Source organism: Megalobrama amblycephala, linkage group LG22, assembly GCF_018812025.1.
Source record: "Megalobrama amblycephala isolate DHTTF-2021 linkage group LG22, ASM1881202v1, whole genome shotgun sequence".
In the NCBI taxonomy this organism is placed as follows: Eukaryota; Metazoa; Chordata; class Actinopteri; order Cypriniformes; family Xenocyprididae; genus Megalobrama; species Megalobrama amblycephala.
Window position 1 is genome coordinate 14,156,855 of NC_063065.1, and position 118,058 is coordinate 14,274,912.

Sequence of the window (118,058 nt, forward strand, 5' to 3'; positions counted from 1 at the left end):
TCTGCATTTTTGAATGAATCAATTGAATGGTTCAAACAGCTTAGTCATAAAGCTGGTCACTTATTGCCACCTACTGGCGTAGGGTAATGATGCAACTTGCAGAAAGTGTCGCTAAAAAGTCCCAACCACAATCTGGACAGCAAACCCAAACAAGCAGAGTGATACAAACCTTGAAAGATCCTGGCTCTGTTGGACAGTTTCACATGAACAACATGAGGTTGAGTAAATAAATAATGACAAAATGTTCATTTTCAAATGAACTTTAAAATAAAATTTAAAAAAACTCTGAGTTGTTCGACTTGCAATCTCAGGCTTTTAGTCTTGTGTCCAGTGCTAATTGGCAGCTGGGTAAAATCTGTTTATTCTGGGCTTCTACTTTATTTATATTTCATCAGTGACACATCAGCGCTGACAGTGTCTGCCACATATGCAGTCAGACATGGCAGACGGCGCCCGAAGGGAGAACACATGCTTTGACCGAGGCAGCTGTGAGCCTGTCCGCCTGGACGCCCTGTTTCCAGAATAAATAATGGATTATATTGTCATTAATCCACATTGTATCTGTAAATCCCCAGATGTGTTTGCAGAGGTTTCATTTCAAAAACTAATTGAGCTGTCATCTTTGTTTCAGTACAGAGTCTGTCAGACAAAGTGGGTTGAGATTTTATTATGCTACTAGAAAACGTAACATTGTTCACCCCAGCAGTGACTGTCATGTCCTCTTTACAGGAGAAAGCAACAGTTGATAAAAAGTTTTTTTAGCATTGGGGAAAGCAGAAGATTTGCTCAACTTCAATACCCTAGACGCAATCCACTGTCCCCTAGATTACATAGATAGATCACAGCATCTGCTAAGAGCTTGACAGACTCGTTTTTTGTCATCACTTCTTTATCCATTCATCACAATCAGCCGCTGCCCTTGCTGTAGGGATGGTCATGAAAATGGAGATCACGCTCATCCATTGTGAGCAGCTCCACCCTTTCTTTCTTATATATTTTTAATGGTAAATCTCGACAGTGCTTTTTGACCACTAGTCAGAGGCTCATCAACGCAGCAGTCTGTGGCTCCAGGGAAGACCTGTCAGGTCCCACAGTGCTAGCAATTTCACCTGATAAATAGCCAGATTTAGGACTGCACAAGTGATTGAAAAAATAATCAATATAGCGATTACAGCAGCTGTTGATTATCTAATTGTTGCCGATTTCAGCATTCTTTGTCACTGCAGTGTCATTGTAACTAATCCAGGGCTGTGCATCATTCTGAATTTAGAATGCCTTTAAAGGGGTGGTGGATTATGATCTCTTTTTTAACGTTAGTTAGTGTGTAATATTGCTGTGTGAGCATAAACAACATCTGCAAAGTTACGACGCTCAAAGTTCAATGCAAAGGAAGATATATCTTTTAAAGAAATCGCTTTTTAAGGACTACAACAAACGGCTGGTACAACAAGCTTTTTCCTGGGTTAGTGACATCACTAACCTTAAAATTTACATAAACCCTGCCCCCGAGAACATACAACAAAAGGGGTGAGGCCATGTTATTGCAATGCAGTACAAAAATCAAGATGACAGCAAGTTTTAATCGTAATTAAACTAAACTATACCTGTTCGATCTTCATGCAGCATACACTATATTCTCTGGCTCTGTAGGATTTTACAACAGTTCCCACACGATTGATTTATAGATTATCATGGCAGAATATGCTAATCAATGACTTTAAGATAGTTAACTCCACATCAGCTACATAAATTCATCAACTGTTGCATTGCTGTCACTTCTTCTTGAGTCTCTCCATCATTGTCCGACTCCGGTTTGAACATAAAAGGCTGAACAGTTTCTCACATTTTCAGCGAGTCTGCGTGAGGTAATCAGCACTGCTAAACTCTGCCCTCTTCTTGAGAGCAGCAGCTCATTTGCATTTAAAGGGACACACACAATATCGGCACGTTTTTGCTCACCCACAAAAAAGTTCCACTGCAGAACTTCACAGAAGATTCAGAGTGATGTTCTGCTCTCTGACATGACATAATACCTGCAGACTCATATTTACCTGCAGTTTATTTCCACTAGGAGATCCACTAGAAATCAGATGATGAATCAGTATCGCGCACAGATGTTTACGTTATCAAGGGAGCTTGTCCGATGAAAGATGCTTTGCATTTGTTATGTCACGCTCTCAGACACTTCACACTGAGCTTGCGATTCCTTAGCGGCTTCTGGCACCAAACCCATCTGCTGCCTGTTGCCAAAAGATTTAATTTGAAAGTTTTCTTTTTAACTAAGCCAAAATTGATTTTATTTGAGGGACTAATTTTTCCACACTCTGTACAGCAAAATCAAATCGGCAATGAGAACTGTTTAAGCACTTCCTTCCCCTGGCATTCACTGCTAAAGAAAATAATTAAAATGGCAGGACTCCTGGGATATTCGTGAAACTATTGCCTGAAGGCAGCACTTGAGTTTCAGCTGTAAGGAAGAACTGTTTGGCAGCCGTTTACCTCAGGCAGAGATCATCACAGTGCACTGATGCATTACAGGGCCTTGGAGACAGTCAGCAATCTTCTTGCTTTCTCCAGAAAAAAATATCAGGGAAAATGCACTCTTATGGGTGTTCAAAGGAAAAATGGAGGTAGAATGGACTGTGTGTGTGTCAAAGGTCAAGAAAGTCTGATGGCATCAAGCGAAGAGTGTGTGCAGTGCCCTAGGAGAGGATGCAGGGACTTGATTCATCTGTCAAAGAGGAAGTAGTCTCCTGAGATTTTGCTTTCCTCTCTCTTTCTCACACACTCTTGGACCTCAGGCGTCTCGACTGCCTATGAAGATTACAGCTGCTCACTACTTAATATAACTTCTGACAAACTCGAATGATCAGACACTCAATCCCCAGATATGTAATTTCCCTCTAAATCAATTCGATCTGTGTTGTCTTTATGGATTAGTTGGTTTAAAACCATTTAAAAACATGCATAATAATAAACAAAACAAGACAAGAATCTTTTAGTCATCTTTTTGTTTCATAAAACTGAGTTCTTTTGTATTTGAGACAGCTGTATTAAGTGAAGAGCTTGAGATGTGTGATGTGTCAGAATATTTTTATTCTGGGTCATTGCCAATAAAGATGTAATTTTGCCAAATTATTTGAAAATATTATTTATTTTACAATGCATAAAATTAAATTTTAAATTAAATTATCCCTAGTACACAATTTACTCAAATCAAAACATTAAAAAAAATTATTTCCACCACAAAATAATAAATAAAAATCTGCTGTAGACATTAGTAGTGGACAAATTAAATAAATAATTAAAAATAAGAAGAATTTTATAGATTGTAATAAAAATGATTTTACATTTCCGAAGGTAATTGCAAGTGATTGTTGTAAAATCTCCTCTGTCTTGACTGTAAAAGATTAATGACAGTGTATTGGGAGAAGCTAATAAGATAAACACCAAAATAGTTCAAGGCTGACAGCAAAATAAAAGCCATCCATCAAGCGAAGGCTGCTTGGACGACCTGCTGTGGCATCAGAAGAGTGCCATGCACTGTCTGTACCTGTCCCATCTGTACATAGCCCAATGTTACTATGCTAAATAACTTCTACAAACACTAACTTGGTGCTTTAGTGCAACTATGGCAACTATGCATGCTTGTTATTTATAGGCATGCATTGTTGTTATATATATTTATACAACAGTTCTTTCTGGTTCTCGAATCTGACCGAATCACTCCGCTTGAAGTGAGTGTCAAGGCGGCCGAGCATATCCGCCACATTTTTACAAATACTACACTTGTTGTGCCACGAACTGTAGTTTGAAGATTTTTTAGGCAAGAATGTAGTTGTTTAGACCTGAAATATGTTACTCATATTTAATCATAGAACCTATTTTACAATTTGTTTAGATGTTTTCAGAGATGCGAGCTCCAGGCCATCAGCGGCCGTTCAGTGCTCGTGTACCCACCGAGAACAGCTTAATCTTGGCCAGTGCTTCGGGGATTTGCCACTGGCTCTTATAGTGGTTAAACATGAGATACAGTTTATTTTGGGTACATAAAACAGGCAATCTTTGGTCTTATTAATCTATTACTTGTTCCTGAGCAAATCGAATTGGACTATGTTTAAATTTAATAATTTAATATTAAGGCTATATTTAACTTACATTCTGTACTGGTTTTGTACAGGTGCTGGTCATATAATTAGAATATCGTCAAAAAGTTGATTTATTTCACTAATTCCATTCAAAAAGTGAAACTTGTATATTACATTCATTCATTACACACAGACTGATATATTTCAAATGTTTATTTCTTTTAATTTTGATGATTATAACTGACAACTAAGGAAAATCCCAAATTCAGTATCTCAGAAAATTAGAATATTACTTAAGACCAATACAAAGAAAGGATTTTTAGAAATCTTGGCCAACTGAAAAGTATGAACATGAAAAGTATGAGCATGTACAGCACTCAATACTTGGTTGGGGCTCCTTTTGCCTTAATTACTGCAGCAATGCGGCGTGGCATAGAGTCGATCAGTCTGTGGCACTGCTCAGGTGTTATGAGAGCCCCCAGGTTGCTCTGATAGTGGCCTTCAGCTCCTCTGCATTGTTGGGTCTGGATTATCGCATCTTCCTCTTCACAATACCCCATAGATTTTCTATGGGGTTAAGGTCAGGCGAGTTTGCTGGCCAATTAAGAACAGGGATACCATGGTCCTTAAACCAGGTACTGGTAGCTCTAAAACTTCCTGGTATACAGTGGACCAACACCAGCTGATGACATGGCACCCCAAAATTACTTTCATCAGAGAACATAACTTTGGACCACTCAGCAGCAGTCCAGTCCTTTTTGTCTTTAGCCCAGGCGAGACGCTTCTGACGCTGTCTGTTGTTCAAGAGTGGCTTGACACAAGGAATACGACAGCTGAAATCCATGTCTTGCATACGTCTGTGCGTAGTGGTTCTTGAAGCACTGACTCCAGCTGCAGTCCACTCTTTATGAATCTCCCCCACATTTTTGAATGGGTTTTGTTTCACAATCCTCTCCAGTAGGGCTGGGCGATATATCGCATGCGATTGTCACGCGCATTTCGTCAGTAAAGCCGGTTCCCTGATTGCCGATAAATCGCCATCACCTGCTTTCAGATGGAGCGGCATTTAATAGACAGAGCCGTAGATCACTGATAAGCCACGCAATATCGCATTCATATCGCAGATGAATCGCCTTCGATAATGAACGCGATATTGCGTGGCTTATCAGTGATCTACGGCTCTGTCTATTAAATGCCGCTCCATCTGTAAGCAGGTGATGGCGATTTAGCGGCAATCAGGGAACCGGCTTTACTGACGAAATGCGCGTGACAATCGCATGCGATATATCGCCCAGCCCTACTCTCCAGGGTGCGGTTATCCCTATTGCTTATACACTTTTTTTCTACCACATCTTTTCCTTCCCTTCGCCTCTCTATTAATTTGCTTGGACACAGAGCTCTGTGAACAGCCAGCCTCTTTTGCAATGACCTTTTGTGTCTTGCCCTCCTTGTGCAAGGTGTCAATGGTCATCTTTTGGACAACTGTCAAGTCAGCAGTCTTCCCCATGATTGTGTAGCCTACAGAACTAGACTGAGAGACCATTTAAAGGCCTTTGCGGGTGTTTTGAGTTAATTAGCTGATTAGAGTGTGGCACCAGGTGTTTTCAATATTGAACCTTTTCACAATATTCAAATTTTCTGAGATACTGAATTTGGGATTTTCCTTAGTTGTCAGTTATAATCATCAAAATTAAAAGAAATAAACATTTGAAATATATCAGTCTGTGTGTAATGAATGAATATAATATACAAGTTTCACTTTTTGAATGGAATTAGTGAAATAAATCAACTTTTTGATGATATTCTAATTTATGACCAGCACCTGTATGTTTGACTGAATTGTAGCTACGGTTGTATTTATTTTCCTTTTGTCATTTATAATGGATATTGTTGTTAATTTAAATATTGTTGTTCAATAAATATTATTTTATATAAATAATATGTTGTATTTGGTTTTGGAAAAGGGTACATTAGTGCATAATTTGAACTGAGTGAAAAATATATTAATACGGCATTAGATGGCAGCAAACCTATACTTGAATGAATGAGACTTCAGACCTCAGCGGACATTCAAATAGATTTTTATAATGGATAAAGCTAAAGCTCTAGTCACCTCGTGAAGATCCAGAAAAAAGTCAGTTGGCACCGAAATAATGAGTTGTTCTGAGTTTGGGCGGGACCTTGATATCTCAGCATCATTTCGTGCTCACTACTGCGCAGAATCGGGACTCAAGTTGTCAGCGCCATATAGACACACTGGCGGTTTCAGTTACTACAATGGAAGAGAGCGAAGGTGCGTCGTCCGTACTTTTCTACAGTCTATGCTTTGAACATGGCTCAACCAATTAGAATCAAGGGCCGGAACTATCCGTTTTATTAACAAAGGTTTCAATGGAGGGACTCAACATTCCTTTGTTGGTTCTAAAGTGATGTTTTAGAATTAGTAACGGAGCCTTGGTCAAACTGTCCTGGGCTGCATTTCCCAAAGCGAACTATGGTCGCAAGTTCCGTCATTACCAATAGAGTTCAATGGGACCTACGACTATAGTTGGCTAACGATGCTTTCGGGAAACACACCTGAGATTTGAATCCTTGGCGGAATGAAGTAGTTCTGCACAAAAGAGGGTTTTAAAGACACTCTGTTGTTATTTCTTATTTATTTACACACTCGTGCCATCGAACTGTTGTATAAACACAATATCACATGAGTAGCCGTGCGTTATGGCTGTATATCAGCACGCTGTGATTAGCTACGGCACTCGGCCTGTGGATTACTCTGGCTACTCGTGTGATATTGCTCGTATAGGCTTGTTACAAAAATTTATTTTTGTGAAATGTTCATGCAGCATCATAAATCTAATCATATAATTTTCCAGCTTGTCAGTCAGACCTTCCCCAGTTACTCTCCTTTATGATGATAGATGTGCTTTAAGGCCAAAGGAAGATCTGTCCATGGCCTCTCATATCCCAGCAATCAAATCCTTGCAGTGAGTGACCCATCGATGCTTTTAAAGCAGCATCCACATCTATAACAGCAAGTTTATCTGCTGTGTTTGTAAGTCCTGCACTCTCACCTAATGAACTGTAATAAATGTACCTAAATACTGAAGAACAACCCAGAGAGTGAATCGTTTTCTTCTGCTCTCCAATGTATGAATGATGTTTCTTCCAAATGATTTTCATAAAAACTTCATATCTGGACTTTGAGAAATGATCTGCCACGCTGCCATAAATCTTCATTAAAAACCAGCACAGTTGCCTTCCTCATAGTCATATGTTATAGTGACCAGACATCTTTGTTTTCCCATTTTTGGTTGCTCGTCCTTTCCTCGAACATGTCCCCATTTTTACTGTCTCAGTGAAATAATAAAGTGTTATAAACCCTAAATACTAAAATGAAGTGAAATAGTAGTTAATGTGCTAGATATTGCACATTACAAGTGTTATTTTAATCATTTAATTAAAATGGCATACAGTTGTAATTTCAATTTATTTTTATCCTATTTTATTTATTTAATCATTTTTAAAAATTTAAATGAAATTTTAAAAAGTTCTCTGAGTCTAATAGCTGTAAGCTGCTAGCACATAATAAAAAAACAACATACAGTATATATATGTAAAAAAAAAAAAAAAAAAAAAGGGATTCATAGTTCTTACCAAATTCCTCAATCTATTTCATTCTAAATTTCAATTATATATTAAGCTGAACTAGTAATGTAAAGCCTGATTTTCATTTCAGAAATGTGTCAGCTTATCATATGGCTAAGCCTCTCAGATGTAAAGAGTTCAGAGGTGACTGTTTACTGAGACTTTCATTAAGCTAATCATTAGAGGTATGGAAGATGAACTTACTGAATGCGCTATTTGATCAAACGTTAATATCACTGGCACACAATGAAATGTCCCTAATTTTCATTATCTCATCCCCATTTGTGATTAAAGGGATCAGTGGGTCATTCGGCTAATGTTTATCCAATAGCGAGCTCTGTTTGAGCTAACTAGCAGCTTGCCTGAGCTGTCTTCAAAGAGAGAGAGATAGACTTTGACGGGCTTTGAGAACTTTTCCTCAAACTTCAGCCTGGCAACTTTCTACCTCCAACGATATTCATTTAAAGTTACACTTTCAAACTGTTTATTTTGAAACATGGGATGTCATGAAAACCCATTTTTAACTGTAACTGCATATTTTTCCCTCCCGAATGAAGCTGTCATAATCGTAATAAACCCCTCGCAGTATATTCCATTACCTGTATAATCCAATTCCAGAGGTATCCTTTTAGAGCTGCAAACAAGCAGCCACGAAATTACTCTAACTGGGCATAATGGAAACCTCTGCAGTAGTAAGATAAGCCTATTTAGTTTGCCTTCTACCATTCATGCTGTTCACAGGGCTTTTCCTCTTCATACGAACCCCTGGGTTGAAACTCATTTTCCTCATTTGTATCCATGGTAATCGATGCACTCTTGATTTACATTTCAACTCTGATTAGTGCAGTGTGAGTGTGCCCTGAATGATCTCAATGATGCCTTTCCCTGCAGATGCATGTTACTTGTGTTTGCAAAAGCCAACTGGTTCAATAGAATGAATCTCCTCAAGGTCTCTGAACTAAATATAGTGCTTTCATGTAAAAACCGGGTTAATTACTTGGCATGTTACTTACTACTTACATTTAATGCTCCAGTTTTCGCTTTTTGTTTGAGCGTATAAAACTTCTACCAAAACGGCTCTAAAATGCTCCTCTAAATCTACATTGCTAATAGTTAAATGGCTTTACCAAGTCATTATGTTTTAAAGGCCAATATGTCAAATCTGCATATTTTGTAAATATTTGGTGTTCTCTTTCTTTTGTACAATATAGTCAACACCAGAAAGTGGCGAGTACAACAAGCATCCCTCAACCCTGTAAATATGAAATAATAGTCTGTGTATATATATATTTATATATATATATATATATATATATATATATATATATATATATATATATATATATATAGGGATGCTTGTTGTGTATATATATATATATATATATATATATATATATATATATATATATTAAATTAAACAGTTTATTGAATATATGATAATATATTCTGTATATACAATGTGTATGTATATTAAATTGAACATTTTATATGAATTTTATATTTATATAAAATATAAAAACAAAATTTTTTAAATGTTTGCATATGGGTTTGTGTGAATGTGTTATTAAGTATCATATTTGATACATCAGTCTTTCATGGCTTATATGATATAGGAAAATATGAAGCTCATACTTTGGAAAAACACCTCACTTTTATTCAGAGGTCCAAACTGAGCAAAAATATGCAATTTTGCTGATATTTAAATGGCCAAAATGTCAGATTATTTCATGTAAATCTATGAGATCTTTATAACAGTAAAGCAGACTTTTTACATAAAATGTATATAAATATCAGTTGTCAATCGTACGTCTTAGTAAGATGATATTTAAATGCTTAGTTTAATATGTGACCCTGGGCCACAAAACCAGTCATAAGGGTCAATTTTTTGAATTTGAGATTTATGCCTCATCTGAAAGCTAAAATAAGTTAGCTTCCCATTGATTTATGGGTTGTTAGGATATTACAATATTTGGCTGAGATACAACTATTTGAAAATCTGGAATCTGAGGATGCAAATAAATCAAAATATTGAGAAAATTGCCTTTAAAGTTGTTCAAATGAAGTGTTTAGCCATGCATATCACAAAAATAAATTTTGGATATATTTATGGTAGGAAATTTACAATATATTTGAATGGAACATGACCTTTTCTAAATATCCTAATGATTTAACTATCAATCAGACAAAGAAATGTAGATTGTGACAAGTTTTTCAGCAAAGCTTTGACCCTGTATATGTATGAAGGACCCATTATGAGCAATTATTGCTCTCACCACAACTAATGTGTTCATTGTGCTTACACCTGATGTCCGCTTAAACAAACACAGTAGTAGATCTGTGGTGCTGATTCAAAGGCGAAATAGGAGGACGATTATTCATAGTCATGACATTTTCAGCAAAACATTGTTTAACCAAAATATGTTGGCATTTTATAATCAGTACAAGCTATACAATTAGTTCAGTGAAGTGTCAGGTAGCACATAGGGAGCTTTGTGAGATGAACACTGACCTTTTGCAGCAGAACTGAAATGGGAAGAGCAGAGAATGGAGAACTCCCTTTATATCTAATGGTTTTATGTTTTAATGAAGCGTCTAATTAACTCTGATAGTCCTTAAGATCTGGAGACTCATACAGGTATAGCTACATCATGCATTATGATAAAATTAGCCTACCATGTCCGTCGAGCTCTGTTGTGCTAACCTTATCAAAAGATGAGGTAGCATTTTGATTATAGATCAGCCTGCTTTGACAGTGCATCAAACAGCAGAATTACATTTAAATATAGTTATGATAAATAATCTAGCATTTAATAATCTATAATTAATTTTTGTTATAGAGAACTGGTTCATGAATAATGTGTGCATATACACGTGACGTTCCGATTCCAAAGTTTGATTTCTGTATTTAAAAAAAAAAAAAAAACATTTAAATGTTTTTTCTTATGCTAAAAATAGTAAAATTGTGAAATAATGTAAAATGTTCTTTATTTTGACATATTTTAAATTAATTCCTGTGATTATTTTTGTGAAGTCTTCGGTGTCACGTGATCCTTCAGAAATCATTATAACATGCATCTAATAATTCGAGCATTTGGTTAATCGTGTCTCCTGAAGGCTACACATTTTTTCTATAAATAACGATACTTATATTATCCACAAGGTGGCGCCCCATGATTAGATTACAGAAGTTCTCCTTGTACTCATGTTAGCTGCATTGGTGAATTGTATGGCTAGTATTGATTCCAAACTAAATAGGTCTTACTAGGTAAACAGACAATAATCTCCTTCATTCCAAATAAGCAGACCCCTCACAATATTCAGAAAGCTTCCAAAGCAATCAAAACATATTAGCTACATACTATTAGCTCACACTAAGTGTGCGTTAAACTGACCAGCAGGCAGCAGGAAATGAATCAGTCAACAACAATAAATATAGAAAACTCACACGGTCTTATCTGAATGTGATAGTGTGACTGCTTGTTTAATACCAACAGCTGCTTTGCATGTCCAGTCAGATATTTTTAGCTTGCACACAAGATCTCAAAAGGCAAAAGGACAACAGCTCAAGCTATCACTCCACACAAAAGACTGTAAATGACACACTTTTGATAGCCAGGTAGGACAAAACATGCTTGTCTATTCTCGAAATTAACAATAAAATTAACAATGGCTATACTTTTCTAAATGCTTTATCATTGTAACACAACAGATTGATCAAATGGCTCTTATGATGAAGCATGCATGGATAGCTGTGCTTTGTGTGGTAATGGCAGCCAGACTGGGCATCTCTCAGGAGGAGAACACAGAGCTGGCTGAGCAGGACAGTAGGGAACCTTGTGCTCGCTGGATGAGGGGTGTTTCTGGAACCCCAGGGTTCAATGGAATCCCCGGGCGGGATGGACGTGATGGGCGTGAGGGGGAGAAGGGAGATATCGGAGATCCAGGTGATTCATTATCAGACTACTAATAGTATTAAGTGCCCATGAATAGTACACTTTAACCACACTTTAAAGGGGTAGTTCACCCAAAAATGAAAATTTGATGTTTATCTGCTTACCCCCAGCGCATCCAAGATGTAGGTGACTTTGTTTCTTCAGTAGAACACAAATGATGATTTTTAACTCCAACCGTTGCGGTCTGTCAGTCGTATAATGCATGTCAATGGGAACTTAGTCTATAAGAGTAAAAAAAAAAACATGCACAGACAAATCCAAATTAAACCCTGTGGCTGTCCTAAGACACGAAACGATCGGTTTGTGCGAGAAACCGAACAGTATTTATATCATTTTTTACCTCTAATTCACCACTATGTCCAACTGCCTTGAGTATCCGGTTGGTGAGGTCTGAAAACCTTGCTCTGATCTCTCGCGCTTATACTTCAATGAATGCGAGAGATCACTTCCATTGTCAGAACGCGTTTTCTGGCCTCACCAACCGGATGCTCAAGGCAGTTGGACATAGTGGCGTATTAGAGGTGAAAAATTTCTATAAATACTGTTCGGTTTCTCACACAAACCGATCGTTTCGTGTCTTAGGACATCAATGTGTCATCACGAGCCGCAGGGTTTAATTTGGATTTGTCTGTGCATGTTTTTTTTTTTTTTACTCTTATAGATGAAGTTCCCATTGCCATGCATTATACAACTGACAGACCGCAACGGTTGGAGTTAAAAATCATCATTTGTGTTCTGCTGAAGAAACAAAGTCACCTACATCTTGGATGCCCTGGGGGTAAGCAGATGAACATCAAATTTTCATTTTTGGGTGAACTATCCCTTTAATGTGTAATATCAAAATAGACCCTGATTGGTTTCAATACAATTCACAGAAAATCACTCTATGAAAACCAAACAAAATAAATCAGGTAAAAACATATAAATGCATACAGTAAATATAAATACCCTCAGCGTGTAATTGAGAAACTGACATTACAAAATGCATCAAAAATGTTTTTATTTTGGGTCTGTGCAGCTGCCTTTAACCATGAAATATGCCATCCATCAGATATCATAATCGTAATAGACATTTTGTATACACACACTCTTAAAAATAAAGCTTACAAAAGTGATGCCATAGAAGAACCATTTTGGGTTCCCCAAAGAACCTTTCAGTGAACAGTTCTTAAAAGAAGCATTTATTTTTCTTAGCGTGAAGAATATTTTAATAATTTAGAACTCTTTTTCCACTATAAAGAACTTTTTTGTGGAATGCAAGGTTCCATGGATGTTAAAGGTTCATCATGGAACCATTACTGCTACTAAAAAAACCTTTATCAACACAACACTGCTGCTGTGTGAACGTGGCTTAAGTCTCTTCAATTATCTTTGTCAAGGCCCCAAGGGACCAAATGGAGAGCCAGGTGAACCAGGGGACGAGGGACCTGCAGGCAAAAGAGGATTTCCTGGTAACCCAGGTCTGAAAGGAGAAAGTGGAGAGGGTTCCTTCCCTACCACTCTGCTTTTAGCATGGGCCTTACAGCTAAAATCAGCCCCGCTAGTGGAGCTCCCATCCGCTTCACAAAGACCTTCTACAATGAGCAGCACCACTACGATGAAATCTCCGGAAAGTTTCGCTGTGCAATCCCTGGGATCTACTACTTCACATATCACCTCACTATCAACGGGAAGGAGACTAAAGTAGCTATGTTTCGAAATGGCCGGACTGTGGCTTTCACTCTTGACCAGTTCCACAACGGAAATCTGGATCAGGCCTCCGGAGGGGCGATTTTAAATCTGTCTGCTGGAGATGAGGTTTGGCTACAGTTGTATGATGACATATTTGATGCAGGGATTTATGCTGATAACAACAACGACTCCACCTTCACTGGCTTCCTTTTGACTCCTAAAATCTTAAGCAACCCATTTGACAACCGCAGACGATGACACCATCTATGTGGATGTATTTGTATACATATGTTCACTTAATCTCATTGCACAATCAGTTTAATGCAGCATGCAGAGATTATTTGCATTGGGTTTTTTTATACTGTCATAAGCCCTGACATTTTTAGATTTTTAGGCCTGATCACAGGGAGTCTTCCTGCCACCCTGCTAAACGTCACATCTAGCCAACTGGCTTCCTTTCAATACAGCAGTTGTTGTGTATTTTAGCACACATCATCCTAGCTGATACTTTAATCAGTGTTCAAGGTCAGTATATGTCATCATACATGCTGAGCTATGACCTTATAATTATATTTTTGCTTAGATTGTGTGTTGGGGTGTAAAATACTTTTGATCTTGTATGTTGCAGCAGCTCTTTTGGTATACCATAGTTTTTAATTAACCAAAATAGCATCACAGCTGTTGAGAATTTATATTTATTGATGCTAATTAGAAGTATTTTAGGCTAATGGAGGTCTCTGCGTCACATTGTGGAGTGTTTTATCATCTCTCTAAACTCCCAAGTTATGTGTCATATTACTGACACTCAAAGTTTAAACTGTGAAAGTAACATATGTACTGGTGGGGTGCTTGTTATTAAAAATGGATTTGTATGCTAATTTGGTGCAGACTATTTCATTATTACTGAACGTGTGTGTGTGTCAATTACAATTAAATTCAAATTATATGTATAGTGCTATTCACAATACATATTGTTTCAAAGCAGCTTTACAGAAAATGTATTGATAATTAATTAGTTTGTAGTATTGAATTGCTCTATGAATGACAATATGAATTACGCATACAAAATAATGTGAGCAACAACAATTTCTGCCAAAATCCTTTTTTAAAAAGAATAGTTATTTCATTGAATCAAAACTATTTGTTTGTTAAATTAGGTTAGGTAGTTGTCAGTAGTATTTGCAATTAAAAAGAGCTCAAGATCTTTAAAGCTTTTATTTGAAACATTCAAAGAAAAACATATTACAAATATGCAAACACATCACAAAGCATCAATTTGGCAATTTAAAAAAGAATACAAACAAGCAAGGGCCCAGAAGTTCATTAAATATTAATTTGAATGGAGATTGTCTGGTAAATCTATCCAAAATGGGAGAGGTGATCATTATTACAGTATATTCAAGTATACTATTGATCTTTTATACACTTTGTTTGGCTTATTTTTCCCTCCTAAAAGATATGAAGAGCTAGGAAGAGTGCTACTCTATTAGAAAACAGAGCAGAAAACACTCTCTCTGTCTAAAAGTCAATCCCCTAGAGAAGCTGCAACACACAATCAGGTTACATGGGCTAAAAGAGTCAGCAAGAAACATTTTTTCCCTATACAAGTGCTGTCAAACTCCAGAGCTAGGAAATTTCAGCAGCTCTCGAAAATATTGTGTGAACCATGTGAAATACTGTGACATGTGCACCTTTTCTACAAGTGTGCATTTCAATATTTATCTACAAAAAACACACATCCTGACCTGATCTACTATTCATTGTCACAGGTATTTATTTCTTTCTGTAGTCTCCATTGTAGGCACGGTGGTCATCCTGGCCAGGATACCGACCACCATATCCTCTCAGGACATCCTGAAAACTAGTTGCTCCTGGTTCCTGGGGGCCGTATCCTGCGTATGGATCCTCTTGTCCGCTCATGTAGGGCTCGTATTGTTGCTGGTCATAGCCTGGGGTCTCAGGGTAGGACTCTTCTCGATGCTGGGGCACCTCCCTGTGGGACTGCTCCTGGGCTGGAAGCTCCTGTTGAGGTAAAGGACTGGCGGGTTCGGCCGCCTCAGGCTCATAGCGGCGCAAGCGGCAGTTTCTGTCGTACTCAGGATCGCAGTCGGGATCAGGCTCGATCACCCCATTTCTGGATCCATCAGCATTCAGGTGGGGCTCGTAGGCTTCGGTCGGGTAGGATGGCTGTCTGTGCACAGCAGGACGGGGTTCGTTTTGGGAACCCAGTGGGAAGCACTCTTCATCATACCCGATGAAACAGTCATAGCCCTCTTTGGTCTTCCCGCGGGGTCCCAAAGGATGTTGAGGTTCCTCTGGTTGGTGCCTCGGAGGTTGAAGCTGTGTAGGCAGGTGTCTTCGCAGGTCAGCCCCGGCAGATGCATCTCGGTACATGGCATAAGGGTCGTGACGAGGGCTTGGAGGTGCGCGCATGGCGCCGGCTTCAGAGGCGGGCTCGTCCTTCAGATCTCCAGAGGCCAAGCTTCCAAACCTTGTGGCTGTAAGGGGGTTGCAGTTATCGTCATAGAGAGGGTTGCAGGGTCTCTCCAAACCAGAAGGTGGGGCTTCGAGGTTCTGCGATGATGCCAGAGCAGCAGCATAAGCACAGTATGGGTCAACCCGAGGGTCACAATGGGGATAACGCAGGTACAGACCAGACGGCGCCTTCTGGACCAGATGGGGGACGCAGTGAGGGTCTTTCTTAGGGTCGCAGCCGAGATGGGCGTAGGATGGGGCCAGGGCAGCAGCGGGCTTGTATCCGTAAGCAGCACGGAGGTGGTACTGGAGACACTCAACATCTTCTGCATCACAGATGCGCAATAACTCGGCTCTCTGCTCAGCTGACAGGAAGGGTTGCACCAATGGAGAGTGGTAGTAGTAACCGGAACGTGGATCCTTCACCACAGGGGTGTGGAGGTAAGCTGGGGCTTTCACTGGAGCAGGTGCAGGGGCTTTGACAGCAGCTGGGGCCGGAGCCAGGTATGGGTAATATGAGTATCCCTTCGAGTACATGCAATACGGGTCTTTGTATGGGTCACAAGACTTGATTGGTGCAGGTGCTGGTGGCTCAGCCTTGGGCTTGGGTCTGTTGGTGTATGAGGCCACGCAGTTTGGGTCATCAGACTCGGCACAAGACTTGTAGATGTCGCCAAGGTGCTGCAGGTACATCTTGTAGGAACGACGTGCCTCAGCCCGATTCTTGTTCTGCAAGTATGCCAGATAGACGCGATCCAGATCTGCAACCTGAAAGTGGATTGGACTTGGATTAGAACCAACACAAAATACACAAGTAACCTTAATCGTCCCCTAACTTTTTATAGTATTTGCTAACACTTTATTTTAAGGTACATGTACGTACTATAGTAATAACAGTAAATTATGCATAATTACAAGTAACAAACCCTAACCGTAACCCTATATTAAGTACATGTAGTTATTAATATTACTCAGTACTTATTTGACTAATGCTTTGTTCCAGACAGATCAGATTTAGGATTTTTTCCATGTCCTTCTAGGAAATAACATCTGGAACACCACTCAAAGTCGGACATTTGGCGTGTGAACTCGGGGTACATCGAACAACCCCGACCTCAGTGAGACTCGTCAATTGACGTCACTTTGAAGATGTCGGCTCGTCCTGATTCCAATGAAGACATGATTAGTTCATGTAATGTTTCCTTCGTTTTTGCTTTTTGTCAGCTGGTTTCAAAGCGATTTTGTGTCATTTTTATTAAATTTTGCCATAATTGATACAAAAACAAAATATGCTCACATTGTGTCATGGCAACATCATGTGGTCAACATGTGAACATCACTTATGAGTGACTGGAATTCATTGAGGTCTGAAGTGTGACATTCAATTTGGGATATTTCCAAGTCCAATCTCGTCTGGAACGCAGCATTAGTACAAAGTAGAGATGTGCAACGATTAATCGCGATTAATCATTTGCAAAATAAAAGTCTGTGTTTACGTAATATATGTGCGTGTTCTGTGTATAATAATTATGTATATATAAATACACACACACACATACATGTATAAATATATTACGTAAACACAGACTTTTATTTTGCAAACGATTAATCGCGATTAATCGTTGCACATACCTAGTACAAAGTAACTACATCACCTTTAATTAAAGTGTATCCTAGTATATTCATGTGATGTGATCTAAATGTAAAAATGTGCATTTAAATATCATTGCTGTTACTGATCAATGAAACAATATCGGCCATGGTACTGATTATGTTGTGCATTCTTAAGATTAACCTGCAAAAACTATGAATTATGTTTTCCTGTTTATTTCACAATATGCTGTACTCACTCCTTCTTGGTTCCCATTATCAGTGAAGTATTTGTACCAGCTCCAGAAGTCAGAGTGCTGCTTGTACCAACTGATGTTTCTCCTGTTACGGATCAGTCTCTTTGGGCTTGCCTCAACGCCTGCCTTTTCGTCACTTCCATCTGGGAGAAACATTGTGTTACTTCAGTGTGCATATCTAACATTCACAAAGAGATTAATCTGTGGCTATATGACAGATATATGGATTGAGACTCTGACAGAACAGGAGAACAAGCCATACTTACCATCTCCTTTTAAACGCTGGATCACAGGGCCAGCCAACAGAAGCTCTGTTAAAGAAGAATAGAGAGGGGGGAAAAAATTAGGGGGTCCAAGTCTCAACCAGATGTTGCATTTGTCAAAGACAGAGTAGAAAATGCTTACAGAGACAGTAAAGGCCCAATGAGCTGAGGGCAGCAGGATGCAGTTTTATAAGTTTTGGGGGGGAAGGGAAGGTGGTAATATACAGGATTTTGTAGGAAATTAATCTTCCAGCAGTGCACATCAGCACTTTGATGCCTGGCAGCAGGGGGCTGCAGTAACTGGGCTCATACAAGCAAAAGCTATAAAATCTACAAAGGGAAGGAGCCTCTATACCTACAGGTGAACCTAATTAACCTAACATCAGAAAAATGTCTGAACTGACACTTTTTCCATCTTATCTCTCTGAAGGTGGCTGTCATTTCTCCTGGAATGGAGACGAGTGGATCATGGATGTGTCTTTTCTGTGAGGGGACTGAAGGCTGAAATCTCATTGTCTTATATGATGTAGGTAAAGGAAATGTTGCTCTTTCAGAGTATCAGCAAGTTTATTTTTACGAGCTTGTAAACTGCTGCCACATCTGGAAACCTGGTGGAGTTTTGCTGACAACCGTTAATCATTTTATCAGTTGCAGAGTACCTGGTACTCAGAAACCCGATGCCCCCTCGTTTGCTACGGGACTTTTGGGAAGATTTCAGTCAGAAGATATAAAGTCATAAGCTTCTAACAGATCTATTTTATCAGAACTACAACAATAAGGATTCATACCTCTTAAATTATTTAAAAAATAATTCAAATCAGGAAAAAAACAGAACAGATTTTATTAACATGAAAAAATAACAATTCAAAAATCTCACCTGGTAATAATAATGTTGCTAGCAGCAACACATGGAAGACGGAAGATCCTCTCAAACGAGCCATTCTTAACCTTCCTGATTCCTTTGGATAAGCAAAATTAATTATAGCATTTATTTGCATTTTCATATGCTTTCATATCCATACTTTAACATAATGAACCTCGATCAATCTAAATTTGAATATATTTTAACTAATATTTGAAAATTTGGAGCTGAAGAATTTGTCAAGTAGGGAAAAAAAAGAATTTGACACAAAAATTACACCATATTTAAAATTACTCCAAATTATTTTGTTGTTGCATGTTACAAATGCCTGTATACAAAGAAAATTAAGGGATTTTTCACCCGTGAGACCTGACATTTGCAGTTTCAAGGTAAGTTCAAAACATTTAATTTACACTTTCAAGCTCTTTGCACTATTTCATAATATTCCTGCTGGTGCCGCTTTCAAGATTAACAAAAATAAATGAAATATTTTCATAAATACATAATTAAAAAAGGATTTTCTTAAGATCTTTTAAAAGAATTAGGTGCATTCTGTTACCATTGTAAAAATTGGGACATATCCGCATATTGTTAATGATTTTTAAAATGTAGAAATGTGCAGTTACTATATAACCAGACAAATAAAAGGACATACAAAGTGGTCTGAGCTGTGTCTTACCTGTGTTAGGATGTGGTGACGTGAACCGCTGAAGAGAGGCAGTCTGTGACAGCCGACTGGGCCTCGAAGTTCAGCTCTGCAGCTGACTGACTGGAAGAGGAAGGTGAGCCAATCCCCTCGTGTACTACAGTCTCAACACACCCCTGTACACCGACTGTGCCACCGCTGAGAACCTGGCCACAATTTAAACCCAACCTTGATAATTAAAAACAAAAAAGGTGCATCCCATGGGGCCAAGTACATGCTGCTTCCAACACTACGATTGGCCTTCTCTTGCCAAGTGAGTCAACCAATCAGATGCTGTAATTATAGACACGGACACATAGAGGAGGAGAAAAAAGAACATCAGCTGTTTTACGTTTAGAAGGTATAAAGGGAAAAAGGCAAAATGCAAGGGACAGAAATTCCATTGGTTAGAATATTAGCAATAATTGAGGTATAAACATAAAATAATTGTTTACAAATTCAATGTTGGTGCAGTTTCTTTCAAAATTAAGAATTAAGTGTATTTAGTAACTTTACATTAGCTTTCAGTTACTAAATAAATGTTTTTGCTTTATGAGAACCCATGTAAACCAATCTAAATTTGGTTTTTGGATTTGTTTTTAAGTTGAATAGGGTGAATACGCTTGCATTTACATTTAAGTGCATGTAATAACACAACTTCAGGATTGTCATTTGCAACTGGGAATGTAACTTTACATTGCTGGGTAAATGGGGGAGGACACTCCCATAAAAGTTATATCTGGGCCCTATAAATTCAAAATCCTTGTTATCTTCACCTAACAGAATAACAGACATTAAACAAATCTCTATTTACTGAATATTGTGTTACAGACAGTGGTGTAAAGTATTTGAGTAGGGTGAATCCATGTTGATTGGGATGCTTTTTCCAAGTCACCTCAATGGTGAAAATGTGTCCCAATCACCCTGAATTGACCCTAAATGTAATTAGTTGTAGCTTCTTTGTAGTTTTACTGAGATATACTGAGACTACATTTTTAAATAAGTATATGTACTCAAATAGGCTACATTTATGATGAGTAATGACATTTTTCCGTTACATTTTGCATGGCACCTAACTTTTTCTGCAGCAGTTTATTTCTGCTGCAAAAGAAGTGATATCGCCATCTACAGGGTGTGAAAGGTACTATATCTTGTGCGTTTTGCCCTTACTCTTTGCCCTTACAACAACGCTGCTTTACACAAATTTAAGTGCATTAGCGGGTGTTTTATATTTGAGATGAAGACAACTGCAACCGGCGATGATCATGGGGCCAAAACCAGCACGTCCGGTGCAAGCAGGCTTTGACTTTTTAATTTAACATTTTTATTTAAGGCCTGTCCGTTATAGTGAAAGATATTGGTTTATATATACCCTTTTTGAGCGCTTGAGCTTGAGAGGCTGTTGTATCAACTGTGATTTATTGACATTTTCAGGTGTTCATTTTCATTTCGATTTTAGACAATAAACATAATTGCTCTGCTCACAAATTTCTTGTTTTTCACTGGGACGTCTGAGTAAAATACTTAAGTGTTGTTAAAATCAGATACTCTAACCCCCGGTTTCACAGACAAGTCTTAAGCCTAGACTAAAATGCATGTTTGAGCTATTTTAACTGAAAGTAACTTGCACTGATATATCTTAAAATATGCCAGTGCCATTTTTGGCTCAAGATGCACACCAGTAATGTGTTTTGTTTTTTCTAAGGCGCGTTTATAAAAGCTACTTAAATGTCCTAATTGAACTAAAGCCTAATCCTGGCTTAAACCCTGTCTGTGGAACCAGGCCTAAAATCTTTACTCAAGTCATATTGGAATTGGTGACTTGTAACTTGTAATGGAGTAATTTTTGCTGCAAAGTATCTGTACTTTCACTCAAGTATGGTTTTCAGGTACTCTCTGGTCACAGACTAAATGCACTGAACCGTCAAGTGAATTTTATCATGCGCACATCTGCCAAGCCCTTGCTCAATCCATCATCCCACAATTAGCTGCACAGAATGACATTACAAGTGATTATTCACAATTAAAACCTTGTTTGTGGCACAGCAATACAGATTAAGAGTTAATATATGCCTTTATTTAATTATCTAACCTGAATAATAACAGATTATGATGTGAGTTCAGATATATATAAGCAGAAAAATATTTTATGTCAATGTCAGAGTGTAAAACATCTGTGCTTTATGTTAACGGTGGATTGCACATGTAATTATGTACACTTACAGGTGTTCAGGAATGTGCAAAAACCTACAATCAGTGCTAGAAACAGATTTTAGCCTAGGGAGAAAAACGTTTATAATAATTCCAACTTTTGACTTGGAATGTCTGGGATTTTTAAAATGTGGAAACATCTGGCAAAAGGGAAGACTTTGTATTGCACAAAAGTTTATTAATGAACTGAAGAGTTAATGCAACATCACTCTTAAAGTAGAGAAAAAAACACTTAAATGTACAAAAATGAACATTTTATACAGTGGAGAAATCCATCCTATTCGTCCTCTTCATCACTGAATATCATCGTCATCAAATAGATCTTCAAAATCTGTGAAGAAAGAGAAGTGTGAAGGAGTAGCACAACACACAAAGTTTTTTTCTCTATATGCATACAATAATGCAAAACAAACCTGAATATGAAGAGCTTTTTTTTTTTTTTTATAAACATTTGTTTATTGAATAGTCTGCACAAATACCTGATCTTATGATATGCTGTTCTCAGTAAAATAAGGGTATGAGCTCTTATCGGGGTTTCTGGGTTATTTTCCGTAAAGGCCCCCTGATAAAAGCGTCCCCGAGTGACACGTGTTCAACTACTTCAAGCGCTGCAGATGTATACAGAGGCCCTAAAGAGGGAAGACCTGCTGCGCTGGAGCCAATGAAGCCCAATAAAAGCGCTTTACATGGGCTCAGTTTCATACCTCCTTTACTCTTTAACTGCCTGCTTTTTAGGTCATCCTGTGCCAAGCTGAAACTACCTTTACTATCAGTATATAGAGGAGGCGGAAAAGTATAAAGAAAATTGTAGAGTATGCATGTTAAAGCACTTTGCAATATTCCGTTGCCAAGCAAACAAAAAAAACAGCAATTTAAATGATGGAAAGAATGTTTTTAAAAAGATTTTGCACAGATACTACACACACACACACACACACACACACACACACACACACACACACACACACACACACATATATATATTACTATCATTAAATAAAACTATCAAAAACACTTGTGTTAATTGAAATAAAGATGAAATAAAATAAATATTAGTTGAATATATAATATATACACACAAATTCATAAACGTGCGTGTGTGTGTGTGTGTGTGTATATATATATATATATATATATATATATTTAAGAAAAATGTAAATCAAACAAACAATTTGAAAATAAAAACTAAAACTGACAAAAAAAAACTTTTTTTTTTTTAAAAAACTGATAAAATGACAAAAGCACAATGAATTTACTAATAATTAAATTAAAAGTAACATGAAAACTAAAAATATAAAAATAAAAGCTAATTCAAATTATTAATAAAACTAAAATGACTGATACACATACATACTACCTGATTTATCAATTAGATGACCCATAAAAAAAACTAAAAATTGTGCCATACTAAAGTACGGAAGAGGATTAGGGCCAAGCAATAATAAAAAAATAAAACCATCTCGAGATTAAAGTTGTTAAATTTAGAGAAAAAAGTCGAGATAAAATGTTGAGAATAAACTCGTTAAATTACAAGAAAAAACTTGTTAAATTTTGAGAAAAAAGTCGAGATATAATGTTGAGAATAAACTCGTTAAATTACAAGAAAAAACTCGTTAAATTTTGAGAAAAAAGTCGAGATATAATGTTGAGAATAAACTCGTTAAATTACAAGAAAAAACTCGTTAAATTTTGAGAAAAAAGTCGAGATATAATGTTGAGAATAAACTCGTTAAATTTCGAGAAAAAAGTTGAGATAAAATGTTGAGAATAAACTTGTTAAATTATGAGAAAAAAATTCATTAAATTTCGAGAAAAAGTCGAGATAAAATGTTGAGAAAAGTCATTAAATTATGAGAAAAAGTTGTTAAATTACGAGAACAAATTCGTTAAATTACGAATTTGTTCTCATAATTTAACGACTTTTTTCTCATAATGACTTTATTCTCATAATTTAATGAGTTTATTCTCAACATTTTATCTCAACTTTTCTCAAAATGTAACATTTTTCTCATAATTTAACGAATTTGTTCTCGGAATTTAACAACTTTTTTCTTGTAATTTAATGACTTTATTCTCAACTTTTTTCTCGAAATTTAACGAGTTTTTTTCTCGTAATTTAACGAGTTTATTCTCAACATTTTATCTCGACTTTTTTCTTGAAATTTAACGAGTTTTTTCTTGTAATTTAATGACTTTATTCTCAACATTTTATCAACTTTTTTCTCGAAATTTAACGAGTTTTTTCTCGTAATTTAACGAGTTTATTCTCAACATTTTATCTCGACTTTTTTCTTGAAATTTAACGAGTTTTTTCTTGTAATTTAATGACTTTATTCTCAACATTTTATCAACTTTTTTCTCGAAATTTAACAAGTTTTTTCTTGTAATTTAACGAGTTTATTCTCAACATTTTATCTCGACTTTTTTCTTGAAATTTAACGAGTTTTTTCTCGTAATTTAACGAGTTTATTCTCAACATTTTATCTCGACTTTTTTCTTGAAATTTAACGAGTTTTTTCTCGTAATTTAACGAGTTTATTCTCAACATTTTATCTCGACTTTTTTCTTGAAATTTAACGAGTTTTTTCTTGTAATTTAATGACTTTATTCTCAACATTTTATCAACTTTTTTCTCGAAATTTAACAAGTTTTTTCTTGTAATTTAACGAGTTTATTCTCAACATTTTATCTCGACTTTTTTCTTGAAATTTAACGAGTTTTTTCTCGTAATTTAACGAGTTTATTCTCAACATTTTATCTCGACTTTTTTCTTGAAATTTAACAAGTTTTTTCTCGTAATTTAACGAGTTTATTCTCAACATTTTATCTCGACTTTTTTCTTGAAATTTAACGACTTTTTTCTCGAAATTTAACGAGTTTATTCTCAACATTTTATCTCGACTTTTTTCTTGAAATTTAACGACTTTTTTCTCGAAATTTAACGAGTTTATTCTCAACATTTTATCTCGACTTTTTTCTTGAAATTTAACAAGTTTTTTCTCGTAATTTAATGACTTTATTCTCAACATTTTATCTCGACTTTTTTCTTGAAATTTAACGACTTTTTTCTCGAAATTTAACGAGTTTATTCTCAACATTTTATCTCGACTTTTTTCTTGAAATTTAACGACTTTTTTCTCGAAATTTAACGAGTTTATTCTCAACATTTTATCTCGACTTTTTTCCTCGAAATTTAATGAGTTTTTTCTCAAAATTTAACAACTTTAATCTCGAGATGGTTTTATTTTTTATTATTGCTTGGCCCTAATCCTCTTCCATACTAAAGATCATATGGATATAAATATAGAAATAAAATTGTAAGCAGATAAAAATGGTTGATTTAAATGTAGAATTTAAAAATAGTAATTTCCAGGCCTGGAAAAGTAAATAAAAATTGAAAATGTGTAGGTTTTTCTCTGCTCTAAAGTATTTCATCTGTACATACAAATTAAATTTTGCCCAGGAATTTCAATTAAAATAATTTCTAGTAATGACAAAACATTGGACATGTCAAACAAGGTAACTGATCAACATATTGTATTGAGTCATATATAGAGATTGTGAATCTCACCATTGAAAAAGTCTGAGTGCACTGCCTTCTCATTGGCGGCCAGATCCATCAGCAGTCCAGTGCTGCCCCCTGCCTGTCAACACACAGCATTACTACAGACCTGTCCTGACATTGACTCAATCATTTATTTTAAACGAACACGGTCATACTTTTTTTTTTAGAACAAATAATACACCACAAACATGTACATACATACATTTCATATTGAATAAATACTAATGAGATAATGTGTGCATCTGAGGAAATTCGACGCTGTCTAGAAGAAAGATTAATAGCAGCAACACAGTGGCTGGTTACGCGGTAGCTTATACAGATTTAAAATGAAATGACACATACATTTGTTGATCACTTATATCTGAGATTCTTTAGCGTATGTAAACTTAAAGATACCCGTTATCAAGTGTCTTCTCACAGGCTATCGTACAGAGCACCATGTGTAAACACCAACCTCATCCAGGTCCACATACGGACCAGCTCCCTCAGGAAACATTTCATCAACTGCTGGCTTCATAACTTAAGTATTTTAAAAAAAAAAATCAGCGATAAATAAATGTTAAAATTGTGTGTTTTTCAGCTCTCTGTAACATTCACCAAAACAAACCCTTCGTTGTGTTCCTCTTTCCGGTGGTGTGTCGATTCGCGATGTCCGATTCGTGAATGAATTGTTCTTTTGAGTCGGATCTTTTTAAATGAACCTGTTTCCAAACACGATTTGAATGATTCGTTCGCGGAAACGTTTTCAGGACATGTTCATGAATGCAAACTGTATTTCTAAATGACTAGAATACATTTATTAATGAGCTTAACCATGGCTGCTACAATTACACATGACAACAAAAACTCTTATTAATATATTAGCCTACCTAATAAAAAATAAACAGCATGATAATTAAAAAACAACAGTAATCAACAGCCATATGAGGCTACATGTGGTTTTATTTGAATGTTTAGTTAGAGCATGAAATATGCCACACCAGTCGCTAAGGACCACATGATGTTGTAAAAAGAATCGAACCGGTTCTTTACAACGAACTGTTCAAAGGAATCGATTCGCGGCTTCATATCACCAGTTGTTGTTACGTCAAAATGTAACCGGCTGGAAAACGGGTCCCACTGGCTCGGTTGGAGAACTGGTCCTCACAGATTTTTGTAGTGATGGTATTAAAATAATTTCTGTGCATCAGGATAACACTTTCGTTTATTTCTTACATTTCCTATATTTACAACTGGTCGTATAATAGATCATAATCATGCACCCTGTTAATCACACTACAATGAAACATTAACAGTGAGACCTTTATGCATTTTTATTAGTAGTAGGCTACTATGACACAAGATTCATCATTATAAGGCTATAAATGTTAAAGTTATATTTCAGTAGTTATCTTTAATTTCTACTGACACAAACTAAACTATGATTGCTCAACTAATGATATTCACTTAGTGTTCGTGTTGCTCTGCCACTTCATAACCCAGCGTGTCTCCCAGATGCTGATGGGCGAAGAATGTTCTGGCCATTTCATTGATCTGGTCATAAGCCCCAATGCTGCGGAAGTATTCCACATAGTTCCAGAAATCTGAGGTGGAATATGACCAGTAGGGCACAGCCGGGGGCCTTTCATAGGGTACTATGTGAGAGAGAGAGAGAGAGAGAATAATAGAGCTTGTGTATTTCTGCAGAATTATTGCATTCCAGAATTCCTAATGAGTAACTGCAGAAGTAATGTCTAAATGTGCCTCCTTGTGTCCACAGACTGGCAAATGCAACAATTTGCTTAATATAGTGAATATATTTATAAAACAGCATCAGCATTTCACATAATCCAATTATTTGTTCAAATAAAAGCTTCATTGTGCATTAAGGAGTTTAAATGCTACTATTAATACTGTATATAGTAAATAGTCTGTTTACCCCCTTCAGGAATGAATCTGGCACCTGTGGAAGGAGAAAATAAAGGAAGAGTGAATGAAATTTATTTAAAATCCTCCCTTACAAAGAGCTGATTCAGGCATAGAGAGCTGAGGATCTCCAGAGGGATTCAAGAAATGTGTGCGTTTCCTCCTCAAATATTATTCCTAACTATGCGCACACTTGTCCTGATGAACACAGCTCAAGTCTTTAGTGTTTTTAATATTACCGTGTGGTATTTCATTGTTTTCCTTTAAGTATTCCAGTTTGTTTATTTGACAAATAGCAAGTAAAATCAGCCTCTTTCTTTTCCAATTCTCATATATTCTGAAAATCATGAAGTAGCTTTCACAGAAAATATCTAAAATGTCCAATATAGTAGAGATGAGGAATATACACTACTTACTGCTGAGATTAGCAAGAAAACACAGCAAGAAAAACCCCAAAAGCACACTCCACTTCATCCTTCCCTGGGGGAAAAAAAAAAAAAGTTAAATCAAAATTTATGTTTAAAGTATAATCTTGAAATAAAGGTAAACCATTGCTATACTGCATTCATGCATTCCTCATAATTGTTGGAAATAAATAACATTACCTCCTTTGCTGCACCAATTACGAGGTCCGTCAGTTTCTGAGAACTAAAAGATTTTGTGCTTCACAGGTTCTGGATAGACTGGACCCCAAGTTCAGGAAAGTTTTGTCCCCACCCAAACTAGATCTACATCATCATGGAAACCACCTCAAGACTATCTATGATATGCATTTCAAATCAAGTTGGTTTATACATCATTCCATATAAATTAGATGCCAAGAATATAAGTCCATTTTAATTAACTGATATTCCAGTAGAAATCTGAACACCAAGCATTCAAAAAGGCATTAAAAATACAATTTTCAGGACCAATGCACACATCAAATCAAACAGGACTCAAGTATATTCACAAAATAAACACATGTTTATTAAAATCATTATTCAGGATTGACATGACACATAAGCGAAAACCTAATTAGCAAAGGGTAATGTTTTATTTATTTTTCAAAAATATATAGGGAGCATTATATTATTTGCCGGCTGGGTTTAGACAGTTTATGCAACAGTAGCTTTATAATGATAATTCAAGTACTCATAATAGTGAAGGCACTTAAACCTTTCTGAACCAAAAATATATATTTCAGTCTTCACTGTTTATATAGGACTATCGCATCCTTGCTGATCTGTGGGCATCATTTTGCTCACGTCGATGTTGTCATGTGAGAAGATCTCTTTGGCGTGGTAGATGATCTCTGCGGGCAGAATGCGTGAGCGTGCGAGGATCCAGGCGTAGTCCACATGAAACAGCCTGAGAACATCAGTGCACGAATAAACAAGAGCAATGCTGTTGTAGTCAGTGGACAGGACCCAGTATGGGGCGTAGGGTGTGACTGTATATGAAAAAGAAACAGGAAAAAAAAGAACTTTTCACACTTGAAACAATAGAAGAGATATTCTAAAATGTTCAATCAAACAGAAAACACTGATGGACTTACAGTAGGAGAAACTGACTCCAAGCTTTGCTGGCTCCTTCATGTCCTGAACGACTGCTGTGCCCTCAGCTGTTCTAATTTTTCCTTTGCTGTTTTATATAAATACACAGTTTAATCATGGATAAATGATAATGATAAATTTCATTAAGAAGTCAAAAGATTTGGTCGATAAATTACTCACTATGTCTGAACATTGAGAACTTGGATGGTGCTGTCAGGTCTTAGCGCGTAGTTTGCCTCAATACACTTGCCTCTCTCAAAGGATGCTGGGAGCTTTTCAATTTCATACCACTTTCCAAGGTACTTTGAGTGAAAGGAAGAACTCATATAAGCATACAGTACGCTAGTACTCCAGAAAATAACATTTTTCACCCTCATTCTAAATCAAACAAAACAGCATTTGGATTTGTAAATACAAAAAGGTGAGTAAATGATGATAATTTTGAGGGGTGAACTATAAGATTGTAGTCCTACCTTGTTTAATTCAAAGTTTGGCTGGACCATTGGTGTTGGGCAGGGGCCCCAACGAAACGTCTGAGCAGAGACCAATGGAAGCAGAAGAGGTACGAGCAACACAATCACGGCCTTCATTCTGTCAAGAGTTGCTGTCTCAGCTGTGGTGAGAAAGTTGTGGAGTCATGAGCACAAGATGCATTAGTCATTTTGCTGTTGTGACATTGTATGAGTTCTGCACTATGGCTTAAATACATAACGTTCTATTGTCTAATTACAATAAAGGCTAGTGTTGTGCCGAATTCTGTGACCATAGGCGCTGTATTTCTCTAATCCTACTCCCAATCCTAATCTTAACACTAACCCATCAGTAGCCTACATTAAAGGATTAGTCCAATTTCAAATAAAATTTTCCTGATAATTTACTCACCCCCATGTCATCCAAGATGTTCATGTCTTTCTTTCTACAGTCGAAAAGAAATTAAGGTTTTTTGATGAAAACGTTCCAGGATTATTCTCCTTATAATGGACTTCAATGGACTCCAAACGGTTGAAGGTCAAAATGACAGTTTCAGTCTTATCTATCGAAATGATCTAACGGAATGAACGCAGCGCCATTTCCATTTTTTCCGTAAGTAGAATAGGGAAGGCGTAGGACATACAGCGTAAGCTTTTTGAAGAATATGAAAGTGCGGTTTTGGCGGAAGCACTTGGAAGGTGATCATTTGTTTATATAAAGCATATACAGTTACATTTTTTTCGAAAATGACCCATCGTTTCGATAGATAAGACCCTTATTCCTCGTCTGGTATCGTTTAAAGCCCTTTGAAGCTGCACTGAAACTATTATTTTGACCTTCAACCGTTTGGAGTCCATTGAAGTCCATTATAAGGAGAATAATACTGGAATGTTTCATCAAAAACCTTAATTTCTTTTCGACTGAAGAAAGAAAGACATGAACATCTTGGATGACATGGGGATGAGTAAATTATCAGGAAAAGTTTATTTGAAAGTTAACTAATCCTTTAAGTGTATCGGTGGGTCTCACATTTCGGTAGGACTATAAAACACCTGTTCACACGCATCTGGCGTTCCACTGCGATAGAGTGTAAAAGCTTAACTTGCATTTTAAAAAATATATAGCCTATATAACATTTCATTGTGCTACGTCTAGCATCTCGTTGTTTCCCATGGTGTCTCGCGCATTCTCCGCGTTTTTAAAATGGCGTGTCAATTTAACATAAATTCTTTTAAAATCGCGAATGGAGACTATTAAAAGAAGTTATTTTCCATTTCGATGCGCTACGTCTCGCGTTTCCCTGTGTGAGCGGCTCTGAGAAGTGTAGCATGTAGGTTGTTTTTAAACGCCTTTTGTTTTGAGTGGCATAATTTTTTTTTATCTAAAGCTGTCAGACTTGCTAGACCCGTTTGCAAATATGCAGAACAAATCAGTGGCGTACACGTGCAGTATGTTATGTTATAAAACTGTGTGGTTACGAAATGTTTTGAATAGCTATCACTTACTGATTAAATTTTAAATAGCCTAGGCCTATGCTAATGATATAATACATGATATAGAATGATCTACATGTAAACAATATAAGGAAACAATTATGAACATATTACTGTAATGCTTTTGTTAAATAATAGGCTAGATTAAATCATATAAAATCCAGTTTGTTGGATAAAAATCACTGTTTAGCAGGAGCTATCCGTTTTTTTCCAGTTTATAAAGATGGTAGCCCTACATTTTTAGACCAAAATTTTAGACCAAACACTACTGATAGCCTACACAATACACGGAATACACAAGTACAGACAGAAATTATATAAAATTCAAAGACTTATGATAAAATATCACATAACAGTAATAATATCACAGAATAGATATCAAAAATAAGGCATAATAACAATGCAAAGAAAATCAATACCTGTCTAAGATGAACCTGTTGTTAAGCACAGAGCCAAAAGGTGTTGAGTGTGTGCTGGAACACTAACCGTCTGCTGACAATAGAGGAGGAGACGCTCATAACAGACAGAGATTGTGTTGTAACAAGAAGCAGCTGATTATGTAAATAGATATCATGGGAGCAGTACTGCACAGACAATGTGTGGTGTTTGTCTCTTGATTTGTCCTTTTTTGCCTAGACATATTATAACAATGACAAAATGGTTTATAGGCTACTAATGTGGGTCAGGTGATCACAGTCAATTATTTATTAAGATTATTTGCAGCAGTTTCAGTCCCTTATTCATTGATAAAACTAACAATCAGATTTTCCCAAGGGCTGTAGCAGATACTAAATGGTAGGCAATTATGCATTATGAAACAAATATTACTAATATTGTTATGTAAGTTAGGTTATTTGGTAATATTTAAATCTCAGTATAGTTTCACCACACCCTTTTTGGTTCAGTGTCACCTTGGTGATGTTAATGACACTGCTGGTTAAAGGGTTAAAATGAAAATTCTGTCATTATTCACCCTCATGTTATCCCAAACCCACAAGACATTTGTTCATCTTTGGAACACAAAGTTAGACAACTGTGCCGAGAACAGTTTGTAATCTTGCCGTGCCGTACCAGGCTCCAGTGGAAACACAACTGAAACCGTTCCTTACCCTTCTAAGAACTGTTCGGCCCGACAGTGGAAAAGCAGCTATTGTTATTTGAACACGTGTTAGAAAGTGGTAGTTGTGTGAGCTGTCAATGGAGGGACTGAAAACTCTCAAATTTCATTAAAACATCTTCATTAATGTTCCGAAGATGAATAAAGGTCTTACAGGTTTGAAAAAACATGGGAGAGTAGTTAACCCTTTAACTGCCCCACCAAGAAAAAAGCATTTGAAAAATTTTTTGCTTGCATTTTTTATCTCATTATGTCACTAGTTACCACACTCACTGTATTTTTTTTCAATACATCCCATAATTTTTAAAATATCGGCCTCTACCAAATGGTTGAGATGGCACTTAAAGGTAAAATACAAAAATTCATACACATACTATGAAATTCAGAAAATATGAACTATAATACTATTTTATTTAAAACATAATCAAAATAAAATAGTTTTATATATTGAATCTTGTTTATTTATTGAAATATTCTATAAAATATTTCAGATTTTCATTTTATGACAGAAAATTACATGTTTTCTTGTTTTTTTTAACAATAAACAAAAATAAATAACACAAATAACTAAAAGTAACAAAACTTAAGACATTACATTCTTTCTGCATTCAAAAACTAAAAACAAAATAGCAAAAGATAGTAATATAATGGCATTTTAGGCTTTTATGACTCAAGAAACGCCATCAAGTGTGGTAGTGCAACAGGATTTCTCTTTTTTTTTAGACATATGAACATTTCTCTTCTCAGACAGGGTGATAATTTGGATCCTCTATTGGGTCATCAACATCACTGAGCTCAGCATCAGAATCTGGGGGGTTTTCTGGGGCAAGGGCCTGAAGAGTGCATGTTCTTGTACCATAGAAACTGTTGACATCCATCTAGTAACTGTAAAAAAAGCAACAACAAACAAATAAATAACAATCTCTTACAATTTTAGTAATGTTAGTTCACCAGCATGTCATTTAAGAAGTAATTGCCTCTGATAATTATGATTTCCACACATTAATTCAATGAATTCATTATATTTACATCAAAAAATATGCAAAGTGGCAAAAAAAATACATATTTAAGAAATTATCTCAGCATATTCATGAAGAAATAACAATAGCTGTCATATTCATAGCTAATAATGATCAGACGTTTATATTTCTCAGCAAATAGTCCATTCTGACTGCAGAAATGGATGATCTGAAAACATTACCTTAGCTTTTCTGCATTTACCTTTAAGTGTCAAATCAACCGTTTGGTTGAGCATGTTTTTGAAAAATTATTCGAAACATACTAAAGTGTTTTAATGGCACCAAGTAACATAATTTTGTAAAGTTAGGGCTCTTACAGTGTAATATGTCAAAAAAAATTGCTTACCTTGCAAATTTTCACCAAGAACAGTTCACATGGCAGGAGTGATTTCTTTGTTTCTGACATCCATGTTTGAGGAAGTGTTGTAACAAGTGCTGTTGATTGACACTCTGACATCTAGTGGATTTTTTTGGCATAACATACCTCAACCAGATGGTAGAGATGGCTCAATCAGCTTGAGTTAAGTTAGGTACTCCTCTCAGTGAAATATAGTGACTTAAAATGTGCTCTACCATTTGGTCGAGCAGGCAGTTAAACAGAATTTTAATTTTTGGGTGAACTAACCCTTTAAATGCTTGATCAAAATCAACAGCAAATTTACAAAAGGTCTTTTCACAAAATATTCTGTTAAAATCTTTAATAAAAAATGCATTTTTCCCATGAACTTTTGGAAAATCACAAAAAATAAGCTGTGTTTAACACAGGGTTATGACACTTACACGTTTTATCTAGCAAGATAATCTTTACAAGTTAACACAACATTAATACATTTTGAAGCCTAAATAAAGTCGTCAGATATAAAAAGCTAACAGCTATAAACGGACTACAGCACACCATGGTCGCGGATCAATGTCACCACCACAAAGCTTCCTCAAACTTTATTTAAAAAACAACTTTATTTAAAAACATGCTCGCTGTGTATGAATACTTAACCACTTTTTCATGAGAAATGCTGTCCAAATGTCCTGTTTGTCATGATGACGTATAAAGTCCCCGCCAAAGGTAGTCCCTTTTAGCAACTTGTTAGCAACCGCCGTTTTTAAGACAAAATAAAGGTTTAAAAAAAATCACATGTGGGTTATAACTGGTGTGTTTTATGTCATAGATCAAGACGTGAAAATATTTAGAGGCTTTGTTAACCACAGACCTTGTTTCATGCGATTTAGTAAAAACCCATTCAAAAAACCTATATGGTGCATCCCAATTTGCGTACTTATGCACTATTCTATGATGTTTTTAAGTATAAATAGTGCAAGTAGTGCGTTCACACTGAAAATTCCAAAAAGAAAAAGTACACTTAAATACCCGGATGATGCACTAAATTAATGGAAAAAACGAAGTGTGGAATGTTGGACACTTCATGCACTCAACTGCCGCAGCTTTAAAGGTGCTAAAGAGGATGTTTTGTTTTATACATTTTTGCAATATTACTTGAAACTGTCTTTACTAACTGATAAAAGACTATTTATTAGGTGCACTGAAAGGAATAATATTAATATACATCATCTGTGCACGAGGTAGGGCCTTAAAAACATCAGCCAATCGCGTAAACGATTGGCCCTCTGGCTTGTCAATCACTGCCGTGACGTTCCTTGTGAGAGACGAGCGCGGCTGCGCGCTCCAGTAACTTTCCACACTCCACAGGCGCCGCATGCAATGTTTTTGTCAGGAGACCTGAGTCTCCTTGTGAGTTACCTGCGGTGAGTCCGACATAATGAATCCAAAAAACACAACACAGCGAATGCCGGTGGTAAACACTCGTGTTCAAATACTCGTGCACGCGTTTTGGGAGGCGTTCCTTTGAAGTGAGCTGTGAAGGAGGGGGGCTGTTCTTACGCATGCGCTCATTTCAAAAACTCAGTAACAGTCTTTGGATTCTCAGTCGACGAAAAAATCCTCTCTATCACCTTTAATTACGTAATGGATAATAAAATAATAAAATAACATTATACAATTCACGTACTACATGGATGAGTACATAGTGTGTAAGTGCATAGTGTATAGTGTGTCGTTTGGGACGCAACTATAGACTTTAGAGCGATGGAACCGGAAGTCCTAAAATGCTAACTCGCTTCTGGGTTTTGCCTACAATAACAGGTGATCTCTGAGGTACTCTAATGATAGTGGCTCCCTGATGACCACATATTATAGGCCTACAATATCCAGGGTGGGATGTCTGGTAAAGCCCAATAGATGATGTTTACAATCTTTAATACACTCTTAAAAATAAAGATTCTTTATTTAAAAAAAAAAAAAAAAACATTTTTTAATTCCTGAAATCTTTCCATTCTACAAAAGGTTCTTTATAGTGGACAAAGGTTCTTTAGATTATTAAAATGTTCTTTACACTGAAAAAAATCAAATTGGTTCTTTTAAGAACTGTTCACTGTAGGGTTCTTTGGAGTAGGGTTTGGGTTAAACAATTTCAAAAGAACTCGAGTAAAAATTCCCCAAAGTAACAAATAACATTTAAGTATAGTCATGAAGTACCATTAACAGTTGTCCATTAAAGTGCCTGGTGTGTCTCTTTGGCTCCACCTAATGGTTACAGCTGTTTTTTTGTTTTTTCAAACACCGGAAAGAATTCAGATAGGAGGATATTACGTCACTGACCAAATCCCCTTGAAGACCTCGAAAATGGCCGTCAAAGCAAAGAGATTTTAATCTACTGTCGAAATAACGTGAGACCTGATTTTTTATTAAAAATACGAATTCAACTTTATATTTATTAACCACATAATTTAAGTAATTATTGCACGTCTCAGTGTTCTGTTTGTAATACATAGACCGAACCTGTGAATTGAGGCTCGCGCTCTACCGGATCGAGCATTTTCGAAATAAGAGCCCTTTGTTTTGCATGTCAAAATTACAAACATTCGTCTCTGCATTTATCCCGCAACTAATGCATTTAGCTATTTTTAATGCATATTTACAACTAGAATTATTGGGTGCATTCTAATATTTTGAGTAGCCTTTTAACAATGATAGTTTGTCATCAAGCTCGTTATTTTAGCCAACTTTTGAGTAATGGGCGGGAACTTTTATTTTCCTTAAATGATGTCAAATCTGAACAATCGCTAATTTTATATAGCGTTATAGGTTATTTTATATATGCACATGTTCTTTATTTTTTACATGCATGTCTGTTTCATTTAAACAGGTTTTTGGGTGTGGTTTAAACCATTATAAATTTCCGTGAGGTAAGTGAATTATTTTTAGTTTTATTTATTGTTTACAAAACTGTTGCATATAAAATATTGCATAATTGGTCTATAGTTCAAGTTCACCCAGAATTATTTAATCATTTATTCACCCTTATGTTGTTCCAAACCTATATTACGTTACTTGGCAGAATTCACCACTTTTATTATATGGTAGAAAGATGCAATGCAAGTGAATAATGACAGAATTTCTTTAAGAAGTTTATAAGAATATTATAAGATGCTCTTGACTTTGCAGATTGGCACTCCTACACGTCATGCCACATATCACTCACAGTGAATTTCTTCTGGAGCAGCTGAAGAGGCAACGTGAGAGAAGCTTTCTGTGTGACTGCACAGTAGCAATAGGTCAGGCTCAATTTCAAGCACACCACAATGTTCTGGCAGCCTTTAGTGAGTATTTCTCCACACAGTGTATTGATGCCGGAAGAGAGGATGCCACCATAACTTTGGACCCAGAGTTGGTGAGCGGTGCTGTGTTTGAAAAACTACTGACATATATTTACACCGGGGAATTGAATATGGACGGGTGAGTTCATGGGAATCTATAAGTTCACCTTCGTATACACTGTGTTCCAAATTATTATGCAAGTGACATATCAGTAGGATTTCAGTTTAATTTTAAAACTTTAATTTTAGTTTACAAAATAATTTGCCAGGTCTACTTAGGTAAATGGACTGTAAATGTTTCTCTTTGTAAGGTTTGGTTAGTGGTGGCTAAAATGCAGTTTTACACATAACTGCCAGCCTGCATGGAGATCTTCTTGAGACTCCAGAGACACCAGCAGCTTCAAATACCTGTTTGCTGCTCAACACTGGCTTTTTTATAGCTGCCCTTTTAATACAATTAATTTTTTGACAGGAACTTTCCTTAATAAGCCTTTATCTGACCGAGTTCTGCTGTGCTCTAAATCACTCACAAATCTTATGATACTTCAATAATCTGCATTCAGTTTCACACAATATTAGTTGTTTTAATGTCTTTTGCACAACATTGCACCATTTCATGCTTTTCTTCTTCAGAAAGATCTTTCTTCCTCCCCATATTGCATGAGAACTGTGACTTGCTTAATAATGTGAAATAACCTCTAAGTAGGGTTTCCATTTACCTAAGTAGACCTGGCAAATTATTTTGTCTGAGATTGATACCAGTTATCTAAAAAGACATGCATAAATAAACAAACAAACACTTTCTTAGAAAAACTGAAATCTGAATGTTTATTGTACTGAAATCCTACTGATATGTCACTCGCATAATAATTTGGAACACAGTGTATGTATAGTCTTCCTACTGACATACCTTCATACATGACTCTTTTTTTTTAAATAAATAAATATAATATAATATATTTTAGCATTCATTTTTTTCAGTAGTAATTATGAATGTTAAATATTAAAGGTACAATTTTATATATATTTTTTACTGCGCTATAAAAAATATATTGGCTAAATATTTTGTACATTAAAACTATGTATGTCTATCTATGTCTATTTAAAAAAATTCTAGGACTTTTTAAAATGACTTTCCATGACTTATACACACAAACACATATGTATAATTATTATGCAAGTTGATATTCTGTTTTTTTTTTTCTTTTCTTTTTTCCAAGCACATTTTACCAATTCCAAACCACATCAATCTTAATAACTACTCTTAATTTTGTAATTAATCATTTATAAGTGATGTATAATTGTTCTTGAAGGCTGGAAGTGAAAAATGCCTTGTATTCAGGTGTACATAATTATCAGGCAGGCTTTCTTTTACAGAAAAAATGAGCCACAAAAGAGATTTAACTCGGACTGAAAAGTCAAAAATTACTAAATGCCCATTAGAAGAATGCAAATGCATTACTAGAAATAGCAAACTCAAGGCATGACCATTGGGCAGCAAAATGCTCAGTGGGTCAACAGGGTCAAACATAAACAGGTGGAGAAGAAAAGACACATGTTAAGTGCAAAAGAATTAAGATGAAGAATTAAGTGTGAAACCATCAGGAACCTTTTAGTCTCCAGTGCCATCATTTTCCAGAACTCCAACCTACCTGGAGTCTCTCAGATATTTAAGTTAGGTAAACAATCCTAAAAAATTACCCACACTTAATAAGAATCACATGCTGAAGTGTGATTAAAATACATGAAGATTGATGTTTTGAAGGCTTTAAAGACAGATTGAGAGTGACTCTTGAAGGACCAGCATCACATCCTCTTGTACCACTGTTTAAGAATTTATCTTCCAGAATAGCAAGTTTCTCTATCATGAAAAGTCCATCTTGCAGAGACTCATTTTATCTGTAAACGAAAACCTACTAAATAATTATCCTGAATATAAGGCGTTTTTCCAGTCTTCCAGCCTTCATGAACAATTATATATGCAACTTGCTTAATAATTATGCAGGCATTTTATATATATATTAAAGAGAGAGAGATTGACGAAAGTTCCTGTGCTTTGTCGTCCACAGGGAAGAAATTGAAAGTGTTCAGAAAGCTGCATCTTATCTTGGTATGCCCGAGGTTGTGGCTCGCTGTACCCTATCCCAAGATGATCTGAAAGCTGGTGGCTCACCCGCAAGACAAATGTATGAAGATCCAAATTCCCCCCTGAGCCCAGATGACTATGAACCTTTAGAACCGATCTCAGAGGTGGAGGAACGGATGTTGTTAAGGGGAGAGAAAGAAGATGGGTCTCAGGATGATCCCGCCTCTATGGATGAAGCCCAGTCATCCAGTGAACAAACTCCGCAGAGAATGGGCAAGAGAGGGAGGAAACCCAAAACCAGGTTGTATGAGGATGATGTTGAGAGGGAGTCCATCGCTGCTCAAAGAGGCAGAGGAAGAGGCCGGGGGAGACCGAGAGGTCGCCCACGGGTGAGGCCATTGACTTTCGATTCAACTGATCAATCACCAGCGCAGCAAACCATGAATCCAAATAGCAGCTCTGTAGGGAGAGGATCCGGAAGACCGAGAGGTCGCCCACGGATTAGGCCTTTGTCCACTGATAGAGATGATTCTGGTAATGTTGAGGACGATTCTGTAGCAACCAAGGATCAAGAAGGGGAGAACTCTGCCCGCAAAAGAGGACGTCCACGAATTAGACCCCTATCATCTGAAGCAGAAGGAGATAAAGGAGAAGAAGAACAAGGAGACGCCCAAGAAACAGAGGTTGTTGAAGATGATGCTGTGAACGCTGGTGAGGAAGATGACGGTAACGCAAAGACTGATACAGAGAACCCAGGTGAAACTACTACTTCCAAACGAGGGAGAGGAAGACCACGGACTAAGCCGTTATCCACTGACAACCAAACTACGAATGCTGAGACTGCAACTCCAAACACAGAAGATGGCTCAGAAACTGGAAAAACAAAAGAGAACGAAGGGACCGGCCGTAAAAGAGGAAGACCTCGTTCTAAGCCCCTTTCTTCTGAGGCGCCCGAATCTTCAAATCCAATAGATAAGCCTGAGAACAGTGGAGAAGAAGCTGGTGAAGAAACAATCCAAGACTCTGAGAGACACACTGAAGAAGGCTCATCTCAAGGCGCAGAAGATTCAGAGTCCAGTGCTGCGAAGAGGGTCCGCACCAGCACCAGAAAGAGAAGCTTGAGTAGAAAGCTGAAAGAAAGCCAAGCTAGTAATGAGGAAGAGGAAGACGAAGAGGATGATGAATTTGGCAATGACAACGAGGACTGGGCGGGGGAAGAGGAAGTGAAACCTTTGCAGGACAAACACAGGCCTATTTGTAATATCTGCGGGAACCTCTTCTCTGAGATGAGCAGTCTGCGCAGACACATGCGCATACACAAGGGCCTCAAACCCTATCAGTGCCAGCTCTGTACCCGCTCCTTCAGACAGGGCAACCAGCTGAAGACGCATATGCGCATACACACAGGTATGTTTCTCACATGAAGAAGTTACGCTGCATTAATATACTTATTCACTCGGATTAATTCATAGTCTTGATGACAAAAATGTGCTATATTAGTATGATATTATAATTTTTGTTAATTAAAACAAAACTGTTTAAAAGTTAGAGTTCAGTAAGATTTGTTTTGAATTTTTTTTTTTGACTGTTTTTGTCTCTTGTGCTCACCAAGGCTGCATTTATTTGATCAAAAATACAGTAAAAACAGTAATATTGTTTAATAACAGTAATCATATATTTTAAAATGTATTTTATTTCTGTGATGGCAAAACTGAATTTTCAGCATCATTACTCCAGTCTTCAGTGTCACATGATCCTTCAGAAATCATTCTAATATGCTGATTTGCTGCACAAGAAACATTTCTTATTATTATCAATGTTGAAAGCAGTTGTGCTGCTTAATATTTTTGTGGAAACCATGATGCATTTTTTCATGATACTTTTTGATAAATAGAATGTAAAAAAAAAAAAAAAAAAAAAGTTTATTTGAAATGGAAATATTTTTGTGATATTATAATCATATTTACTGTCACTTTTGATCAATTTTATGCATCCATGCTTAATAAAATTCTTCAAAAAAAACAAACAAATAACTTAACTTTGTTTATAGGTTTATGTGGAGTGATGCATGTTCTGTGCTGTTTTCAGGAGAGAAGCCCTTCAGTTGTACGTCTTGCGAAGCACGTTTTGCTCAGAAGTGTCAGCTGGTGTATCATTGCCGCATGCATCACGGAGAAGAAAAGCCGCATAAATGTGATTTCTGCGGAGCGGCTTTTGCCACATCTAGCAATTTGAAAATTCACATAAGGTATGTGTAGAACAATTCCAGGTCATTTTCATTGATAAAATTACACATGAAAATGATTGTGAGTTGTATTGCTCCCAAAAGGACACTGATTGAAATCCGGTCTGCTTCCTGAACCAGGTTCTTCCTCTCTCCAAAAACTGCTATTCCATAAACAAAAATTAAAATTGGAGATAGAATGCTAACTTAATTGGATAACAGTTCTTTTAATATTGGATTTAATATTAATATTATTAACCTATAAATAATATTATTATAATTAGAGATACAACACTAATTGATTTGACAGATATTTTTTTAGAGATAGAAGCTTAATTGGTTCTTTAATCTTGGGTTGCATATTAATTAAAAATGAATATAGATCAAGTAACTTCTTTAATGCTGGATTTTTATTATACCAATAATAAAGATGATGATGATGATGATAATAATAGTTATGGCAGGGTCAAGGCAAAGAGAGGAGAGATGGATCTTGATGCAGCACTAAATTTTTATTATTAACCAAAACGACAAAGTCAATCCAACAAGGAACAAAACGTACAAAAATGTAACAGCTACGTGCACATGCATAGACAATACTGGACAAAGGACAGAACCAGACTGACCGCTTACATACACAAGACAAAAGCTGCGTTTAATTCCACTTTTAGACATACATTTGCAAACTTCCCTAAACACTTGCCCTCAGAGGAATCCCCGTCGTGCGTTCAACTTCAAGTGGGTGATGGAAGTTTTTTTGGACAGACCCTCAATGACTCAATTTTGACTGAGGGATTTTGTACACTTCAGGCTGATTCATAGACCACAGTGCAACACGACTGTGACCTCAACAGATCGCTCTTAATTTACCCCCACCCCACACAACTCTAGTGTATGATATTGGATCTGACTGTTTTTACACAAGTATAGTTTATCATTTTCGTGTCTTTTTTTATATATATATATATATATATATATATATATATATATATATATATATATATATATATATATATATATATATATATATATATATATATATATATAAAATTTTCTCCAACAGCCCAAGCATACATATAGGCCTATAGAATGGTATGTAAAAAACAAATTCATAAGAAAATTAATTTAAATAATAAATCAGCTCCATAGTGGATTCTGAGTGATCAAGGGCTTAGGGCGTTCTGCCAGTATTGGGCACTCATGCAACGTTAGCAATGACGTACGTCCAAGTGAACGAGATTGAGTAAAGTTAGCAAGGGAAGGGCATTAAAAAAAAGTGGACATGGGGTCGTTTACATGACAAGTTTTCAACTAAAAACTGCAAAAACGTGAATTTGTGAAAATGGTGACGTCATGCACATGCGTATTCAGTGTTCAGTCTATAGGTGCGTAGTAGGGCTGACCGATATATCGCATGCGATTGTCACGCGCATTTCATCAGTAAAGCCGGTTCCTGCTTTCGGGAATCACCTGCTTTCAAATGGAGCGGCATTTAATAGACAGAGCTGTTGTTCACTGACAAGCCACGCAATATCGCGTTCATTATCGAAGGTGATTCATCTGCGATATGAACGCGATATTGCGTAGCTTGTCAGTGATCTACGGCTCTGTCTATTAAATGCCGCTCCATTTGAAAGCAGGTGATGGCGATTTAGCGGTAATCAGGGAACCGGCTTTACTGACGAAATGTGCGTGACAATCGCATGCGATATATCGGTCAGCCCTAGTGCGTAGTGTTTCTTTACAAAGTAACATCGCCCACTACTGGCCTGACGGCATAATACAATGTTTTTAGTCGTTTCTTACCCATTTTGGACACTTAAACAAATTAGTATCATATTGGTCGATACGTTTCCATCAACTTCTTTATTTCCTGTTTGCTCTCAGAAAACACAGTGGTGAGAAGCCGTATGAATGTGGAGAATGTGGGAAGCGCTTCACACAGGCCAGCACTCTAATGTACCACAAGCGACGACACACGGGAGAGAAACCGTACATCTGCGACACCTGCGGCATGGCCTTCGCTGTGTCCAGCTCTCTCATCGCTCACACCAGGAAACACACCGGTGGGTTTGTAATGCATTCACAAAACCTGTCAAAAGCTTCTGGAGTGATTTGCTAACATGTTGATGCTACTGGGAGCTTGTTTAATAATTTATTTTATTTATTTTTTTTAAGGTGTGACTCCATATATATGCTTGGATTGTGGAAAACCTTGCATAACTGCTGGTGAACTTCGAAAACATATGGACATCCACAACGGTAAATTTAGCTGATGAATGAAAGCAAGTTGAGCATTTTCAAAATGGAAACCTTGTATGTCCAAATATGAATTTGTCTGTCCTTTTTGCCTTTAGGATCGAGAAAAGTGAGGTGTAACATGTGTGGGAACATGTTTGCGGATGTATATAGCTTGAAGAAACACAGTATTTTGAAGCATAACTGTGCGTATTATTTTAATGTTTTTCTTGTTTAATCTTATATTATTGCTAAATTGATCTATCCGTCCATTCATCTAATTTAATCTATTTTAAAACGCACTTTTCAGTTCTTCCGGAGCAAGAGCAGGCGCAGACGCAGACTTTGAAAACCGACCCGACGCAGTGTCCTCTCAACATCCCCATTGACCACCAGGGTCTGATTGCACGCGTACGCTCTGCCCTTGTCGATTCCCAAGACCATGAAATTCAGATGGAGTCCTCGTTGCCAATTTTGCCCCCCGAAGCCCAGCTCATTATCCAACAGTCGGCAGAGCCGCAGATGATCATACAGCACGCAGACGGCACAGAGCCCTCCATGATCTTCCAGCACGCAGAGTCATCCGAAGCGCCAGTTCTCATTCAACACGGAGAGTCTGGCGAGCAAGTCAGCTATGTTGTGGAACAGTACGAAATCCCAGCGACTGCTGAGATGGAGCACACGCAGATTGTCATCGTTCAGACCATTGATTAAACTACCAGGTTTTACTTCCATTTTAAGTGTATTTTCTCCATAAAGTGAAGACTGAAGGTAGGATCAGTCATGCCGGTGTGGAACAACTTGTTTTCTAATCATCTGAATGACAAACTCTTAGCAGATATCAGTTAAACAAAGCTATTGTGTGTGTGTGTGAGACTTTTTTTTTTTTTTTTTTTTTTAAATCTGCAGAATCTGGATCTTTAAAGGCATAAAGTATTTTCTGAAATGAAGGGAAAGCCAAACTTAGCTTTAGCTGTAATATAAAATGCTGTGCTTAGAAAAAGCATTTTGGTTCATATGTTTAAAAAGACTTTTCTATTTAATTGAAAAGGACAGTTCGGCTTGGTCATTCTGATGTTTTGAACTATGCGTTTGTCTTTTAGAAGTATGACATGTAAATACCTATAATATATGACCCGGTCTCTGAACAATTTCATTTATGATGTGAAATAATTTGGATCCTCTAACAAACTGGGCAACTTTTATAATAAATCATCTCACGTCTGAATATGTTTTGTTGTTGTTGTTGTTGATATATATTTTTGAGTAATGCCTTCATAAAATTCATCTGGTCAAGACAACAGACATGTTTCCTTCAATATTATTATACAGTAGTTTCTATATAAGGGTGATTCTTCAATGAGTTTAAAGAGGGGAAAAAAGACAAAACTTACATTGTAGTTTCACAGGATAGATTAAGTCTTTTTATTGTGTCTCTTTATTTACAATTGCTTAATTTTTACATTTTACAATTTTTTTTTTGTAGTTTTTAGTTTTTTTTATTAGGATATTACATAACAGTATTTGCTAATTTTTATTTTGAAGCATTTCTTTTTATTTATATACACTAATATAGTGTAAAATATGACTATTTATTATTATTAATATAGGTTGAATATTTTTTTAGGAGCCTTTCCCCAAAAGGTGAGCATTGTCTTTTGTTTTTTCTAGATTTTAAGTAGTCAAAAATGAAAAGTCATATATTTTGACTACATGTGCAGTGCATTCATAAAGAAAATAATCAGTGAACATAGATTCAACAGGCATATTTCACTTATTCTAAGTGACTTATAATATTTGTTGTTTCTTTAACCACATTTTTCCACACATTTGTTTTTATTATTGCAAAATAGCAGACGACCTGAAGATGTCGCCATTGCGCAGATGCGTTCCATGTTGACAGCGACTTCAGCGTTTCTATAGCAACTGTAAGCGTTAAACATGGTGGACTTAATGAATCGATATTTATCTGTATGTGCTGAAGTTCAGCAGCCCCCAAATACCTGTGTTTTGGCAGTTTTGGAAGACAGCAGGTTGGTTTGAAAAAAATAGTTATTTTTTATTTTAGTTTGTCATTTTGCCTGTTTTCCATTCCTTTATGTTGGATTTTGTTTTATTCAGCGATGGCTCACTCAAACTAACAGGTAATGATCAACTGAAGCATGGAGACAGATTGACAGATGACGATGTGCTGGTCTTGTCAAAAACTCTCGTGGGAAATTCGGCTATAAAGGGTACATATTAACTTGTCCTACCAGAACACTTTCGGGTTAGACATGCAAATCATAAACCACTGCAAAAATTACAAGTTTATTGTAACCTATACCTGATTATGTGGTGTCCCCCATAAATGAAATTGCAGGTTTAGCTCTTAGATACAACTGTATCACAGATAAAGGAGCTGTTTATGTTGCACACCTCATTCAGGTATGTTATATTATAGTTTTCTTAAAGACCAGTTGATTAAGTTTATATTTTCCAGCTAACTTGAAACCTTAAAGGAATATTGTCATTTTAACAGGAGAATGAGTCCCTTCAATCTCTTGATCTGATGTGTAATAACATTGAGGCAGATGGTGCAGAAGTGATAGCAAAAAGTTTGCATGTAAGTATGGCTAATTTGGATTTATAATTAATGTTACCATTTAGCAATAATTTATAGGCTACATAATTTCAGCACACTATAAAATTATACTGTGTAATTTAAAGGATTGGTTCACCCAAAAATTAAAATAATGTCATTTATCACTCACCCTCATGTCGTTTTACACCCGTAAGACCTTCGTTCATCTTCAGAACACAAATTAAGATATTTTTGATGAAATCCGATGGCTCAGTGATACGGAAGCCCTAAACGGCCATGGATTATTATTATTTTTTTCTATCTTGTTTTCTCGTGATCACGACTTATTTTCTCGTGATCTCGAGATAACAAAAGTTGTTTTGTCGTGATCACGACTTAATCTCTGCTCTACATTACACAAATGTGCCAACAGGTGGCAGTATATTACCAAATATAACTGGTGATGCGCTGTAAATATCCACTTTACTGTATTAGTTCATATTGGCCCAGATTGTACGAGTTTCGGACAGAGAGAGTTTTCGTTATCGCTTTATTTTGTGCAGTATTGTGTGCCTTAAGCGATTAACTTAACTGTTAAATGACTGATTATAATTATTTTGCTTGAAAGTGTATCTGTTATCGTTCTGACTAGTTGCATGACTCACCACAGTTTCACGACCGCAATAGTTCGGTGTGATACTAAACTTTTTGCTTATTAAAACTAATTTTGATGTCACTGTACTGTGTATTTTTAAGACGCTATTTTAATCATCGCAGTTTCAGTGTTCGTTTACCTAAATATGTCACTTAATGTAGCTATATTGATACGAAATAATGATTTATAGTCCATTTAATTCAGTGATAGCGTGTAACCTATTGTATTTTCTTTCTAGAAAACATTGTTTTAGCCTATATCAACTGGATTAAAGTTTTTTACAGTGTGTTTCAGAATCAATCATTGTAAAAAGAACTTTTATGTCGTGATCACGAGAAAACAACTTTTGTTATCTCGAGATCACGAGAAAACAAGATAGAAAAAAATAATAATCCATGGCAGTTTAGGGCTTCCGTACAGTGAGTCCTCTATTGCCAGCAAAGTCACTGAACCTCTCAAGATCCAGAAAAGGTACTAAAGACATGTTCATGTGAGTACAGTGGTTCAAACTTAATATTATAAACCACTGATTCAAAACAAAAGGTTTGTAAAGCTTCGACGCAGTGTTTTGAAATCAACCGTCACTAGATATTGTTGAAAAGTCATTATTTCATTTTTTTTGGCCCATAAAAAGTATTCTCGTCGCTTTATAATATTAAGTTTGAACCATTGTAGTCACATGAACTGATTTAAATATGATTTTAGTACCTCTTGAGAGGTTCAGTGACATTGCTGGCTATAGAGGCCTCACTGAGCCATCGGATTTCATCAAAAATATCTTAATTTGTGTTCTGAAGAAGAACGAAGGTCTTACGAGTGCAAAATGACATGAGGGTGAGTAATTAATGACATCATTTTCATTTTTGGGTGAACTAACCCTTTAAGCAATTTCAGCTATGAGATTCAACTTGATTTTTAAGTCAGGTTAATATAATTTGAACTGAAATAACTTGAAAACCAAGAGGGATTATTAAATATATATATATATTTAAGAATTTTTAAGAATTTTTTTTTTTTTTACAGTGAATGTATTTTCTGTTAATTTCACAGAAAAATAAAAGTTTGAAGTCACTCAGAATGACGGGAAATAAGATTGGAAATAAAGGTGGCATGCAGCTGGCTGCCATGTTGCAGACTAACTCTACTTTAGAAGAAGTTGATGTCTCAGACTGTGATCTGGTAAATTTTTCCAAACACAAATATATAATCTCAAAATAAATGTCATTTGTATTTACATTAAAGTATTGTGTTTATACAGGCTACACAAAGTGTAATAGCATTTGCCATCGTCCTGAAGAACAACAAGGGAATCCGTGCCATTAATGTTAGTCGACCTCTTCTTTTCAGTCTTCAGGTATGTTTTCAGGAAAACTGTACTTCGATATACTCATTTTATGTTTAACATATTTGGTAAAAGTTTATTGTGTTGGTTAAAACAAGAGTAATCTTAACTTAAATGGCAGGAGGAAACAACAGTCCATATGGCACAGATGCTGGTGGTGAATAAGACACTGAGGGAGCTGCACATGGAAAGCATGACATGACTGATACTGGTGTGGAGAGGCTGTGTGAAGCTCTGAAGTTAAACGCCTCTCTACGCTACTTGGATCTTCGTTGGTAAATACTCATGCACACAATTCTCTAATTCATGATCTTAAAGGGATAGCGCTCCCAAAAAAACAACCTACCAAACAAAAAAATTCACTCTCATGTCATTCGAAATCTGTATGACTTCTTTTCTTCTGTAGAAAGCAAAGGTAGTTTTTGTAGGAGCTGTTTTTTCATGCCATCGAGCAAGAATTTAAAGGTGCTAAAGAGGATGTTTTGTTTTATACATTTTTGCAATATTACTTGAAACTGTCTTTACTAACTGATAAAAGACTATTTATTAGGTGCACTGAAAGGAATAATATTAATATACATCATCTGTGCACGAGGTAGGGCCTTAAAAACATCAGCCAATCGCGTAAACGATTGGCCCTCTGGCTTGTCAATCACTGCCATTACGTTCCTTGTGAGAGACGAGCGCGGCTGCGCGCTCCAGTAACTTTCCACACTCCACAGGCGCCGCATGCAATGTTTTTGTCAGGAGACAGGAGAAACAACTGCAGATTATGAGTTACCTGCGGTGAGTCCGACATAATGAATCCACTAACACGATACAGCGAATGCCGGTGGTAAACACTCGTGTTCCAATACTCGTGCACGAGTTTTGGGAGGCGTTCCCTCGAAATTCTTACGCATGCGCTCATTTCAAAAACTCAGTAACAGTCTTTGGTTTCTCAGTCGACGAAAAGATCCTCTTTAGCATTTTTAATAATGACAAAAATTGTGTGGAATTGTATGATGCTTTTATTATGTTTTCTTACTGTCTTTCTTACCGTTTTCTTTATTATGTTTTCAGTAACACATTACAATAAGGTTCATTAGATAACATTAGTTAACATGAACTAATAATGAACTGCACTTATACAGCATTTATTAATCTTTGTTAATGTTAATTTCAACATTTACTAATACATTTTTAAAATCTTGTTAACATTAGTTAATGCACTGTTTGTTTGTTTTTTACAGTAACAGAATTACACGGGATGGAGCCAAATGCTTATCAGAGGTTTTGAAGCAAAATCGCTCTTTGGAGATTCTAGATCTTTCTTTCAATCGCATTGAAGATGATGGTGCGGTGTATCTAAGTGAAGCTATCAAGCTGCCACACAGCAAACTTAAAGCGTTAGTGTTCTCCTATTCATAAAACAATGCTATTATCTATCTAAAATCTCAAGTTTACACATGACACTATTTCTATTCTTCATGCTGTCCAACTTTTGGCTCCTAGATTGTCTGTTACAAGCAACAACATTGGAAAAGATGGTCTTATGTCCCTCAACGAGGCAATGAGAGCGAATTCCTGTCTCACGCACGTTTACATCTGGGGGAACAAACTTGAGGAGCCAGTCTGCATGGTGAGATTCCACAGAATTTCCCATTACGAAATAGTGTTCAGCATTTAAATGTCTTGCTGTTCTCTCTGCATGTTTAATCAGGCTTTCTCTCGGCTGATAAGCAGCGGACGGCTGTTGGAGGAGCACACAGATGTTTCTCCCTATGAGGTGGACGGTCATGTTTTCTTGGCAGAAGCGTCTCATGGTTTACGCAGACATTACTATTGGACATCCAGATATGGGGCGTATGGAGACTCGAGTAATTCAGCTCTGGCCCTGATGGCATCAGATTCATTGGCTCTGCAGATCTACCCAAACTCACATTCATGATACGATTCAAGATTTTCGGTTTTGTCTAAAAGTGTATGTTGCTGCTTCAGAGTAAAACACATTTAGATTAAACTTAAAGGGATAGTTCACCCAAAAATGAAAATTCTGTCATCATTTACTCATCTATAAGTGGTTCAAAACCAGTATGAGTTTCTTTTTTCTGTTGAACGCAAAAAGAGTTATTTTAAAGAATGTTGGTAACAGGTATTTTTTTTCCTACTATGGAAGTCAATGACTATCCTCAACTGTTTGGTTACCAACATTGGTTACTTTTGTGTTCAACAGTAGAAAGAAACTCATACAGGTTTTGAACAACTTGAGGGTAAGTGATGACAAAATGTTCATTTTTGGGTGAACTATCCCCTTAATTGTGACTTTTTGTTTTGTTGTTTTTGTCAGTAGTTGGCAGGTGAACAATTAATCACATGGCTAGTGTTTGAGATAACAGCCTACATCTTTGTGTCCATGTGTCCAGTGTTTGGAAATGTCACAGGCTGCCATGATGTTTGCGAAAAACACGTCATTTATGTAAATGATTTGCTCTGACACTTAGTCTTCGCTGTATTGGGTGTCACATGCAAATTTTCCACAGTTTTTTCAGGACAGATAAAAGCCAGAGAGATTTTGTTGACTTAGCAAGTTCAGTCTAAAACAATCTTTTTGTTTTATTTTATGTAAATGAGAAAGGACACAAATAAATATATCAATGATTCAAGTTTCATTAAAAACTGTCATTTCAAATACATAGTGCAAACAATCAACACTTAACTATTCCTTTAACTCTATAGTAATGAGTTCAATTTTAATTTTCAATGCTTTTTTAATATGATCATTTGTGATATAAATAATCTAGAAATACATCAAATAAAAAATGGGTAAAAAAAAAAAAAAAAAAATAGTTGAATGCCTTTCAATCAACACCTCATTTTCAGTAACATCTTGATTTGCAACTTCAGTTATTTGGAAAACCCTAATAGCCTAAGTGACTGAAATGCTTCTCTTTAACCTGCTGCCTTGGGTGTGGGCGTGGCCAGTCTGTCACATTCCAGGATGATGTTTTTCTTGCTAAGAACTTTTTCCAGCTTCTCCCTCTCAGCTGAAGTCAGCGCCCAATGCTGCAGAGACAGACGGGTGAGGGAGGAGAGATGCGGAAGGGCCTCCAACAATGCAGGCATCCAGGGGGATACGGAGAGAAATGCGGAAGGACGCAGACTGACATCCAGCTCCTCCAGTCCCTTTAGACCAGCAGCCTTCCCAAAAAGAGATGTCCAACCACCATCTCCGACACTGCCATTGTAGGACAAATCCAGCCGCTTCAGCTGGGATAGTACTCCACGCTGGCAAGCAGATTCTGCAAGATCACAACAGTTTGCAAAAATGTTCATATATTACACTACACGACAAATTTCCTAATTGATTAGTTCAGTTAAGTAGCTTTTATAAATATTCCTTTGAAAAAACATTACTGGTGTGCATCTTGAAACAAAACAATGGCACTGATATTTTAAGATATGTAAGTGCAAGTTGCTTTTTAGTTAAAACAACTCAAACACACATTTTAGTCTGGGACTAAGCTTAAAGGGATAGTTCACCCAAAAATGAAAATTAGATTTTTATCTGCTTACCCCCAGGGCATCCAAGATGTAGGTGACTTTGCTTCCTCAGTAGAACACAAATGATGATTTTTAACTGCAACCGTTGCGGTCTGTCAGTCTTATAATGCATGTCAATGGGAACTCCATGTATAAGAGTCAAAAAAAGATATATATGCACAGACAAATCCAAATGAAACCGATGTAAATGTGTCATCACGAGCCGCAGAGTTTAATTTGGATTTGTCTGTGCATGTTTTTTTTTACTCTTATAGATGGCGTTCCCATTGCCATGCATTATACGACTGACAGACTGCTGCTTGGATGCCCTGGGGGTAAGCAGATAAACATCAAATTTTCATTTTTGGGTGAACTATCCCTTTAAACCTTGTCTATGAAACCAGGGCTATGTGTTCTAAAATCGGCTTAAATATCAAAAATGATTGGAGGATATCAAAAATGTTATAATTGAATGCTCTTTGACCAAAACTGACCTAGATGTAGCAAATCTTCAGTGGTTAAATTACAGCTACTCAGTCTGAGTTCCTGTAGTTTGCAATCAGACTGCAAAGGCTCCAGAAATTGCCTCAGATTTTCCCCCACACACTTGTTCCACGATAAGTTTAGACTTTCAAGCTGTTGTAGCTTCTGCATTGCGGTAGCTGTGAGGAATCCCAGAAACATACATGCATATTTTTATCATTTAAAACAAAAAAGTTCAATGTTTTCTGAATTTGTATTGGTTTCATACCAAGAGCATGGCATGCTGGTGTGCTCAAAGCACAGTTGTTTAGTGGAAGTTTGGTTATCTGAGAAAGAGGGAGGGTTTGCAGAAGATTCTGGAGTGTATCTCCAACACTTTTATTGGACGACAAATCCAGCTCTCTGAGCTCTTTGAGAGATGGAGCTACCTGGACTGGGAAAGCAAGTTCAAAAGAGAATACAAACATAGTTCACATAACTTTAAATCAACAGTAGGTATGTTTCCATCCAACTTGCATGCAAAATTGGAATAGTCGCATTAAATATTTGCGAATGAAGCACAGGGTTTTTTTGTTTTGTTTTTGCGCAAAATATGTGTAGTAAAAATTAAAGTGGCTGCAGTCCGGGAAGCTGCAATAAACACTGTCATATTATCTTGCGTTCAGAGGCAGATGCATGATGTTAGGGAATGTAATCGTGAGACGCTTTTGGGAGGTAATTATACCAAAGTCCCTTTAAGACAAGTCATTTCACTCGGCGGCCATCTTTGAAACGCCTCTCGGGCATCCTGGGCATCATGCAATCTGTTTGAATGGGGAAACATCAAATTCTCCAAAACTGTTCGCCAACCTTACGATTAAATTTCATATTTGAAATCACCAATGAAATCTAACAACAACCGGCTCATAAATTTAGTTTCTAAACGCTCGAATCATGACAAAAAAAACTGTATTTTTCAGGCTGGATCAAGCTAATGCGCATGCGCAGACCTAAATGCGCGTCTCTTCGGAGGCGCGCGTCTGAAACCGGTGATACTAACGGCCGCTGAAGTGACGCGATGACTTTACCAGTCGGCGATTGGCTCTTATTTAGAAGGCGGGACTTATTCCGCCATATTGCGTGTTACACTTTCTCCCATTCAAAACAATACGAGTGACACGTCTTGTGTTATTCTATAGTCTTTGATTATACCCAATGCCATATCCTCTGTTGAGGCAACGTCGCACAAGTTTTTTGTTGCATATGGAGGGATTTATGCTGTGTTCACGCCAAATTGTAATTACAAGATTATAACGTGACTTTCTGCTCAGGAGCTGTTCACGTCCTCAGAATTATACGTTTCTATGGCAACACTATCAATGGCAATATGAATTTGCAACGGCCAGGTGGTACAGCGGTCACATGGTACAAAGTTAGAGCTCTCCAAAAGTTGTAATTACGAGTAGGGGAGAGTGGGGTAAAGTGGGACATTTTTTACATTTGCTCCCCTCTAAGCGAGCTAAAATGATATATCAGTAAAATGTATACCTTTCCCATTAATTCAGGATGTTTCCTAGCCATGGAAATGATCAGAATGTATTCAGGATGAAGATCCATGAAAATATGATTGTTTTTAAAAAAGTCATCTTGTGTCTCACTTTACCCCAGTTTAGGGGTAAACTGAGACAGACCACAAAAATCAAGGGGGTAAAGTGAACCAGCTGGGGGTAAACTGATCCACTTACTTTTTCCACTGTGAAACTACCATAACAACACTTGTTGTAACCGTTTGAATCCTGACAGCTAGTCTGACAACCACACATTCCAGAACTAATGTCGGACTAGTAACAAAATCATGGGGATTGGTCAATTAAGCACTTTTTTTCCTAAACACTTGAAAGTAACTTTGAACAAAATCAAATACAACATAATATAATTCAAAATATTTTAATTAACATTCAAATGACAGATAGAACCAGTTAGATTAGAACACAGTCTGGGGGTCAGAACACAGGACCCTTAGGGTGCGTTCACACTTGTCATGTTTGGTTCGATTAAAACAAACCCTGGTACAATTGCTCAGTTAGCGCGGTTCATTTGAACATATGTGAACGCTGCCTAAAAAGAAACTCTAAAAAGGATAGAATCCTCACACATGTTGGTTTTTCTTGTCATAGTCGCAAGTTTGCCCATCACAGGCATCAGATGCGCGTCTCGTTTGTGTGTGTAACGGATGGATTCCCGCCGCTATTTTGACTACTTTACACATTTTATGAGCTCTTCATGAGTTCCCAGCTGGTCAAAATACCATCACATGCAGGCTACGCACACACAAAAAGCGCATTTACCTCTGCACACAGCAATGTTTTGGATGTTTGTTAAAGGTACAATCTGTAATATTTTTTTCCGCTAGAGGTCGCTAGAAGCCTATTCAAAACAAAGGCGTAGTTTGATGGCTCCAAGTTTTAGAGCAGAAACTTGGGACATGTGGTCTCCATCTCAACGGACGGTGCAAAAGAATAGGGATTGGAGTCGGGAAGAACTCATGTTCATGGATGCGATTATTAACGTTACTGTAGTATGAAGCAGAGCAGGAGCGAGTGTTGTGGAGCTGAACGAGGAGCTGGAGCGATTGATCAACACACGCCTCACGAGCAGCGGGACTTTTATTATAACACAGTCACCGGCGCCGCTTCCGCTTTTCCAGTCATGAGTATGAAGTTTACGGGAGCTGTCCTTGTCGACAGAACCAGCGGCAGACGGTAAACAGTAATTATGTTCCATAAATAAGTAACACAATCCACCATAAAACGTGCAAGAAGTAAATAAGGAACAGCTTGAAGCAAGCTAGTGGTTTGCTGGACGCTAAACACTACTTCCGCATTTGTCCACGACACTGTTGTCATGTGGTTTCTACGTCAGTAAAGGCGGTAACAAAGGGTAACCAACGTCATTGACAGGCGACTGCACTGCCCCGTGTCACTGTTTAGAATGGGAATTTTCTCATGATTTACAAGGAGTTGAAAACATTAGAGATATTGTTAGTCATCAGCTGGACAAAATATATAACACTAGCCTAGTGGTTTTTGGATATTTTACTGCGAATATCTTACAGATTGTACCTTTAAGTTCCAATTCAAAATAGGCAATACATCATAAAATCTGACCAATCACGTTGTGAATGTATTGAACGTAATGAACTCAAGGTTCGGTATCTTTTGGTTTGGTGATAAAATTGCCAATCTGAACGCTAATTGGACCGGGACTAAATGTTTTTTTTTCTTCTTTGGTCCGGACCAAATAAACCAAACGAACCGAACTACAAGTGTGAAAGCACCCTTAGAGCCAGCTAGTGTCTGGAGGTCAGAGCAAAGCACAATCAGAACCAGCTAGAACAGCCTGGGACTCAGAACACAGGACTAGACCCACCTGTATTAGAACATCAGCCTACTGTTATACTCTACAACTAGGCCTACTCTACATTCCAGCCCTGAAGGTTACAGGGAAAGATGAGGAGATGCTCTCTCCATCTCTCCAGGCCTTTTAGGTTGAGGCAGCTTCTTTACCACATCACTTTTAGGAACATGTGCCACATCATTCTCCTCGAGGGGTGTTTTGCCCAGAGGTTGTCTTCCTGGTGTTTTGCCTAGGCATGATGGCTTTTCTACAATGTTTATGACATTAAAAATAAAACATATGTAATGTAATATTACATTAAAATATGTTTAAGACTAAATTTAACTTGTGCCTTATGTCTCACTTTACCCCAAAGCATTTGTCTCACTTTACCTCACCACTACATTTTAGAAAAAAATGATCACTCTTAGCAATTCAGGCTACTCTTCAGCTTGCATCATCACATGGTTTTATATGTTGATAGTTCATCAACATGTATGATATAAGTTTTTCTACCTGAATCAGTTTGCTTTGGCACAACAGTTGATTAAGTTGACCGCAAGAAAATTTACTTTTATATGCAAAAAATATATTTTTGTGAAAAAAACATGCTTAGCACAGCACCATGAGGTCCTCTCCTTCATGGCCAAGGGGAAATGTGAGGGGCTTGAAAACATAATTGTCACATAACCACAAATGTGTTCCTTTGTCGAGATACAGGGGGTGTCTCACATTACCCGATGTCTCACATTACCCCACTCTCCCCTACTACAAGGATGTGAATGCCTTTTTGCAAGTTGTAATCTCGTAATTACGGTAATTATGACATGGTGTGAATGCACCTTTATGCTGTAAATGTGTTTTTTATGTGGATTTTTAGAATTTTTGTTTATGTGCAGTTCTGCCACTGAATAAAAAATAAAAAATGTAATTGCGATTTTTTTTTAATCTCAAAATTCTAACTTTTTTTTCTCGTAATTGAGTTTACATCTCAAAAATGTGCGTGATATAAACTCGCAATTACGTGTTACGAAGTCAGAATTGTGAGATATAAACTTGCAATTCTGAGAAATAAAGTCAGAATTGCAAAATATAAACTCGCAATTTTAATTTTTTCTCCGAATTGCAACTTTATAACTTGCGATTGCGAATTTATCTCACAATTCTGAGGAAAAAAGTCAGAATTGCAATTGCGAGATTATATCCCACAATTCTGACTTTTTTTCTCTCAATTCTGTCGGAAAAGTCAGAATTGTGCGAAAAAATAGTTTTTATTTTATTTATTTTTTAAATTATCTTTTACTTTTTTTATTCCATGGCGGAAAGAAGCTTCCATACATCTTGTATTTTCCATACAGCGGTTTTTGTTGTTGTTTGTGATATCCCAAAATTCACATAAAAATAGCTGGATGAAAAAAAACATAGTTAGTGACAACTTGTCTTACCTAATGCCAACACATCCTCCTCTGTTAGACAGCACAGATGCATATCCAAACTTCTCAAGTGTGTGAGGAGAGCTAGGTTACTGGTCAGTGTGGCAAGACCTCCACCTGCTTCCTTATTACATGACAGATCGAAGTGCTCTACTGCAGGGATGAACCTGAGTGCCTGGCCTTTTAACATTTCACAAAACAAATTCATTGAATTATTCTCCAAAATTATAATTATTAAAATGGTTTTTCGGTTATCACTGAAATCTCAGTCTGCATTTGGAGCTTCCTGGCAGGTAATTTAAAGGGATAGTTCACCCAAAAACGAAAATTTGATGTTTATCTGCTTACCCCCAGCGCATCCAAGATGTAGGTGACTTTGTTTCTTCAGTAGAACACAAATGATGATTTTTAACTCCAGCCGTTGCCGTCTGTCAGTGGTATAATGTGGGTCAATGGGAACTTCTTTTATAAGAGTAAATAAAACATGCACAGACAAATCCAAATTAAACCCTGCGGCTCGTGACGACACATTGATGTCCTAAGACACGAAACGATCGGTTTGTGTGAGAAACCAAACAGCATTTATATCATTTTTTACCTCTAAAACACCACTATGTCCAACTGCGTTCAGCACTCGCTTAGTGAGGTCTGATCGCGCTCTGACAACAGAAGTGATGTCAAGCACTCATTGAAGTAAGCGCGAGACATTACTGCCGTTGTCAGAGCGCGATCAGACATCACTAAGCGAGTGCTGAACGGAGTTAAAAATCATCATTTTTGTTCTACTGAAGAAACAAAGTCAGCTACATCTTGGATGCCCTGGGGGTAAGCAGATAAACATAAAATTTTCATTTTTGGGTGAACTATCCCTTTAAATGTGTGCTAATGGTGTTGCAAATAGTTATGTTTGTCTGTCTTTGAAGGCTTTCTTCATCATCACTCTTACCCAGGACACTGAGACTGTCTTTATTGAGTCCACACATGCTCAGTTTTAGGGTCTTCAGCCGTGGAGTTGAACCTAAAGAGGAGGTGAGGTTCTCCATTCCCTTGATTGACAGCTTGTTATTGGACAGATCTAACTCCTCCAAACTAGACAACATGGGAAAAGCTTCACCTAAAGAAAAATGTCAAATGCTTTTAAAGGAAATTGATTAAATACCACGTTGTAAAACAATCATGGCTCATCTCATTATAGGCTTATTTTGAATTCCCAGTTTATAAGAAACCAAAAGCAGAGGTGAACATTAAAAAAAACTGTAGAACATTTTCAAGTGTCTATAGCACTGTATCAGAGTGTTTTCATTTTAATATCTGATGTTTTACTATACTTCTTTTCACAAACAAAATTTTGTTATTTCGAAGTAAAAAAAAAAATCAAGAAAACTGCCAACTGTTTAGGTTATTTCACTCTGAAATGAATAAATTATATTTTGCATAAAATAAATTCTATATTATATTTCATAAATCCAGATTTTTGCCATTGTGATATTAATTTCATGAAGCACATTTCCCCTAATTCTCAGAACTTTACTCAAGTACAAACATAAAGGGAATTTATAGAAATTATCAAAGTATGAATAATTTAGCTCAAGCGCAGGATTTCAGTACCTACTCCTCCACTGCCACAAAAAAAATATCAACGTCTTCGATGTCACATGAAATCTTAGCTTGGAATATTTAAAGGTTCTACTTTAATTACCAGCATTATATGAGGGTTATAAAAAGCATGCCTTACTCAGAGCTGTAATGTCTGTCTCAGAGAGCTGACAGTCCACCAGGCGGAGTTCTTTCAGTGTGCTTTCAGGTTGGAGGTGTTCTGTGAAGTGTCTGAAATTTCCTGCACCGACGCCAATATTCCAGGACAAATCTAGCACCTCTGTTAGAGGAATGCAGTCAAGAGCCTCACCTGGAATATCATTTTAGGAGAGGTTTGCCAATGGTTCAGAATTGTTTCAGCCTTAAATGTGACCAATTTCAAGATTTCAGCATGGAGTGTATATGATTTTGTAAAGAAAAGTCTCTATATTTGGTGTGTACATTTAGTTTTTTAGCTTATGTTTGTAGATTAAATGTTAATTTAGCATTTTTGTAAGGTCTTTTAAAGGGATAGTCCACCCAAAAATGGAAACACTCAATTTTACTCACCCTAATGTTGTTTCAAACCTGTATGACTTTCTTTCTTCTGTGGAACATAAAAGAAGATATTTTGAAAAATATTGGTAGCCAAAGATTTTCGGTTCTTATTGACTTCCATTGCATGGTCAAAAAATATAATGGAGGTCAATGGGAACCGAAACTCTTTGGTTACCAACATTTACCAACAAAATATCTTACACAGAATAAAGTCATACATGTTTGGAATTACATGAGTAAATTATGACAGATTTTTCATATTTGGGTGAACTATCGGGATGGATGGATGGGGAAACTGTTTCATTAAATTGTATATTATAATAAATGAATACTTAATATACCAAGAGCAGTAAGGTCTTGAGCTGTTAATCTGCAGTTACACAGCTTCAACACACTCAGCTTCCCTACATGCTGCAGATGGACAGTAAGTGCCTTCAGGGATCCTCCAATCAGATCATTCCAGGACAGGTCCATCACCTCCAGCTGAGCCAGAAATGGCAGTAAGGTGGCTGAGGTAACGTTAAAATGATAATTAGTGATCTAGGCACGTGTATGGTCTTCTTGTGTATGTTGTAGTAGGTGTGAAAATCATTATGTCACAACAACACCCACCTAGTTCAACCACATCTGTGGCTGTCAGGTCGCAGTGGCTCAGGCTCAGATTCTGACTGTGTGGGGTTTTCCCAAGCTTCTGAACAAATTGCTTCACCCGACCCCAGCCCACAACAGAGCTGGTCTCATCATCCGTGTTATTGATCTCTGAAGGAAAACAAGGAATTGTTCATCTATATTTACATTGTTACATTTTCTAAATGCATCTAATGCCCACCTTTCCCAGGGTCATTATTTTCTTTTCCTTCACTGGCCTCCGATTCCTTCATTTCAGGTATGCCGCTGTTTCTTTTGTCATTGCTCTCTGATGGCCGGAAGAGGCGGCCCATTGTTGGTTTCTTTCTCTCTGTGAAAGAGGCTTTCCTTCTGAGCTGGTTCATAATGAGATTCAGAGGAGATATTTTCTGAACATTCTCCTTCCCTTTGGTAGCCTCTGCAGTGTGATGACAAAAATGGATATGTAGTTCAATCCAAATGTATTATTTATTTGTGTTGCATAATTGCATAAATGGTGACTTTTGAGAAAATAATTTGTTAATCAAAAAACCAAAATAATTAAAAGATACTATATTTTTCATAAAGATTTTTTACACCATTAAATATATATATATATATATATATATATATATATATATATATATATATATATATATATATATATATATATATATATAGCATGTGCAGGATGATGATGATGCATCAGCCAATGTGTTATTATAGGAAAAATATAAACATTTGCTAATTTATTTGTTAAAGCACAAAACTGAAAATATAACAAGAGGGGTGAGTTGGCCTTCCGGGGTCCTCCATCTTTTCTATAAAATTCAATATATTCTCCATTTAACAATAATGGGATTGGGTTAATTCTGCATAATTTTTCAAGTAATATCAAAATGGTTTTTAAAAAAGGTCTCCGTGTGTGTGTGTGTGTGTGTATACGGGTCAATGATGTGATGGGTCATTTTTTGTCCAAAGGCCTTAATAATAATTAAAAAAATAGATATGACATCCAAAGTATGTAAGGTAATACACCTAGATCTCTCTTATCGAATCCAAAAGGTTTTAATTATATTTTGCTACATTTAAAGGTATTTTAAATATTCAAAAGGCCAATTCAGCCACTTCATTTGTGATTAAAATAACTTAAAATGTAATAAATGTATATTTTTTTTTATTCTGGCATGATTTTATAACATCATATATCAACATAGTGCAAAATGGTATTAAAATTAAGTGTAGAAGTCATTGTTTTGTTTTGAGAAAAAATGTACAGACAAAAATGAATTTCATTGATGTCATTCGGAGTAACCAATATAAAAGGACCATTTTGGATCAAGTCATGCGGTCAGTATCATGTGACAGGATGTGACATCATTCAGACGCCTGCAAAGGACCACATGGTCATGAAGCAAAGTAACTAACTCTCTCTTAACTATTTGAAAAATTCATGTTTTCACTTGCTCATACGCATGAAACATCAGGTCATTCGGTACAACCATTATAAAACATGGAAAATGCTGTAATATTTTAAAAACTTGTACTTAATATAAAATGTTTGATTGTTTTTTTTCTAGCTAGATATAAAGTTTACAAGCTAGCTAGCTAGTTATCAACCTGTTAGCATTATTATTTTTTTTATATCGTCATTCGGTATAACCAAAAGTGTCATTCGGTAAAACCAAAATTTTGGTTAAACCGAATGACTTTTTTGGTGACAAATTATGTCCATCTTGTAAAAATGACAAAAGCAGTGTTCACAGATGCAAACTCCTCACCTTTCAGTGAGATCTCACCTTTTTGAGATCAAAATAGGACACCTATGTGATTTGCATAGATCCAATCAGAAAGTGTTATTATGGGAGGGGAGGGGGGGATTTGAACATGAGATTTTAACCAAATGTTGCAACATTTTTTTTTTTTTTTTTTTTTTTTGTGAAAAATTTGTTTTTGACATATAGGGTTTATTAAAAAATGTTGCAACATTAGGTTAAATAAATGAAAAAAATCCTACAAATGAGAATATAAAGCAAATAACTTAAAAAAAAAACATTCAGTGTGAGCATGCCCCTGCCCCGCACAATGTTCTCACCTTTTTCCCACCCTTACCTGTTTGCATCCCTGAGTGTTAATTGATTATAAATTAAAAAACCCATTGTTAACACTTAATAAAACTTTAAAACAAAATAATTTTATATTAATTTATTAATCAAAATTATATTAATCATATCTCTATTATGTTCTTTTACACTTTTAAAAACCCCTTATTTGTCAATGACAAATACATACATATACATATATATACATACACACACACACATACATATATACATACATATACATACATATATATATATATATATATATATATATATATATATATATATATTCTAATTTGGGGGTTCACTGTGACCCCGGACATGCTTTGACAGACCTCAGAAATCACGCTGCCAGACAACATACCTGTTGAATCCATTGCTTTTTAAAAGAAGATCTCCTCTTATCTGCAGGTAAAACATGTACGGTTATTCTGTCCTTTTCCAAACTGAAATATAAATACACTCATTTTTAAAAATATATGACTGACAATCGAGTTTTTTACTTGTTTACTTTGTCTTACCCTGCTCATTGGTGAAACAGAACTAGTTTAACAATCATTCCGTCAAAATTGTTGGATGGCTCAAGTTGTTCCTACCTTGAAATGTTTCTTGAATCTTTTATATATAATGCATTCACCAGTGCGCGATGATTTAATAAGCAGATTCAGTACGCATTTACACCTGTCACATTCATCTCATTCATACCGGATCCCGGAAGTTGGGCTGAACTTTGGCTGTATTAAAAACACTGTAAACAAAGAGCTGTCACATGAATCCGGTCACTTTAAAGCCACATTCATTGAAAATCGTAGTTATTCATTTATGAAAATTGCACAAACCCTCGAATCTGCTGAGTGGACACCGGAGGTGGTTAACCTATGTGCAAACAGACCTCCTCAATAAAAATTTACTATGGTAACCATGAGTTTCTGCTAAAATACCATAGTTCCTACAGTTGATGTTTTAAAATCGTGAAAACAGTGTAAGAAGGTTCAAAGAAGATTTGGCATTTTAATTATTTTTAATGCCAGTGAGTTTTATTGCAGTAGCCTATGTATCTATTATATATAGCTATGATATTTTTGTGCAAACTGTGGTTACAAAGATGCTTTCTTATTAAATGTGCTTTGATGCAAGCCTTTGAAATGATACAAGCCAGTGTATATAATCATATATAATCATTTTTATTATTTTCCCCAACAGCACATTAATATATCATTTCCCATGAGTTGTTGTAGAAAGATGACATACAAAAGTTGGTGGGTGATACAAAGTGTCTTGATCACAAGTGGAGGTAGGACAAAAGTGTCATGTCATACGATATACACACAAAAGATGGCACTGGCAAAGATAATTAACATTTTGTACAAGACAACATTTTTGTGAAATTATGTTTGGCTTAAATGTTAGGAAACAATACTCTGTATATCTGTATTATATATATATATATATATATATATATATATATTTCTTCAATCTCACATGCATATTTAAGTCATCTGGAAAGAAACATCATAGCAGCAGTACAGAGGTATTTATCAGTCATACACCTGACTACTCCATCCATCCACTTCTATACACAATCTCTATTTTATGTTTTTCTACATATATATCTATATGTGTTTGTTTGAGGTAGCAACTATTTAATTAGTTCTTTAAAGTTTGAATATAAAAGCAATTAAAGATAAACACGCTGATTGTCAGTTACAGCAAACAATATCAATACATAATTTTCCCCCTCCCCTCCCCACCCCACACATAAGAATAACATCTCTCTCTCTGAGCAAAGTACACATATAGACCTGTTTGTCTAGATGGTTTATAGAATGTTAAGTACAAGGAGCATTTCATTTACTAAAACTGTAATTGATGTGAGTTTTTCAACTTCTACCATCATTTTTAAAATCTATAATTTTGTTTATTTACGTTTGGTGTTAGAAGTCCTCGAAATGAGAAATAATAAATTTCTGGCGTTCATTAAAGGAGGCAAAACATTCATTGGAAATGGCATAGAAAGCATTTTCTGTTATATCTGAACTTCATACCACAGTGTAAACATAGTATATTTATCCATATTTTATGAAAGTACACATGCATATATTTTGTACATTCATAATGAGCATAACCTACATAAAATGTGAACAAAAAATAAATGCAAAAAGAATGTTAAATATGTATAATTAGATAAGATTATTCACATAACATTTATCAATAAACAATAAATATTTTAAGAAACAACATCAGTTGTGATGTACTTTTAAACAATTCCAATATTCAAAAAGAAATCATTTTCCATTTGATATCAGTAGTCCTAGCAGTGATAAACCAAAATGGATGCTTTTGATTGTACGCTTGCAGGGTTAGTGGTTTGCATAATGTCTCCAACTATTGAATTTTCATCAAAACACCAAAAATCCTTATTCACGTGTCTGAAAAAAATCAGTTCAGCTCAATAGTTACTCATCTTTTCAACAAATTCACAGCATAAAACCCATAATTGTTCCGTAGAACTGCAATAAAAACAACTTTGGCATCCAGTTCCAAAATGGAGACACCATACCAAAGTGAATCTCAATCACAGAAATTAGGCTGCGGGTTGCTGAGCGTAGATCACGCTAAGGCGTCGGGGACATATGTGTGTCACTGGAGGCCGAAGACATGGGACTGTCCATTGAAGCCGGGTGGGCGGACTCCCTCATCTGTTGTTTGAGCTCCGAGATGGTGCGTTCCAGCCTCTCTCTGGCTTCTCTCTCCCGGCGGAGCTCTTCCTGCAGCTCCTCGCGGTCTTCCTCAGCGCGGTCCAGCCTCTGACGTAGTTCTGATAACTAAGCACAGGAAGCCACTGGTCAGCTAAAGTGATGCACTTAAACTCAGACCACAACAACAGACAGAGATTGATATCCAAAAGCTTATAATTGATTTTTTTTTTATGTTAGTGTACAAACTATCATTCAAATGTTTGGGGTCAGCAAGTTGTTTTTGTTTTTTTGTTTTTAAAGTTAATTTTATTCATCAAGGACAAATTAAATTGATCAAAAGTGACAGAAAATACATTTATAATATAAATAAAGCTGTTCTTTTGAAATCCTGAAAAAAATGTATAATGGTTTTGACAAAATATAAGCATCGCAACTGATTATAATAAGAAATCAGCATATTGGAATGATTCCTGAAGAATCATGTGACACTGAAGACTGGGCAATGCTGAAAATTCAGCCATCACAGGAATAAGTTACATTTTAAAATATATTAAGATAGAAAACTGTTGAAAACAGTTGTTTTTACTGTATTTTTGATCAAATAAATGCAGTTTTGGTGAGCATAAGAGACTTGAAAAACATTGAAAAATCTGATGAACCCAAACGTTTGAACATTAATATATATTTAACATGCTAAGATTAAAAATATATCTGTTTTATTATTAAAAAATGTTTTATAACAAATAAAGCATGACAAATGACAGACCTGATAAGGTTGTGTGTGTGATTGGTCGATACCTGTTTGGCATAGATGGTTTCCTGTTGCGGCTCAGTATTCAGTTCTTTGCATCTGCAGCCTTGCTGCCTCAGCTTGTCGAGTCGGGACTTCAACTTTCTCTGTTCCTGCTGGACTTCTCCGAGCCTCTGAGCATGCTCGGTCTGAACCGCCTCCAGCTCCCCATGTAGGTCACAGCGGTCTATGGCTTCACCTTGACGCAGAGCCTGCAGCTCCTGTTCACAAGTATCAGAGTGAGAAAGAGTCATCAGATACTCACAAGCACCTTCTGGCGAACGAAAAGGAGGTGCTAAAAACAGACATTATGTGTACTGCATTGTAGTGTAGTCGGGGTAAAAACCTGTTCAAGTTGTTTTTGTTTGTGTAGTGTTGACTGAAGTTTGTCGTGCTGAGCACTGTACATCTGAAGGAGTTCCATCACCATGAAGTCCTTACTGTGCTCCACAGTCACACCAACAGACCGCTTACTAGCTGATGAATCTACTTTCTGCCATTCATCTGGACTGGCATCATCCGATTGGCTGCTTTTTTCTTGCCCTGTATCAATCAGAACTCGCATTTAGAAACATTATACATTTATTTATGCAACGTCACTTGTGGTGAATGTAAACTGACCTGCAAAGATAGGAGTCTTTGGGTCAGTGTTGTGTGCATCCTGGCTCTTTTCATCCTGAGTATCGCCCAGCGCTTCTGTTCCTGTAAACCCCATTTCCTTTCCAGGCACACACTCAGAGTGTTGTGCCAAGCCACTACCTGCCAGCTTGTCAGGCGTGTACTGATACCAGCTGGAGAGGAAAACAAAAAAGGAAGTTACTTGCAGTTGTGTACTGAAACTACTTCTAGTTGCTTTATGAATCTTTTATTTCGAATCAGTGGTTCGGAGCGTGTATCGAACAGCCAAAGTCACACGAACCACTGAAATTTCAAAATGTTTCGAAACACTTATGACGTAACAAAGCCTCGTTTACTGAAATCACATGACTTTGGCAGTTTGATAATGCTCCGAACCACTGATTCGAAACAAAAGATTCATAAAGCTCCATGAAGCAGTGTTTTGAAATTAGATATTGTTAAATAAAGTCGTTATTTTGTTTTTTTGGCACATGAAAACTATTCTCATCGCTTCATAACATGAACTGTTTTAAATACGTCGTTAGTAGCTTTCTGGGCATTCGAAAGTGTTAATTATCTTTCTGTCAATGCAGGCCTCACTGAGCCATCGGATTTTATCAAAAATATCTTAATTTGTGTTCTGAAGATGAACGAAGGTTTTACGGGTGTGGAACGACATTAGGGTGAATAATTAATGACATTAATTCATTTTTTGGGTGAACTAACCCTTTAAAGGGATAGAATGGTTGTAACCAAGCAGATTTCGCCCCCCATTAACTACCATAGTAGGAAAAAAAAGACTATAGTAGTCAAGATCTGCTAGGTTACGAACATTCTTACCTTACATTATCAGTAAATTTTTCTCCCTTTTTGTCAGGGGTCGATTTGGCACGTGGATGTCTGATTTTTCTGTTATATATATATCATTAAATAATGTATATTTGTGAATGAACTGCACCTTTGCCACATCAGGTCATCATGCCCGGGGTCTTCCTTAAGACTGGCAAGCAAATGTGAGTCAAACACAAAGGCAGGTGAAGATACTCCCTGAAAGAGAGAGATAAAAGAACTCGTTAGCCTGGTTTCACTAACAAAGAGTTGATTAACCCATTGTGTGTTAATGCAGATTGCTCTTGACATATTACGATTTCTCACTTAGAGGACATTGATTTGATCCCTTCGCATGCCAAGCAGCTTCCTGTGTGTCATTTCTGCATGGCTTGATGCACACACACACAGTTAGCTCTTGTGATTCATTCTATTCCAAAAGAGAAGCCAGATCTAGAAATATGTAAATAAGACTTTATATCCCTATGAATGCATTGTGAAATCTTATCCTGGATCAGCACTCTCATTCTGACATGTTTTGCAGGCCCTGATGATGTTGCACATAGAAACGTGCATCTAAATACCGAAGGAAATATGGATGCTTTTGCCATCAACAGTCAGTAATGTAAGCTGCTTTAATGTAAATAGGCCATCTGATCTATCATAAAGCTTCAGTGGCCAGCTTGCACGCACGCTCAGAGCATGTGTGGACCTAAAAAAAAAATACACCCACATGATGTAGAGACCAAAAATTTCCTTTATGGTCATAGCGTAACAATTCACACATACTCAAAAGTCCCTCCGCTGTGGTTACGAAGCACGGATCTGAAACTGTTCTTCACTTGATACTTGTGTGGTTCTTTTATGGAAATAGAGCCTTTCTAAGCATATGATTGTAACAGTATACCGGTGGTAAGAACGCTGTTTGTCTCTTAGAAACAAAACAAGCAATACAGGTTTATTTTAAAAAAACAGACACACACGCTTTCCTACATTTACATGTGAAGTCATGTGCGAGAGCTCCAGACGACTCTGGTTGGGGGAGGGGTGAGCTGTCTGGGGGCCGTCACGTGGCGCTCATGGCACGAGGACTTTAATCTACACTGCTATTTATGACGTGACATGAGCAGGACGGTCACTCTTAACGCACTACAATGACATGATTCATTTGAGACCTTGTGAAATAGCATAAATCCACCAGATTTGACTATAACGTCAATGATGAAATGAAACTTCCGGCCTTGACCTTAACATTGCCATTGACGAGCTCATTACAGGGTGTTTATGTGCAGATAGATAGATAGACAGACAAACAGACAGAGATAGATAGATAGATAGATAGATAGATAGATAGATAGATAGATAGATAGATAGATAGATAGATAGATAGATAGATAGATAGATAGATAGATAGACTTAAAAATAAGGCAGCATTTTATTTTATTGTTAATACTTTTATGTGATTTTCTCTCTAAGTATATAATATCTAATAAGTATTAATACATTTTTATTAAATGTAAACAGAAAGTCCAGTCTGCATCCGGAAAATGGGCTGTCTGAGAACAGCGGTTGCTGGGGATGTTGTTGAGTCTCTGGCTAAGCATTATATAATGAGATGGGAATTCACTGAATGCTCTGAGATTTGATTGGCTGAGAGGGAGGCTGGGGCCAGGGGTCTGCTCTCTGATTGGTTGATGATGGAGGTCCTGCAGGGTGAGTGCTGGGCCAGTAAAGGGGGGAGCAATACTCTGCAGGCACATGTAACAGAATGTCCCAGCCACTCTGTCTTTCACTCTCCCTTTCTCGATCTTTTTTCTCATTCTTTCCTTGTTTTTTTCTCTCTCCTCCCTCCCACCCACTCTCTGTTTCTTTCCCCTGTTGCTGTGGCTCCGGCTGTTTGTGCAGACTCTGTCAGAAGGAGTTTGAGAGTCTAGTGACCCTGTTTGAACCACATTCAGCCACTTCCTTTGGAGGGAAACATCTGGTGTGGTATGAGAGCTGGATTCAGCTGACCCAACATTCGATTTGCTGTTTACTTTCCACTCAAAACCTTTTTAAAAGCTCAAGACTGAGACAAATATGGTCTTTCAAACACTCTTGGCTACAAGAGTAGCTAGTTGCTTATAGGGTGAATCTCACATGTCAAGAACAAATCATATTTCACCTTAAAATTAAAGAAAAAGAACATACACACATATAGATATTAGAGATGCATATATACTATATTTCCAATGCTAAATTTCTCCACCAATACCGATTATAAATACTGATAGTTTGGGGGTTCTGCCTTTTATACCTTTCTTTAAATTAATGATAATTTCATTATAATTAAAAATTAATCAGTATATTATTAATTATTATATTTTGAATTAAACTTTTCTTTCCATTTCATCAACTTGTTTCAGAGTAACTGGTATCAGTTATAAACAAACACATTACTCACATTAATACTAACACAAATTCTGAAGATTAAATCAACTTAATGATTACTAATAATCATTAATAATCAACTTATTTATTACTATCAATATTAAACATCAAACTGGTTTCTTAGCATGTTCTTTACACAAAGCCCAAATACAGTGCATTTTCCTGCCCTCTTTTGATTGACAGGATGTATCGGACCAACTATCGGCTGTTTTTAATAGCTCTGATAGCTAATAGTGTGAAAATTTGCTTTTATCGGCCAAAACCGATTATTGGCCGATATATATCGGTGCATATGTATATAAATGTATGTGTCTGTGTATGTGTGTGTATATATGTATGTACAGGTATGTGTGTAGGTATTATGTATAAATATTACAGATATATTGGCCAATAATCGCTATCCGCCGATAGCCAATAGTGTAAAAATTTGCTTTTATCGGCCGATACCAATTATTGGCCAATATATCGGTGCATCGGTAATATATATATATATATATATATATATTACCGATGCACCGATATATTGGCCAATATATATTATTAATTTGTGGAGAATTAAGGAGAATTGGGCTTGAAAATGAAAAATCTTAATGCTGTTAAAAATATGCTACATTTTCTTGATGAAAAATATAAAATATATCTTTCTTTTTATCTTCAGGTAAAATGTGTGTGTGTGTGTGTGTGTGTGTTTTGTGAGATCATAAAGCTTCAAGTGAACAAACTTTAAAACAACATTAATAATATCTGATAAATGCAATTGGAGCCATTATACTTCCTGTCTTTTTTTTTATGTTGTTGTACTACAATAAATGAATTGCTTACTTTCTGAATGAATATAGATTACATATTAGAGATACTCACTATTTGTGGCTGCCTCTTGTCCTGCTGGAACTTCGCCCTCATATCCTCCAGAGACTCCTTTAGCTTCTCTTCATCCGCTGTTCCCAGGTATCTTTGTGCCAGCTGCAGATAACAGGCCCACTTGGCTGAATCGAAGCCCCAGTGACATGTGCGTGTGTCTGGCTGTCGGTGGGAGTGCATGACAAAGCGCTCCGGGCAGAAGAGAATCCGACATTGGGAGCAGCGGATACAGGGCGCATCCGGGCTGGAGTAAAGCTGGGGTACAAACAGGCCTTGACACTTGCCAAGACACTGGTGTTCCACCCAAAATCCTCCAGATTCCTCGCCGTTTTTCTCTTCCTCCTCTTCAGCGCCATGCGCTTTGTGTTCCTCACCTGGATGCAGAAGGGTGTTGCAGAGACGTTGGGCATCGGTCAGCGTGATGAGGCCGCAGGATGGAGTCCCTGGAGGAAGGATGCCCAGCACTTTGAGAATGTGTAACTGTGTGGCATCGCAGCGGGAACAGTACAAATACAGCTGGTCACACACAGAGTTGATCTGTTGCAACGAGAATTCCCGTAGGACGGTGTTTAGCAGCTGGGGCAGACAAAGACGCAGTTCGCCTCCCACAGAGAAGCAGGAGATGGACTCGCCCTCCAGACAGCACAGGCTGAGGTCTGTAGAGCTGTCAGGGGGGACTAGTAGGGGCCCCCCTGCAATACCTCCCTGGGCCAGAGGGGGCGCCAGCTTATACTGACCGTGATGACCAGTAAACGCAGCCGGGCCACCGAGGGAACACTGGCTGCTCAGAGAAAACTGCGCTAGAGTGTGCTTCAAACCAGGGCTCAGATCCGGAGTAGCCTCTATCCTGTTCGTTGCTTTGGAGACCTGATAGCCGAGAGAGGTTTCTGGAATTTTTTTGCAGGATAGATTGAGAGCAGCCATTACACGTTTCTTTATGGGTGTGCCATCTACGCCATTGTCTCGCATCAAACGCTTTAATGGCACTTTTAGAAGTGCTTGCTCCTTGGGGATGTCTGGACGCTTGTTCTCAGTAGTCGCCATAATGTTGTTTATAGATATCGCTAAGTGGTCTTCAGGGACCGGAAGATACACAGAGGAAGTCTCGGGAATGCAGTGCTTTTTATATGTGGATCATAGTAATAGTCTTCAACACTTCCCAGATGACTGAAAAGCCAAAACAAGCATCATAGATTAATACATATTAAAATAGTTTTAGGTAGTAAAAGTAAAATTTAACAGGCATCTTTTATAAAATGTTTTTTAAATAAATGTAATAAGATAAAGAAATATTTTGACATATAATATTATATATAAAACCTTATATACTAAAGTAAACTAAAAACTAAAACCTACTAAAACCTTAAAGGGTTAGTTCACCCAAAAATGAAAATTCTGTCATTTATTACTCACCCTCATGCCGTTCCACACCCGTGAGACCTTCGTTAATCTTCGGAATGCAAATGAAGATATTTTTGTTGAAATCCGATGGCTCAGTGAGGCCTGCATAGGCAGCAATGACATTTCCTCTCTCAAGATCCATTAATGTAGTAAAAACATATTTAAATCAGTTCATGTGAGTACACTGGTTCAATATTAATATTATAAAGCGACGAGAATATTCGGCAAAAAAAAACTTTTGTGTCGAATCAGCGGTTCGGAGCCAAAGTCACGTGATTTCAGCAGTTTGGCGGTTTGACACGTGATCCGAATCATGATTCGACACAAAAGATTCATAATGCTCCGAAGCTTAATGAAGCAGTGTTTTGAAATCGGCCATCGCTATATAAATCGTTATTTTGTTTTTTTGGCGCACCAAAAATATCCTTGTCACTTTATAATATTAATATTGAACCACTATACTCACATGAACTGATTTAAATGAGTTTTAGTACATTAATGGATCTTGAGAGAGGAAATGTCATTGCTGGCTATGCAGGCCTCAGGGAGCCATCGGATCGAATATCTTAATTTGCATTCCGAAGATTAACGAAGGTCTTATGGGTGTGGAACGGCACGAGGGTAAGTAATAAATGACATTATATTCATTTTTGGTTGAACTAACCCTTTAAAAATCGTTATTTGAAATTAAATAAACTTTAACTGGAATAAAATAAGATATTTGAAAATATATTTTATTTCAGCTAAGATAAGGCAACATTTCTCATTTTCATTTAGGTTAACTTGCACTAAATACTTATAAAATATTAATAAAAATTCTATATAGATTATTTAGAAGGAAAAAAAACTAAAACAGAACATGTAAACTAATTTAAAATATTGATTAAAAACTATAATAGCAATGCTAAAATAACACTAATGTGAACATCGCTGAACCGCTCCGAGAGCGTTTGAAAGGGTTAAGCAAATTAATGTGAAAACACCCTAAATGTCTGGGAAATTCGATTCATTCATAAAATTGTTCCATTTAAAAACATACCCTGAACTCTTTTCCAGGAAAGTTAATGGTAGTATCATAGTAGTTTAAAATGGTGTTGTGTTTCGTCAGCGATAGCGAAATCTTATCACAAATGAATCATTTCTGTAATGTGTTTTGACTGCACGCCATGTAATAGACTTTCCACCCCCCCTCACAGACAGAGGCCCCGCCCTCCGCGCAAAAGCCCCGCCTCTCTGACCGGTCTTATTCACAGCCAGAGCTCCGCCCCTCCCCCCTCTGCCGTGGTAATGACATTCACCCGTGCCAGAGACCTCTGCGGGACTACCCCCATATGTTCCCACACCTATGACACTTTCACATTTCACAACAAACTGTGAAGGCAACCCTCGAAAAGATTTCATTGCGGAAAAAATAGTCGGGTTTTTAGATTCAGTGCTAATAAAAATATTTAGGTTCTGCCCATTTGAAATATGATCAACTCGATGATGAAAGAAACATACATTGTTATTTTATCTAACAGTACTTGAATAGTTGAATGAACTATAAGCATAGTCGATGACTATCGATTATCAAATATCATAAAATCTATAAAATAGATTTAAAGCAGCCTAAGATAAAACATATAAAATACAACCGAAACAGTCGAAAATAATCCTGTTTTAAGATAATATACTACACTAAAGCAGGCATTAATGTAATGGCACGGGAGGGTGCAATATCATGAGAAACTGAATACATAAAAATCATTTCAAATATTGAAAATACGTTATAGAGAATGTAAAACAACATATTCAAGCTTACCTTCCAATCTGAAGAGTCAAATCAACGTTGTTTTGACTAGAATAGATGGAAAGCGCGTGAAATATTAGTATTTTTCGTATATCTCGGGATTCCGTCTCGGAGTCCACAGTCGAGCGAGCGCCCGTCGCCCTGACACTGATAACACTGGTGCGGACTTCATGCTGATAGACTCACAACGTCAATCCACAACCCAACAACCTACGTCACCCGACGGGCTGCCTGGGCTAGACGGCGTGATTTAGCGGAGGAAGTCTGTCTCTCGACCTAGGGGGCGTTACCCTCATTACTACATGTCCCGCCCTTAACCTAATCACTGATTGGCTAATCTCTCTGAATGTCGTCTCAACTGTCCAATTGCAGATTTCCTGTCGGTCGCTCCTGCCAACCATAGTCATAGCAACCGCAGCAAGAGAGTAGGAAGTCTGTCTAGCGATCTGGTTTACGTGTGGTAAACATTCACGAATTATTGTGTACAGACATTTGTAAAAATCGATATGGTTAGCTTGTTGCTTAATAAAAACATAGACGTAATAAGTCATTTAAAATAAAAAACATAAAAGGAGACCGCACACCTTTTATTTACTCATTTTTAAAAGAGTGGGTTTTATTTTTGAAAGGCAAATACTTTTCACTAACACTGAAGCGTGTTGTCACATTTGCATATCTTGTGTCATATTTATATATGGTGTATAGGGTTAAAAACAAAATGACAAATCATATTGTTTTGAATAACAGAAATAGAAATTAATAAAAAATTGTATTGTATACTTTTTCTTGAACACGAGCTATAGGCTATAATGGAATTATGATGGTGCTGAAACTTTAGTTTGGAAGACAATTCACAAATATTAATCTAGTTCAAGACAGTTTTGAACTGAATTGGACTTTTGACTCCAAAGCTTATAGTTTCTAAGATAGCCTTTGTGACAATTTTCCAGTCTGATAACCTAGACTCATTGTGGTTATTTTTAAAAACTAGTTCTTAATAATTTACTAGATTGCTAGTTTTTGTCTATATTGCAAGCTAAAATCATATCTATACTGTAGTTTAGTCATATTGTCTATATATATTTAGTTCAATCTTTAATTTTAGTCTTGTCATTCAGCATCATTTACTGTGACTAACACACAGCGTAAGTTGATTATTCATCCTTGGGCCTTTTTTGTTGTTGTTTTTACATAAATCATGTGTTTTTCACATTATGTCATAGTGCTTAGCACTCACCAGCTGGTACTGAGTAAACATTAAGAGCTTTTGATTTCTCCAACATTGTTAAGTTTTTAAGATTGTTTACCAAATCCTTTTTTCTTTTTTTTTTTAATGTAAATATACATTTGACAAGATGGTTTTGTGAATGGAGTGGCCACACAGGTCCCTAATCACTCAATATACTGTATTTGAGCATGAGTATTTCTTTACATTCTGTTTACATTTTGTGTAATGATTCCTCCAGACATCCATTTGCATTCTCTTTCTTCTTTGTGTCCTTTTCCATGTGGACATTAGCATAAGGCAAATGGCTCTAATTTGACTTTCATTTGCGTCAAAGTTTGCATTTCTATAGTTTAGCTGCTAACATGTTGTAAGTTCACACCCTGACCTATGCCTGGATTACTCAATTCAGAGGAAACACCCTTGTGGTTAGACTTTTGTACAACCGTGTGTTAAAAACAAAGAATGTATAAGCATCATAAAAATATGATCCTTAAGTAAATCATTTAAGGGTCACCATTACGAAAATGTCTGTAGCACTAGTTGGCCGCTGTGCGTGTTTTCCAGGAAAGCTAGTTTTTGTTTTTCTTCAGTCTGAGACTAATTTAATGTCCTTTTGAGGCCTTTGGCTTTTGCTTTTCATTACTTCCAGTCTCTCAGAGAAACCTTTTAAGCACTGGAATAAACAACAACAGTTTCTCTGCTATTTTGAGAGTGAATTGGAAAGTCGCAAAGGGCTGAAAAGCAATAGGTAAAGTGGCAAACCTGGAGGCAAAACAAGTGTAATTCAACCTATCCAGAAAGAGATCCATGAGAAACATTTTTAATATATTTCCGAATCTTAAAGCAGTACAATCATGGTTTCTGATTGATGTGCAGTGCAAACACAAGTTATTAAATGTGTCCAAAAAACAACATAGCTAAACAATACTGGCCTACTGTATCCTTAGAGTATATGTGGAAAAACTGTATTCTGCTGTAACTGACTGTGAAGGGACTGAGACTCAAATTGGCTAGATTGATTTACCAGGGAATTTAATAATTTATTTTATTAATTTATTTGCCCTCACCTATCGTCTGCCTTTCATTATGTTATCACTCTCCACTTGCCAGGCAACAGGACTCTGCATGGTTCGTATTTTTGGAAGCTTCAAAGCAGACGGCTCCCAGAATATACACAGAGGACAAAACAAAGAGAGAAAAATCCTTGTTGCTAAGGAACAGAGGAAAAACAGATCACCAGGCGGACCGCTTGCATGAAATAATAGACCAAATTAAGCTGAATTACTATATCGTGCCGCGCAATTATAATAACTCAATGTGTTTTTATCACTTAAGACATTAAAAGAAATAAAAATAATTTTACACTTTAGTAGTCTGCATGCATAACAAACACAGTCACTACATTCTGTAATTTTAATATTTTAATATATACATAGTCAGTATATTGTCTTTTAGGGAGTAATTGCATTTAAATCACACCTATAGTCAAACCAAAAATTATTCAGATGTTTTTGATATTTTTTGATATATTTATGTAAGTGAGGATAGTAAAATAAAGTAAACTGTGGCATATTATACCCAAAAATTATTCATACTGCGGACTACCAGTAAAACTGATCAAAATTTGGAACAAAAAATTATTCAGACACTTTGACCTGACCATGTTTTGCTTAAGTGTTATCTGACATAATGAGGATTTTTTTTTCTGACACGGTTTAACCCCTGAGATCTTGTCATATTTTATTACCATTTTTTTAAACTATAGTAAATAAACTGTTTTAATGAATGAAATGTTCAAGGTGTCTGAATAAATTTTGGTTTGACTGTATAATCAACGACAATACCCTGACTTCAAAACAACATCATAAATCTAAAAGTCATTCAGGTATATTTTACAAAGACTTTGTGAATAATACACATTTAGAACATAAGGTCACATCAGGAAGTCCATGGAGATTAGCTGCACTTTTAAAATTAAAAAGCAAACTAAATGATGTTCATCTGTTATCGGCAGTATTCTAACCTTTATTCTTGAACAACTGAAGAAGTTTCTAAAATACATTTTTAACCTGAAAAGGAGAAAAAAAAGCATTCATGAGATTATTGTGCTTATTATATATGGAGAAGTTTTTGTTCACTAGATAAAATTTTGGTCTTATACCTGCTTTTGTCTTCTCTTGATTTGCATTTCTTGCTGTTGTTTTGCCCTGACCTCTTCCAAAGTTAAGCATCCACCTGGGGAAATAGTAGACGTGGTTAAACCAGACTTAGAATTATTATTTTCAATGGAAATGTTGATTATATTTGCTAATTGACATGTGTAGAAACAGATGTCTGTTGATCGGGTTATCTGTTTCCGACAGCTGGCAAGTTGGCTGTGTCAAATGTGCTAATGAAGGGATCGTCTGTGATGTGTAGTATTTGTAAGTTACCATAATCATTAATGGTTTTACAAAGACCTATCCAGGGGTGCATTTGCCAAAAGCATCGTTAGCCAATGGTCGCAAGTTCGGTTTAACATGGACAGTTGGTAACGACGGAACTTGCGTCAATATATATACAGTAGTAGCTTTTGGTAAAATCACCACTGATGTCCATAAAAGGCACTTTAACTCCCCCTAGTGGTGATAACACATTCTTTTTATTTGAATCCTTTCCAGCAGACTCATCAGTAGGCTTCTCATATTTGTTTTCTGTCATGGTTGGTTGAATGACTCACCCACAGTACTAGGAGATATGGAAATGTAACCCATGGCCCGACTCAAGCGCAGATCCTCCAGAGCTGCCAGTTCTGCTTCTGCTTCTGTTAAACAGCCACGCATTCAGTCAGTGAGTGACGACAGCTTAACCTTCTATGATTTCCTTTTAAACTTAAAAAACAGGAAATATCACCTTGTTACCTACAAAAACATAAAATGCATTCAGTATAATAGCCTATATAGGGGGTGATTGTGCTCTTGTTACTTCGAAGTAACTAAAAATAGAGTACATTTGGCCTACATCAAATAGAAACGTTTTATTTTAAAATGCTGGGGTCATTGGAGACATATATTATTTGTTATTTTTTAAAACAAAACAAAGGTCCCACTTTATGTTAGGTGGCCTTAACTACTATGTACCTACATCAAAAAATAAGTACAATGTATATTATGTTCATATTGTATTGCAAAACACTTTTGCTGCTATTGAGGTGGGATACGGGTAAGGTTAGTGACAAGTTTGGTGGTATGGGTAGGTTTAAGAGTGGGTTAAGGTGTTAAGGAAGGGTCAACATTGTAATTATAAATGTAATTACAGATGAAATTACATGCAGATATTTTAAATATATAAGTACAATGTAAAAAACATGTATGTACACAATAAGTGCATTGTATCAAATTATTAATTTAAATCTAAGTACATAGTAGTTAAGACCACCTAATACAAAGTTGAGAAATTGTAAACAAATACGAACTGAATTGAAATATTGATTAAAAAAAAATAGGGAAAATTTGGTAACACTTTATTTTACAGTGTCATTGTTACAAATGTTACATGTAATTACTATAGTAATAACAGTAAATTATGCATAGTTACATGCAACTAACCCTAAACCAAACCGAACTCTAATCTTACCCCTATAGTAAGTACATGTAGTTAGTTAATATTCCTCAGTACTTAAATGTATAATTACACTGTAACAAAGACACCTTAAAATAAAGTGTAACCGAAAAGTTAAATTTTTTCCTTAACTGTAGGCTACTTGAATTTTAACACTTTATTATTTAGGAGAAGGTAAAAGGTATGGGTAAGGGAAGAAAAGAAAAGAAAAAGAAACACTCCTTAAAATTATGAAATAGTAATTAAAGACAGTTAAGAATGCTATAATTCTGGAATTATACATTTGTTTTTAATCATCTGAGGGATTCAAAAGGTTTCCCAATTTTTTTTAAAAAAAATCACCCATTCAATGAGAAATAAAAAGGAAATCAGAGATGTTGAAGAACAGTATACCTACTTTGCTGAATGTCTTGTCTTTTCTTTGGGTTTGGTGCAAATACTGTGAATGCTTTTTGACTGTCACAAAAAAAGTGAGAAAAAGTGAACAAAACATGGCAACATTACTAAGGCAACTATTAACTACACAGTTTAATGCTTATGCTTAGATTAAGACCTGATCCACCGTATGTTTCTGAGGCCACTGGCACTGCATTCCTCCTACCTGTGGATTTCATAAAGAGCATGCGAATGTGATTTTGGCATTGGCTGTTCCTTCGGCGCACATGTTGCAGGTTTTGACCTCGGTAAAGTCTCGGACTGTTTCGCCTTTTGTGCTTTAGTGCTTCTCTCCGTTGTTTTGGGTTTGGATTCGGTGTCATGGGTGCATCTTGGGCAGCTTGATGCCCTGTTTTTGCGGTAACCGACACCGACATCTCTGGTTCTGACTGCAGGTGTTGTTTCGGCTGTACTGGTTTTCTTGTTCGGATGCTTAGGTTTCGTTGCAACAGGTTTCGGCTTTAATTGTCTCGTGTCCGGCATATTTAGCTACAGTGTTAGATTAACATTGAGGCAATCAACCTCTCTCACCTGTCTCTCACAGATCTGCAATTTTCCTTATTCCATTGATGAAACTTTCTCTTGAACGCACCGGTTTCAGCCAGAAAGAGAAAAAAAACATATATTTTCATTCAAAAGGATCAGCTTCAAATAACAGAAAGTATCAAAGTCGTGCGTGTTAAGTTTAGTGGAGAACCGCGTGTGATCCGATTACATTGAGTGCGCAAGAAACTCTGGTGACCTCACGCTATCCCATAGTAACCGCATAGTAACCAAATGCTAATACAACAACTAGCCTACTGCTACTAATTAATAATAATAATAATAACGAGATAAATATACATGATTTCTTAGGCCTATTTATTTTATGTATTTTACAGGCAGTCAGATGTTACCGACTGATCAATGTTTGCTGGGAGAGGGCATCGAAATTTCAACCTCCCCGCAAAGGCTTCTCAATAAATAAATAAATAAATAACACCACTTTTTGTTGACACTGAAACATCTCCAACCCTGAAAGTCAGGCCTTGTCACAGAATTCAAAAACAAAATACTATGCCAAAATATGGAAAGTTAACCTATAGGCTACTAATGGCTTCCATAAAATCAAGGATGGAAAAAAATTATTAGACCTAATCGATATCAATGGGTCACTAAGAGTTAAAATATATGGCTGTATACAATAATCTATGTTAAAAACATTTTTAAAAAGAGCTGTGGTCATTTAGGCTACTCAGATTCAGTTATTTATTCAAGAAGCTTTATTAGCGACAATACAGCTAGACTACATGCACGTGCAGGCAATAAAATTGGGTTATGTTATGCGGACAAAGGCATTTAATGCCTGCTGCAAAGTGTAGGTACATTTCCTCATATATTTTTCTCAGACAGAAGCGTGTACGGTCCTCCTACACTGTAAGCGGTGCTGTAACATTCACCGCCCTGGTGAATTTCTATCGGTCTCTACTTTTACTTTGACGCATTAGGACATGACGGGATTGTAGCAGTCGCTGAAAACGGTCAGTGTGTGATGGGAGAACTACCCCGTTGACTTCGGACAGGTAGGATTACCTTGAACGATCATTAATCACGCTTAAAAAGATGGATGTTTAGGAAAGGTCTGCTACCGGCTGTGTTGGAAGGGAGGAGCGCACGCTCGCGCACGGAGCATCATCATTTTCCCTTTGACTTTCATTTTGTGTATTTCGATGCGCAGCAAGTTACGGTGATTTGTAGCCGTGTGCATTTCGTGTGCTCGATAAAAGGAGGCTGCTTTTATATATAGGCTATCACGCCGCGCCATCATTTAGGGAAGTGCAGGTCTTCAGGGACGTACAGAGGGGGCTCTAGCTGTCACTGCACGAACACACGCCCATTTTCAATATATGACCAAAATAATGACCCGCGGAATGAACATTAGACGCAAATGCATCGACGCTGTCGTCTTCAGAGGGCTTTTTGTTGGACATATGCATTTGTTTTTATTGCGATTTCAGCCGCTGCGTTATAGGCCGTCGAAATGTTATGGTTTTTGGGAATCACCGTGGGTGTTTATTCACAAATGACTGCGGCTCGCGCATAAACATTGAAAACACGCGTGGCATTCTGGCACCTGTGCGCGCGGCGCTTCCTGGTATGTGTCCATTAATGTCGTTCGGGTTTCACAGTTATTGCACGGACAGTGGGTTAAAACCTTGGTGTTCAATAACTATGCTTCATTTGCTCTCGGGATTTTTTTTATTTCTATGGCTCGTATGAAACAAAGGCAGCGCATTATTCGTCTTCACGGCGCAGGCATGGCGCGATTTCACATTATTAATGTAGCAGATTTGTCTTGTTTTTAGGCAGAAATGCTCAGATGCTTAATTTTTGTTCGGCTGCGGCCTGGTATGAGTTATAATAATAATAATAATACACTGTATATTTTGGGGTCAAATTTAGGGTAAAATAGTAATAACAAAAACTGGCAGCTGTGTTTTCCAGAACTTTACCGTAAAAATACAGTGATTATATTACAAGAATTACGGGAGATGTTTTGGTGATTGTATATTTTTCTCTTCCTAACTGTAGGCCTACATATTATTAAATGATTTACTGTTAATACTATACAACATATGTGAACTATTATCAAGCATATGTGGCCACTAGTAACAGAAAGACAGCACACTTACCCACAAAACACCATTAAATGGCACTAAAATAATACAATTAAAAAAGAATAAAACACCTACATAACTGATAACGAAAATAAAATTAACTTTTTTAATAAATGTGATGGTTTTTGCATGTAGATGCTGTTTCCCCTTTAAATTGCAAGGTGATAATTGTACATTTCACACATTAAAAATGCAATTTTAACATTATTTTACTGTTAAAAGATACATTTTGTTTTGTTAAATCTAAATTTTCTCTATAAATTATAAGATAATTCCTTCTAAATTTTCATTTATCATCTTTCAAACTATTATATATTTTAATCATAGTTTAAAAGGTAACTTACAGTTGAGTTAACCAATTATGTTTTTTGCTGTAACACTTTTACATTATTTTTCAGTTAAAGTGATGTTTTTACAGCGTAGGCTACTTTCAGCAGCTATAATGATCAGATGTTAGAGATTCCATACTGTGTTATTCAGTTTCAGCATTTATTTCTGCAGATACTCAGCATTTTAAACTCACAGTTTTGACAGTGTTTCTGACTGTCTGTTGAATCCTGAAACTGCTTATATTTAATATGATTTTCAGTTCTACCATACTGCACATGTGTAGCATACAATAGAACATATAGAATCTATTATAATTCTACTATTCATTTGGTTAAACTAAAATGTTCCACTAATTGTACTGTGTCTGATCGGAGCATTATTTCCTGATAGAAATTAAACAGTGCAACATTTTCACTCATATGCAACTTGGTGTACTGAATCAACAGACTCAACATATTAATTAATCCACATAAAACAAATCTAATCTTAATATATGTGCTGCATTATTATTAATTATTTAGCTCATTTCTTTAACACACAGAAAAGTTATAATTAGAAAAGGGAGGACCATGAATACCTATTCATAAATCCTTTCTTTCCTTGTATAATCATGTGCATGGTGGTATAATTTATGTATATGTATGAACATTTTTATTTTATTATGCAGCGTTATGCATGCAGATGTACTTATTAAAACACAATTATAATTGATCACTGTTTCACCTGCCCTCTCTCTGTTGACTGATTAGTGATATTCAGTAGACCTCTCTACAAGTTTCCACATAAGTCATGTGCTACCCTTCTTTCTTGTGCATAAACAGAGTTTGGTTGACTTAAGGCTCACCTCACACAGGTCACAAGACAGGCCCTGTAAGCAAATACAAGAAAACTGTTGGAAATTTGCATGTTTAAAGCTTGAGTCTCTAGATAAATGTCCTGCCTGTGGTTGATGTACTTTTCTAGGAAATGTATGCACTGGGAAGTGGATTTTTACAAATGGACAATTGACTTCAAGGTTGATATTTTGACATATAATTACGATCAACTTTATTTCAGCTTCTTGTGTCCAGATTCTGTGGAAAAATGGACAAGGAGCCCCAAACTAAAGCAGAACCTGCAAAGAGCACAGTCAACACCACGACCACCACAACGGTGAACCCTTCCCATCAGGCCAATGGCACCCCGAAAACTCCCCCTGCACTCACAACTGTAACCACCTTCCACAATCAACCCACCCCCACCAACAGAAAAGTGGTGCAGGTCTGTTTGTTCAAACCATGTTCAATTTTGGTATCATTTCTCACATGAAATTTTTTAGCAATTGTGTGAGTTACAATTGTGTATTTATACTTAAATATAAATAAATAGCAAATTGAAAACAGTGCTGACAACTTTTGCAGCTACACAAGAGGAAAAAATATTCAATTAATATGAATGCATTTGATTATAAATGCTTTTGATATATAATAATAAACATTCACTCACTTAAAATGAGTGTCTGCAAGAATATTTGAAAATCCAAACATTTTCAGAGACAGGAGAAGAGATACTGATCATTACTGTGTACAGAATTTTCCCAACTCAGTGGGACATGATGTTTTAATCCAACCCAATCAAACAGATCTGAGAAAACAGTGGCTTGTAAACAAGATTATTTTACCACAGGGTGTCTGTGCTCACCGCAATTTGACACCTGATGAATATATCTATTAAATGTTTTAATCACTATTCTGTATTTTCTTTATTGACAATTATTTCACTATATGTAAAGTACATGTTTATGCTAAAATTCTTAATTTTATTATCTGTCAACAAGGCAAGCTACTGATTAAGTTTAGCATCATTAAAAAAAATTAAGGCATTCATGGAACTATAGTAAAAGACTGGAATAAGAGCACCAATGTACACAAAGCATTCTTTTTATCAGTCAAATTCATTGTTAAATTGAAACTCAGGTTTGAAATATGATCAGTATGTGAAAAACACTGTTAATGAGATGTCAAGCACTGGACTGCCGTAGGTTGGTGAGGAAATATATTTGATTTATTATTCAGAATCCACATTTGGAAAGGAAATGTATATGTTCACAGGAACAATTCAGTTAATTCATGTTAATGCAGAGAACATGATTATTGTTTTAATCAACTGACAGCCCTAAAAAAGTAGTAATAATCTACATTCTCATGAGAAACTAGAAATTACCAGAAATATAGAGTATAGTATAGTAACTAATATGATATAATATAATATTAGTGCTGTCAAATTGATTAATTAACATTAATTGCATCTAACAAAATTTGTAAATATATATATTTGTGTATACATACATAATAAACACACATATATAGATTTACAAACTTTTATATTAAATGTGATTAATCACGATTAATCGATTTGACAACACTAAATATAATATAATTTAGTGCTGTCAAATCGATTAATCGCGATTAATTGCATCTAACAAAAATTTGTAAATATATCATATGTGTGTGTATACATGTATATATATTTACAAACTTTTTATGCTAGATGCGATTCATCGCGATTAATCGATTTGACAACACTAAATATAATTTAATATAATTTAGTGCTGTCAAATCGATTAATCGCGATTAATTGCATCTAACAAAAATTTGTACATATATCGTGTGTGTGTGTGTGTGTGTGTGTGTGTGTGTGTGTGTGTGTGTGTGTGTATACATGTATATATATTTACAAACTTTTTATGCTAGATGCGATTAATCGCGATTAATCGATTTGACAGCATTAATATAATATCATTTAATATCATTTAATTTTAGAATACTATTCTTTTTAATCTTTCTACAATAAAATCAACCACTTTCTTCTTTAACCGTAAAACTTCTATCTCTTCCTGCAGGTCAATCTGTCTGGGGACCGTCTAGCACCTTCGTTTTCACCTAGTGAGAGAGTCAACCAAGCTTCATCTTCGCAGCAGACCCCAAAAACGGTGTGTGTGCAACAACCTGCTCAAGAAATAATGCTCATTTTATTGGTGTTGTCAGCTACTCTTTTGGGGCCTCCACTGATTTGATCAATTTCTTGACCATCAGGTTTCTCTGCCTGCTGGATCAACACCCCTTGTAAGAGGAAATCAGAATCCGATCGCTGCTACGGCCGCCCGGAAGATTTCCCCTCAAGCTCTGCTTCTGGGGAAGAGCCCGAATACGAGTCAAGCTCAGATGCTCCTGAGGGCCCAGATGGTAATACAGCACATGTCCTGCAGCTTTTTCAAACTTCAGATCGTCACATGCACTTTACACATAATAGTTTTACCCAGACGCCATGCCCCCTTTCACACTCAGATGGAAACTTTGAGACCGTTTCTCAACTCTTAGTGAATGCTGATCTAAACATTTGTTCTGGGGCCCAATGCACAATCCATGTTAATATTGAAATGATTGCTTATATCTGCATCTGAGTGGAGCGTATATGTGCTGTGCACACATAATTGCTGTCTACAGGTTGTATTTCTTTTCAGCTCATGGTCTATTGTGACCAGCTGGTATATTGGCTTGAACAAATGAAGGGTTAGTGTCTAGAGGTCTGCACTCAATGCATGCTTGCATGTCTCTGATGAGGACAGATTTTACTCGACCACATCAAAAGCTTTTCACTGTGCTGTGAAGTTCACCATCACACCTACATAGCAAAAGCACAACAGGCAGGAAATAACAGCCTTCTATTTTGCACCACTGGGACTTTTTCTTTATCTTTTTTACCTCCTCTCTTTCTCTCTTTCATTTCTCACTTTATCTGGCCTTGCCATCTGGCAGTTGATTCTAACGTCTGCTGTGCGGCCTGATGTACCTGCCCTCTCCTCCTCCTCCTTCTCCTCCTCCTCCTCTTCCTCCACCCCTTCCTCTTCCTCACCTCGATTTCCCTCCACACAGGTGAGCTCGATTATGTATGGTCATGTGATAGAGGCATCTGTTCCTCTAAATTTAAAGGGATAGTTCACTCAAAAACGAAATGTTGTCATTTACTTACCCTCACCTTGAACTTACTTTCTTCCATGCAACACAAAAAGAAAATTTAGGAGAATCTCTGAAAAGTTTTATACTGTACTTTGAAAACAAATGGGGACTGATGTTGTAAAGGTCCAAAAAATGTTGTGATTATTATTTTTTTGAAAATCATCCCCCTTCGCAACAGCTCTCAAATTTCATTCACTTTATTGACATTAAAAATGGCACATTAATGTGTCATTTCATATAGCGTTTCATGTTTGACGTCAATGATTTTGGTTGTTTTTTTTTATACAAAATGTTCATATGACTTCTGAAGACTGTAAGAATATTATCATTTATTTCGCTTTTTTTTTGTCATTTTTGAAAATATGGAAAGTGCAACTCAGACATTCTGCTAAATATATCCTTACACTGAAGAAAGGTTTGGAGCGACATGAGAGTGAGTAAATGACAAATTTTTCATTTGTAGGTGAACTATACCTTTTTTTCTATGTAAATGTAATGTAACATATAACCACAAAAGCAATAGACAAAAAATATATATATATTTTTTAAGTCTTTGTTCATCTAGCTTATGTTACATGTGGTGTTTCTGGCATTTTATGGCATCAATATCTCTCTCATTCTGTTCTGTTCTGTTCTTCAGCTCCAGAGTCTGACTCTCCGTCCACCTCCACCTGGCACCCTTACCATCCCTCCGAACTTACCACTGAAAGCTACAACATCAAGCCAACCCCCTCCACTTTCATGCCCAAGATTACAGACCTTCCATCTGAGACCCAGCCAGCCAGCGAATACTCCAGGGAAAGAGGGAGCTACTAAGACAGAAAGCCCAACATCTCAAACAGCTCAAACGAAAGCTACACCTGTTCGCCATCTTACAGTTCCACCTCCATGTAAGCAGCCACATGCGTATCTCTCTCTCTCTCTCTCCATATTGCAAATATTTGAATCACATTTGACTTGTTTAAAAGTCAGTAATATTTTTTAATGAACACTTTTATTCAGCAAAGACACATTAAATTTATCAAAAGTGACATTTATAAAGTTACAAAAGACTTCTTCTTCTGAACTTTTTTATTCATCAAAGAATCCTGAAAAAAAATTAGCAGCTCAACTGTTTTTAACATTGATAATAAGATAATAAGTTTCTTGTGCAAATTTGAATAATTTGTGAAGGATCATGTAACATGACAGGAATAAATTGCATTTTATATAAATATATTAAAATAGAAAAATTATAATAATATTTCACAATATTACTGTTATTACTGTATTTCTGATCAAATAAATGCAGCCTTGGTGAGAATAAGAGACCTATTTTTGAAATATGTTGGAATAAAAGCCCATGTTTAAAAGATATGTTAGAATAAAAGCTGAATTGTGAATTTTTCCTGAACTTTTCCTTGTTTTTTTCTTGTGTCTCCAGCCCTGTACGCACCTGCACAGGCCCATGCCTTAGCAAAACAGAAACTGAACAGCAGCGGTCTCAAGAGGCCCCACAGCCAGATCAGCATCCCCCAGCACCCCTTCAATCAGAGGCATACACCCCCCAACTCTCCCCCCGCCACACCAAAGAAGCCTCTTCCAGAGTTAAAGCGCTGCCCATCCACCCAGCCATCCCAAAGCGTGTCGGTACAGAGCGCTTCAGTGCCCATCACAGTCCCTTCCCCTGCAAGATCTCACCTCACACCCCCTACCCTGACTTTGCCCTTGAGGTCTTCATCACCCGGTGGGTCCTTACTGGCTACAAAACAGCTGTTGAGGATCGCGTTGTCCTCTGCATCGGCCCAGTGCACCAACGGCCAATCAAAGACAGCCACTGTGTCTCCGCCCCACGATCTCATCCAATCAAAGCCGCTCGTCTCACCTGTGCTCGCTAAACCAGAGTGCCCTGCCCAACCGCTACGGACTCCAAACCCATGCCCACAGCTGGTGCAGTTGTCGCCCTCCAGACAAACCACAGCAGCCACACCTCTCATCACCACCCCTCCGCTGGCATCTCCTCAAAGGGCGTCCCCTCCATCTCCAGTGCTGCCCCTGGTATCCACCAGCAGCATTCTCGCGCCGCCACAATCCCCTTTGACCTCACAGAGCCCCACGCAAACGACTGAGACATCAAAAGACACAAAAGACAGAAAGGAAGAGCAGAAAGAGGAAGATGTACCAGACCAGACTCCTCAAGATCTGAAATGTCCAGCACCCCAAAAGAAAATCGCCCTGGCTGTTGCCGTAGATCAGCCGTCAAGTGAAACTTCGGAGAAGGTTTGGAAAAGCACAATGCATGATCACTCAAACATATGGGTTATTCAGTTGCTGATATGATATATAGAGAACAAGATAGCCGTATATTGCTAAAAGACAATTTTATAATGGCAAATGATGCATAGACAAATATTTTACTCAAAATTTGCTCAAAATTGGAAATGAGATAAGGGTAAACACTTGATAATCAGGCAGTTATTCATCAATGCTCATAATCTCAAAATCCCAAATATGGTCTGATTAATACTCAAGGCTGATATATCGGTCTAACATGACGGTATGGCAACAACACTCTACTACAACAACTCTTCCTCTTCTCTAAAGCAGCCCAACATGGCCTCGCCCCCTTTGTTGCATGTTCTCTGGGGCAGGGTTTATGTAAATTTTAGGGTTAGAAGAAGCTTGTTGTAGTCCCTACCAGCCAATTGTTGTATTCCTTAAACAGCAAATTCTTTAAAAGAAAATCTCTCCCTTTGCATTGAACTTTAGGCATCGTAACTTTGCAGATGTTGTTTATGCTCAAACAGCAACATTACACACTAGCTAAAGTTAACAAAGTTAAAAAAAATTATTTCAGCTAGTTACATTTAGTTTAACTTGATGTACTAAAATAAAACTAAAAATGAATAAAAACTATATAGACAAAAAATGACTAAAATTAAAATAAAAAAAGTATAAAAATGAATTCGAAATATTAAAAAAACTGTAATAGTATATCAATGATGATACCACAGTAATGCTTTTAATAAACATATTTTGAAATCTCTGCATTTCAGGTCTTGAATAAGATGACAGTCTGCACAGAGGATTCAAGGACTGACAGCCAAATGAAGACGCCACAGAAGAATGAGACACAGTCGCCTTCAGTCGCACCATGGCCAGCTGAGAAAGACGACCAGTGTGAGGAAACATCCACTCAGTCAGACAATCACTCAGGTACACAGTCACTTATCTATATAAAAGAAATATCACAAATATTCTCTAGTAATTTTAACATTTCTACTAGACAACAGTCAGACTAAATGAAGATTTTTGCTCAATTCTAATACTTTTCAGATGTTTCTCCTGAGAAATATACTAATTGTCTCACATGTCTCACAGAAAGTCGATACCTTAATATATACCTGAGAACTCCATAAAGTGTCCTGAGATATGAAGAAGTGTCAATAGACACTGTTGGTAATATCATAACTGTCTTCATTTTTCTAGCAATCTCCAGCCTCTCCTCTGACATGTCACCCATCCAGTCCTCCATCACTCAGCCGTTAGATGTGCCCCCTGTGCTCAGCAGCTTTTCTCCAGAGATTCTCACTTTCCTGAATGCGAAACAACCGGTTCAGCCTCCCACCGTCAGTCAAACGATAACCACAGAAGTCCAGCAACCATCAGCAGCAGCCAAACCTTTGGTTCTAACACACCTGGTGGAAGGATTTATCATACAGGAGGGACTGGAGCCATTCCCGGTAAACTAAACATCTATCAACCACTGCCTGAATAACATATCTTTGTACTAGATATGAATGTTGTTCTTCTGAACTTTCTATTCATCAAAGAATCCTGGAAATATGTATCATGCAAAACTTTTAAGCAGCACAACTGTTTTAAACATTGATAACAATAATAAGAAATGTTTCTTGAGCACCAAATCAGCATTTGAGAATGATTTCTGAAGGATCATGTGACACTGACTGAAGACTGGTGTAATGGATGCAGAAAATTAAGCTTTGTTATCACAGGAATAAATTACATTTTAAATAGTAATAATATTTCACAATATTTCTAATAATGTTTTCTTCCGAAACCCACAGGTAAGCAGGTCATCTCTGATGGTGGGTCCTGTCCGGGAGTCTGGGGTGAATGGGGTGAGGGAAGCAGAACTCATCCCTTCTAGTTCAGAACCTCCAGAGGACTCCACAGACTCAGATGATGAGGATGTGGTTACAAACAGTAAGTAAAACTTCTTCTTCTTTTTCAGGCTTATTGCAACATATTTTATTACAAAATTACCATGTAGTCTTTATCTAAACAACTGCCACACTGTAAAATTAGCAAAGCCATCAAAACATACCACATGCATGATGCAAGACACCATTGGCCTGTTCCAGATCTTTCATACAATACTGTAACGGACTAAAAAAACACTATTTGTTCCACTATTTAACCCATACAACAAAGTGTGGAAGGTTTTTCACTTCATGTACTTGAAGCTTTACTTAAGTAGCGGAGGGGATTGCTGTTAGACTGATGTTGAATGTCAAAATAGCCTTATACAATTCCTACAGTTGAGTACATAGTGCATAGTATTAGTGCATGGAGTATAGTATGCCATTTAGGACACAGCTAAGATTTTGGATCAGAATATTGCAGCATTAGCTTTAGCATAGTAGCATACAATGTTTTGAACTGGAAAAATGACAACAAAATAATATTTTGTTTAAATATAAAATATGTTTTTCTCCATTGTATTTCTCACTGTAGATGGTGTCGGACGGGCCCACAAGCTTGTTCTGCAGTGCCAGTTTTGCAAGAGGAAAGGGACCGCCCAAACATTCCCACGCTCCAAGCGCTTCTGCTCCAAATCCTGTGCCAAGAGGTACACCTCCCTTACGTCATATACCGCGTTGACAGAGTAAAATAAACAACCTGTTAGTATGACTGGCACAATAATGAATGGGTGCCTAACTTGTATTCTGTGCACATACAACTACTCCATCAACATCATTGCACTGGTAGAAACCACAACTGGAAGGGTCTGAGCATGATTTCCTGCATGTATCAAGAGTTCACTTCAAGAATAACAAGAGGTGTGCATGACTAATTGACTCAAACTGATATTTTCTGTGGTGTTGAAAAGGGTATTTCCACTGAAGCTTAACAAATTAATAAGCATATTTACAGTGGCCGCAAAAAGTGTTTAAACACACCTAAAAGTGCATGAATAGCATTGCATTATATAACAAACAACACAAAAATACAGTTTGTATATTAAACACAGTTTAAATGTTCTGGTTGTCAAATGGTAGTGGAAAATGCTCATAGTTAATGCGGTGAACTACAATTGCGGTTACTGTGCTAGGACACCTGTGTGAACTTGAGGAACTGACTTCATACCTCACACCACCTGGTCATTGCAAAATGACTAAGTGAAGTTAGTGCAGAGAATAGCTGCATCATTTGTTTGCTGCTTGTTTTATATATTGTATCTAATGCAATGATTTTCATAAATTTTTAAGTATACAACAGTGTTCATATACTTTTTAGGGTCACTGTACCTGTATGTTTGAATAGCGAGTCATGCACTCAAAGCTAGTAACTATAACTGTCCTAAAAAACTCTCACACACTTACACATACACACGGTGACAGGATGTGGTCATGGTTTGTGATAAACATCAACCCTTGACACACATTATGAGCTGCAAGGCTGATTTTGGTCAGTGTGTTGGGTTGACTTTAAAGACAACCTTTGTTTACCTCCTCTTTCTTTTTGCAGGTTCAGTTACACCAAACGTTTCCGTGCGCTCAGACGCTGTGTGAGCGAGGGGGGCCATCGATCTGAGCTCAATGGCGCCGAGGAAAATTTCCACCAGGTTTGTCCGAGGCCTGTAAAACAATGTGCATGTTTGTGATCTGTGTGCATTACTAAACTCATCTACTGCCTAGGCCAAACATGGGACCACAGAGCAGTGGAGAATCCTTCAACAGCCACCACAAGAGGGGGAAGATGGGACGGTCGCTCCGATGAAGACCAGGCTCCGCAGACACACGGAACAGGAACGAGAGCGAGAAATCAGAGTCAGACAAACAGTGCAGGAGACGAGAAGTGCTCCCACCTCACCCATAGACCCTGTGTCTCCCACCGATGTCTCCCCCTACCCAAAACCAGCACAGTGGTCGGTGGATCAAGTGTCAAGCTTTATATCCAATTTACCAGGTAAAAAGTAACAATGTGAAGTGCCACATCTATCTATCTATCTATCTATCTATCTATCTGTCTATCTGTCTATCTGTCTATCTTTCTGTATCTGTCTGTCTGTCTGTCTGTATCTGTCTATATATTTATCTATCTCTTTATCTATTTTGTCTGTCTGTCTGACTGTCTGTCTGTCTATATATTTATTTATCTGTCTGTCTTTCTGTATCTGTCTGTCTGTCTGTCTGTGTCTGTCGGTCTTTCTGTCTATCTTTCTGTATCTGTCTGTCTATCTGTGTCTATTTGTCTGTCTGTCTGTCTGTCTGTCTGTTTGTCTATATTTATTTATCTGTCTTTCTGTATCTGTCTGTCTGTGTCTGTCGGTCTTTCTGTCTATCTTTCTGTATCTGTCTGTCTGTGTCTATTTGTCTGTCTGTCTGACTGTCTGTCTGTCTGTCTATATATTTATTTATCTGTCTTTCTGTATCTGTCTGTCTGTCTGTGTCTGTCGGTCTTTCTGTCTATCTTTCTGTATCTGTCTGTCTATCTGTCTGTCTGTGTCTATTTGTCTGTCTGTCTGTCTGTCTGTCTGACTGTTTGTTTATATATTTATTTATCTGTCTGTCTTTCTGTGTCTGTCGGTCTTTCTGTCTATCTTTCTGTATCTGTCTGTCTATCTGTCTGTCTGTGTCTGTTTGTCTATATATTTATTTATCTGTCTGTCTTTCTGTATCTGTCTGTCTGACTGTCTGTTTGTCTATATATTTATTTATCTGTCTGTCTGTCTGTCTGTATGTCTTTCTGTATCTGTCTGTCTGTCTATCTATCTGTCTGTGTCTATCTGTCTGTCTGTCTGACTGTCTGTCTGTTTGTCTATATATTTATTTATCTATCTGTCTGTCTGTCTATCTTTCTGTATCTGTCTGTCTGTCTGTGTCTGTCTATCTATCTATCTATTCAATTCAATTCAATTCAATTCAATTCAAAATTACTTTATTGGCATGACTGTAAATCATACAATATTGCCAAAGCATACATAAAACAATAATAAAAACATCTGTATAATAGAAGAAAATATTATCAAATATTATAACATAACTTAAACTTAAATTAACAGTGTAACAAATTAGAACATGTCTGAACTATCTTTCTATCTATTTGTCTGTCTGTCTGTCTATCTATATATTTATCTTTTTAGCTATTTTATATATATATATATATATATATGGAATGAAACGTTTAACACTACTGTTTTTACCCCACCTAAATTGTCTCAGGGTGTCAAGACATTGCAGAATCTTTCAGAGCCCAAGAGATAGACGGGCAGGCCTTGCTTCTGCTGACCGAAGACCATCTGATGAGCGCCTTGAATGTCAAACTCGGCCCTGCTCTCAAAATATGCGCCCGCATCAACTCCCTAAAAGAAGGAGGAAGATAAAGAGAATGAAACAGAGACAAAAGAAGCTAGGTATATCCTTGTGGACCATAAGAGCACTTGCCAATAGAATAGAGCCATTTTGTGCACTTTAATCTTCAGAGATTTATGCGATAATTTCATTGTTATGAGAAAGCTTACATGTATTTGCTTGAACTAAACTAGCAAAATCTTACAGTTCTTGTAAACTTAGCCTCTGTCTGAAAGCATGGTAGCAATATAATGGTCTCAGTCTGTGAGCGTTTTACAGGATGTATATTTAATCACAGTAGGAGGGAACTGTTAGCATCTCCTTTTTTTTTTGTATGGGTAATCATGATCAGGGTCAATGATTTTATATTTTTGACTGAGAACAAAGGAGATCACTTCCTGTGTCAGCGCAGAGAGGTTCGACAAGGACGGAAGTGCTGTTATTGTGTGCATGTCCCATTGTATATATTTTCCTATCGTATTCCATACCATGTATACATGTATAACAATGCAGTGTTCTGTGTGTATAAATTTAAAAAAAAAAATGTTTTGTGAAGGATTTGTAATATTTAATATATTTGTCTTCTAAGGCTCTAGAAAGTACAAATGCGAATCATTTCAAGTTTATAAACATTTTTAAAGGACGTTTGAGATACTGACATAAATGACATTTTGTGAAATATCCGCAGTGGTACTGTGTAAATCAGACAAACTGTCAAAGATTAAGACAAGAAGAAGGTACCCAAAGGCAATCGTTTTCAATCAAGGCAGTGAAAAGGTGCCTTTTTTATGAGACCTTATGAAACTACTGTAGGCATTTTGCTGAGGCAAACTATGTACTAGATTGTGTCATCAAGTGTTGTTTCTCATTGTTACATTACCTTTCTTGTGCCACTTTTGATTATTTAATTAAACCAACTACATTTTGTTATGAAACCTTGAATTGCTCATTTATTATACCTTTTTTATATATATTTTATACCTCTTTTTGTGCTTTTGCAGGTGGCAATGTGGCTTAAACAACTTTGTGTGTTACCTTGATATGTACACTACCGTTCAAAAGTTTGGGGCCAGTAAGATTTATTTATTTATTTGTAGTAAATTAATACTTTTATTCAGCAAAGGCACATTAAATTGATTATAAATGACAGTAAAGTTTTCTACATTGTTGCAAAAATCTATTTCAAATAAATTTTGTTCTTTTTACCTTTTTTTCTATTCCCATTTCCACAAAAATATAAAGCAGCACAACTATTTTCAACAGATTAAGACATGTTTGTTGAACCAAATCAGCATATTAGAATGTTTTCTGAAGTATCACGTGACACTAAAGACTAATGACTGCTGAGAATTTAGCTTTGTCATTACAGGAACAAATTACATCTAAAAATATATTAAATTTAAAACATCTTACTGATCCCAAACTAGAGTATATGTATACTATGTATATGATGTATGTACATGATATTGCAGATCAAATATTCAAGCTGTATGTTTTCACTTATTAAGTAAGTACAGTTTAATTGAGTTTGGTATGTCATAAAGCACCCAGATATGTTCCTGATGTCAAACGTTTGTTGGACATCATAATACCATTTAACCCGCTAGATGGCATCCACACCCAAAATGCTATTTCATGCTTCATCAGAAAGCGTCTTTTAGTTTTGATTGGCACAAAGTTCTGTTGTATTTTGTCAAATATAATCGCGATTATTTAATTTGGGAATATGCCGAATAACTATAACACTGGGAGAGAAAATGTGAGCAGAAGAGACATATTAATGCTGTAATAAATCAAAGAATGTTATTCTCCAGGTTCTGAGGGAAGGCTATTGTGACGTATCTGCCAATGCTCTCTTCTGATTGGCTGAAAGTTCTGTTGGGCACGTCCACTATAAAAAGTAAATTGGATTCCAAATGGATTGTTTTACAGTCCATACTCAAACTGTTAGTATACTAATCTTCTCCAGAATGCGTTTTATATTTTTTTAAATAACTATTTGTGTTATTGAATGTTTTTGATTTGAAGAGTATATTTTAGTCAACTTTGCGAACACATTTTACTTTCAGTCAGAATGTCTCATAGCTGTCGCCTGCTTTGTGGTTTTTTAATGAGCTGCATCGGCTGGACTGGTATTATAATAGCGACCTCAACGAACGACTGGGTGGTGACCTGTAAGTACAACATGCACACCTGCAGGAAGATGGATGAGCTGGAGACCAAGGGCTTGTGGACAGAGTGCGTCATCTCTACTGCTCTCTATCACTGCATCTCACTCAACCAAATCCTCGATATACCGGGTGAGAAAGAGTTTGTTGTTGTTTTTTTTTTTTTGTATGCATCCTTTTTCTTATTCATGGATTAAAAACAATTCAACATTTAGTTTAGTCGCTTTTCACATTTTAATTTTAATTTTTTACTGTTTTCCCAGAATACTTTTTGGTTCGTGTATGATATTATTTGATATTTGACATTATGATATTTTGATTTAAGCTTACATCCAGACGTCTCGCGCTCTGATGGTCTCCGCCTCTCTGCTCGGACTGCCCGCTCTGGCGCTCGTGCTGCTGGCGATGCCCTGCGTCAAACTTAGCCAAGAGACTGAAGACACCAAACACAGACGCGCAGTCCTGGGAGGACTACTTATACTGTTCATATGTGAGTCTCTGTCTGCCTGTCTGTTTAAACAACTATTGGAATTTCAATGGACAGTTCATAAAGGGATAACGTTAGGTCACTCAAAACAATTAAAGGGTTAGTTCACCCAAAAATTAAAATTCTGTCATTTATTACTTACCCTCATGCCGTTCTACACCCGTAAAACCTTCGTTAATCTTCGAAACACAAATTAAGATATTTTAGTTGAAATCCGATGGCTCCGTGAGGCCTCCATAGGGAGCAATGACACTTCCTCTCTCAAGATCCATAAAGGTACTAAAAACACATCTAAATCAGTTCATGTGAGTACAGTGGTTCAATATTAATATTATAAAGCGACGAGAATATTTTTGGTGCGCCAAAAATACGGGTGTGGAACGGCATGAGGGTGAGTAATAAATGACAGAATTTTGATTTTTGGGTGAACTAACCCTTTAATAATGTGCTGGTTGCTCTTTTCAATGAATGAAAGGTGACTGAGGGACTCAAGATTCGAAAGGAAATGATCTTAAAAGTAGTCCACATGGTTTGTGCGCTGTATGCCAAGTCTTCTGAACTCATTGGATATCTTTTTTTTGATGAATAGACCAAAAGTCATTATATATCCCACCTCTTTTGGAATTGTTGAGTCAATGAGTGAACTTGAGAACTGGATCAATCCAATAATGAACAAATGAACTGGATCAATCGATTCATTAAAAAAAAAAATCACTCACAAGAATGATTCATTGATATCAATACTTCGCTAATAAACTCTAATAAATACCAATAATTAGGATTTTCAATTAATGGGGCATACATAAATAGTGTATTTCCATTAAGTGAACTTTCATTTGTAAGTGAACTTTCTTTTTTAAATATGTGGATTCAACATTTTATACTAATATTTCCCATCAGTGACACTAATAATATGTTTATTTATTTATTTTGCGCCTTTCAAGAACCCAAGGACGCTTTACATGAAGTTGCTATATAACATGAATACAGTCTACAGTCAGTATACAACACGTAATCAACCAAATGGAACAGACAAAGAAAGTTAATCTACATTAAACTTACAAAAACAAGCATAGAGCTGGAAAATTGGGACAGACAATCAATTAACAAAACATAAAGTGAATAAGTGAGTTTCGAGAGCAGTTTTAAAGGTCTGAAGAGAAGGGACATCACGAGGGTCTTGTGGTAGTTTGTTCCAGAGCTTGGAAGCTGATATGCTGAAAGCCCTACCACCCACACTAGATAGACAGAACTTGGGTACTGCAAGCAAGTTTTCAGAGCTCGATCTCAGAGTACGGGCAGGGACATAGGGGATAATCAATTCGTAGAGATAGGAAGGTGCTAAACAATGACGAGCCTTGAAAACTAGAGTAAGAATCTTAAACTGGATGCCTACACTCTTACAAAACAAATGTTGTATGCTTTCATAAAGAACCTCTAAAGGGTGAAAATAAAATGAAATTTCTGTCGTTAATTACTCACACTCATGTCATTCCAAACCCACAAGACCTTCGTTCATCTTTGGAACACAAATTAAGATATTTTTGATGAAATCCAAAAGGTTTTTTATCTCCCATCAATGATGCGCGGGTTGATCCAAAATGAGCGGGTGCCTGCGGTCACCCGCGGTTACCCGCGGTTACGAGTCATCCAAAAATATTTTTAATGATATTCGGGTCGCGGTCGGTCGGGTCGTTTGAAATAAAGATGCCAATTAAACCTTTGTAATTTATATAGTACTAGACACAATTTTCTATGAAATACATAGGCCTAGACTTTATTGGCTGAATAACTTGCGCGAAGATGACGCACGAGCTCAGTCTGCAGGTAGAGATGGAAGCGGCAAGAGACAAGGTGAAGACTGGGGAGTGGAAGCTCCACAAATACACAAATAGAAAGAGCAAAGTGTGGGAGACATTTGCCGAAATAATGAAAGAATGAAATAGTAACATTATTAATGTTGAGCGTTATTAACTTTTGAATAAATGCTGGCGCGGGACAAAATGCCAGATTTCCCAACACGTTGAACTGAGCCATTGCACCATTTTAATAGGCTACTTTTAAACGCATATAGCTCAGTAATGTCAGTTTTATGTATTTTCTGCAGAGGGGGCGGAATTTTTGTTGGGAAAGTCGGGGGAGAGACGCACACTTCGATTAGACTGGATAAACACATGCAGCATCTTAATTGTTAAGAAAATGAAACGAAATAAATGAATAAATCAAGCCTTTATTACATAACACTAGGCTATATCATACAGCATTCAGAAAAAGAACAGTTTGCGCTCCTAAGGGCTGTCACACTTTTCCAAATATGGCCCAATGACGCTACGATGAACATTTACTACTTTTAAAAAATGCGGGTAAGGAAGCGGGTCGGGTACAATATTTTCTTTCTTTTTTTTTTGCGGTCCGAGTTGCGGGCGGGTTAGTTGAAAACGTCGGTTGGGTGCGGGTTGTTTATACATTGATCCGCGCATCACTGTCTCCCATAGAAAGCAACAAAATTACCACATTCATGGTCCAGAGAAGTAGCCAAGACATGGTTAAAATAGTCAACATGACTACAGTGGATCAACCTTAATGTTATATAGGGATGAGATTACTTTTTGTGCGCAAAAACAAAACTTGTGCACCAACTGGAAGAGGAAAAATTGTTGAATAAAGTCATTATTTTTTTGTTTTTGCGGACAAAAAAGTATTTTCATTGCTTCATAACATTAAGGTTGATCCACTGTAGTCACGTTGACTATTTTAACAATGTTTTTACTACTTCTCTGGACCTTGAATGTGGTAATTTAGTTGCTTTCTATGGGAGATTAAAAAAACCTCTTGGATTTCACCAAAAATATCTTATTTTGTGTTCCGAAGATGAACGAAGGTCTTATGAGGGTGAGTAATTAATGACAGAAATTTCATTTTTGTGGGAACTAACCCTTTAACATCCAAGGAACCACAAAAGGTTCTTTATAGTAAAAAAAAAAAAAAACGTGCTTCAGATAATTAAAACGTTCTACACATTAAGAAAATATATGGTTCTTTTAAGAACTTTCACCCAAAATTGTTCTTCTGTGGCTTTGCTGTAGAAAAAAAAAACTTAAAAAACAAACTTAACTTGTGTAAATTACTACACTTATTCAACCCCATCATTGTAAATGTAGCTTTTACCGAAACGCATTTAACCGATAACAATTGTGTGCCATTCCTAGTACAGTCATCATGACACATTCAAATGATTCAATTTCCTGTAAAGAACCCACTGGTGTATTACTCCAGAATCTAAAATATAGTCATTTATTAATCTCTTGAAAATTTAGCAGTTCTAAGCAAAATGCTAGATGTTGTCCTGTGGTTGCTCACATCCTCCCTGAAATCATGCTTTCAACATACAGGGCTGAAAATGTCCTTGACTGAAGTAACTATAAAACATCCAGATTTCCTACATCCTGTTAAGAGTGGGAAGAGCCAGTCATGATCAACTGTCTGACCCATTTTTACAGGTGTTTTGGGCTGGTTTGCAATTCTGCAAATACAAATAAAACTCCTAATCTTATGCTTGTAAGTCAGTCTGTTATTCTCTGTGATTATGGTGCTGTCATTAGGAAGAAATTATAGTGTCCTTCCTTTCGTTTCAGCTCTGTGTGGGATAGTGTCAACGGTGTGGTTCCCCATTGGAGTGCTTCATGAGGACGGCCTGATGTCGTTTGGATTCTCTCTGTATGCTGGCTGGGTCGGTTCAGCCCTCTGTTTTTTTGGCAGCTCAATGATGATTTGTTGCTCAAGGGGCGATGGCCCAACTCAGAATCCTGAAAACCGCTACTACTACTCAAAACACAGTGGAGTAACCAACTCCGGCCCTCCTATTAACAGTCATGCCAAGAGCGCACATGTGTGAGACACAATGGATAAGACAAGCTTACCTCAAGATTTGGACACACACACATGCAAGCTCACACACACCAATGAAATATGTGAAGAATTTGTTTTCCACTGCCATGGTTTGACTGCAAACATGTGATTTGGAGGGAACAGAGAATTCGGTGGAAACTTGTGCTCGCAGACGTTTGAAAATTAAAGGCTTTGTTTGAACAGACGTTGAAATGAATCCAAAGGGAAACAGTTCTTTCTTCCCTAAGCATGTTTTTTCATAGATGGTTGTGAGTCGATCTATTCACGCATTATTAATTTTGCTCCTATATTTTATTTGCCAGTGACATTATTTTAATATGTTCTTTACTTAGCTTTACATAGGTTGGGCATAATAAGTTCATGCCAACATTTAGGAAAGCATATACAGCAGATGGACAGGAAAACTATGTGTTAAAATGACCAGATGTCATCTGCACTGTTTTCCTGGAGAGCGTCTCACAGCATCCTGCACACAACCTCCTAGGAAATCACCATTTGAAATTTGAGAAAAAATATATGCAACAGGAAACCGGGTCATTTTTCAGGCCTTATATGGTTGGTGATTGATTTGTTGTGGTAATGTATTATTTTATGCGTTCTTTGGGAGTTTCAGGATGTAACATGTCCACTATGTTATGCATGTTGAGTTTATTGAGTGATTTGTTCTAAATCGTCATGCCGTCTCATGATTTAATGTGTCTGAATGAAAACATGAACCCACAAAATATTCTTTTTTAAAATGCAAATCATTACTGTTATGGCTGATGATGACAAAAAAAGACACCATTCGTGCTTGTAAAATATATTATTTTTTAATATTTCATTTTAAATATATTTGTATATTCTCCTCAAACATTTAACTCTTGATCTCTGTGTATTTACATGTGTTCTGAATCAGAATGATTTTACACACATAGCTGTAGTGAAGAAATGTAAATATCCCTGTGCAAACCTAAACAAGGGTGAAACCACAAGAGCAAGACATTTCTACAAACCAACATAGAAAGAATTTGATATCGATGTCGCAAAATATTTTGAGAACTATTAAGCTTTCACAGGGAGCCAATCATAATATTTCCCCTTGAAATTCAAGGGAGTGCTTGAGATTTTAGATCAAACACAGCTGTGAAGATGATGTAAGGTGAAAAGTCCACTCAATGCATCTTTAAGGGGGTTTCTGCTCATGTAGTAACAACTTGCATTGGTTTTTGCTTTAAAGAGATTTTATTATTTATATGGAGGGCAAGTAATATCTTAGAGTAAAAGAGTATTGTGTGAACACTGAAACGGCAGCTCACATCAGAAAGACATTATATTCGATTTTAGAAGAATAACATTAAGAAGGGGTTATTTAAAGGCACTTATGAAGCCTCAATAATAAAAAACTGGTCTAAACATCCCTCTAGATAAGTCACTTATCTATCACAAGGTGCAAATGCATTTACCAACCTGTTTAAGAACACATATTTTTCACAAAGAAATACACTCAAAAATGTTTTAATACATAGTGAGACATGATTAACACTATCAAACCTAGGAAATTCATCAGTGACTGATTTTGTCAAGTAGAATGTGTTCCTGGATTACAATACAATAGGCAGAGTACTAAACCTAACCAATAACTACCCAACCTTGTTGTTTTACAGCATCACTTGTTTAGCATTAGTTTTGTCTTTTTGGACAAAAATATTTGTTACATTTATTTTGTCATGTCATACTTATTTACATTTTGATCCAGAAACATATTCTGTTTGGAAAAATCATGGTCACCCAAATCCAACCTCTATTGCGACAACAGTTAAGTCTATATTGCTCACTCCGGTGAATATTCTTCATTGACCAGCTCCTCAAAGCCTTTATTGGTCCTGCCTTTACTTTTGTAATTGTGACTGTTGGATGGTCTCTGTTCATCATACTGCTGCTGGTACTGATAGCCACGTTCCTCAGCCGCCCAGCCCTGGTACTGTCCCTCCTCTTCGTCCTCCTGAGGAGGAAGGTCTTCATCAACATTGAAGCTGTCGTCAACCTCCGTGTCGTACCTCTGGTAGGAGCTGGCGTGAGCCGCTTCCTCTCTAGCGCTGAGTTCCAGGGAGCTGTTCCACATCCCATAGCTAAAATAGATCAGCACACCTGTAGGGCGAAGAGATAGAGTCAGGTAAGGCCTGTTCACACCAAGGAACTAGAATTATACATTTAATAATTGTTTTGATTATATGATAATAGGGAAGTCCACATCATAGCTGTAACCAGGGCTTGACATCAACACCTGCCAACGCAGTCACTTTTACTAGTCACTTTGGTGAGTTGAATTTTATATATAATATATACATTTTTAATTATAGTCTTTTAAAAAGGCATCTGATATAATAAGCTAAGTGCAATGCAGTTGTCAAAAATACAGATTTTTTGATACATATCAATACTGAAATATCTGAAACACTTCCAATAATCATTTTCCACAGAATAGACACATGATACCAGCTGCACTTTCTTGCTCATCATTCAGACAGTAAGTTAACACAAATCCGTCTCCTCTCACTCACTCATTTCATTTGCTCCAGATTGAATTGGCCTGGGATTGCACGTATTGTGCATAATTTTACTCATTCTCGCAGATTTTGTGTTCACACCCAAAGTGCGCACACATAAAGCTGTCTCTCAGTGCTAAATTGAGTTCTTTTTTACTGTTTACTGCACTTAAACAATCAAATACACACAAAATAATGTCAAAATGTCAGCCTTGGCGAGCACTCATGTAAACACGGTCAGTTAAGTAAACGTAAACAGTTGAGAAAGAAACAGTATAATGGATCTGTGCGTCGGGTCGTAAAGTGACAGCAGCCTAATATACCTGCTGCCAAATTATGAGATAATATTACAAATATTTATATGGCAGTTTTTCCCCATGGTATCGATGTCAAAATTGTGGCCAGTGAAAATGAGCGGCTAATAACTTTGTAAAACCACTTGCCACAGTGGCTGGTGAGCAAAACAGTTAATGTCAAGCCCTGTTGGTAACGATAATGACACAGAGGAGTGATATTGTTGGAATCAATTTTCTTCCAGATGATGAACAATAAAAACACTGACAGCCAATCAGAATCCATTTGACTTTAAAGAGCTTAAGCATTTGAAGTGGCAGATGAGATATCTTCAGCATCCACTTATAGTCATCGTTAGGGCTGGGCGATATATGACAAGCTACGCAATATCGCGTTCATTATCGCAGATGAATCGCCTTCGATAATGAACGCGATATTGCGTAGCTTGTCAGTGATCTACGGCTCTGTCTATTAAATGCCGTTCCATTTGAAAGCAGGTGATGGCGATTTAGCGGTAATCAGGGAACCGGCTTTACTGACGAAATGCACGTGACAATCGCATGCGATATATCACCCAGCCCTAGTCATCGTTCTTGGTTTGAATTGGCCTTTACAGATGATTGGGAATATATGGAGTATATAAAGAGAAGACCTGGCCTACCTAGTGAGCACCACACCACAAAGCGCACCCAGGTGATGCTGGATAGTTTGAGCATGAGGTAAATGTTCACCAGCATGGCAGCTATAGGCACAAAGGGCACACAGGGTGCCATGTAAGGCAGCTTTTTAGGGTTCTCAGGTTGCCGAAGAATAACAACAACCAAAGCAACCATGAGGATAATTATAGTCATTATAAAAGGCATTATTGCCCAGCGGGCTCCTCCTGAAACCCGTTCGAAGCCGTAGATGACGAGCGTCCATAGAAAGAAGGTCAGGATGAAGAAAAGGAGGACGCAGGAAGTAACAGTACGTCCTGTTGCAGGAGTGGGCTTATCGCCCACGTTCGGCAGGCCCAAACGCATCCGCATAGTGTAATACTGAGACCCCAATATGCGTTTCAAAAGACTATCAGAGTCGTCTGCCTCGATGCCATTCTCTCCAACGCCGAAACCAGAACTGTCCGACTGGTAGCCCCCAGAATCCGACTTTTCAATCAGCGTTTCGTCGTCTCCTTTGGAGGGAAGGTTCTTGGCCCCACAGGGGTTGTCGGCATACCCTTCTCCACAAGGTGAGTTCATGTACTTCTCACTAGCCGCCATCATTTCCTCTTTCCTCTTCCGTTCCTCCTCTTCCTCCTCTGTGAGGAAACTGGTGAAGCCGTCTCTATCGGGCTGATATCGCAGTAGCAGCACACACACCGACACCAGCGTGTAGGCCAGCAGCGTGCCGATGGACATCATCTCGATCAGGTCTCTCAGACTCACTAGGAGAGCCAACAGAGCAGCCAGAGACCCCGATACAGCACAGGCCACCACGGGGGTCTCTGTGTGGGGACTCACAAAGGACAGGAACCTGCCATACACACAAGCAAACTTGGGATGAAATGCCTGTAAAATAAGCATATGAGCATAACAAATAAAGAGAAAGCTGCACACATATTAAAGACTTTATATTACCCAAGATAGTGTTAGTGGGAGAAACTGTAACATGCAATATGGCGGCTCTAGTAAAAGAAGTAGCATCTTCTAAATAAAACAGGCAATTGCCAAAAGAGTGCATTAGTATCTGCCCACTTTTTCAGCGGTTTTGATTCCGGAATAATATTTTCCATTCTCTTTCCCAGAGAAACGTTATAAGCCATTAACCAAGCCAACCAGCAATGAGGGGAATCACAAGATTACACACTGAAATGTTGTATTTGGAAATCTGGAATTTGGAAAAGGTACAAGACTGTGTATTTAAAGGTGAAGTATGTCATTTCTGCGACACTAGTGGCACCTAGCAGAAACATTTCTTGACATCCCATACCCGTTTTCCAACAGCATGAACCGGGTGCTAGTTCAGAGCTAGTGACATTGTCAGTTCAGAGTTCTAAGAACCGGTTAGCCTTTCCACGGGCTAGAGAGCCACCTGAGGGCAAGGTTTACGTCACTGATTACTTCATCTTTCTCAGCAATGCTAGAGCGGCAGCACCAAACACAAACACACATCAACAATGCAGACGTTGCGTTACTATTGATGCTCATGGCTTTGTAAACCTACATCAGCATCCAAACATAGCGAATCTAATATGTTTATGCAGCTTGCCGTAATTTGTATAGACAGAGATTAGAATTGAGCTGCTATTAGCTCGGTTAGCTGCTATTTCAAAAAATGGCAATCACAAGTTTCTGTTCATCTTGTTGGTCACGGTAATCCCGCCCCCAGGCCCTGATGCAAACGGTTCTAAAGGGGCGGTCACACTGCACTTTTCGTTCCATTGACTTCCATTCAAACGCGTGCAAATGCGTCAGACCGGAAACGCAAGCTCGTGAGAAAAATTTCGCATTTCGCTGCGTTCCAAAGTTCAAGTTTGGTGAACTCTGACCTGCGAATTCGCATCACGTGAAGACGTGCAACCAGTAGAAGATCGATTCGTCACGGCATGACCTCTTGGCTGTATTAAAAGAATTATATTTTTTGTAGTAAAGTCGAGTAGGTTCTATATTTTTACATTTTGAATGTATTGCTTTAAAGGTGCTAAAGAGGATGTTTTGTTTTATACATTTTTGCAATATTACTTGAAAGACTATTTATTAGGTGCACTGAAAGTAATAATATTAATTTACATCATCTGTGCACGAGGTAGGGCCTTAAAAACATCAGCCAATCGTTTACGCGATCATCGCGTAAACGATTGGCCCTCTGGCTTGTCAATCACTGCCGTGACGTTCCTTGTGAGAGACATGTGCGGATTGGCCCTCTGGCTTGTCAATCACTGCCGTGACGTTCCTTGTGAGAGACGAGCGCGGCTGCGCGCTCCAGTAACTTTCCACACCCCACAGGCGCCGCATGCAGTGTTTTTGTCAGGACACAGGAGTAACAACTGCAGATTATGAGTTACCTGAGGTGAGTCCGACATAATGAATCCAAAAAACACGACACAGCAAATGCCGGTGGTAAACACTCGTGTTCCAATACTCGGCAACGCGTTTTGGGAGGCGTTCCTTTGAAGTGAGCTGTGAAGGAGGGGGGCTGTTCTTACGCATGCGCTCATTTGAAAAACTCAGTAACAGTCTTTGGATTCTCAGTCGACGAAATCCTCTCTATCACCTTTAAGTTATGGGTTGAATTCATGTTTATAAAAAAGACGTCGTAGACAGTGACGTCATATCACGACCGTTACAGCATCCGAATAAATTTCGCACGTTTAAAGTCTAGTGTGACCGCGGCTTTAAAGGGGCGGTCACACTGCACTTTTCGTTCCATTGACTTCCATTCAAACGCATGCGAATGCGTCAGACCGGAAACGCAAGCTCATGCGAAAAAATCCGCATTTCCCTGCGTTCCAAAGTTCAAGTTTGGTGATCTCTGACCTGCGAATTCGCATCACGTGTGATGGATCCGAAATGGTCAATATTCATATTCATGCACTTTTATAAATATTTATGTTAATCGTTTATGGCTTATGATTTATCAGTTTCACTTTTGATTTCCTATATTTATGTACTCATACTTTATAGATTAATTCTTATCATATTTTCAAGTATTTACTTGTTATTGTACCCTTATGGTTATTTTATATTTAAGAGTATGATTGCTATGTTCAATTGTTCTTCAAGTGTTCTAGTGTGACAGGTCACGCTGACACGTTTGTGGTTAGACATTGGACGCCTGCAGAATTAACCATTTGAATTCTGATCAAAATATGTCTGTTATTTTTCCTGATGACATTTAAAAGGGTAAGATTTGCAAAATTCCCTATAGGGGATAAAACAACTATTTTTGACACTGGACCAGTGGATGACGTAGTGGGTGAAATAACCTTTTCTTTTAGAACAAAAACATCAATTTAGAACAAAAACATCAGTTTGTGTGGGTTAGGAATTTCCCTGTATGCTTATGGTATAATATGGACTGAGTTGTTGATAATTCAGCTTTTTCCCTCCTTTGCTCTCCTTGACTTCTACTTCTTGTCTCTTATCTGCAAATGTCTTAATTATTGCTCTTTTTGATCTTCATCTATTAGATACAATACTCTGGATTTTACAATACTCTAAATTTTATTATTAACTATTGACTAATACTTTATGATGGTTATTTTACCTTTTGGTTTTATTAAGTATTTTCATTATCGATTAAAGTTTGCGTGTGAGGCTAAATTTAATTGTAATGAATAAATAATTTTTCATCAACTTTATCTACTGCCTGGATCTCATTTTCTCAAGTTTCTGCATCAACGTGAAAACGTGCGACCAGTAGAAGATCGATTCATCACTGCATGACCTCTTGCCTGAATGAAAAGTATTATATTTTTGCAGTAAAGTCGAGTAGGTTCTATATTTTTACATTTTAAATGTATTTAAGTTATTTGTTGAATTCATGTTTATAAAAAAGACGCTGTAGACCGTGACGTCTTATCACGACCGTTACAGCTTTCGAAAAAATTTCGCACATTCAAGTCTAGTGTGACCGCGGCTTTAGAGCAGCAATGTTTTGGTGATACTTACGAACCACTTTTCCTGGTTCTTTGGGTGTTGAAAGACAAAGAACTGATTTGAAATAGGCTCTGAACCAATACTCAAACTGCCTTGGTGGAAAAGGGTAGACAACAACATAAGCCGCTTTTCCACTGTCGGGCCGAATGGTTCTTAGAATGGTAAGGAACGGTTCTAGTTGTTTTTCCACTTGAGCCTGGTTCTGCACGGCACGATTACAAACCCTTCTCGGCCCGGAGTTCGTTGGAGTAAACCGTTGCGTTACCAAGGCAACAGCTGACGCTTTTGTATTACATTCCAAAGAGTGGCCGTTATCAGCCCCACAGTGGAAAATGAAACCGTAACCGTACCAGCTGGTCCGGATCGGCACTGAATGGAACGGTCACGCAATGAGAACCGTTCTGCCCGATGGTGGAAAAGCGGCTATAGTGTCGGCTCAGATCCGGCCTGGATCTGGGTCAACACTATGTTGCTGTCTGGGATGACAATGGAGATGGATTCAACAAAAGCAGGGTCCATTGATTAACAATCTCGGAACTCGCAGCAGGTCTGTCTTTAAAAGTTTATATGTTATTGTTAAAAATGATTTCCCTATGGAGAAAATAAATGGAGTTTTTATTTCTGGAATCTGACTGTTGCACTCTATTGGTAAAGTCATTGCATCACTGAAGCTGCTGTTAGAAGCTCCATTTCCCATAGAAACCTGATATTCGCACTTAGGGCTGCACATTGGCTAAACCAACATTAAATATAGAATTTTTTTATGTTATTGGAGCATAAGAAAACTTATGTTCTTGTCAGATTTTGTTGCTGATTTGACTTAAATGTTACTTTCCCATTCAAATAGATAGGAGTTGGATGGGATAGACCTTGGATGCCTGAAGTAGCTGCACGGAGGCATTGCAAATAAGGCTGCCGAGTGAACTGACTTCCCTCGAAAGGGACTCATGTACCTGAAGAGCAGACCATCTCCCGCCATGGCATAGATGACTCTCGGCATTGGGAACAGAGATCCCAGCAGGCTGACAGTGAGTCCTGCAACAGCACCCATGGCTACAATATACTTTCCTGCCAGGAAGCCATGATCGGCAAACATTTCCATGAGTGGGGCATCTCCATCAATCAGGTTAAATGGCACCAGCAATGTCAGAATCACACTCACCTAAGACATATAAACAGGTAAAATGATTATTATTTGGCAGTTTGTCAAAACAATACATGAAATGTCCTCTCATTTATAGGTGGCTGTGGACGGATACTGTAGGATGATTCATCCAATTCCATTGTACAGTAAGAAAACGTGACTCATTTAATCTGTCTCGGGAGGGTAAAAGGAAATCGCTTTCTGATTAATATTTGAAAAAGGATGAGCAGAGATCTTCATCTCTAAGGATAAGGATTGGGCCTCTGGAGTGAGAAGACTTAAATAAATTATAGTCCAGCTCTGAAGTGCTTGAATGATTAATTGAATTGTGTGAATGTAAGCTGGAATACTCGCATGCAGTGTTTGTCCTTTAAATATTCCATATAGCAAATATCTATCTATCTATCTAGATACAGTACAAATATCATAGAACAGTAACAATATCATATTTGGTAAACTTGTTAAAAATGACTGTGTTAAACATAATGAAATAAAATTAGTAAGGGGGTATGAGAGGAGTCACTGTACTCACAGAGACGTACGCCGTGAGACAGGTGACGAGAGAGGCTGTTATGGCATATGGAATGGAAGTGTCTGGGCTCTTGGCTTCTTCTCCTGTTGTGGCAATAATATCAAAGCCAATGAAGGCATAGAAACAGGTTGCAGCTCCTTGCATGACCTACAGAGTGCATAATATATATTGATCTCTATAGTAGGTAATTTTGCCAAACATCACATTCAATACAGACAAATAGAGTAAAACATTTTCTACCCTACAGTTGAGATTCTTACCCCTGACCAGCCATAGGGAAGAAACCTCCCATCCTCCCAGTTGGCTCCAGAAAGGAAAAACAGTCCGGCAATCACCATGAAGACCCACACGATCAAGTTAATAACATTCAGCACGTTATTGAAGCTCACAGAGTTTTTCACCCCTAAACCCACAATCACCGTCACCACCATAGCGATCAGCAGAGCCAGTAGGTCTGGATAAGATTCCTCTCCTTTACCTGATATGAGATACATGAAGAAACAAACTGTGTGGTGAACATCAACATGAACATCAACCACACAGGTAAATTGTTTAGCATCTCATTACTATGTAAGACACTCACCCAAGCCATTCAACGTTCCAAGATGGTTGATCATGTAGCGACTGATGGTGTGATTGGCTAAAGAGTCGAACATGCTGCTCAATGCACTGGCCCCTGCCGCTGTACCAATCAGATACTCCAAGATGAGATTCCAGCCAATGAAAAAGGCCACAAATTCTCCCACTGTGACATAACTGTAAGTGTAGGCGGAGCCTGTTGTCTTAGGCACTCTCACTCCAAACTCAGCATAGCAGACCCCTGTGTTAAAATCTGATATTAGCTGTTTGACAAGTACATTATAGAGCAATACACTTAAAGTAACGATTTTGGATTTTTTTTTTCTTTTTTTTCTCGGACGTGACTTTGGTCTGGATTTGATTCAGATGAATAACCTGGTTTTTGGACTGACAAGTCTCAGTCTTGGGGTTAGGATCTGGTCTAGAACTGGGTCTTGATGGGTCTGGTTAACTCTTAATGATCAATTTTTTAAAATAAAACACTTAGTCAATTCACTATAGCTGCTTTGTCAAGAGACCCTCCATAAACCCCCTAAATGTGGGTTCATGAACTTTAGACTTAAATTTAAAGAATTTGATCTAAATAAAGCAATGAAAATCTCAGCACAGCTGCCCATAATTACAGACAGAGGTGGGGTCATCAAAAAACATGAAATATGCAATTGTAAAGTCGACTGGAAAGATGAGAGGCCTATTTATATTGCACCAGCAGTGATTTTTTGACACTCTAAACTGCATAAATTGCTAGCCATAAAGTCTCACCTGACAGAATGGATGCCAAAGCTGCAATGATGAAGGACAAGATCACTCCAGGTCCTGCCATTTCCTTAGCAACAAGCCCAGCAACCACATACATGCCAGTGCCTACGCAGCTGCCCACCCCGAGTGACACCAGATCGACTGTAGTGAGCACACGGGCAAGTCTGGTGCCATGCAGGTCACCTGGGCCCTCCTGCATGGAGTCCACAGGTTTAGTGCGCAGGATTCGTGAGTGGAGTCCATACCAGGACGACTCCCACTCAATTCTCCTGGGATCCAGTTTAGCAAAGACAGCACTCATCCTTCACAACAGGAAGACTCGGATGAAAGAAGGGTGAGGTTTGTCCTCTCTTATGTGACAGTCACCTCCCAAATCTCTCGTTCCAGGTGTTTCCTCTAAACTTGTCTTGTATGACTGTCTCCTGCTTTATTCTTTGCTCCCTTCTCTCTCTCTCTCTCTCCCTCTCTCTCTCTCTCTCTCTCTCTTTCTCGCACAGTCTCAGAGAGGATCCATGAGCTGATCACTCAACATAGTGCTCTATATTGAATCAGCAATGACTTCCTACAAAAAAGGAAAGCATGCAAATCACATATTATCCAAGGATAATGAAACTAAGAAAACACAGTGACATCACATTGGGTTTAATACGGCAGAGAAACATGTTCAGTAGTCGAACAATAGAAAGTGTCCCTGCATTCATTTAGGTGAAATGTTGCTATGGTGGCACATCTCATTAAACTTGCAGATTAGCATATGAAGAGGATCAGATTTCCAGTGGACATTGATATACTAATAGAGAGAACAATGTGAGCAGAATGTCATATTTCAGCCAGGAGAAACAGTGCAGAAGTCTGTAAATAGAATAAAATTGGTGCTTTAGGATATAAACATTGATATAACATTGACATTTCACTGTTACAGACAAGCATGTAAAAAGTGCAAACAATAGTTTAAAATGTTACCAGCTAATATTATAGAGATATATAATTCTTATATAGATATATAATTCTTCCTAAATTAAATGATATTGTACTGTACTATATATATATATATATATATATATATATATATATATATATATATGAAGACTTCAGATGCAAAAGCCTCTAAGTGCCGTCTGAAATTTTCTTCTAAAATGAACATTTTTGTCAAGCTCGTATGTTTATTTTCAGTTAACTCACTTTAATGGCAATGAAAAGGACCTATTAATTACTATTAAAGTGGAATTACTAAACAATACAATAAACTATACAAGCTTGATAAAAATGCTTAAGTTAGAAGAAAATTTCAGATGGCACTTAGAGGCTTTTGCATCTGAAGTCTTTATATATATATATATATATATATATATATATATATATATATATATATAGGCTATACAATGTTGGGGAAAGTTACTTTTAAAAGTAATGTATTAAAATATTGTGTTACTCCCTAAAAAAATTAACTGATTGCGTTAGTTATTTTTTATGGAAAGTAATGTGTTATATTACTTTTGCGTTACTTTTTCTCATTTGGGCTGGGCTGCTTGATTATTTGTTTTATAACAACAAAAAAGTGCTATTTTTGGCAAATGTAAAGGCCTTTTGCACTAACTCCTGATTTCTCTCAACATGGGGACAGGAGAGCTGTCAGTCAACAAATGGTAAAATTAAGTAACTTGCGTTACTTATTAGAAAAAGTAACTCAGATATTTTATTGTAAATTTAAAAGTAATGCATTACTTACCTAGTTACTTGAAAAAAGTAATCTGATTACGTAACTTGCGTTACTTGTAATGCGTTACCCCAACCTTATGCGCCAGAAAAACGTGTGTGCAGTCATCTTTAGAAATTTGTCTTTGAACTTCCGTTTTTGCAGTATCTCTGTATATTTTATGGCATCGGCTGTCAAAAAATAATTAGCTGGTGAACTGGATTTACTTATTGTAGAGTTAACAAAAGTTATCATGAACATTGTAATGTTTACAGCAGATGTCTTAACAAATGTAAGTAGACCGGGAAGATTTTAAAACAAACAGTTCATTCATAAATACGTAAGACCGCTGTGGAAAGCTGAAAAGGGGCGGAGCTACATAAGGTTATACAATAGATGTGTGTGTGTGTGTGTGTGTGTGTACTAAAGAACTAAAGAATATGGAATATATTACTAACGGGAAATATATAATAAGCATGATTAATACAGGCTAATAAATTCCCAACAGTCTTAATAAAACAAAATGAAACAATAATAATATCAATGTGTCAGAAATTTAGTGTTAAACAGTATTTAAGGTGAGCCTCAAATATCCCACTGCTTTGGAAATCCTTGTTCCCAATAACATTTTAGAGATTAGCATAATATAAAAATGTGGATTTACTAAATTGTCATGACTTTTGAATGCATTTTCCATAACTACAGTTTTTCCTAACGTTTCTTTCCTAACATTTCCATTACTGTCATCATTTCACCATACTACTTTCTGTCGTCTATCTGCATGAAGCCCATTCATGAACCGTCAAATGTGATGTTAGTCTCACCATCTGCTTCTATCCACCATGTTCCTCAAGGCTTCTTTTGTTTTCCCTGCACTGATAGCATCACCACACAGCGCTATCTTGTTTCTTTCAATCTAATGCAGGCCTGCCGCTCACTGAGACAAGCTACAGTTGCCATCACAGACCCAAGATCTGCTGGATCTGCCTGTTGGTAATTACCAGTCCCACTGCTCTGTCAGAGCCTGCAGGCTCTGTTTCATACAACCTGACAATATCTCAGCTGTTAGCAAAACACACGGAAAACTGACACACAGCTGACAGTGATTTACCAGATGATGTCAGATATATACGGAGGGAAGTTATATCCACATCTGTGAAGTTTGATAGAGCGAGAATGAAAGTGAGAGACCAGACGTAAAACACCCTCAGGAGTCTCCGTAATAGTGCCATATAATAATAGACGTTATAATTATATTGTGGTCTGAGTAACCCATTCACTTTCCTGTTTCTGTTTCACATTCCGGAACTGAGTCAATAACTGGAAATTGAATATAAGATATAAAATAGAATGAATGCCAGGTCATAAAAGACAGATATGACCTACCCAATCAACATTTCTGAACACAAATATAAGCTAAAATATTGTAAACATTCGAAGCAATAGACTTCAAATATGCCCCAATATGCCCACAGCGTATAGACAAATATAAAAGATAAAGGCTGGATCTCATTTTTTCTTTGTGTGGAAATGATTCACAAAGTCTTGAAAGGGATCTGTGATTACATTTGGAACTGATGTCATCAGAGCAAAGGATTTAAATAGATTATGAGGAAGAGGTGAGATGAATGGCATTATGCATAAGGAGAGAAGCCAGACATCAGTGCAGTCACAATTACACAAAGCTTCAGCTAAACACTGTTCCCTATAACAGAAACAATACTGATATCAAAGCTGTAAGATTAGGCAATTAGGTAGCGATTTCAACGAGGGGGGTAATAATTTGGCAGGGGGTCGAAGTGAACTCGAAAGTGATTTTTTATTTTTTTGTCAAATTGAAGAGATAGTAAAGCACTTCATGAATCGCATATTGAGCTGTTGTGTAAATAGAAGCCTAAAAAGACTAAAGATTAAAGCTTGCACGTTGGTTTTCAATCAGGCGATTTTACGGCATTTTACTGGGTTTGTGAAAGCAGCTCACTTAACCTCTGTGGAAAAAAAATATAAACTACAGAAGATTCAACATACATATAACACTATTAAAGCAGCTATGGATGATTAAATACAGGCCTACGTTAGAACAAAGTAATCAATGACAATGCAGTATGCAAATAAACGCAAGAAAGCAGACCAATTGTAACTCGATATGCAAATGTTGATGGTGCCGATGGATGTCAGCTAGATTTTACATTCTAAACAATGTCAAATGTAATTCCTGAGAGATTTTGAAACTTAAAGGGATAGTTCACCCAAAAATGAAAATTCTGTGATCATTTACTCATCCTCAAGTTGTTCCAAACCTGTTTAAATTTGCTGTACACTTTTTTTGGAAGAACCCAGCAGTTCTCGATCTACATGAGGGGGAGTAAATGATGACAGAATTTTCATTTCTGGGTGAACTATCCCTTTAAATCTTTGAATTTCTTAAAGCTTGTAAAGGCTCAAATTGTGTATAAAACATTAAATGCATATTAAGCATTTGATGTGAATTTATGCCTTATATAAGCAATGAAATTAAATTTGTTTATCCTAGCCGTTTTTTTTCAGCACCTTGGTCAGTTCCATTGTCGTACAGCTATTGTGACAACATGCAATGATGCTCCTAATAATAGTAAAGTACTGTTCACTTAGCCTCAGTTTATTGGAACAAAATCTGGGATGATGCACTTAAAGTACAGATTTAACATTAGCATTTACCTCTAAAATAATCCTGATTTATTTCACTCTTGCTGTTTCTCTTAATCCAAAATATCTAGAGTATGCATGATCTAATTTGGATCTAATAAGTTATTTAAGTTGTGCAACCTGTAACCTTTCCATATATAATATTGATGAATCTTCTGTGGATTGTCAAGGGAGAGCTGAAAGTGCTATACTGAGCTGAGCCATAAATGAATTGCTCTTAAACAGACATAGCCAATACAATTCTCTCCAACCCGAGCCAAAGTAAAGCCTGAAACTACTCCGTCCACTCTAAAACAAATATCTCTAGAGTTCTCTTGCTCTGTGAAACAGAAATACAGGTGTCCAGTTTCAAATCAAAAACATTTTTTCCTTGGCAGAAAAGGAGCAAAAACTCACCGGTGGGGATTTTACACTGTATGCTCCATTATGTCCATGCAGCGGTACAGGAAGAATCCAGGCGAAGCTTGTAGAGACAGCCAGGGACATAATGTGGAGACATTGTGAATTATTTAGGCTCTTCTCTGTGTGATCAGAGGAGAGTTCATTATTAAAAGATGTGTCCGCCATTCAACAGCTGCCTATGATGGAGCTCCCCGGACTCTTTTAGATTGTCATATCCTGTTAGGTCAATGTGGGGTACACACTTTACATTTCCCTGATGAGATTGATGATATAAAGATAAATATAAGATAAATTCCAATGTGGGTCTTTTCCATAGGCTATGTGATGATTCACAAAATAAGGATTTGTTTCTCTCCTGTAAGTCTTAGAAACATTACTGGACATCATACTGACCCACAAAATCACAAAATGTACTGTATAATCTACAGTTAATCAAATAAACTTGTTGCAGCACATTCATTATTGTCTGAGAAGTAAATAAGAGCACTGACAAATTCAGCTGTTGGCAGACTGAATAGCATTCCCAAAAAGACATGCGTTCTGAAAAGACACAAAGCCATCAGTTTCATTATTATTGTAGTATTGAATGTCTGTTGCATTTAATTCATTTTTAATTGGTCTGCCACTCAACTTCGATGGCTGAGGCTCAAGTGGATCTCAGGTTCCGCAGGAAACAAAAGTATCGCCATGGTGACTGAATGCCAGAATGCAGCAAGTGTTTGCAACGGTCGCAGCTCTCAGTGACACCATATTTCCCATGCGAATTCATGTCAAACTTAGTTTCTAAACATAAGATTTGTCACCAGTCATAAATGTAATGAAATTCCATTAAATGCATGTTGACTATATGTAACTCTTTTAGTTCACTGACAAAAATGTGTTGAAATCACAGTTTATCAGTCCAGACATAGGCTACTTTTTTTTTATTCAAAGAACAATAACATACAGTATGTCATGAAACAATATCAAAAGGAAGAAGAGAAAAAAAAGAAAAAAAGAGAACAAATTACAAATATATAAAAATGTAAATATACATTCATAAACATATACATACATATACAAATCAAATAAATGTATTATAAAGTTCACAAGCTTTCAAAGTTCTTAAAGCTTTCTTGTTTAAAGGGTCTCTGATACTAAATATTTCATTTAACAAAATCATGAAGTTTGGTTTCTTATTGGTAAATTTTTGGTTAACAATATAATTAAATTTATTAGGTAAAAGCACTGTTCTTCTTGATCAGAATAGTCAAGCCAAAAAGTATGTTTTCCCACAAGAGTGAAAGAGATTTTGAACACTGAATATTTTCGTTGATAAATTTTTGAACCTCACACCATAGTGTAACCGAGTGCCAAAATAAGTGCAAGGCAGTTTCCTAGGTAGTAAGCACACTTGCACACTAAGTAGTAAGCATACTAAGTAGAAAGCACACTAGGTAGTAAGCACACTTGCACACTAGGTAGTAAGCACACTAGAAATCACACTAGGTAGTAAGCACACTAGGTAGTAAGCACTACCTAGGTAGTGTAGAAATCACACTAGGTAGTAAGCACTACCTAGGTAGTGTAGAAATCACACTAGGTAGTAAGCACACTAGGTAGTAAGCACTCTTGCACACTAGGTAGTAAGCACACTAGGTAGTAAGCACACTAGGTAGTAAGCACACTAGGTAGTAAGCACACTTGCACACTAGATAGTAAGCACACTAGGTAGTAAGCACACTAGGTAGTAAGCACACATTGAACCATCTAACAGATAAATTAGTTTTCTTATTACATACATTATGTCTTTAATTTGCAGCCCTTTATCACAACATTGCATATTAGTTTCAGTGAAAAGACTCCATCAACACTGCTTGGTTGCACATGATCAGATTGGTCCAAGCAGCTATCCGTCCGTATAAGGTTTTATACATTTAGATGCCTTTTCAAAGTTTGTTTGCTGTGCTCTTTACAACTCGCACACTAGGTAGTAAACACACTTGCACACTAGGTAGTAAGCACACTAGAAATCACACTAGGTAGTAAGCACACTAGGTAGTAAACACACTTGCACACTAGGTAGTAAGCACACTAGGTAGTAAACACACTAGGTAGTAAGCACACTAGGTAGTAAACACACTAGGTAGTAAGCACACTTGCACACTAGGTAGTAAGCACACTAGGTAGTAAGCACACTAGGTAGTAAGCACACTTGTACACTAGGTAGTAAGCACACTTGCACACTAGGTAGTAAGCACACTAGGTAGTAAACACACTAGGTAGTAAACACACTTGCACACTAGGTAGTAATCACACTAGGTAGTAAACACACTAGGTAGTAAGCACACTATCCACTGACACATGCCACTGACAATGAAGACCGGATGAAGACCGGAAGTGCACACTAGGTAGAAATCACACTAGGTGCCACCGGATGTGCCATTGCGTCAGATGCCATGTCACTTGATGTTAATTGACTTCCGTTCCTTTGGTTACCCATATTCTTCAAAATATCTTATTTTGTGTTCAGCAGAAGAAAAAAAAATCATACAGGTTTGGAACAACTTGAGGGTGAGTAAATGATGAAAGAGTTTTCTATTTATATATATTTTTTTTTTTTTTTTTTTTTTGGGTGAACTATGCCTTTAAGCCTTCTGGCCTTATCCTTCTACTAGACGCATCTCTTCAATTTGCAAACTAAATCAACTTGCATTAAAGAGCAAACTGTGAAATGGGTGCAAGAAATGTTCAAAGAGGTCTTATGAGTCATCGTTGCTATAACTACTGCTCAACTTACTACATCATAACCAAAATGTGTACCAAATGCACTATTGTGGTAGCCTACCACAGTAATGGGATGTTAAAGAACATATTCCACCTGATGAGAATGAAAAAAAAAAACACATTTCTTCTGAAAACAATTATGGCTTTGGTACGAATGTATCTGTGAAGAAAATACATAATTAAAAAAAAGAGATTACACTATCAAATACTGTTGCGGTGACCTTATTTTCTTTCCTTCTTTTTATTTATTTAGCTATTTTGTCATGAGACATAAACATATCACAATACAAAATCATTGAGTTAGAACATACTTGACTCCCCCCAAAAAACATTGTTCAGCTGTGCAGTATTTTCTTTCAAATATTTCCTTTACATGGCCTTCACTCTCACATCAAAACCTTGTCAGATGTGAATTTAGACACATTTTTATAGCTTCTGCGCTGACTTGTTGACACACAGCAGTATCTGTTATCCCACAATTTCTGTGAAAACTGCAGGATCACAGAGATAAAAATTTTTAGAGAATGGATTTCCCCCCCCTTAGAAAAACTTCTGAAGAATGGCTCTTGCCTGGCATTTCTTTAGAACAAACCTGAATCTTTGCCCACTAGGCCAGGTCAGTGGAACAATACTTTGGGGAAATGATTATTGTTGACACTGAAACAACTTGTCAGAGTTTATTTAACTTTGAAAGGAGACAAAAAGCAAATGTTTAAACGCTTTTTCTTTTTCTTTAAAAAAAAACAAAACAAAAAAAACATGAGCACAGCTTTACAGTTAAATTCACATTTAGACAAACCCAATAGATCTCTGATGACATCTGGTGGATATAAACGGATATGTTAAATAAAAATGTGAACGAGTATGTGGCTTTGCAACGAGACGAATCCTGAGCATACACTGTAAACTAAGTAGGGTGCGAATTTTGGGGGAGTTTGTTGACCCCCTAAATTTTTATCGTAAATGAAATGTTTAAGATACCTGTTGTA

The 118,058-nt window shown here is 37.0% G+C and overlaps 13 protein-coding genes across 27 annotated transcripts; 5 read left to right on the plus strand and 8 right to left on the minus strand.

The window, feature by feature from the left end:
- Positions 1-10,858: 10,858 nt before the first annotated feature.
- On the plus strand, positions 10,859-14,238 carry adipoqa (adiponectin, C1Q and collagen domain containing, a). The gene is given in 4 exon segments (XM_048174746.1): positions 10,859-11,352; positions 11,446-11,680; positions 13,069-13,176; positions 13,179-14,238. Coding segments are annotated over 3 exon segments (774 nt in total). The 5' UTR covers positions 10,859-11,352; positions 11,446-11,454; the 3' UTR covers positions 13,619-14,238.
- Positions 14,239-14,560: 322 nt separating this feature from the next.
- and1 (actinodin1) lies at positions 14,561-21,079 on the minus strand. Its single transcript, XM_048175312.1, has 5 exons — positions 19,487-21,079; positions 18,823-18,904; positions 17,949-17,993; positions 17,686-17,825; positions 14,561-16,603 (listed from the first exon to the last, which is right to left on the minus strand). Exons 2-5 carry the CDS (start codon positions 18,884-18,886, stop codon positions 15,134-15,136), a joined length of 1,719 nt encoding a protein of 572 aa, XP_048031269.1. The 5' UTR covers positions 18,887-18,904; positions 19,487-21,079; the 3' UTR covers positions 14,561-15,133.
- Positions 21,080-21,860: 781 nt separating this feature from the next.
- Positions 21,861-25,933, minus strand: cops9 (COP9 signalosome subunit 9). The gene is made up of 3 exons (XM_048175005.1): positions 25,723-25,933; positions 25,275-25,347; positions 21,861-22,034 (listed from the first exon to the last, which is right to left on the minus strand). The coding sequence occupies exons 1-3, from the start codon at positions 25,783-25,785 to the stop codon at positions 21,997-21,999; spliced, it is 174 nt and encodes a 57-aa protein (XP_048030962.1). The 5' UTR covers positions 25,786-25,933; the 3' UTR covers positions 21,861-21,996.
- Positions 25,803-27,878, minus strand: otos (otospiralin). The gene is made up of 4 exons (XM_048175004.1): positions 27,779-27,878; positions 27,590-27,653; positions 27,187-27,210; positions 25,803-26,902 (listed from the first exon to the last, which is right to left on the minus strand). The coding sequence occupies exons 2-4, from the start codon at positions 27,645-27,647 to the stop codon at positions 26,715-26,717; spliced, it is 270 nt and encodes an 89-aa protein (XP_048030961.1). The 5' UTR covers positions 27,648-27,653; positions 27,779-27,878; the 3' UTR covers positions 25,803-26,714.
- A 240-nt stretch (positions 27,879-28,118) lies between these two features.
- apodb (apolipoprotein Db) lies at positions 28,119-31,308 on the minus strand. Of its 2 annotated transcripts, none has more exons than XM_048175003.1 (5): positions 31,159-31,308; positions 29,182-29,321; positions 28,889-29,010; positions 28,711-28,796; positions 28,119-28,605 (listed from the first exon to the last, which is right to left on the minus strand). In XM_048175003.1, exons 2-5 carry the CDS (start codon positions 29,296-29,298, stop codon positions 28,370-28,372), a joined length of 561 nt encoding a protein of 186 aa, XP_048030960.1. In that variant the 5' UTR covers positions 29,299-29,321; positions 31,159-31,308; the 3' UTR covers positions 28,119-28,369. The 2 variants fall into 2 exon arrangements, with proteins under 2 accessions (XP_048030960.1, XP_048030959.1); XM_048175002.1 differs by having other exon boundaries at positions 31,092-31,301.
- A 4,108-nt stretch (positions 31,309-35,416) lies between these two features.
- mynn (myoneurin) lies at positions 35,417-44,256 on the plus strand. Of its 3 annotated transcripts, XM_048174710.1 has the most exons (10): positions 35,418-35,550; positions 36,030-36,069; positions 36,329-36,438; positions 36,504-36,619; positions 38,550-39,973; positions 40,655-40,814; positions 42,678-42,856; positions 42,969-43,052; positions 43,148-43,234; positions 43,339-44,256. In XM_048174710.1, the coding sequence occupies exons 4-10, from the start codon at positions 36,612-36,614 to the stop codon at positions 43,740-43,742; spliced, it is 2,346 nt and encodes a 781-aa protein (XP_048030667.1). In that variant the 5' UTR covers positions 35,418-35,550; positions 36,030-36,069; positions 36,329-36,438; positions 36,504-36,611; the 3' UTR covers positions 43,743-44,256. The 3 variants fall into 3 exon arrangements, with proteins under 3 accessions (XP_048030665.1, XP_048030667.1, XP_048030668.1); XM_048174708.1 differs by having other exon boundaries at positions 35,417-35,550; positions 36,329-36,619; XM_048174711.1 differs by lacking the exons at positions 35,418-35,550; positions 36,030-36,069; positions 36,504-36,619.
- Positions 44,257-44,921: 665 nt separating this feature from the next.
- lrrc34 (leucine rich repeat containing 34) lies at positions 44,922-49,758 on the plus strand. Its single transcript, XM_048174233.1, is given in 11 exon segments — positions 44,922-45,061; positions 45,150-45,262; positions 45,391-45,455; positions 45,550-45,633; positions 47,297-47,425; positions 47,505-47,600; positions 47,710-47,770; positions 47,773-47,863; positions 48,821-48,976; positions 49,083-49,209; positions 49,291-49,758. Coding segments are annotated over 11 exon segments (1,242 nt in total). The 5' UTR covers positions 44,922-44,969; the 3' UTR covers positions 49,519-49,758.
- A 173-nt stretch (positions 49,759-49,931) lies between these two features.
- On the minus strand, positions 49,932-62,108 carry lrrc31 (leucine rich repeat containing 31). 6 transcript variants are annotated; one of them, XM_048174228.1, is made up of 11 exons: positions 61,839-62,108; positions 61,607-61,688; positions 59,364-59,579; positions 59,147-59,293; positions 58,876-59,043; positions 58,137-58,307; positions 57,348-57,515; positions 56,414-56,581; positions 51,862-52,026; positions 51,605-51,772; positions 49,932-50,869 (listed from the first exon to the last, which is right to left on the minus strand). In XM_048174228.1, the coding sequence occupies exons 2-11, from the start codon at positions 61,617-61,619 to the stop codon at positions 50,520-50,522; spliced, it is 1,734 nt and encodes a 577-aa protein (XP_048030185.1). In that variant the 5' UTR covers positions 61,620-61,688; positions 61,839-62,108; the 3' UTR covers positions 49,932-50,519. The 6 variants fall into 6 exon arrangements, with proteins under 6 accessions (XP_048030185.1, XP_048030188.1, XP_048030184.1 ...); XM_048174231.1 differs by having other exon boundaries at positions 57,348-57,510; positions 58,132-58,307; positions 61,607-61,647; positions 61,839-61,994; XM_048174227.1 differs by having other exon boundaries at positions 61,607-61,647; positions 61,764-61,990.
- A 297-nt stretch (positions 62,109-62,405) lies between these two features.
- On the minus strand, positions 62,406-72,921 carry skilb (SKI-like proto-oncogene b). Its single transcript, XM_048174225.1, has 7 exons — positions 72,671-72,921; positions 69,469-70,635; positions 66,308-66,396; positions 65,353-65,522; positions 65,078-65,274; positions 64,740-64,952; positions 62,406-64,067 (listed from the first exon to the last, which is right to left on the minus strand). Exons 2-7 carry the CDS (start codon positions 70,510-70,512, stop codon positions 63,858-63,860), a joined length of 1,923 nt encoding a protein of 640 aa, XP_048030182.1. The 5' UTR covers positions 70,513-70,635; positions 72,671-72,921; the 3' UTR covers positions 62,406-63,857.
- Positions 72,922-75,879: 2,958 nt separating this feature from the next.
- On the minus strand, positions 75,880-78,884 carry zgc:194621 (uncharacterized protein LOC795037 homolog). Its single transcript, XM_048174247.1, has 5 exons — positions 78,088-78,884; positions 77,884-77,942; positions 76,606-76,689; positions 76,048-76,121; positions 75,880-75,955 (listed from the first exon to the last, which is right to left on the minus strand). Exons 1-5 carry the CDS (start codon positions 78,402-78,404, stop codon positions 75,938-75,940), a joined length of 552 nt encoding a protein of 183 aa, XP_048030204.1. The 5' UTR covers positions 78,405-78,884; the 3' UTR covers positions 75,880-75,937.
- A 408-nt stretch (positions 78,885-79,292) lies between these two features.
- si:ch211-230g15.5 (polyhomeotic-like protein 3) lies at positions 79,293-93,418 on the plus strand. Of its 5 annotated transcripts, none has more exons than XM_048174239.1 (14): positions 79,293-79,483; positions 81,979-82,168; positions 83,790-83,879; positions 83,983-84,132; positions 84,706-84,822; positions 85,547-85,796; positions 86,330-87,165; positions 87,942-88,101; positions 88,375-88,628; positions 88,974-89,112; positions 89,644-89,758; positions 90,658-90,754; positions 90,828-91,098; positions 92,355-93,418. In XM_048174239.1, exons 2-14 carry the CDS (start codon positions 81,992-81,994, stop codon positions 92,513-92,515), a joined length of 2,817 nt encoding a protein of 938 aa, XP_048030196.1. In that variant the 5' UTR covers positions 79,293-79,483; positions 81,979-81,991; the 3' UTR covers positions 92,516-93,418. The 5 variants fall into 5 exon arrangements, with proteins under 5 accessions (XP_048030196.1, XP_048030194.1, XP_048030197.1 ...); XM_048174237.1 differs by having other exon boundaries at positions 79,294-79,483; positions 81,965-82,168; XM_048174238.1 differs by lacking the exon at positions 79,293-79,483 and adding an exon at positions 79,521-80,055 and having other exon boundaries at positions 81,965-82,168.
- Positions 93,419-94,393: 975 nt separating this feature from the next.
- On the plus strand, positions 94,394-99,900 carry cldn11b (claudin 11b). The gene is made up of 3 exons (XM_048174245.1): positions 94,394-94,783; positions 94,977-95,141; positions 98,774-99,900. The coding sequence occupies exons 1-3, from the start codon at positions 94,558-94,560 to the stop codon at positions 99,031-99,033; spliced, it is 651 nt and encodes a 216-aa protein (XP_048030202.1). The 5' UTR covers positions 94,394-94,557; the 3' UTR covers positions 99,034-99,900.
- A 139-nt stretch (positions 99,901-100,039) lies between these two features.
- Positions 100,040-113,163, minus strand: slc7a14b (solute carrier family 7 member 14b). 3 transcript variants are annotated; one of them, XM_048174242.1, is made up of 9 exons: positions 112,041-113,163; positions 111,250-111,407; positions 109,524-110,082; positions 108,766-109,002; positions 108,443-108,660; positions 108,183-108,329; positions 107,460-107,668; positions 102,531-103,381; positions 100,040-101,177 (listed from the first exon to the last, which is right to left on the minus strand). In XM_048174242.1, exons 3-9 carry the CDS (start codon positions 109,819-109,821, stop codon positions 100,861-100,863), a joined length of 2,277 nt encoding a protein of 758 aa, XP_048030199.1. In that variant the 5' UTR covers positions 109,822-110,082; positions 111,250-111,407; positions 112,041-113,163; the 3' UTR covers positions 100,040-100,860. The 3 variants fall into 3 exon arrangements, with proteins under 3 accessions (XP_048030199.1, XP_048030201.1, XP_048030200.1); XM_048174244.1 differs by lacking the exon at positions 111,250-111,407; XM_048174243.1 differs by having other exon boundaries at positions 111,250-113,163.
- Between the last annotated feature and the right edge of the window lie 4,895 nt (positions 113,164-118,058).

Bases quoted from the DNA above. Each gene is read 5' to 3' on its own strand.
- and1 (XM_048175312.1), bottom strand. From the start codon at position 18,886: ATGGCTCGTTTGAGAGGATCTTCCGTCTTCCATGTGTTGCTGCTAGCA. The intron at 17,826-17,948 runs GTAAGTATGGCT...TGTTTCTCCCAG, and splicing joins CCAGCGTTTAAAAGGAGATG to ATGGAAGTGACGAAAAGGCA. The intron at 16,604-17,685 runs GTGAGTACAGCA...ATCCACTTTCAG, and splicing joins ATAATGGGAACCAAGAAGGA to GTTGCAGATCTGGATCGCGT.
- cops9 (XM_048175005.1), bottom strand. From the start codon at position 25,785: ATGAAGCCAGCAGTTGATGAAATGTTTCCTGAGGGAGCTGGTCCGTAT. The intron at 25,348-25,722 runs GTTGGTGTTTAC...GTGTGTTGACAG, and splicing joins CGTATGTGGACCTGGATGAG to GCAGGGGGCAGCACTGGACT. The intron at 22,035-25,274 runs GTGAGATTCACA...CTTTCTTCACAG, and splicing joins GCACTCAGACTTTTTCAATG to ATTTTGAAGATCTATTTGAT.
- otos (XM_048175004.1), bottom strand. From the start codon at position 27,647: ATGAAGTGGAGTGTGCTTTTGGGGTTTTTCTTGCTGTGTTTTCTTGCT. The intron at 27,211-27,589 runs GTAAGTAGTGTA...CTCCTTCCACAG, and splicing joins TTTTCTTGCTAATCTCAGCA to GTGCCAGATTCATTCCTGAA. The intron at 26,903-27,186 runs GTAAACAGACTA...TCTCTCACATAG, and splicing joins CAGATTCATTCCTGAAGGGG to TACCCTATGAAAGGCCCCCG.
- apodb (XM_048175003.1), bottom strand. From the start codon at position 29,298: ATGAAGGCCGTGATTGTGTTGCTCGTACCTCTTCTGCTTCCATTGGTC. The intron at 28,797-28,888 runs GTGAGTAATTTA...TATATAAAACAG, and splicing joins GTTCTCAATGTTCAGACATA to CAAAGGAAAAATTAGAACAG. The intron at 28,606-28,710 runs GTAAGTCCATCA...TTTCATATACAG, and splicing joins TGGAGTCAGTTTCTCCTACT to TCACACCCTACGCCCCATAC.
- mynn (XM_048174708.1), top strand. From the start codon at position 36,348: ATGCCACATATCACTCACAGTGAATTTCTTCTGGAGCAGCTGAAGAGG. The intron at 36,620-38,549 runs GTGAGTTCATGG...TGTCGTCCACAG, and splicing joins GGGGAATTGAATATGGACGG to GGAAGAAATTGAAAGTGTTC. The intron at 40,815-42,677 runs GTATGTGTAGAA...GTTTGCTCTCAG, and splicing joins AATTTGAAAATTCACATAAG to AAAACACAGTGGTGAGAAGC.
- lrrc31 (XM_048174228.1), bottom strand. The intron at 58,308-58,875 runs GTATATTAAGTA...ATGATATTCCAG, and splicing joins TCAAGACCTTACTGCTCTTG to GTGAGGCTCTTGACTGCATT. The intron at 56,582-57,347 runs GTAAGAGTGATG...AAATGTTAAAAG, and splicing joins AGACAGTCTCAGTGTCCTGG to GCCAGGCACTCAGGTTCATC.
- skilb (XM_048174225.1), bottom strand. From the start codon at position 70,512: ATGGCGACTACTGAGAACAAGCGTCCAGACATCCCCAAGGAGCAAGCA. The intron at 66,397-69,468 runs GTGAGTATCTCT...TCTCTCTTTCAG, and splicing joins ACAAGAGGCAGCCACAAATA to GGAGTATCTTCACCTGCCTT. The intron at 64,068-64,739 runs GTATCGACCAAT...TCCTGTGCTTAG, and splicing joins AAACCATCTATGCCAAACAG to TTATCAGAACTACGTCAGAG.
- zgc:194621 (XM_048174247.1), bottom strand. From the start codon at position 78,404: ATGCCGGACACGAGACAATTAAAGCCGAAACCTGTTGCAACGAAACCT. The intron at 77,943-78,087 runs GTAGGAGGAATG...TTTTTGTGACAG, and splicing joins GCTCTTTATGAAATCCACAG to TCAAAAAGCATTCACAGTAT. The intron at 76,690-77,883 runs GTAGGTATACTG...GCTGTTTAACAG, and splicing joins AAGACAAGACATTCAGCAAA to AAGCAGAAGCAGAACTGGCA.
- si:ch211-230g15.5 (XM_048174239.1), top strand. From the start codon at position 81,992: ATGGACAAGGAGCCCCAAACTAAAGCAGAACCTGCAAAGAGCACAGTC. The intron at 82,169-83,789 runs GTCTGTTTGTTC...CTCTTCCTGCAG, and splicing joins CCAACAGAAAAGTGGTGCAG to GTCAATCTGTCTGGGGACCG. The intron at 84,133-84,705 runs GTAATACAGCAC...GCCATCTGGCAG, and splicing joins TGCTCCTGAGGGCCCAGATG to TTGATTCTAACGTCTGCTGT.
- cldn11b (XM_048174245.1), top strand. From the start codon at position 94,558: ATGTCTCATAGCTGTCGCCTGCTTTGTGGTTTTTTAATGAGCTGCATC. The intron at 94,784-94,976 runs GTGAGAAAGAGT...TTTTGATTTAAG, and splicing joins CCAAATCCTCGATATACCGG to CTTACATCCAGACGTCTCGC. The intron at 95,142-98,773 runs GTGAGTCTCTGT...CTTTCGTTTCAG, and splicing joins ACTACTTATACTGTTCATAT to CTCTGTGTGGGATAGTGTCA.
- slc7a14b (XM_048174244.1), bottom strand. From the start codon at position 109,821: ATGAGTGCTGTCTTTGCTAAACTGGATCCCAGGAGAATTGAGTGGGAG. The intron at 109,003-109,523 runs GTGAGACTTTAT...ATTTTAACACAG, and splicing joins TTTGGCATCCATTCTGTCAG to GGGTCTGCTATGCTGAGTTT. The intron at 103,382-107,459 runs GTACATGAGTCC...TGTGTATGGCAG, and splicing joins GGAGATGGTCTGCTCTTCAG to GTTCCTGTCCTTTGTGAGTC.